The 111,702-nt window shown below is 44.2% G+C and overlaps 1 protein-coding gene across 17 annotated transcripts; it reads left to right on the top strand.

Annotated features, from left to right (window-relative positions):
* The first annotated feature begins 17,179 nt into the window (after positions 1-17,179).
* On the top strand, positions 17,180-110,720 carry ank1a (ankyrin 1, erythrocytic a). 17 transcript variants are annotated; one of them, XM_084358774.1, is made up of 45 exons: positions 17,180-17,791; positions 54,601-54,693; positions 75,049-75,150; positions 77,658-77,756; positions 78,685-78,783; positions 79,051-79,149; positions 79,321-79,506; positions 79,621-79,719; positions 79,807-79,905; positions 80,011-80,109; positions 80,616-80,813; positions 80,914-81,012; positions 81,098-81,196; positions 81,302-81,400; positions 81,700-81,897; positions 82,003-82,101; positions 82,191-82,289; positions 82,381-82,578; positions 82,683-82,781; positions 83,474-83,572; positions 84,394-84,492; positions 84,589-84,681; positions 84,793-84,865; positions 85,022-85,042; positions 87,581-87,677; positions 87,889-87,967; positions 88,930-89,045; positions 89,131-89,355; positions 89,485-89,639; positions 89,729-89,940; positions 91,763-91,967; positions 92,199-92,295; positions 92,419-92,647; positions 92,750-92,878; positions 92,962-93,081; positions 93,327-93,411; positions 93,545-93,619; positions 93,942-94,073; positions 94,251-94,406; positions 99,929-100,577; positions 100,786-101,134; positions 103,462-103,545; positions 103,850-104,002; positions 105,198-105,296; positions 106,898-110,720. In XM_084358774.1, the coding sequence occupies exons 1-44, from the start codon at positions 17,666-17,668 to the stop codon at positions 105,267-105,269; spliced, it is 6,093 nt and encodes a 2,030-aa protein (XP_084214900.1). In that variant the 5' UTR covers positions 17,180-17,665; the 3' UTR covers positions 105,270-105,296; positions 106,898-110,720. The 17 variants fall into 17 exon arrangements, with proteins under 17 accessions (XP_084214900.1, XP_084214913.1, XP_084214901.1 ...); XM_084358787.1 differs by having other exon boundaries at positions 87,581-87,701; XM_084358775.1 differs by lacking the exon at positions 54,601-54,693 and having other exon boundaries at positions 17,181-17,791; positions 87,581-87,701.
* The last annotated feature ends 982 nt before the right edge of the window (positions 110,721-111,702 follow it).

The raw sequence follows: 111,702 nt of genomic DNA, 5'->3' as shown, positions 1-111,702 counted from the left end.
CTGCCTCTCAGGGGATGTGTTTGTGTTTATATACCCAATTAGCCCTCTGGCCACAGCATGGCCATGCATTAGGCTGACATTAGCCCCGGGTGCATGCAACGCCTGTGTGTGTGTGTGTGTGTGCAAAATACAGTGCACCCCTTTCTCATTTGAGGCATAATTTCAGGGGTGTGCGTGCCTTATTAGGCAGACCGAGGCAGAGCTTGACAGGGGTGGCCCACTGTTTTGTCAAATAGATTGGTAGATTGGCTTCCACACACCCAGCCGGTGTCCTTTGCCTCTGGCCCGTCAGTAAGACCTGCATTGTTGCCCATTAGACCACTGGACCCCCCGATTCCTTTTTCCAAAATGAATCCCCCCCACCCTCGCTGCCATTCCCCTGGGTGTCAGTAGAGTGGGGTGGCAGATGGGACAGACACAGAGCTGCCCCATGAGACCACCACCACCCCCACACCCCTCCCCGACAGAACACACACACACACACAAATACACACACGTGTAAACACACACACGCTCACATATAGGTGCACACACAAGCTCAGACATGCATGCATGCACATATGCATAAGCACAACACACTACATGCGCACACAAACACATATTGTGTGCGGCAGCAGCGGCGGCGGCAGCAGCAACACATAGCTCCCCCTCTGCCCCCAGACACAAACCTCATCTGTCAGCCTGCTGCTTTTGTCCAGACCACAGGAGTGTGTTCTGTGAACACAGAGTGACGTCTCTGTCCCTGCCTCTCAATCTGTGCGCTGCTTACTTGTGAGTTTGTGTGTGTGTGTGTGTGTGTGTGTGTGTGTGTGAGAGAGACAGAGAGCTGCACAGTAACAGCTTCATGGGGTGAGACGTGTGACTAGAACGATGCTTCCAAAGAGAAATTACATTTTAAAAGTCGTTAAGTTTGTTCCTGCTGTGATGCTCATGTCCTGTTTCTGATCCTGCATTGGAAATTAATCTTATCTTGCAAGTTTTATAATGTTAGATGTGTGAATTCTTTATTTTTTAGATATATTTAAAGTCATTAGTCATTTTTATTATATATATATTTTTTTTAAGATACAGATACAAATCTTTGTGTGTGTTTCTGATCATTACTTCACATAAAGGCTGGTTTTCCTCCTGTATACATTTATATTAAACAAACAACAAACTCCCTCTGATTTTTCCAGTGCGTTTCCCACAATTATATGATATTTATGAAGGAAATACTCACATATAGAACATTTACACTGTGCTAAATCAGACAGCCAAGTTGTCTGGCTGGGTGCAAGTATACCATTGGGAGGGGGCTGGGTCACAAGTTTTAAATAAAGAAAAAATAAATAGGAAATAACAAGAGACAGATCCAGTGACAGGGTTCATAAAAGGAGAACATATTTAACATGTTTTCCACTGTTTATTGGGGGACAGAAAGGTGTTTTCTCACTGCTGGGTGAGACACAAACCCTCAGAAAGCATCGTCACACCCTAGATTATTATATACTTACATATAGTTTTTGCCCGTCTTGTTCAACAACATCTGCCATGAATTTCTGTGCAATAAAAACTGTGTTTTGTATGTTTTGGTGGTGCGGGTTACACTTTTGGTTACAGATTTTTAGCTAATTATCAAGGTGAGCCTGTGCATTAAAGGTGCAGTGTGTAGTTTAACACATCAGCAAAGAAAAATCTTCACTGATTGTTTTTCTTGACTTCATAAACTGAATAAACAAACAACACTATTTCATTCAGCTTCACTTTGTTTATATTTGGCGGACCCTGCCACCTTTTCTAGCTTTAAACTTCCTCTGGGGTCCCGATTTCCCTCCGAGGACAGCTTGTTTATTCAGTTATGGAAAGATATTCATCAAATAAACATCTTTTGTGTATTGTATTTGCATTATCACCTTATTAATATTGTTAATATTACCTCACTGACACTGAATTTCATTCCCAAAACCACATACTGCACCTTTAATGTTCATACTTCTGTAATGTGACTTACCTGTTTAACTTCCTTGTTAGTAAACATGAAATAAAATGTGGATTATATTGTAGGATGGGGAAGGTTTTTCCTCTCTCTCTCCTCCTGCTGTAGGTATAATATTGACAATTAGCCAGATTAGAGGAGCGGGGATGTAATTTAGCCAAACGCACGTATATCGGCTGTTTGTGCGCGCGGCGGTGAGAGGTGAGAAGGCCCCGCACTGGTGATTAATTACAGCCCGGCCTCGTGACAGAGGCGCGAGCTCTCCCGGTGCTGTCTGCGGCCGACGTGGAGGGAAACCCAGCCTGGCTAATTGACCCGGCTTCTGTAAGGCCATCCATCAACCGTGGCCCGAGTGGCCCCGTAAGAAACACATTATTCAGAGGTAAGTTAGTTAACCAACTAGCGCTCCACCATTCATTAATGCCATTAGCTCCTCTCCTGTCTGTCTGTGTGTGTGTGTGTGTGTGTGTGTGTGTGTGTGTGTGCAGCCACAGCCTCGTGGTCACCGCGTGAACATGTGTGTGATCAGTTTTTATTTTCGATGGATATTTTCATCACATAACCTCCTTTTTAAGGCCTTTTTCGTACTGATACTGCAGCTGAGGCAGCTGTAGGCCCAGATTCAAGAAGCACAGGAAGAAGAGGAAGAAGTACAAAGATCCTCCAGCTCAGTCATTTTATTATCCCAGATGGGAAACTTGATTTGCAGTCAGGGGCACAAGAGAAAAAAAACAGAAGCACGTGAACAAACAGTACAGAAACGTTTCCTGTACATTGAATACAAACACAACAGGACAACAAAACAATCTCTGTAATACTATATAACATGTGCAGATGAAACACAGGGAACAAAGGAGTTTTTACTGCTATTGAACTCTGAATCTACAGCCCGAGGGAAGTGAAGGAGCCGGTCTGTGCAGTCTAATATGGACCTGGACCTGCTGAGAACCTGGTGGTCGTCCGTCAGGGGGGTCTGCAGGACGCCTGTCAGCTCACCAGCCTTCACAGCATGGCTCAGGTAGTTCAAGAAGCAACAACACCACACAGAGCAGAAATACTCTGTTACAATCAGATAAAAGTCCTGCATTCTTAATTTTACTGGGCTACAGAAGTAATTGCATCAAAATGTTATTAAAGTACACATTATGTAGTAATTGTTCACTGAGCACTGATTTGAACTACTTCCTGTCCTGCTGGGAGGCTTCACCTGTGAAACTACATCATAATTTATCAGTTGGTTGTATGTTGGTGTTTATAATCAGAATATGTAAAGTAACAAGTAACTAATGCAGTCGGATAAATGTACAATGTTTCTTTCTAAACTGTGGTGGAGTAGAAGTAGAGGTACTTGTACTTTAATGACATTACCTCACCTGCAATGCTGATTTCTTTATGGAAACAATTATTTAATTACCATCAAGGAGTTTGTTTTCACCTGTTTGCTGGTCAGTTGGTTTGTCAGCAGGATTAAACAAAAACTGAGCAGGTCAGTTTTATTTATATCACCCAAAATCGCAATCACGTGGCCTCAAGAAAAACAAAATATAATGCAAGTTTACGTAAAGATGTGGATCCAGACTGAACAGGCAGAAATTGGTGCCCGTGCCGCACGAGAGGACAGGCAAGGACACTGGGGTGAAGGATGGGTCCTGGCCCAGAATAGACGCCATTTACTTTTGGTGTGGATCCAGGATTATTTTCTCACCCTCTTCGACACTATGAGATAGGGAGTTGTTAGACATTTTTGTTTATTTCTACAACTAGTTCGTAAATCTCTGCAATTGTTTAACTATATTCTGTAGAGAAGTCTTTGCTGCAGGGACGTCCCTATGTCCTCCCCAAAGTGGAGAAAGCTGTTGTCATGAGATGTGGGTAATGTGCTATTGATCTTTTAAGTGAAAGCCCCATCACAAATATCCCTTTATTGAAAAACCCATCTCACCAAAGTTGCAAATAACCACTTTTTCCTGATGGACTGCTTTTAATGCGGTTGAAAATCCTCAGCCTCGGTCTCAGCCTGTCTGTGAAACCATCGCTGCACATCACCCTGTGTGGTAACTGTCAGTCCGGTCTGCTTCGGATTTTCTTTTTCCTCTCTTTTGCGGAAAAACCTACATACTCAGTGGGAGAGACGGGTCCGGTGGTGTCCAGATCAGCTGTCAGAGCCCTGTCTGGGTGGTGTAGTTATGGCTAAGTGACAGATGAAGGGGGCCTGAGGTTGCTGCTCTTCACACCTGGTCAGGGCTCCACATGTGCTTTCACTTGAATTCCACACGAAGCACCCCTCCAGATATCCGTGAGAGAAGAGGAGAAGACATATATTAGGAGTCAGCGAGCAGGAGAGATGATTTCTCATCCCCCAGAAGGTGACTTGTCACACTGGAGTCTCTCCCCCTCAATATCCAGCCTCCTCCCTCCCTGCGAGTGTTGCACAGGCGGAGAGTAATTGCAGCTGGGTCACATGTAGTTGTCACAGTTGACCCTTTTGTCAGTAAAGTTATAGCTCTCTCTCTCTCTGTGTGTGTGTGTGTGTGTGTGTGTGTGTGTGTGTGTGGAGGTGAGTCAGCCTTTTATCGCTGCTTTAAACAGATGCGAGTCCAATCAAAATATATCTTTAGACTCATAACGGCAACTTTTTTCCAAATATTTCCAAGGAGTGTCATTCATGATCGTCTTCATTCATGCAAACTGGCGGCTCCTGCGTGTGTGAGGTAGCCCCATAGCGCCACCTAGCTGCGAAAGAGCGTGCTGGATTTTTTTTCCCCTCCCTTTTTAACCTTAATCTCCAGTGTTCTTACAAGAAGAAGCAAACATGCAGCGTCTCCTCTCAGCTCCAGGATTTTTCCCCGCAAGCCGCCTCGTTTTTTATGTGTATCCAGGTGTAAAAAGTCTGTCACATCCAGTGTTTCGTTTAAAAAGCACGCCAGCGGCGTCAACACTGTGACAACAAACAAACCGTTTTATACGTCTCACTGTCCTCTGTATGCCGGCGTGCATAAATATGCAGGAGGATATCTAATCAAATAAATCCATTCATTAGGAGAGCTGCTGGTATTTCTGCTTTTGCATTAATTACATAGTCATTACCATATCAATTAGAGAAATCAGAGATCATGTAATTAAGGTTTAACCAAAAGCACCTGCTGCCTCTGGGCTGCGCTGGTGTTTGTGTGCTTCAGTCCTAATCTAATCTCCGGCCTCTGACAGGACTCCCCCTCATCAATCCTGAGCTGTCGGAATTCAGCTTCTTCTTCTTCTGCTTTCCTTTTTTTTTTGGCTGTTTTGTTTTTGTTTATGGGGGCGGGTCGGGTGGTGGCAGAGTGGTCGCTGTGTAACTGTTGTCATGGCGATCAAATTGATTGGCAGGGACGCCTGATTAGAGGGGAAGAATAGGAGACAGGTGGGAGGAGGCGTTGCTGTACATCTAAAGGAACAGATTGGGACAAAGTGAGGACTCGCCGGGTGTCACGAGGAGAGCCACTTTCTGTTCTGGCTCCGGTTAAACCTTGTTAAAGACAACCAGTAATTACGCTAACGGTCGACAGAGGGACAGCAGACAATATTGCCAGATGTTCTTGTATTTTTGCCTTTAAATGTTTCTAAACTGAATCGCAATATTTTCCAGGATTTGCCGCGGTTTTTCTTAGAGGCGTGGCGACCGCAGAGGAAGAGTTTTATGTCGGCCACCTGTGAGTAAAATATGACCGCAGCTGAGAGGAGGAGGGAATAATTCTTGTAATGAAGGTGGGGGGGAGGCAGAGGAAACCATGTGTAAGGAATCATGGGAAGAAAAATACACAGAGGAAAAGAGACAGCAGAGGAGAGGAGATGAGGGACGAGCGGAGGGAGGAGCGAGGGGAAGGGAATGGGACTCAGGGGGACCGACACCAGCCTCCGGCCTCCTCCTCCTCCTGCACTTCCTGCTCCATTTCCTTTCTTCTCTTAATGCTCCCTCTTTGCCTCCTTTCAGTCTTGTCAGTCCTACCATGTTTCTTCACTGAGGTCAAACCTGTACACACACACCGGTGAGGGCCTGGTCAGCCTCTGTTAACTCTCAGGTCTAAGTCTAAGTTGGTTATGATCCAAAACTGGCCTGTACGGCGATTATGTTGTTTGAATCTTACAAATAAGACTTTACATTTACTGCTGGCCATTTTCTGAACCATTAAACTCCTTTTTATGTCCCATTAGTCCACAGATATGTGTTAATCAGGGCCGATGCCGATATATCGATTACTGCTAATCAAGGAGACTGACAGCCGATATTTGTAATCAATAAACATTTGCAGTAAAAATGAAAATCTAACAATAACCAGCGACGGAGTGTAACTAAGTACCATTTTGCTGAAGTTGCAATTAATCAATTAGTTGTTTGGTTCGCAACATGTCAGAAAATATTCATCACTGTTTCCGTGACATCCTCGAATTTCTTGTTTTGTCCACAACCCAAAGATATTCAGTTTACTGTCAAAGTGTAAAGAAACCAGAAATGTTCTTGTATGAGAAGCTGAAATCTGAGGATTTGGACAGTTTTCTGACTCAAAATGTTAATTTGTTATCAAAATAGTATGCAATTCATTTAATAGAACTAATTGATTAATAGTCTAATCACTTCAGCTCTATTAAAAAGTAATTTAGAGCAGTAGTAGTTTGATAAACTGATTAAAACATCCTACAATATGGTCAATTCAAGAAAGCAAAAAAACGTCTTATTGTTTGGATGATAAAAGTCAACAGAAAGTGATTTAATGCTCACATTGACCCTCCAGCACATATAAAACCGTCTGTCTGATATCTGCACTGATCCCTGATCAGTGCCACCTAAGTACCGAGGTCATAAATCTCCCGTCATGTCGTCTTTTCACCCTCATAACTCTCCTCGCTCCTCTCATCTCATATCAGTCAGGACGTTTTAGGTTCATTGATGAGAAAAACACTGGTTCTCCACGTAATTGGCTTTAAACTGAGATGTCAGACTATTATATTATGATTATTGATTGTGATTGGCTGGAAGAAATAAAGGTCGACTCTAATATATGAAGTCATCACACGTAGTATGTTTCTTATCGTAAAAACTAGGGCTGCTCAATAACAGGAAAAACTGACAATGCTATATTTTGGTTTTCTGCGCTATGACATAATACAGGAGTTTCCTCATGATTACTTGAAAAGATCTATTTGGAAAGAAGTGATCATCCTAGACTGAATGGGAGTACATTTCATCAAACCGCCCCACTTTGTTTGGTAAATTTATCAAGAATGATTGGTGGTTTGTTTTGCATGCAGAGCCACTCAAACCACAAACTCCCTTTTATCCAAGAAGCCTTAAATCAGACTAAATGATGTGATATCAGACAGACGTCTCCTGTGGATTAGTCATGGAAAAATAAGAGTCAAGCTGCAAAAAGTTGCAACAACTGACAAGACAAGATAAAACAATATATAAAGAGATACTTACTTATAGGATTTCTACCCATCAGCTGTCTGAGAGCGAGCACCATTCAGTTAAACCACATCTCTGTCATGTGCGCTATGACACCACTAGATGGCAGAGTTAAACTGGATATACACCCTGTCTCTCAGCTGTACTACACACAGTACATTCACCGGTCAGGCACTAGGTGGATAAAATACTCCAGTTAGTACAAACTGAGTCACTTTCAGAGCTGTTTCCTCTCTGTAGAGCTGCTGTCTGAAGATTTGTTGATAAAACACAACCAGAGCAACAATCGTGTTCCTGTTCTGCCATCTTTACATTTAGGAAAGCCGAGCCTCGTCTGTGTTTTCGGCGAGACGCTGCAGGTTAAAGCATCTGTTATTTGTAGCAGGGGGACTCACATCAGTGGTTTTACAAAGAAAATGGATTTTCAATCCGATCAGGAAATGCTGCCGACTCATCACATCAAGTAGTGGCAGTTACGTAACCGCTACAATCACCAGGCGAGCTCCTGTTAAACAGCCGGTTGGGAACAAAGTATTGCTTTGCCTACACGCTGCTGTGCTGTGCTGGGCTTTGACACGTCGTCTGTAACACAACAGCAGCGGCTGTCAATCTGCCCGAGGACATCACCATTCCCAGTTGGTGTGTGACGGTGATATTCACTGCTGACTCTGCGGCTATGAGACAACTCCGAGCTGCTGTTCCCACCGCCGAGCTGGTGATGGTGCAGCGTCAGTAACACTCGTGGCATATTTACGCTGTAGCTCCGGTCTACATACTTCCCTAGAATACAGAGCCAAATCATATGAGCCCTTTAGATGAGGTGGCAGGGTGCCTGAGGATGGCACAGTGTGGACATGAAGCCTGCCCTTGGTTTGTTACCTGCCATATGGCTTTCCCAATCAGTGCTCGCTCTGCTGGTGCAGTGCCAGCAGATAGGGCGAGAGAGAGAGAGAGAGAGAGAGAGAGAGCTTTTTAAAGGATCATTTCAGGTCTCCGAGCTAAAACTGCTCTACCCTCCCTTCATGCTCCACCAGCCACGTATCAGGAGGGGAAAGATGACAGTGTAAATACAGCACGATTGAGTAGTAGATGCAGCAAATCAGGTTAAAATAGCGTCTTTCTCGGACATATGCTGATTTAAAGGATAAGTTCACCGCAAAATGAATGTCATTATCTACTCACCCACATGTCGATGGAAAGTCAGGTGAAGTTTTAAAGTACACAAATCATTTCATGGAGCTTCACAGCCAAAAACAGCACTGCAGCATCCTCTCAAACAACTGAAGTGGATGGGGACTTTCTGGAGACTTGGATTACGCTGGACGAGTTGTATGGAGCCATTTTATTTTGCTGTGAAGCTCCAGAAATGTTTCGTAGACTACGATATTTCACCTGACTCTCCGTCAGCATGGGGTTGAGGAGATAATGACTACATTTTAATTTTTTGGGTGTGATCTTTGAGGATGTAGTTTGTAGTGTAGTGTTGTTGTATTAGAGCCACACCCATTCTTAATTTTGGGACCGATGGCGATATTACGGAGTAAAAAATTCCAAAATGGATGTATCCAACCCGTTTACACACATTTCTTGCAATGATCCATATAATGTGGTCATCAGACACTGACAGAGATATGTACTGTAGTAGAGACAATACAGAATATTTTACAATTTAACTACAATCTCTATTGTCTAAAAATGACATCAGTGCACTGACACGATAAACTCTGCTGGGAAAAATTAAAAATGACTCCAAGCATCTGTTCCTGCATTATGTACAGTAGTCTGACAGAAGTCTTCCTATTGGGGCGTATTGCACAGCTTATCGGCCGACCACTATATATCGGTAATGCTGTAGTTTGTATTAGGTTCAAAATAAATGTTTGTCGTTATGACGCTCACCTCATGTGATGTTAGGGATGCAAGATTATACCGTCATGTCGTCGGTATCGATCGATAAATCTTTAAAATGAAATATCAGCCCCGGATGAACATTGCTGCTCATATATTAAGATCATGCTTCAATCATGTGCAAGCGACACCGTCGACGAGTGCGTTGTCTTACTAGTGTTGTCAAAAATATTGTTATATCGATACGTATTTATTCTGAATATATGAAACGGTGTCAATAATCTATTTCCATAGTATCAGTGCAGCCATCAGCTGTTTATTCTCTCTCTTCTCTCCGACAGCGAGTTGACACACACACACTGCTGCAGTGCTCCACATAGTCCCGCCTCCTCTCATGGCCTCATGCTCCTTTACCACGGTCGAAAAGTAAATGACCTTTATTTAATTAATTACAGACGCTGTTGTGCTTAACACACGGCACACATATATAACATTTAAAGCTGTCGGTGTGTCAGTTTTTCTTTGTGGTAAAGTACATGGCACATTTCCTCTCCTGTTCTCTGTAATTAGGTGAAAAAAATCACATGTATCAACATCGGCAATCGGCCAAAGCTAATACAGACAAACTGGGCCTGACAGCTTAAACAGAAACACCTATTATTTTTAAACAGTACAGGATATAGTAAAAAAAGCACATCTCACTTTACTAGAAGCCTTGATTACATTTTCTAATATCTTGATATATGCAACAAATCCATACGTTGTATAGGCTGTATTGATGTTTGTCATTTTGGCGCTATAAATGATTAATCGCTGAAGAAAGCTGCTGTCAGAACGACGCTCTGTCCGCTGTCTGCTCTGTGCACGATCTCAGGACTAATTACTTCCTCCTGGTCCTGTGGACATGTGATGCGATCTGAACGGTGTGTCCTCGCATCAGAGCAGCACTGAGCTGTGCAGTCCTGTGGTGTTGCTCTGACTTGGCCGCGTGCTGCAGTGCAGTGTTGAGCTCTGCTGCGAGTGTACACTCACTCAGTACTGCAAGAGGTGCCCACGGGCGGGACTGTGATCCATGAGTGTAATCAGTACTATGGATTGGTCCTGATCCACCACACTTGTTGTCTGTTTGTCCTGCAACTGCTATCCTGTTAGCTTCCACTGACGCCGGTTGTTGTAATTGGTAAATTGTCCCGTTATGCTATTTGATTAAAGGCTCCTAAATGAACACATGTAAACAGCAGGTTATTACTGAAACCCTTCATGTTTGACTAGAGGCCCATGCGGCGAATGGGCCCGTCCCTCTTTGTCGCAGTACCCTGTATTAATCAATAGAGGGCGCTGTCTGACCTCTATTCCTCCCTGCTTAATGTTTCTCGCCTGTTCTATTGATCTTCTGTGGCGACCGACCATAATCTGTTTCACGTGGTTAAAAGGGCAGTATTATGATCCTTTGATCCACTTGAAATCACAAAATAGTCCACAGTGTTTATCCTCACTGTAGTAGCACAAATACAGGAAGGGTTTTTCTTTTTTGTTCGTCCCATCATCTCATTTTGGCCGACAGTGACTAACACTGCTGCTAAAATAACTCTGCTATAAGCCACAGTTGATGGTGCAGAGGATGGCACAGGCCTGCAGAGTACTGTATCTCACTGTAGGCTGTGTGGACCTCTGCCAGCAAACACACCAGAGACACTGTGAAATATTGAGGGGGATTCAACACGAGCAGCGTAGTAAAAACCAGCACCACAGTTGGCTGTATCTGAACACGAGCTACTGCCGCTGATGTGTGACAGTACAGATGCGTTATTAGCTTTGTGTCATGATGACTTAATGAAGTGTTTGTTTGAGAAATACTCTCCAGACTTGTGCACCCATGTGATCGGTCCCCGGCTGACTAAAGATGACTAAATTAGAGCAGGAAATGAGAGTATCGTCCCGAGAGTTTCACCTGTGGTGTGGCTGTGAATTAGTGTTAAACTGACATTTACTGTCAAGAGTGACTGGCGAGAGAGTCCAGCCCGATGACTGTGTGCTTCTCACTTGACCTCCAGGATGTAGTCGTATCAGTTTCAGTTTCAAGATGAGACACATACCGCCGAATCTCACATCTGAACATAACCAGACCGCACATAATCACATAATCAAGCGTCGAGGCCATCTTTTGGTTGAAGGAATTACACATTTCTACATAACAGAGCCACATACGATACACAGATATTCACTGTCAGAGTGGGAAATAGCTAAATGATGCCTTGACTATTACTACTGACAGATAGCCAGCTTGAGTGGGAGGCTGCTGGAGTACAGTCTTACAGTAAAGCAGCATCAGTAAACACGACTGTCATCTCCAACTAAATCTCAGCCTAGCCTGTCAGCGCTAATGCTTACCTGGTGATTCGATCAGCTGTGGACAGACGTGTTGAATATATCAGCCTTGATTTATCGAGGTATCGCATATTCTCAGGTCCAGGCAAGGTGGCAAATATTTATTAGTCGTGTCTTTAATGGAGAATAGTTGATTGGACGTTTTTTTTTTTTAACATTTGGTCTTTTTGCCAGACCACTTTGAATTGAAGCAGAAACAATGCAGGTTCGGCTGCGACTCTGTCGGCTAATGCATCTAATTTGCCTTAGTGCCTACGTGATATCAGTAAATGGTGAACGGATATGATACATTAACATTAGTCGACCCAAAAACCTGTTAGTGATAGTCTCGTAACTTTAAAGGAGCCGGTTTGCACACCTGCTGCTCTTCTTGGACCCAACATCACCCCAACACCAATCAGTCGGTAGTTGGCTGAGTCTTCGTTTTGGTGCCAGACTCTGGTGCCAGCTGTATTGAAGTATATAGGAGACGAGGGAGAAACGCACTAAAACCCAATAGATCTACGTTGTATGACTTCTGATGAAGAAACAGCTTCAGAAAATGAAAGAAAACACTTCAGAGAGTAGATTAACCACTGACTTAACAGGAAAGGCTCCTGTTCGCAGTGTAATTGCAATGTCATCAGCGTTATTTGTGAGGACCTGCCCTGTTCGATCCGATCGAAAAATCAGTTGTTAACCTACTCGCCGAAGGCATTTCTTCATCAGAAGTCATACGACGTAGATATGTTGGTTGTGTGTTTCTGTTGCATCTCCCATTGAGTTCAGTACAGCTGTGACCAAAGCAGGATTCAGTGACGTAATGAGCCTTCACTGTTTTTTAAATTCTTTGGTTCACGCAAGTAATGAAGCAAGTGTGTTTCGCAAAATGAAGAAGAGATTTCATCACCAAACCGACAGAGAAACACTGAATACCTCATAGACTTTACAAGATGTTTGGACGTGAAAGGATTACTGAGTTCCAGATTAAATATTTACCTTTTAAATTCTGTTATTTGGCTGATTTTTAAAAGAAGCCTTAAATACACTCTGTGCACTGGCGCTGTATTTGTTCTGTGTATTTGTATCTACAGGTGAATTAAGACTTGGTGCTGAAATATCCTCATCGCCACAGATTAACTCTTAAAACTGTCCGGCAGCTTTATGTCTTGGCTATTGGGGATCAAAACTAACGCCGTCCCAACATCCTGGGGGATTACGTGGATTTACTCGTGGTGTAAAAAACAGGAAGTTTCACCCCTCTCCTATGAAATGCCTCAGTGTGATATTTTGTGCTTTGCAGTCGACCTGCGACATCGAGGAGGTCGACAGCTGTACCGTTTCGGTGTCGGCAGAACAAAGAACAAACTGACGTTACATTGTAGTAGATAGCTCATCCCATTGTCAGTAAAATGGCTCCCTAGGTGCATTTAATGAACTATTTAAATCCAACATCGGGTTCAACCTGTCCTAGATGTACACCTTTGTGCAGACAACTGTTTATTGGAACAATCTCAGCCATCTATCTCAGCTCAAGGTCGAAGCTTACTTAAGCACAAGCTTATCTGCCTTCTCTTGTTTAAGACCTAAAGGATGTGACATACAGGATGTTAAGGTGTTTAATCTGTCAGCTTATTACGAGGAGACATCGGCATTAAAACGCAGAACGGAGACCAACACAACCATGAAGTCTGAGCGATGAGGATGATAGTGAGATGCTGGCGAGGTCGCTAAATGTCGCAGCAAACTGGATGAAGATGAATAAGACGAAGTTAAAGAAAGGTCATCTGCAGTTTCATTGAGAGTAAAATGCCAGTGACCGATATCTACTTTGTTGTCGATGAACGTCCATGATCTTCCATTTCAGTCTATGTTGTCATGCCTACAGAGTGAAGTATAAGATGGTTTATTCAAGCTGATACTGCAGATTTAGAAGCTTTTTGATTAATGAAGTACTGTAGATAATAGTATAGTAAAGTATGAAGTGTATAACCTGATGTAAATGTGCCCATCATAGTTTTGAGGAGAGGTGAAATGAATTTATGCAAGATTTGACGAATTGAATTACATTTATTTTGGTTTTCAAAATGATTTATTACAGTTTGCTTTAATGGGTTTTGCAGGAAGATAAATCAGAAATGTAAAGTCATTTTTAGTGTAATTTAACATCTTGGTGCTTAATAATGGAAACATTTTCAGTGCGTAGTTACACGAGGTAAGAAAGTCCGGGGTTAACACCAGTAGTGTGTGTTTGTAGTGTAAAAACACACTGTATGATGCTGTTAAATGACACTGTGAGTGTTGAAATCCTTTGACAGTTGACACTTACTTGTGTGGATCAACAAATATAATCTGGGTCAGGGTTGATTTATATATTTAAGTATTTTTCAGTGTGCACAAAGTTACATCACTGTCTGCGTTTCTGTCCGGAGGGTCTGGATTTGATGGCGAGGTTGCGTACAGTATGTTTCCATGTGTTGAATAGGTCGTCTCTCCTGTGTGTGTGTGTGTGTGGCGCTGTCGGGTCCCGTTCACTGTTTTTAGAGGAGCACTGGAGCGGTTAATGCGCTGGCGGGTGCTGGCCGTCACACTGAAGAAAGCTCGGGCAGTAGCTGTGTGTTTCTTTCTCCCCCCAGGTCCACACAACCTGTCCCTTTGTGTCCCAGGCAGGACCACCCCAGGGACAGTCCACATACACTGGGTGCACTCTCAAACACAAAGATAGGCTTGTATCTGGGTTTTAAGTCCATTCCAGTGGTTTTGCGTTTATGTCTCACTGTATTCTGAGCGTGACGTTGTCATCGTTTGAGATGAATGTGTAAAAAAGTGCTTATAAATGGCTTCATTAAGGTTTCTGGAGCTTCTGGATCTTCATTAGCAGATGAAGTTTTTTCTGAGCATTTGAAGAAGTTCATTATTAAACTGTAGTGACTAGTTTCATGTCCACAGATCTGAGAAGTCTATAAAGTGCTCAGAAAAATTAGTTGTGTCACATTTCTGAGGCGTACAGGGCTCTATCAAAACCTGAAACGTTGCATAATGAAGTTCAGATCAGTGTTTCTTTTCTCATGTTGGCTATGATGATGTTTATAGCAGGTTAAATACACTGGGCTGTCGGCTGATTGGTTGGTTGATCTTCTGGTCAGATGCTATTGGTTGTTGTAGACATCCATTAACCCTCCGTGACCTCGTGAATTTACCACAATTTTCCTGAACTAGTTTTTTATTTTAAAAGATGTCCCTGGATGTTTTAGACTTTCATATGAATGTTCTTCTCTTTCTGACCTTCCCTACGCAAGTTACAGCCATTTATTATAAAACTAACCTTGACGTTTTTCAGTAAAAAAAACAAAACAGGTGTAATCACATCTTTTTAATTTACTGACCATGTACAGATGGGTACAGTATATGGGTACTGTATATCATCCTCGGCTACAACCATTGCCTGTTGACCCAGAGGAAGTAACTACATGGTACATGCAGAACGTGGCGTTGTAATCACGTTCACTACAGAGCAATACCACTGAAAGATGAGTAACTCTATTAGTTTTTTAAGTATTTGGATAACTATTTTGGAAAACTCATGTCAGGTTGAGGGTCGTCTGCCTGGAGTGAACCAGGTTGTTCTGTTAAAGCATCTCTCTGATGGGTTTGGGACCTGAGTTTCCCTTTGGTTCGTCCTCAGGTGATCCAGCTACTGTAACTGTTCCCGCTGTAGAGCTGCCCCTCCATTAGCTCAGCAAAGGGTGCAGCTTAACAAGACCAGTTGGCTAAGCAAAAACCTCCTTATTACCAGAGCAGTCAGTCCCGCCATTGATTCATTTGGGCACATTCCCCAGGAGTTCGATATTGTGATGGATCTCTTGCCACAGAGCTGTCAGCCCGTCAGTATTTGTGTTTGTTTATGTCATAGCTCGGCCACATGAGCGAGTGATTTGTGTAGTAGCATTGCAGACAGAAGGCAATATCACCAGTCCTATTCATTAGTATGCTGCAGTATGGAGGGAGAGAGTTGCTATCAGATCAGGGGAAGCCTTGGCAGGAGAGCAGAGGAAAAACAAGACAGAGACATAAGTAGAAGGGATATGGACAGGAAGCAGCCGCAGATAGTGAGTGAAATGTTTGAGGAAAAGCTCGGCGAGGTGGCAGCAATCTTAATTCTGTTAATTCTGCCGTTAGATAAAAAAAGAAACCAACGGGAAGACAATAAATACGCCAATTTCGTTTTCCTAAGAGCACATTTCATTCAAATCGGGCTCAATATGAGTCATTCAGCTGTCAAAGAAGACCTGATAATTGCTAAGAATAGAGACAGAAATGATAGATAAGCACAATAGGATGGGGAGTGATAATATCCTGCCTGTTGTTGTACAATTTCCAACGCGATTCCCTCAAGTGACTAATGAAAGGGAGGGAAAAAAAATAAGCCCGAAATTAAGATGTGGCTGCAGAAGATTTCAATAACAGCCCTTCACCAGCTGTCCCTCGGTGTGTGTGTGTGTGTGTGTGCTTGTGTGTTTTTTTAATGGAGCACGTGTGTTGGCATGCGTGTGGACTGTGTGTGTGTGTGTGCGTTTGTGTGTCCACAGTATCAATGTGAACTGTACGTGTGATGTATAGTGAGCAGGGCAAAGAGAGATGTTAAAGGATATTTTTTGCCTGCGTCAGCAGCATTGCAGGGAGGGAGGAGAGAGGGGAGGAGGGGGGGAGGGAGAAGGAGAGAGAGAGAGGGAGAGAGGGAGGGAGAAGCAGAGCAATGCCAGTAAACAGGTGCCGGCTCCATCAGCACCTCTCTCCCTATGCACCTCTTTCTCACTGCGCACATATCCACACGTACGGTGAACGTGAGTGCCAGAGACAGAAGACGTTTGTACTATGATCCCCGTGTTTACACGAGCCTCCTGTTTTCCTTATTGCCTGTAAAACTAAAGCAGGGGATCAGGGGCAAAGGAAGGCAGGAGAACAGAAGAAGAAGAAGCCCTGTGATGATTTGACTGTATCACACTTTACAACAGACGGTTAACGGCTGATATGAGATTGGCTTTTTTATTGCTCACAGCCTCACTCGGTGATGCACAAGCACACTGCAGCAACATCCTCGCACGGGTACCAACCCTGTCTGCTGCAGCGCCTAAACAGGAGAGAGGGAGAAGGGAGCAGAGAGGGAGGGGAGGAGGGGGGGAGGAAACGAGTAAGAGGCAGTGTTTTTTTTTCTTCCTCATGCATGTTTTAGATTTTTTTTTTTATTTCCTCTGCTGTCCTGCCTAGTGTGTGTGTGTGTGTGTGTGTGTGTGTGTGTGTGTGAGCGATTGCGTGATTGGCCGCGGTGATGACGGGCTCCCTGTGCAGCTTAGCGATGGACACACAGCAAGAGATGCTGAGAAATTAAATACAGGAAAAGGAAACAAAATCAATGCAATGTGAGGAGGGTGAGCTGACTTTGATTTAAAGCTGCCCGGGCTATTCCTCAACTGACTGTCAGTTCATCCCTCTTTAGTCTTTGTTGATGGGGGGGGGGGGGGTCGCAGCAGTTTGAAAGGATGTCAAAGCGGTGAAGGGAAGAAGGAAAACAAGTAAAAAGAAGAAGGAAAAACCTTGTTTGTTCACCGTTATTTACCTTTTTTTTCTCTTCCGCACAGAGAGGAAGGCGGCAGGAAAAAACTGAACGAGGGAAGTGTGTGCGAGCGATTGCGAGAGGGAGAGTGTGCGAGCACTGAAGAGAGGGAGAGAGAGAGAGAGAGAGGCAGAGAGAGCGGCGCTGCAGTAGCATCCCACAGCAGACGGCTGAGGACTGCCGGTGTGTGTGTGACTGCACTGCTGAAGAGGAGGAGGAGGAGGAGGCAGAGGGGTGAGCACGCTCGCAGACTCTGCAGGGCCATAGAGGAGCGCACAGCAGCAGCGGCAGCGCTATAGTGTCGGCCGGCACCAGGTAGAAGTCCCAGCGCCGTCGCCCCGCAGACCACCGCCGCCGCCGCCGCCGCCGGATCTGGACACGCCAACGCCGCCATCAGACCCCCGCCGCCGACGCCATGGCACAAGCGGCCAAACATCTCCGCAAGAACAAGGATTTAGAAGCCGCGGCAGAGCAGGAGCGCAAGGAGAAGGAGGAGGAGAGGGTCAAAAAGAGGAGTCGCTCGCGGGATAAAAAACGCAAGGTACTGGGACTATTCACAGGTGGGGTAGTCAGGGGTGGAGTGATGGGGGTGGTAGGGTGGGGAGGGAGGGGTGGCTGGAGAGGGGGGCAGGAAGGTTGAGTCGCCCCCCCCTTCTTCTTCTTGGTCAGGGGTGTCGGGGCACACATGGAAACTCAGTCACATGTGTGCTCCCACTGTGTGTAGACACAGCCTCCCTGGCACACATGTATGTCGTGTGCATACAGACACAGGGAAACGGTACAACACACTGCATGCTCTCCTACTCCTCTCGACTGCTTTTTATACCTGCTTTACTGACTGTCCTGTCCGAGCCGTCTGATAAGGCAGCGTAGTACTCTACCTCTCACTGTGTCTCCGTCCCCTCTTCACATCTCTGTCTCGTCCCCCGCTCTCTCTCTCCCTGTCTCCTCTCTTTGTTTTTCACACTGCGGTACGGTGTCAGTGAGCGAAATTTCACTACAGCACTAATCGCCCAGGAGGACAGCGAGCCTGCCCAGTTTCCGCAACAGTCCGTTCTGTTCTGCTCTCAGCTTTTTTTTCTTCCCCCCTCTACGTTGGCATTGTAATGACCGCAGAGCACACAAACCTGCAGGCTTCTGTCTGACTGAGAGGTCCCAGGCAGAGCTCGCAGGGCTCGTTGTAAACAATAAATCTCCGCTCTCCGCCAGCCTTTTCCGACTGCAGGGACGTATCATCGAGCTGCGGAGTCTACTTTATTCCTCGGGCCTCTCATCGGATTTCACTCAAACTCATTAATGAAAATGAGTCATCCGTTAGATTGTGCTGTTGTGTGTTGGTGGCAAATCGGTCCTCATCAAAACGAGTATGAATCCGGCCGCCCTGTGAGCCTGCACCGTGCACCAGCTGGCTGTAAACCAATCTGATGCTGATGCAGTAGAGACAGCGTTGTGGACAGAAACACAGTACAGCTTCCACTTTCCCATAAGAGGGGAGGAAGGGCTGAAAGGCTGGTATAGGGATCAGATTTTTCCTTTCTGTTGTGCTTGTACAATGTCGGATGACGAGAGGTTGGAAGGTGTATTCGAGCAAAATCAAGGATAAAGAGAGAAGAGAGGGAAAGGTGGTATGACTCAGATACACCTGGGCTAGATGTCTCAGTGAGGGTTTGCTCGTCAGCTCTTTTTGTTGGAAAGTCAGACTTGACCCTTTCGTCACTGACATGCCTCCGCTCTGTCTGCAGTGACTCTTGAGTTACGGTTTCTCCATGTTCATCACCTCTCACCTCTCTAACAGACAGATCTTATCATCCCTTTTTCCTTTTGCTCAAGCGGTGTGAGAGGCGGTGCAGAGAGGAAGGCAGTGTGTGTGTGTGATTTATGCATGTATGTGAGTGCAGAATGTGCATATCTGGCGAGATGAAAATCAAGAAAGGAGAGCTCCTACAGTGTGGATGAGATTTCTGGTGAGGGTACTAATGCAAGCCCAACTTTGACTGAAAGTGTGTGGTTTCAGAGGATCCCATATCACTTACGTAACCATGCAGCTTAAGTCTTTCAAATAAGCTTTCTGACTCCCCTCCAGCTCCCCCTCCCAAACCTCTCTTCCTTTTTTTAACACCGGCTTACAGCCATTCCTGGTTTCTGGAGCAGATGTTAATACTGGGGGAATTCTCTCTCTTTATCTTCTCTTTCTTTTCTCTCCAGTGCCCTCTTTGTTTCCCTCTCGGACGCCCGCAGCTCTGTCGTCAAACTCTACAGTAATTCATAAGTTGACTCGATTGTGTTTCTCTACGTCGCATGGCGGGTTAACAAAACCCCCGTTGCACTTGGGCTGTTTTCTTTGTTCGCCACTCGACACCAGTTTTTTCGGGCAGTTGTTTCCTTCAGCTGTCTTGTGTGTCAACCTGCAGCTCGGGAGTGTCCCTATCTTTGCGGTGCGGGCAAGGTCAATACCTCTTGTGACAGAACCACATTTTATTATTCAAGCACCTTATATGTAATAACTCACACACAGTGTTTCTCCTGCACCTTTTTTTTTTTTTTTTTTCACCAGCAAATCAGACTTTTTGTTACGTAAGCTTCTGTTTCCTTCTCCACCGGAGGCCTCATCCTGCACGTGTTTTGAGTTATGATATGAAGGATCTCTCATAGCTGCTGTCATTGATCTTTACATGCCTGTACAATGAATTGTTTCAGGTCAAAGTGGTTGATTTATTTATCGCCATGGGTGTTTTTTATTCACCGCAGCAGGGCTCTGGAAGAATGTCACTCAGTCGGACGGTTACTGAAACCTTCATCTGGTTCAGTCCTCCTCGGTCTTTTGGCCTCCGGGGCTGCTAGTCGAGGTCATACAGGAAAAAAAAGCCTCATTTATTTTCCAGTAATAAAATGAATGAGGCCTGTATTTGTTTTGCTCAGGCTTTTATTTATCCTCTTTATCGTTTTAATCCCTTTTAATCTACTGTTTGTGGCTAATGTATATCAGTGTTTTTGGTGATTATTTCCAGCCCCCTCGCGGGAACACAAATCTGTGTCTGCTCGCGAACGTCCCCCGGTCATAAAGCAAACAATCCGTCATCAAAGGGTGAAAGTGCCATTTTAATTGGCTTCATGGTGTAGTGGTATTATACGGCGCAGGTCAGTTGCTGAGCAGTGGATAATGTTGTCCTCAAATTACTTTTATTGATGAGTTCGCCCCCTTCTGAAAAATGAGCATTGTCAGGATGTGAACAAAGCGCCATTGTCCGAGTCAGCACCTATTTTCACCTCATTCTGTATGTGCGCTCGCGTCGACATCCGAAGCTGCTTCGGCGTGAAGTGGTTTACCTGGCCGAGAATGACCCCGTATTGTTTGTCTCGTATCAGCATGACAGGAAAAAATGGCCAAAAAAAGAAAAAAATGTATCAGGTGCAATTTTCATTTTAAGGCTTTTTTAAAGATTCATGATTAACACAAGGTCACAGGAAATGTGCTCCTGACGTTTTTTTTCTCACCGGGCTGTTTGAAGGTTTGAAGATGTATTAACACTCGACTTCTGGCCTTTTGCTTTCTTCACATATCGGCTGCTTAACTCATTCATTGCATTTAATTCATCGCTTTAAACACAAATAGAAAGTAGAAAGACAAGAATTCCTGTGAACACATAAAATAGAAAATAGTGCAAGTGAGAATTTAACATCTAACTCTGAATTCTTCAGAAAACAATCTTTAATTCTGTCTTGAGAGCCGGTAGTCATCGGACACTTTATGACCATTTGGAGATGTGCTTCATCTCGTTACCAGTTGTTTCAGTGCTACCGTATGTGATCAGTACTTGGTGAGCCCCGCAGGGCGTTTCACAAATCCAATACTGTAATCCCATTCAGGATGTACGTCCAGAGCGGTATTTTTGTGTGCAACAATATGGATTTCTCCCTGGTGTCATTTGCCTTTTGTCCATTTGGTTGGAGCATGAAAGAGTTTCATGTCTCAGCGAGCGTTGCTCTGGTGATAAGGTTGTTATGTGGGAATGCAAATCGAACATTTCTGCTATTGGCCGATGATGAAATTATAGCAGATAAACAGATAATACAAAGCAACGTTGCTTTCATTGACTTATAAGTGCAGCATTTATTCTTTCTATTCATTTTGTGATTCATTAATAAACACAGAGAAGAAGGAGAAGAAGAAAAAACGAAACACTGCCGATGTTTTTTTTTTACAGTTTCAGAGGAAGACAACGTGATTACAAGTTGCAGTACATGTATGAGGGGTCAGAGAGGAGGGAGTTTTAAATCTTAATAGAGCTCTTGGATATTTGCTCACTACATATCACCCTCAGATGTGCCTAAACTATAGCTCAGGAACATTATCTGACATCTTATCCACCATGAGAAGCAGGTAATTATCGGTATCAGCTGAAAAAGCAGCATATCCTGCATCCCTAATCGCTTTACATGCATCTATTTAGATTACCTCCACCCAGGAGGTTATGTTGTCACCTGTTCTGTTGGACAGATTTTCATGAAGCTTGGATGGAGGACGGGTCTCAGCACAGAAAAGACCCCATTAACTCTTGGTACAGATCCAGATAAAGGGACGGATCCAGGATTTTCTATTTGTGGCATTTTTGTTAATTTTTTCGGAATAATACATCGAAAAAAAATCTGGTGTATTAAGGGCGGCTGGTGTCTATGAGAGACTGACAACTGGATGTGGATCTGATGACCATTCAGTGACGGTTAAACAGTTATGGATTGTCTCTTGAGTTAGATATTGGATTATTGGATTAGGCTCTATTAAAGGGGAGTGTTGGGCTTTGGCGGAGGTATGCTCTCTACTGAGTGCCATTCTAGTTTATATTGTTGTGAGTACGGTTGTAGCTAATGATTATTTTCAATATCAATCCATTAAAAAAAGAAATATTTTGTCTCAATAGCAGTTTATACATTTCATTGAAGTGTTTACATTTGAGAAGCTGGAAGTTTTTGTGGTTTTGGACAAAATATCCAAAATTATCCAAATATCTCAGATACAAATTATGATCCTAATCAATTTCTGAAGTTAAATCTGAAACTTTCTTCTGCCAGGAAATAAGAATATATGTTATGGAGCATGTTGGGACAAAAGCTGCTCCTACAGTATAACAGAAATTAACAATGACGTTTTTGCTCTGGTAACAACTTTATAGCCGAGTTATAGTCATTACATGTGATGTTGTAGAGCTGTAACTGGTGATTGTTTACATTATCAGTTGACAATTATTATTGTGATTATTGTCTTGTTTTTTAATTGATGAATCAATGTATTGTTTGGTCTTTAAAACATCACTGTCACAATTTCTACGAAGGCAAGAAGAAGCAGCAAAGAACCACCAAATATTTGTCAGTTTTGCTTTTTCAAATGATTGACATTGCAGCTCTGTATTACTGTATTAATATGTGATCTGATGTAAAGTCTGTGTTTGTAGCTAAAAGGTCATCTTTTGTGGGCACGTGTAGCTGTAAGTCGGGAGGCTGTGAAGTGCAGAGAAACACGCCGTGGCCGAGCTGAGGACTGACCCATTAGTGGTGCTGATACTCAGACTCATCAATACAGTAAGTCTGGTCAGGATGCACTATGGCTCCTTTGTTGTTATATTGTCTGGCACTCAGAGGTGTTGGCAGCAGATGTGTATCGCAGCCCGTCAGGCATCTTAAAGGTAAAAAAAAAAATCAGCCGCTGCAGGACTTCGTACTGGTGACAGAAGTGTCTAAGTGCTATCTCCATCTTCATATAAAGCAGAGGTGGCTGCTGGTGTATCAGCATTCGAGCCTCGTCTCTGTCTGCCCTCCAAAAATCTCTCCCCCTCCCCGCCCGGACAGGAAGCAGAGCCTTCACTGAGGTTAATGTGTTGATGTCTGAGACAGATTGGTACTGTAGCGCCGTCCGTCTAGGTGTTGACGCCGTGTTTATGTGTATGAATGACTGTGTGTGTTTCAAGTGTGTGTTCACGTTTGGTGCAGTGGATTAGCGGAGCTGCAGCAGTGACTAAGCCCATCAGAGCCAAATCTTGCACCTGTCTGCTGATGAGCTCTGCTTACCTTTGCCCCTCACTGTGCCGCTGTGATCTGTGAAATTAAGCATTTCTTCAGGTCAGACCGTTAGAAGATGGTAATCAATGTCATTATTGGCTTCTACAACATGTAAATAGTTTCTTTGTCTCACATTGGGAACATATAAACCTGTTACTTCACCTCTTCTGAGTGTCAGTGGAGAGATATTGACTGTCCTCCCAGCGAGGGTTATTTTTTATCGTATTTGTCTGATCAATCAGTTTCTCTTTAGGGCTGTCAAATGTCAGAAACCTGAACATATTCAAAGGAAAGCTGCAACCAGAGCAGCAACTGTTTGGTGTTTCTGCTTGATAAATTAGTCCTGACGAGTTAATTAGTTAATCAAAATCAATAAACTGCACATTGTTGTTTTGAGCTTTGTCTTTAATGTTGATTAAAGAAATGAGAAGTAATCTGTTGAAAAGTGAACTCGAGCTGAAGCTGAAGCTGGAGCTGAAGATGGAGCATGAGCTGGAGCTAGGGCTGGAGCTGGAGCTGAAGCTGGAGTTGAAGCTGGAGTTGAAGCTGGAGCTGAAGCTGAAGCTGGAGCTGGAGCTGAAGCTGGAGCTGGAGCTGAAGCTGGAGCTGGAGCTGGAGCTGAAGCTGGAGCTGAAGGTGGAGCTGGATCTGGAGCTGGAGCTGAAACTAGGCTAACAGCAAATCGTATCTCCAGAAATGTTCAACTATTCCTTTAAACAAGTGATTCTCAGCGACCAGGCATCAGATGACTTTTGAACTTTTACTTTAACTTCATTTATCGATATATTTTGACGACTTACCTGGACTGAATGCAGATGTTTCAGTCCCCCCTGTAGTCCTTTCATGAATCTACTTGGACGTTTGAGCTTTATTGTGCAGAATGATGCAGGCTGTGGGGAGAAGGGGAAGTTTTCTCCGTGTTCACCTTAAATCTCATCATGGACTTCTCAGTGAAGTAGGAGACGTGGTGTCCAACACAGTGCACAGTGGGTACAGTATTTTTGATTGAGGGGGAACTTTGTGGAGAAGAGAGATTATTTTTGTGTGTTTTCAAATATATCTGGAGAGGATTGTTTAAAGTCCTCACATGCAGAAAAGTCGAGAGCCTCCACTTTTAAAATCGACCTGAATTCAATTTGATATTTTCTCTCGCACTCCTCTGCATTCGGGGTTTTCTGGATTTAAATGCACGGTATGTAATTTAACTTATAAGTCTAAATGAACGAGTTTAAAGAGGGACAACATTTTGACTGAATTATGACTTTTCATCGACTAAAACTGAAGTAAAACTGTGGTAAAAATGGACTAAATGTGACTAAAGACTAAGACTAAATCCTAACACTGAGGGGGTCCGTCAATCAAAAAAATAACATGTAGTTTGATTACGTCATGCGCGATCATGGGAGTTCATTAAAACAACCACCATCGACTCTATCTGATGTGACTTGAGCACAAATGTTCAGGGACAAGGTGACGCATTAAAGTTTTATTCATGTTATGTTTAGTCACTCTCTTCCTCAATCTATGAAGTCATCATCTGATGTTTCCCCTGAATGAGACTGAACGTTACCTCGTATTTAATAACAGACTTTGCTTGGTTTGAACATCGTTGGAAACATTTGGGATAATTAGTAGACAACTTAACAAAATACAGAACAAATGTGTCGTCGTTTTTAAACATTTTGATGTGGAAATGTTCGATATTTTATCTTTAACTGCATTTCTGTTTAGATCTTGGGTTTAGTGTCAGAGTTAACATGATGTTTCTTCTTCTTCTTCAGTCTTGTTTGTGTGTCAGCGTGTTGCATCATAAGAAACCAACCAGCAGCTCATTCGTCTCACTCGCCCTAGCTCAATCTCCACCGGTATGTGTGTGTTAATGAGTCCCGTATCATACGTTAGTGTGATTGGCCGTGTGTGTGTGTTTGGGGAGGGCTGCGGCCCCGGTGGCCCTGAGGAACCCCCTCAGACAGATGACTCAGCAGGCCTGGCCGAGGCACTCACTCATGTTGATGGAGCCTGGGAATGAGTCTCTGAGTCCAGCCCCCTGGCTCTACAGTAAGTGCTGCTATGGGCAGGTTGGCCGGGAGCTGCAGGCTACTCTCCTTTAATTAAAGGGGGAATGTAAGGTGCACGTGAGGCCAAATCACCAACCCCCACCTCTCTCCTCCTCGATCCTTCCTTTACCAGGGCGATAGCGGGTCCTTATTTATGAGCTAGCAGTGACTGAGTGTTATCAACGCAGATACCCCACCACACCCAGTCAGGTTTATTTGATTAGAGAGACGAGACGACTCTCCTGCTCTAAAGGTACACTCCAGTCTTTGTTAGACTAAAAAAATGATACATTAAACAAGAGAAAAAACAACATCAAGCATCCAGCAGGCGCTCCCTCTCTGCAGGGGTTCGGCTTTCCCAAAAACTCCAAAGAGCCGGAGGATATTTTTAAATTGTTGATCAGCGATGAAGCTTTTTCTCACCATGTTTTTTCTTTCACTGCAGTGATTCATCCTCTGGTTTTGAACACTGAATCCACGAGCATCAGCACCTGCTCATTGTGTGTTATTGTCTCTGTAATAACAGAGGGAGCGTTTTGTCGGTGTTTTCTTCCCGGCTGATGATTGTAAATGAAGCCGATCTGACACGTAGGACTGCAGTGCTTTCAACAAAGCGTTAGTCTCCAACACTGTTTTTTTTTTTTTGTTAAACCTCCCCAAAAAAATCTGAACAGTGGCAGCAGCCGTCTGTTTGTCCTCCCACTGCACAGTTAAATCTATTCATTTGTGAGACAGCACGTGAAACGATGTGTCATATCGTGAGGGGCTTCCTTAGACATCCCTCCTAGTGCCTCCCTGCCTCCCTCCCTCCCTTCATCTTCCTCTCCATCTCTCTCCTTGGCCGATTGCGCTAATCTCTCCTCCCAATTGTTATTCTAATAGTGCAGCTGTTACGTAACTCCCTGAAACAGGAATTGAGAGATCAGGGTTATTGAAATGGATCCTCATCATGCCCAAATAAAGAGGGAAGAGAGGGAGAGAAAGCGAAGGAGAAAAGGAGGAGGGCGATATCTTCTTAGAGGAATTTGATAGGTCATTGCTGGACGGCTTGTTGTGAGGAAAAAAAAAAAAGGAAGGCTTTTGGTGTCCGTTACCCAACCTGAGCTCTTCCCCTTTAAGCTCCTTCTGGCTGATGAGAGAGGAGGGAGGAACGGACCGGAGGTGGGATAGGGAGCTTAGTGCGGTTTGATGTCCAGGTACTCTGAGTCCTGTCTTGATATCCTCAGACTCTGCAGCATCTCTCGGACTGATGTGTACGATAGCTGGGAGCCTCTGCAGTGTGCAGCCTTCCTCTCACTGTATTGATCCGCTCTGTTTTGCTCTGTAGAGAAAGGTTTTATTTGTCCTGTGTGTTCGGCTTTAATCAGCTGAGCTTTATCATTTGTGCAGTAGGTGGTTGGTGCGATTTTAATGCATTTTGATATCCCCGTTCACCTTACTGACCTCAAGGTGTTGTCACTTCATTCACGCTCCGGCAGACGAACAGAGATTAAATGAGTAGATAAGTATGAATGATGATGCTTTGTTTGCAGAGTCCTTTGAGCTGTTTTTAAACACAGTCGCACCTCGATGCTCGGGATGGTGATGTGGGTCTGTTGGCTGTTACACCACACATCCAAACCATGAAACCATTCATGATCCCCAGATGATGCATCAGGCGGTCTTTGGCAATACCCTGACTTTTCCTCTTGTGTCACCACGTTGAAATTTTGTTTTTTAACGATATGTGGAAACTTTACATGTCTGTATAATTAATTTATTTCAGTTGCATGTTGAAACAACGCTGAGGTTTAGATGTGGTCAGGCACAAAAAACACTTGGTAAGTGTTAGGAAGAGACCTCACTTTGGCCAAAAACGCCTGGGTTTGGGGTTCACCGGTACCTCAGTGTATAGAGCATCCAAACTGCGGCCCTTTACTGCATGTCATCCCCTCTCGCTTGTCCCATTTCCTGTCATCTCTTTCTAAGATGTCCTGTCCAATAAAGCCATGAAAGGCCCAAGTAAAACAAAACAAATAAAACCTGGGTTGGTCGCCACAAACATGGCTGTAAAAGTCCTGCGGTCTCCTTGAAAATATCCAGCAGTTGATTGGATTCTAGCAGTGGTCTGCTGCTTGGCAGCCATTTCATCTTGCTGCCACCGCCATCTCCTCATACCTCCAGATGAGAACTCAGCGTATAAACGTTCATGTAATCTGAAGTACGTCACTTCAGGAATGGTGAAACTGTATGAGACGTATGAAAAGTACAAATAAACATGGCCAAGGTTTGTACGAAGGTGTAATGTCAACATTTTATTCTGGCAAATCGACTGTAACGTGCAATAATAAGATGCTGACCATGTTAAACAGTATACCAGGTTAGCATGTTAGCATTAGCAGTCGAGCCTTTAGCTCAAGCAAAGCTGGGTCAGCCTCACAGAGCTGCTAGCACGGCTGTTAGACTCTTGTTGTCTCAGGTGGCAAAATATGCCAATATAATTATGTGCTTTGCAAGTTTGCGTGTGTTTTTGTGTTTAAGGCGATCAGTTCAGTGTAGGCCTGCATTTGTATGCGTGTAGGAGGCACCTTATATGTTAGTGATCGAGTGTGAAGATGAACGCTCAGACTGAAGGAGTATAGCCGAGGGGCAGAGCCACAGAAGAGGAGAATGAAAGCAAAAAGGAGTGAAATATCAGAGGAGTGTGGGTGACCCCAGGGTGACTCTGCACCCTCTTCCTCTGTATTGAATGACTGGTGTCTTATTTACCTGATTGATATGATGATTCCCTTTTTTTTCTGTCCACCGGAGGGTAGAGGAATAATTCAATTCAAACCCAGCAGGACAGTAGGTCATTACAGCAGCGCAGCTTCCCGGCTGTAATTCTCAGTTCCAGTTGTCTGAGTGCGGACAATAGAGAACGTCTGATTCATTTAATGCGTTGGGAAGAAGAAGAAGATTGACTTGATGATTGTAGTTTGAATTTCCCGACTGAATGAAACCGTCCCAGTCCATCGTGGCGTCCTGAAACACAGTATGTATGTTACAGCAGCTTGGTGGAGCTTCAAAGAAACGGATCCAGATTTATTTTTATGACTGTTGCAGACGATGACATTATGAGACCAGGACTTGGTCGGTTCCTCGGAGTATCGCTTTACGCTCCCCGTTGACAACTCTTACTTAGCGGAGCGCAGATTTCTTGAGTCATCTAATCCTCGTGTCAAGTGTCATCAAAGTGTCATAGCATCATGGACCTGTTATTAAAAGCTTAGCCATTTGTAAACCCCTTCATCTGAATCCCCTGGAGAGAGAGGTGATGTCACATCGATTCGATCCTCTTCATCCGGACCAGCGTGCACTACGAGGCCGGGCTCTCCAGGAGGAAGGCCAATAAAATGTTAACGGGACCTTCATTCATTCATCCAGGCCTGTGTTGAAGGTTCGACGTCTGCCGCAGCACGAGCGAACACTTATCAGTTAATTACCTCGGCTGAAAGATCGTCTGTAACCAGCACTTCTTGTATATTCAACAGTAACTCTTGCCACTGTTTTCATGCTGCAAAATACAGCGTGGAGACACAAACTATTTCCTGCGAGGCTGCCATTTGTTTTCCATAATTACGCTCAAGTGTCAAACTGTGGAAATGGTTTAATGATTTGTTGATGCTGTTGATACAGTCGTACATTTTTTTTTAAAAGGATCCTCAATTAAAACCCTCTTTGCCTCACACACACACACACGCACGCAGTTAATGTTGATTTCTGATCGCAGGCTACACTTTTATTAGTCATTAATCTGAGTCTGGTGCCACCATGACGTTTGTTACAGAGAGTTATGTCTCTCTCAGGTACACCACCACATGGTCAAACATTTTTGGTTGTCCAGCAGTTTGGTTTATGACAAAATACTTGCAAAAACTAAAAGCGTTCCCATTCGCCTCAGCTGTATTTAAAGCTACTGTAAGGAGCTTTGATATTTTGTTGATTTTGGAGGCCTCTGTGGACAAAAGTGGTAGTGTTTCCACTGTCAAAACCACAAAATATAATAGATTATCCAAAGAAATATCTCCTCATGCCGCTTTTTAACTGGCTAACATACCACTCACTTTAACTTTGCCTGGGAAAATGAAGCTTATGCAGGTCATATAAAGGCATCAGTATTAGATTGAGATTGTTTCATAACCAATTAAAATATTCCTCGTGGTAGCTTTAACATCTAGTGCTAATTAACAAATGTTAGCTCGCTTACACGTTACTAACTCACTACAGTAGTGCATTTTTAAAAATAACCCTGAATGCATCACACACATTCACAAAGTTAATATTGATTTCTGATAGCAGGCTAATTTTTTTGGATTAATTATTAAGCTCCGAGTCGAACAGATCTCATCATTCAAGTTTTATTTCCTCCATGTGTGTCGTTATCAAAGACTTGTACGTTACAAGTCACTCAGCCACACGGCAAACATGAAGCTTATCGGTCAAAGATTTAATGGTTTAGTTCACCCGAATCAGGAGATTTCATCCTTGACTTTGCAAATAGCTTGAGGTCGACTCAATAGCTGTCGTTAAGCTTTTGATCACATCACATGATCTTCCTCAGCAGGTCACGGAAACGTAGACGTTCAGATTTCCATTTTCTCACTTCCTGTTGTTTCCAAGGTCGAGAATAATCTTTTAATCTCACGACGATAAGAGAAAAAAAAATAGAGACTTGGACATTTTTGGTGACAATTAAGCATCTCCACCTGATGTGATATGACGGACATAAAACCGGATCTCTCTTGAGTGGCTATAAATCTTACAAGGTTGTCAAAAAGGACGTGGATTTTCCACACATAGTGTAAGAATGATGGGTTACATGCTGCCACACGTGTGAGCTACGACCCCTCTGTGGTTGTGATGTATGTCAGTTATTTCGATGATGATTGAACGACATAAGTCAACGCTTTTAATAACATGAACAGCTCATCTCTAAGAGGCCATTAAAGCAAGCGACCGTGGCCACTGTGTTCGTCGTTTAACCATCTCCCCTCTCACTGTGTACCTCTATATTTTCCCTGTGTGTGTGTGTGTTGCCAGGCTTGTTCGTGTGCCTGTGCATGAGCTCACACGTTCATTCAACAGAGGCACGTGGGTTGTCTTGTGGCGCAGGATTTACTAGCTAGCTGGGAGGATAGTGGTGTCACCCAGCCTCTAATTGGCTGACCCCAGAGATTTTTCCCGAGCAGATGCAGAGCCAGGTGCCCTCCCCCTTCCCTTCCTCCTTCCCTCCCTCCCTCCCTCCTAGAGTACATTCCTCCATCCCTCCCATAATCAATCCTCCTACTACAACTCCTTCCCCTCACTCTGCTGCAGGTACTTGCGGCACGTCGCCGAAAGATCATGCCTTCGATTGTTAACACCTCCCTCTCCGAGCCGGCCTCTGAGTTTGCGCTAAAACACTGTGGATGCACATTTAGAGGGAGAGAGACACGAGAGAGATTAAGTGAGCAACAGAGAGAGGCAGGAGGGGAGGAGGGGGGAGGTTGTGCATCACTCATTTTTACTGTTGCGGCAGCCTAATGTTTTCAGTAGGCAGGAAAAGAAAAGAAAACGCAAGTGCTGTGTAGGTTGATACGGAAAAATCAACTTCCACCACACGCGTTCGTATAAATAAAAACCTTTGATGTAGTAAACAGACATTTGTTCAGATGATGTTTAAGCATGCATCTCCCCCCCCCGCGCGCCGTATTAAATCAGTTTGGATCGAAGAGGAGGGGGTCGCTCCTCGGGGACCGGAGCGGTATCGGCTCAGGATGAAGGAGGTTCTTCCTGCATGCAGCAGCTTCACAAGGTCATCCAGCACCTCCATCACATGTAAGCACACATGTATGTAGACTTGGCACACGCACATGCACTGTCAGCCAGCCCTTAGTCAGCACAGTGTCGGCCGCTCTGTGAGAAAGTTGGATGTCGCCACCTAGTGTTTACACAGAGGACTTCTCTAACCACTACGTGAGCACTGACATCATCTCAGTGTGATTATGATTATCATTATCTCGTTCTTCTCCTCCAGTGAGGTTCAGCTTCCCTTTATAATCCCTCTCTCTGTCACCACTGCTGCACAGAAACACAGCGTTCGTACGGGATATCTTTGAAAACCATTGATTTATAATGTGTTTTCAAGGTTTGAAAAGTGCTTGGATTTTGGATTAAGTGCTCAAAACTGCACTGAAACTGAAACTTGAATCTGAAACTGCATAACTTTCATGATAAATTGTTTTATATTGTCTCGGCCAGGTTAAAGATGTCAGGTCTACTCACAGAGAGGTGACAGTTTTGAAACATGAAACTTTTTTCCTGACATTTATATAAATATGTGCTCTACGGTGCTGGAAGAGCTTGAAAAGACCTCTTGAAAAGTGCTTGAATTTGACCGTGGATGGTGAAGGAACCTTGCTGACAGTATTTCCTCTCACTCACACATCCATATTTCATTTCCTGCACAAAAATCTATCTAACCACATGGATCAGGTCGCCCCAGCTGATCGCTGCGTCCTCGTTGTTTTTCCTTTTCTAACCCAGTTTGGTCAGAAGGACACGGACAGACAGATTCAGGATGTCTCTTCAGTAAATTATTCATTTTTATTGACAGCTGGAGGTAGATCCTGACTACGTTAATCACGTCCTCTTCTCTTTTTCAGCCCCTGCTCACACATTAGCAGGTCGTCCACCTCCTCTGCCTCTGTCCCGTGACTTTTTCCTTTCACCCATTATTTCCCTGCTTTCTCCCTGCAAAGTGAAGGAGAATGTATAGCGGAGCTGGAGGCAGTGCAGGACAGTTAGTCTGCTGTTAATGGAGAAAATATTTGTCAGAGCATAGAGCACTGTGACTTTGGCCTCTGCAGCCCCTCAGGCACGGACCTTATAATTGCCTACACACTGGTGAAATGCTTCTGCATCGGACGCTGACTGTGTGCGTGCATGTGGACAGTGCGGCCTGCTCTTGGTATGACCATATTTGTCAGGGTTTGTTCTCTGTGACAGAAATAACTCCTGGATCAATACTTTGCCTGCATCCCTTTTCCTCTTCATTTAAACAAAACCCTTGACAGATGTAAAGAAGATAAGTACGCTGTAGTTACTCTGCTGAATGTTTAAAAAGATTTAGGACCTGAGCTTGTTTTCAGTCATACGGTGAATCTGTCAGTGAATGAAAAAGCTTACAGCGTCTTTGTAAACATTGGTTTGACTTGGAGTGAAGAAGTATGCAAACAGCCTCAGCTGTGAGCTTGTCGCTGTGTAAAGACAGTGTGTAGAAAAGGACTTCAGCCATTTTAGCGCCGAAACGATTCTTCCATTTCAAAATCTTGTGTTTTTGTATTTGCCTATGATAATAAACTCAATATATTTAAGATTGAAGTTGTTGTTTGGACAGAACACGACCTTGTAAGTCTGACAGTCGGCCTCTGGGAGCATGTGACGGTCATTTTTCTCACATTTTATAAAACAATTGTAGTTGCACACCTGTTAATGCCTTTCTGTGTCTAAATCCTCTTCCTGTATCCCAAAGTAAAACTGAAGTCAGTTGCATTTTGCATTTCATAGAACTTAATGCTCAACAATGTTATTTTTCACCAGCAGACTAACTCTGCGGACGGTATCATCCATGTCCGCCTCTCGTTTCGCTCCATCTCTTGTGTTTGTCATTGGTCCGGAGGCTGAAGGTTACCGTGAAGTAACTACTGTTCTCCATCATCCATCATCAGTTTTCTTACCCCACATCGCTGCCGTCACTCCATTCTTGTCATTTTTGCGTTCCTGCTTCCTGTTGAGTTTATGAAAGTATTGTCTGCTTAATGCTTTTAAACTGAATCTACATTTACATCTATCTCTGAAAGTATGAAATTAGTTTTAATTTGATTTATTTGTAGATTTTGTTGCTGTTAGGTTGTTTACAGTGTATCAGTAGTTTTAAATTCCTTTTTTTTAGGTTTATTTTTATATTTCACATGCCTGTTTTTACACACTTGTAGTATCCTTGAACTTCAGCCTCTGTTGTTATGTAACGTGCTCAGAATATCTCGATATTGAGCAGAGGTGTATGCTGGAGTGTGAAAATCTGGCTTGTGCGCTCAACAAGCCACTCTGTTGTGCTTTCAGTGCAGCTTCACAGTTTTAATTTTGAAAAAGCACTACTGATATGTGTTTGCTGATTAATCATGTATCCTGTCATCTTTCTCGTGCCCATTGTTTCTCTAAATTAATTATATACTGTATAATAGTACATTGGAGACAGCATCCTTGTATACTTCAGTTTGTCAAGACCCAACACTAAAACTAAGTCTTCTTATTTGAGTAGTTTTATGTTAAAGAGTAGTTATATTTGAAGCTGCTACTGTGTCTCCAGCACATGACATTTCTTCTGAGCCAAATGTCGGCAGCATCACTGCCCTCATCACCTAAATATGCAAACTGGAAGTGATGTGGATGGAAAATTTAACTAGACATAAAAAAAGATGAATGAGAAATGCAAAAAAAGGTGCAAGAGTGTGAAAACAATATAAGTTGGAAAGACAGGTGCATTGGGATAAATGTAGTGTCAGCATAAAGAAGGCACCGTGTGTCAAAGATGTGATGTGGAGTATCAGGTTTGGTGTGCTCGGTTCCTTATAGATGGACTGATAACAGAGGACGGTTTAAGGATGTGCTGGCCTTAGCTCCCTCTGCTGGTCGGAGCAGGGTCAGATCTCATCTACCTTCAGCTTCACTGTGACTTGGTCAGCATGCGAGCAGGTTGACAGCACAGCACGATGCACTGAAAGAGAGTCAGAGCAGAGAGGACGGGGGGAGTGTGAAGGACCCGGCATTGCGGTGCCTTCACGGAGAATCGGCTGGGTGGCGTCTCTCTGACATACAGACTCCGTCTTCATCCGACACACACACACACACGCAGTGTCACACTTTGCCCCAGATACCAGTGGAGTGTGCAGTACACACACACACGAGCTGTGTTCACACCCGCCTCTCCCTCTGATCCAGTGCAGCAATTCAACGCTGTTCTGCAATACTGTTACGCAGAGTCATCAATTATTCATTACGGATTTCTGCGCTTGTTCAGTCGTGGGCTTGATAGACCCAGAGATGCAATTCAAGGGTGAAGAGGTTAAAAATTGATATAATTTTCCCAGAATGCAGCAGTATATTTAGTCAATTAATCTATCCAATTTATTAATTCTATTGATTATACTCATATTATCTTTTATTTATGTTCTCCTGAAGGAAACATCCGTCTCGCTGTCAGTGATGGATCACCATCTCTCTGCACCTGCCTCACAAACCAAACACGTTGCTTAACTTCTGCTTAGCTTCAATAAATAGCCACATCAGCACAGGTAGTTATGTGTGACTCAGCAGTGGGGGGTTTTATAAACTACATTTATATTCACATTAATTCATTTGTTGGACACTTGCGACATAAAAATGAGGTACAATCCAACCAAAATAGGTTTCCACCTCACACAAAAGGCTCGCAGGTGCATGAAGTATCCTAAGTCTTTTAGAAAGAGCTTGAGAAAGAGATAGTGAGGCAGAGAAGGAGCAGACAGTAAGTACAAAGAGGTCTTCAAGCTGTTTATGAGGACAGATGGGGACCCTGTAACTCAGCTTGGTGCTGTGCTATAGTGGGCACTCTGTAGGACACCATTAGTGACTTGAACCTGATTTGTGTAGCACCAGGGAGCCGGTGGAGAGTAATGAAGAGTAAAAAAAGACATGAGCTGTCTGTGGCTGGGAGGATTTTGGACTATTTCTTGAGGTTTAACTGTGTATGCTGGCTGCCCTGTTGGACAGATGTTACAGCAGTGGAGACGAGACATGAGCAGTGATTACGACCTGATCTTTCTGATGTTATATAGTGTGACAGGATCATGGACGGATACATGGTCATCGATCAAAATGCAAAGGTTTTGAGCAGATTCTGTCAGCGAGAATGAGGCGCTCAAGCATGGTAACGGCAAGAAAAACCTTGTGAGGATGGATAATAATCTGACCAAGGAAAGTGGTGCATGTTGAGAAGAGAAGGGGGCCGAGGACAGATCCTTATGGTTCTCCAAATGTTGGCACTTTTCTAGTATCAGCAACCATTCAAAGCCATCCATTCACACACTCGTGGTGGGCCATGCAAGGTACCACCTCTTCAGGAGCGATAACCACTCACACACCGATGGAAGAATTTGGGGTTGAGTATTTTGCCCAAGGACACTTGTGGACTGCAGGGCCCGGGAATCAAACCACAGACCATCTGATTGGTGGACAAACGCTCTACCTCCTGAGCCACAGTCGCCCGAGTGGAACAAAGGCCTGACCTGGACTCTGCTTCTCACCACGCCTCTTTGAATGAATGTCTGGGGGGAAAACTGGGAAGCGTAGTAGTTAGACCGGTCCATATTTTTCAACTTGAGATGGTTTTAGCGTTGGCTTTTTCAACAGCAGGGTAACTTTGGCCTGCTTAAACTTTGTAGGGGAATGTACCCAAAGCCAGACAAGCAGTTAGCATGTGCATGGTCACAGGGATGATTGTAGGTGAGATGGATTGGAAGAACTGCAAGCGGTTCACCCTTAAAGTAAAAGTTACAGTGAAAGGAAAAAGTCTCCTGCGTCAGATTCAGATTTGGAGGAACATTTTGGTGAGATGATGACCTGACAGAAGAGGGTGGACGACGTCTTAGGGAACCCCCTCGACCACGGATTGGTATCCACCGTGCTCTGCCAGACCCTCTGCAGAGCTCATGAATATGGACACAACGCTGATCAATGTTGCGGGAGTGCTTGCAAAGAAAGAGACGAGCAGAGCGAGGAGAAGATTTAGACATATTTTATAGATTGATGCCGAGTAGCAGAGGATACAGGCATGTGGAGCAGGGAGACGCAGATAAACACTGAGTGACTGAGTGTTTGTGAATGTGCGCGCCTGCTTGGGTGAACATTTGTAATTGCCGTCTGTGGAGTCCGATTTTAGTGCAGGGCTTAAAATGGTGAGTCGAGCGGTGTGTGCGTGCGTGCTGTCGGAGTGGAGACACAGATTGGTGGAGGCAGGTCTGGTACTGTGTGGTCCAAAGCACTGCAGGGTCATGAATGATTTAATGGCAGGAGAGGTGAGCTCCGTCCTCCAGCCTCTCAAGATGCACACAGGCATTTATGACCCGCAGAAGTGATTCATTTTCGTGACCTAGCCGACTGTTGTATTGATATTCTGAATAAATTGGATTTCTTTGGGTTTTATTTATGGTGATGTGCGTTAATATGTAGCTCCGCAAACGGCACGACCCGCATTTTGCTGCAGTTTATCAAAAGAGAGCGAGAGTTCACTCCTACGGTCCTGTGTCGACGTTATCGTTGCACATTTTCAGCTTCGGCTTATGTAAGTTTCAAATAGAGAAGAGGAGGAGGAGGCTCTGCAGGCCCACTTTCTTGAGTCGCATGTTGCAGAAACACTATTTTTAATATCAATATTTCCTCATACTACAAAACCACACATGCTGTAACATCCTTATATGACGGTTATGTGAGAATAGTGTCAAATTTCACTACGTGTGCTGTAATATTACTCCAGCATAGCACTTTCTGGGCAGGCTATTTTTGGACGGCAGCCAGCGAACACGGCCGTATACATTCATGAAGACGGCTTTATTCATGTATGTTCAAGGTCACGTCACGTGTGAGATCAGCTCAGCCTCTTAGTCCGCGTACGAAAACGATTGTGTTAGTTCCGGTTTTTCCTTCTCGCCGAAGATCCAGCAGCTAAGAGCAACCCTTTCACCTCATTTTCATGTTTCATTCTCTTCATTTCCATTATTCAAATTTCTGGGAATAGAGCAATCAATAGATAAATGTGCGGCCATGTCAGATTCAAATGGTGTCAAATTGCAAAAGAGAATCGTCCTCCCACAAAATAATTACCATTCAACTCCAGCGGAGGGATTGAAAAGCTGCGGATGGAGCTTGAATTACCACACAAGGTCACGTCTCTGGATACAGTCGAGCGTTCGGTGCTTCATGCGCTTCTCCGCTCACACCTCCACACGGAGGAAAACCCACATGTTTGCAGCACGACATTGTTACGTTTCTTTGGAATTTGGCATTGTTATAGGAAAATACAAGATGAGGTTGGATGTTGTTGTTTCACAGGTAGGTAACAGCAATCTTTGGGCTGGTGAAAGACAAATATCACCTTTGTCAGAGCCAGTACCAGTGTGGGAACACATGTCCCGGCACCACTGGCAGAAGGACAAGCCTGACAGAGATTAATAACACATGACAGAGCGGCCATTCGAATATGGGAAAGAAATAACCACAAAGACAGAGGGAGGGGGTGACGGTGTGTGTGTGTGTGTGTGTTTGTAGCAGATTGAGGAGGCCGTAAGGTGGTGGGTATCTAGCTTGGCAATTCTTTGGCTGTTCATCCCTCTTTCATGCTCCATTTATTTAAACTGGAAGCCGATGTGCTGTCTAAGGTTGGACCTATTTTGGGGCATTGCTTCTGGTTATAGACTTTGTTTTTTACCTGCTGATGAGGCCGTTCTGCCGGGCGGTTATATACATTCAGCACTCTTGAAGCTAGCGTGTGTCCCCTTCATTGTCCTTTCAGGTAAGAAGAGTGTTGTAAACATTTTTTTTTTACACAATAGGACGTCCTTTATTGTACGACAGGACTGCAAACCTAAACTTTCATATGATTTCATACACTCCTCCTGTCATTATTGCACATAAGCGATGTTTGTTTTCCTCTCAGTGTGCGCCACGTCCTCCCTCTCTTCAAATCGCTGAACAAATTGTTGATGTATCTTCTTACTTTGATCCAACATATTTGTCCTCCATATCCCAGGTCTCACTGGTGATAATTTATTCTCAATTTTTCCAAAGTCTTTTCCCACACATCGTGCGTCCCAGTACAAATATGTTCCTTCAGTAGGGCCAACAGTGTGTCACCTTTTCACTCTCTGCTTTTTTTCTCCCTCTTGACCCCTCTTATTCTGCACGGCTTCAGTTACAATGTCCGCTCTCATCGCATCCAAACCTTTCCGCTCTCTCCTCTCGTCTCTCTTTTGTGCGTCTTTTCTCTATTCCTATCCCGCTCTCCAGTTTTCAGGACGCTCGCATTTCTTTACTCTCTCCTGCTTTTCTCTTCTTTCTGAGTCCCTGAACTGACCCCAGCCTCTCCATGTGTGCTTCTTTTATATGTTCTCGGCTTTGACAACCCCCTTGAGCCACTCTCCCCCATCAAATCCCGACTCGAGTGCTCTCTTCCTGTTTCAGAGGGCTTTGCTGAGGGTTAGGGATGTCTCTGCGGTTGGTATGTGTCTCATTTGTAAGGCGAGCACATGCTTTGTGAGGATAGAAGTGTGTTTTTCTCAGGCCACAGGTGTGCAGCGGCGGGGAGTTTGTATTGTATGTGCCTTCTCTTGCTCGAATAATACGAGAGGAAAGTTAATTTAGACGTTGAGTGACAATGGGGGTTTGGAGTTTGCAAGGTTTTCCCCGACTCCCAGTCAGGGTTATATCACAAGGTACATGAACTGCGATCTTTGTACAGATAAAAACAGGGATCTCAGGGGCTTGTCGGAGGCATTAAACGTTTATTTTTGAGTCCAGCTGAACGTATCTTTCCTCAAGGCCGCCATCCTAAGGACATGTTCCTTCAGGCGTACGGACAAGGTGTTTAAAAACTGAAGAAACAGACACTGATGCTACAGAGAGCAAAACAAAAAACAAGATAGTGTTCATGAACTGAACCTTTCATCCACTCAGACCTTCCACACTGTTGCTCTGACAGCACAAAATGGATGCTCTTCATCTATGTGGAAGTAAACTTCTTCAAAAGAGCACTGTCAGCCAATTAGTTTTTTGTCAGATAATTTTTCAACACTAGGTTTATTAACCTACTTATAGAGCCCATTCACATCTCGAGCCAGCACCATGCATCATGTCTGGATATTACAAAGTGACTTTGTATTTCTTTTTCTTCCTTCCATGTATATATTTGTGTATATAAATAGTCCACCGAATTGCCCTGAGTTACTTGTTGCCTCTGATAATACCCTGCCGTCACTACACTGCCCCAGCAGGGGTGGATGAATGCTCTGCTAACTTGCAGCTTGAGAAAACCTCCCTGGAAGAGCTGTTGCTTCCGAGCTGGGAGCCGAAAACTGGGTGCTATGGCGGAGATTCGGTCTGAATATGACCTCAGTGCTTCACACTCGAGTTTAGAGCTGAAGCAGTTAGTCAGTCAATCCATTAGTCACTTGAAAGAAAATTAATCAGCAGCTATTTTATTAATCAGGTCATTTTTTAAGCAAAAGTAGTCAAACACTCCCTGATTTCACCTCCTCAATCATGAGCACTTGCTACTTTGGCTGTGGCTCAGGAGGTAGAGCGTCAGTCCACCGATCAGAGGGTTGGTCGTTCGTTTCTCGTACCGTGTAGTCTACACGTCGGACGGGTGGCGCCTCGCGTGGTTGTCTCTTCCATGCTACAGTGTATAAATACGGTCCATTTACCACTTGTCTTCATGTCTTACATGAAGGTAAACAGAATGTCTTTGGTTTCACCTTGAGCTCTTGGAAGCTATGATTTGCAGTTTTGACTTGGAGATGAATCGATCATATAATCAGCAGATTAATCAACAATAGCATAAATAGATTTTGTAGCTATAACCCTACTCATGTTGCTGTTAATCGTATTTACTTACAGAGACAGTAGGAGCCCCTTTAGCCCCGTGATTAATATCTACTGCAGTGACTTTGACTCCAGCGTGTTGAAGATGAGCTCTGTGGAGATTCTCCTCCGACTCACCTTTAACATTTTCACCTGACTGTTTGTCTCTGTGTTGTTTCACCATCTCATCCCTCCACTTGTTTCATCTGTTGTTACGGTTCATGTCATTACCTCTTCTGTATCGGTCGGCCTACTCTGCCAAGATAAAGCTTTCTCCTCTGGGATGTGCCCTCCTCTCCTCCTTCATCTCTTCCTCTCCACGCCGTGGTGGGTGTCACTCATCGGTGCTTCCCAATAAGCAGGCAGAGAGAGAGAGAGAAGAGGAGGAGGAGGAGGAGGAGGAGGAGGAAGAAGGGATCTAGGGACGTGAGTTGGAAAATATCAGAGAGGAGAAATGGAGGACAGGAATTGAAAAGAGGGTATGAGGAGGGTATGGTGATGTCGGTGTGGATGGGGAGGCGAGGAAAGCTCCATGAAAGCGGCTTGACTGTCCACCAACTGAATGAGCCCCACACTGCTGATAAGGACGATGAAAGGAATAATGATGACAGTGGGGGTGCCAATAGGGGGCTATTTATAGATGCATTCAGCCTGCCTGCTGTGTATGACTGTGTATAAGTGAGTTTCTTTACGTGGACCTCTTTGTGTGTGTGTGTGTGTGTGAATGTGTGTGTGTGCAGGTCATCTGTGCAGGCATGTGCAGGGCTGTATTAATGCAAGGGTATATGTAAAGGTATGTCCAAGGGTGTGTGTGTGTGTGTGTGTGTGTGAGAGAGAGAGAGAGTGTGTGTGTAGATCTTAGCTCCCGTCCTAGTGTGCACATGGGTGTAGGTTTAAGCCACGTGCCGTTAGTGCTGACTACAGAGTCGGGGAAGAGCTGCAGTGAGGAACTCAACGTGCCCTCTTCATGAACACAGAAAATGGCTTTTCAACAGCTGTGTGTGTGCGTGTGTGTGTGTGTGTGTGTGTTTTAATGATTAAGGTGCCTCAGCGCTGTGCGTTTCAATACTGCGGATAGATGGAAGTGAAGACGGACTGCAGGGCTGTGTGAAAGATAAAAAGAGAGAGATGTTTTGAGACAAACGGGAGATTATTACGTCGACAGCAGGGATGTGAGATTTATATCAGCTTGAGAAATTATATTGGGAACGTTTTATTACTGACTATGTATGATTGTTGGTGAAATTATAGCTAAATGGAGCCGATAATATGAGTTTTAAGAGATGTTTTAACAAAACAGATCTTATCAGAGCAAGTGAAAATTAAATCATCCATCTTTGCTCACCACATCTTAACCCCTTCTTACCCTCATGTGTGCATAAACTACAGATTAGGAACTTGATTTTAAAATACAAAATAATGGGTTATCTTATCAGTATTGGGTAGGACGAGGAGGTAATAATCGTTTATTGCTATCGGCTGAAGAAAAATCCATATCGTTCATCCCTAATCTACAGTATCACCATTTTCCCATTCTATACATTGTATTGACTTTTATCAGTCACTAGGGTTGGGCGATACGTGGTTATATTGATGGTATAAACCATGTGACAGTACAGATTTGTTGACCGGTAGAGAGTTGGCAATACTATTTCCTCTACAGGAGCTCTCCTCTCATCCGGGGCAGGCTAGATTTACAGGAGATAAAATTATATATAATTTACCATGTAGGAGTGTTGCAAGATGCTAATATTGACAATTACTGTAATATTAAAACTGGCTGTTAATCGATTAATCGCATGATTGTCCATAGTTAACTTAATCGCACGTTTTTCATCTGTTCTACATGAACCTTAGAGGGATATTTTTCAGGTTTTTAATACTCTTATCAACATGGGAGTGGACGAATATGCTTGCTTTATGCAAATGTATGTTTATTATTATAGTAACAATCCAAAACACTGACAAATACTGTCCAGAATCTTCTCCAGAATCAGTTCACATCGACGGTAAATGCGATGGATTTGAAGCTGAACAATTCAAAAGACCTTTTTCTTTATCCATTTCTGGTCTATCCACCACGTTACCGCCGCATCACGTCCTGATTTCCCAAACTACAGAGCAGCCCGAGGGTCATAACGTGCCTCCGTTAATCGCGTATCAAGAGGAATTATTAAGAGGAATTTGCGTTAACGCGTTATTATCGCGTGACTAATCCAGCACAGATTTTAGGCCTTGTGGATCTTTTGTTTAGTCAATCAGGGTCATTTTTCTTTTTGTACGCTCTTTTACAGTTATGGTTACAGACTCCTTCACCTTCCTACACTCGAGTGTTGTTCATTTGCAAGATAAACTTGACTGATAGCATCTTCTTTTCTTATTTTCTGTAGATATCCTGATAACATTAATATTGTGGATGTGTTTGGCCACAATAATCATGTATTAACACAACAGAGGATCAGTTACTTTTCAGGACGGTGAATGGTAGATGCTGCAGTGGAGATATTTCTTTCATATTTGCTTCTTTTGCTGGTGAATGAAGCTTTTCTTGTCCTTTGATGCTCCAACTTGCTGCACTGCTGTGTGACTGTCCTGTCTAATTGAGCAGGAAAGATGAATAGATGAATGAAGAATGGCTGCGATGTTGTGCAGTCAGCAGTTGACATCCTCCTCCTCCTCCTCCTCCTCCACTCACTCTCTCACACTTTACATGAATAATGTTAGGTAATTGTAATTATAACATAGTCCTGAACATACATGCACCGTATGCACCATCAGCAACCCCACTGGAACCAAGCCAGGGCTCCTGGAGGAGTCTCCCCTTAGGGGCCGAGTCAGCAACAACAGATGTAAAGGTGGATGAGGGAGGAATTTTATCTCCAGCTTTTAACGTCAGTCAAATCAGCGTTCCTGCCTTTCCTGGTCCATCTAAATCACATGTCAGCCAGTCAGAACACTACTTTTCTTGTCCTACGTCTTTTAATCACACGACATCTGTGCTACAAGACAGCTTGCTGCCAGCTTTTGTCCTCCTCTTCCACAATACATGCTGCTAACATTAATATGCAGATACGCTGGTCGCTTTAGCATTGTCGTCGGCTTTTCTTTGAGTCCTACAGTGTGTTAGCTTTTGTGTTTGAGCTAATTCTGCCAGCAGGTGTGTTTGTGAGGGTTCGGCGTGGATAAATATGTAGCGGTACCTTGTGAATGAGCTACAATATTAATGGTGCAAACTTTCACGCCGAGCTTGTAGGTGTTACATTAAAGCTCTTCATGTGTAACTCCTCTCATCATCCTGGTTTCCTGGTGTAAGAGCCCACTCTGCAGGCTTTTTGAGGCCTTTATCTTTTAAAGGTTGGGAAGACAAATCCATTTTTCTGTGGGATTTGACAGGCCTAATGTTTTGTCTTTCACCCTCGCAGCTCGCTGGCTGCTGTTTTTTGTCCCTTTCCCTCCCAGAGATTATTACCCTTCAGATTAAATTTCCCCACCGTGAATCTAATCAAGGATACTTGCAATAAAGTTTTTGTCTTTAGAGCTATGCAGCAGCCATCTGTGGGATTTTATTGCCTGTCCACGTTATGGCGCTGCAGCGTGCTCTGGCACCGCAGTGTCAACGGTCTCAGGACTGGACGAGGCTTCGGCTGTTTTAAAAAAACTGTCTTTATAGGGAATCTGATCTGGTGTACGTGCCTATGTATGTGCTCACATGTGCTTGTTTAGTGTGTGCATATGTAAACGATTGCATACAGGTGTGAGGAACAGTGACTTACCCCAGTAGAGGAGCTTAATGAGCGCTACATGTAGCAGCGATGGTGGAGGCATCTGTCTTCGACATCCCAGGAGGGAGCTGGAGAAGGTGGAGTACAGCTCTGATAAATGACCGCCTCAACCTCCGGCTCCACTCTACCAACTGCTGAGCACACACATACACACATACACAGTATATGCACACATGAACAAGCATAGACCCAAATACACATATAAAATGCAGTCTATGACATTTGCATCCTTCAAGCATGTGCTATGTGTGTTATTTGGCATATTAAACCTGCATATGATGATTTTTTTAAGCCACTTGGGGCCACAGAGATACTTTGTTTATACATATTGTCACTATATAATGTTTATATGGCAAACTTGTTGGCAAACAGTTGCCTATTTACACAGCCAACAGACATAACATGAGGATATAACTGGACTGACATTGGTTGATAGCAGCCAGCATCACAGTTAATTAATGAAAAATAGGCACACTTTGAGTTACTACACATTAAACTGATGAGTCTAAATCACTTAAAATCACCACGAGATGCCGATGGAGAGGTTGTTGTTTATGCCATGACTGAGTATGTGTGGTGGATGTGAGAATCTGGGCCTAATTAATGTGTTAGAGCTGACTGGTTCAAGCTCACCAGAATCAGATTTCTTCATTAAAACTTACCTAATCATATTTTTATTTTCTGCCTCTGCGCTGGCGATTGCTGTGGCCGGAGGCATCACGTTACCGGGATGTCCGTCCATCCGTCCTATTCTTGTGAATGTGATATCTTGAATGCCTGGAGGGAATTTCTTCAACTTTGGCACAAATGTTCACTTGGATGGCACTCAAGGATGAACTCATTATTATATAGTTCTTACAAATGTTGTTTTTATGCACCCCTCATGAATTTAAGTTGCTTTTCTTTTATCTCTGTTTTTGGTCTCCTCCACCCATCAGGGGAAATATGTGTTTTTCCTCCCAGCTAAAAGCTTCACTTTGTTCTCCAGCAAGTTTCTTACTTGGTCTGTCTGCTGCTTGGTGCTGAGCGGGTAGTGTACGGTGGGTTTTTACATCTTTGTCTGTGAAAACTGCTGCCCGCTCTGGACGGTAACAAGGTTGATGAGAGAAACTGAACCAGAACATTTAACTCTGAGGAAAACTGGAGATAATTATCTCTCACCTTTCATATTTCACATACTCATTAGACCCTCTTGTAAATACATCAAGTATTGAATTAGAGCAGTATCTTTAATTTTGGATATTGTGTGTGATGAACTAAGGATGTTAATGATTAATCATTGATCTATTAAACGCTGTTAAGCATTTCACCGATGGGCACAAATACATCAGCGACTATCTTACAATAATAGATCACAGATACTTGATTTTCAAATATATCCAGATAAAAAATACAAAACAAGACCTTTTGCACAAACTGATAGAACATTTAACCATTTAGTCGCTTCAGTATTGGTTGGACTTTGTAGCCAGTTGTTGAATGCTGACAGACGGGAGGTCCGTGATTAAAATAAAGTCATTATTTTGGTTATTTCATTTAAAATTCAATAACCTACTGTTTACTTGATCTGCTCCTTAAGCTCCTAATGTAGCCGACCCTTATTTTTTACAGCAAACATGGACCATGTCAGTGGTTAAAACAGTTTTCTACATGTAATTAATGATTAATCGATAATCAGGCAGCCGACTTTCGATTAAAGAAATTACTTAAAATTAGCATCTGTATTGTCTCAAATAGATTCCTCTTTTATTTGAAGGTCACAACTTGTATTTAGTCTCTAAGTCACAGTACAACATACGTGATACAATATACACAAGTTGATATTTAATATATATATATATTTACGTATTCAACATATGAAGTAGAGATCATTAGCAGTAATAATAATAAGAGCATGTTTTTAACCTTGTAACATAGACATTGTGACCCCAGCAGATGTACTTATCCAGTATTTTCTTATACAGTGCTTCATAATGCATTCATTTGGACACGTATTGTTTGAGAGTGTATTATCACAGGCCAAATGTTAAGCGCAGAGACGCTGCGTGTTGTGCCTCTGTTTGAAAAGCAGACGATGACCTCAGGCTTTTCAGTGACAAAAAAATTACTTCTATCACTCGCGAACGTTTAATCTTAGTGACGTTCAGTTTGAGACGTGATGCTCTGTGTGGCGAGACAACGCACTGCATGCTGATTATCAGTGGACAGCGATACATTCTGTCCAGTACCATGATAGCCGTGCCCTGGTTTAAAGACCCGAACGTATTGTTCGCGCCGATGTCTGCGATACAGCAGCTGTTCCTGTTGGTTTAGTCTTGGCATGGCTCTTTGGCTACACTTATTAAAGCATGTAACGTTCATGCTACACTTGGCAGGGGCCGTTTTGCAGGAGTGGTTGGTGGTTCTGTCGAAGTGTTGACATCAGTCTGGGTAATCCAACCGGCTGCTCCGCTGTGCCTGTGCACGGCTCTGGGCTGGCCCCATACAAAAGAGCAGACCTGAAAAGCACCATAATGAGGCACAGGCTGAAAGAAAAGGCATGTCTCTTTCCATTTCTCTGAGCGAAAAGAAAAGAGCAACATAAAAGAATAGATGACAAGAAAGAAAGATGAAAATAAGCCTCCCAAATCCAGGTTTTTGGCCGCGCTGTCTCTTTGAGTTTATCTTTTTTTCATGCATGTGTTTTATTATGGTAATGAAACGTTGGATAAAAATAGTCTGGGATGGAAGAGCAACGGTTTTCAATGGAAAGAGGAGAAAAATAGGAGGGGAGGGGCCGAGGGTGCACCTAAATGTCATTGATAAAACACATAAAGAAATTTAAACTGGCTTCTTTCTGCCTCGCACCGTCCACTTCTGTGTCTTCTCCTTCTCCTCATCTCTTCTTTCTTTTACAAAGCTTCAGTCCGAACGTCACAAGTCCCAGAGGTTCACACAAAGCATGAAAACATTGTTCACTGTGTGTGATGTTACAGTTCAACTTCAGAGTGCTCCGACTACAGTAAACACAGTACATCATTCAAATTTAATTGTAGCTGCCTGAAATCAAATAATCCTTTGTTGGTTCTGTCTCTTTTATCTGGTCTTCTTTTACGAACCTTCTCCTCCTCAACGAGAGATGACTTCATATTTCTAACACTAACAGGTTTAACACTAACAGGTTTTGCTGCAGCCCGACAAATGTTTACATTAAGTATAGTGGTGTCAGTGGGCACTCGTAGTCCGGCTCTCAAAAGGTCCTTTTGTAAAAACAGACTCCTCCACTCGCCGCCTCGACAATCCCCGAGATAAGTGCCCTCTGAGGAAGACAAGAAAAGGTTCAAACAGAGCTGAAGATCAGAGGAGGTTGTACTGTTTCTCCACATCAAAGAGCTCCGTGAGCTGTGATGTTAATCTTTCTGCTTTCACGACCTCTGACCTCCACATGTTGGGAGCAGAGGGTGGGACCAGGAGGAATCAGATAGGGTGGGAGTGTTTTCCAGTAGGCGTTGTTGAGGGACTACTACTCTAATGCATTTTTCTGTTTTTGCAAATGTCTTCATTGATTTTTCTTTTTTACATTGGTGTCATTACGTTGGCTAATTCGTGTAGCAACTGTTGTAATTGGGGATCAGAAGCTTCAGAGTCTTTTTCATGTTGTTGTTAATCTGTCGAGCCCTTTAACTCACTTCAGTCAGGAAACGTTTTATGAAACCACCCAAACAGTCATAATCTTTTAAGAGAGAATAAATCGACTTTCTTTTTCACAAACTTAATATTTATACAAGCAGCAGATATAGAGCAACATAACATGATTCATTTGGAGTTGTGTTTGTGTCTGTGCTGCAGAGGAGGCTCCAAATCCACTCCTCTTTTAGCTCCGTTTTGGTCTCCACCAACTCCTGAAGTCTCTTTTGTGACTAAATGAGCAGCGTTCACCAGGTACAGTAGTCGTTAACTTTGTCTGTCTGATGTTAAGTGCTGAGCAGGTAGTGAACAGTCAGTTTTACGGCTTCATTTGCTGGAAACAGCCTGTTGAACCAAAAAGACCAAAGAGTCCAGTGGTGATTCTCTGTGGGTTTGTCACTATGACCCCTTTTGATGTGACCTATTTTGGATACTAATTTGATGTATTGTTGATATACAGACTGAGTATAGCCGCTTTAACAACACTACAAACTGTAGCTAGGGTTGGGCCATGTCGGCCGAATTAGCATATGACAATGTCTACAGTGAAACATCGTGATGGTGGTGTTTATGAATCTGAGGCAGCGTGTCCCCACAGTGTCGCCACTGTAGCCGCCGTTGTGTCCCACCGTTGCTCTGACATGAATCTCCAACTGTCTCACCCTGCAGAGGGAACTACTGTACCTCCCGTTACCACCGACATACATCCCTGTGCCAGGTTTAAAAGCGTCCTTGTCTCTGCATCACATGTCCATAACTAAGCTTTGTTTAGCCTCATAGGCATAAAACAACGTTGGCCAACTAGCCGAGGAAGCTAAGCTAAGAAAACTGTATAAAAACGGCATCACTGAGAGAAACAGCGGCCTGAAAAACAGTGACCAGCCTAATTGAGCTGGTTTAATAAGAAAATAATAAACGGGACATGGAGACGAAATGTTAGTGCACCGAGCAGCGACATACTTCTTTTCATTTCCTCTCTCCACATATCACAAACAACAACTCTTGCCCTACAGCAACTCTGAGAGGATGCACCACTTAATTGTGCTCTCTGGTGGGAGCCTTTTGAATCACGATGTTACGACGGTCAGGGATTAGTAGTCGCTGGCTGTCAGCCATCGGCGACGGACGACGGCATCGTTCATCAGCCCAACCCTAACTGTAGCCTGCATCGAGACGAATCAACATCCCTCTGACTCTGTCTGAACCATACAGGCACCCGTAGTGTCCTGCAGGGCCTCACACTGCGCACAGACGGCGGCAGAGTGTGACAGTAAAGGATGAAGAGGATGACTCTGCACATGCTCACACACAAGCATGTCCCGAACAGGTAGAGCGTGAACGTGAGCCCAGTCGGAGAGTTAGACGGAGAGGAAAAACAGAGCGTAGAGGTGATAGGTGGAGGTGACTGCGCCATCCTTCCCTTTCATCCCACCTGGCGGGTCCACCTGTGCCCCTCCAGAAACCACCTCTCCTCTGCTGATGGGGCTCAGGCAGGTTGCTGCTGTGCACAGAGCTGGCAGCTCTCTGCCATGCATTATTTATCAGGCTGAGATCTGCAGAGCTCTCCTGCTTCATTCTCACTCTCTTAACGCTCTCTCACTTTGGACGTCTCCTGTTCCAAACCTGCACTCATTTAAGCCTGCTTACATGTAAAACCTCTCACCCAGCTCACATTTTCAGGCAGCGGTGTTTTATTTATTTTAGCTTCTTATTGCTGGTGGGGTTACAGGATGTCTTTTTTTATAATGCAGCATAGTGTTTCTTACTTATTCACAGCAGCTGAGTGTCTTTCCATGCACGGATTATGTTGTTCCATGACAATATCATAACCAGTCCAATCATCAAACCGTAGGTGAGCTGCATGAAGCGCTCAGAGTGCCAAGTTTGTATTTAGATCACTACCGTTGGTTTTCACTCCATTTCTGCTGCTAACCTTTTGCAATACTGGAATAGGAGAAACAATGATGTTTCTCCTATTCCAGTACTGACTTTAAGTCACACTACTTATTCAAATACATATTCAAAGACAACACAAAACCTTGAGTGTATTGGAAAGCACTGCTGTTCAACCTAATTGCCTACTATAGACCAAATGTGTCTATAGTAGGACAGAGATTCAACACTGTACGTTGTAATAGCTCCGTATTATAATACTATGTTTACATTTTCTTGGATCAAACAGTTCCTGACTTAAATCAGGAACTATTTGATCAGATAAATGACATTTCTGAACTGTTTAAAAAGTTATTGGATGCTGCAGCTTGTGTTTAGACAAAATGTAATATTACAGACGATCAGCTGGAGCTGATTTTGCAGAAAACATGTGTATGTTCAAATTAACTTCAGTACAGTTTGGCATGGGCACCAAAACTCAGGTATCCTATCTGCACTGGTATTTAAATTAATATTGAAATAATGCGCAGTCTTCATGCCAGTGGAGTCTTAACCTCTCCTGGTTTGTATTTGAACGCACTTGTCTAAGCTTGTTTATAGACTTTTGTAGACACGCATCTGTTTTTAGTGGAAAAAAAACAAACAAAGAATCTTAAATAAGTGATCATAAATCATAAGGTCCTCCTGCACAAATAAAGGATAAATAAATGGTGGTAACCTTCATCTCCCAGTCAAGCCGTCCCTTCAGACGTGGCTCGGGAGGCTGATTCAAGATAAATGAGGAAACCAGTATAAGACTGTTCATCAGCGAGCTGGAAAGCTTCATCTTTATTAAGTCATCCATGTGAGAAATTTCCTGATTATCCCGATAATGAAAATTCACCACAATCAACTTAATGTGGGTGTTTTTTTTTAACGCAATCTGCCATCAAGTCTTTTATTGTCTCATCCTGACTCACCGTCCATCAGTGTGATGGCTCTTGCAGTTGATCACATGAGGTTCACATCCGGTGATGAGTTCCTTTAAGTCGTGTTTAAGTAAAGAACTGCAGACGAGATAAATCAGGAGCCTGATGGGAATCTGAGAACAGCTCTTTACTGTTCAGCACCTCGGTGATGATGCTGTCTTGTTATAACTCCACTTGATGTTTTTTTTTTTTTCTCTCCAGGAGGTGAATAATTTAGTAGAGGTCCACTTAGTTTAGATACTGTGTCAGCATTTCACGAGGAACTAGGCAGACGTTGGCCTGGTTCGACTCGCGGCATTAGAGCCTGATTACTTGATGTATATCCTGAACTCGGGATAATGGACGGGAAGGTGGAGGCTGACGCACTGCATGACAAGAACCAACTGGACTCATGAAGAGGTGTTTTGAGGAAAGGTGCTTGGTTCTTAATGCTACGGTCGTTTGTATATCGCAGCTCCTCTGTAGCTTATCGTTGTCGCTGCTCTCACAGAGGGAGTGTGAGTTATTGAGGCTGTGCAGGTCCATTGAGCAGCAGAGAGCTGCTCTCTCCCCGAGGACGGCTCGTTCTAATGAAAGCTCTGTGCACACACTCCGGTTCTGAAGCCCGGCAGTTCAACCAGTTAAACAGTAGTCTGTGCACACTAATCACCTCACCAGACTGTATGAAATGTGCAACATTTTTGATAAAGTTTTGTTGATTTCAGACGTCTGTCAGTCGGCCAGATGGTGGCACTAGAAGAAGCAGCGCCACATATTATACAGTAAACTCACTCACGTCTCTGCGTGAGTAACTGAAGGCAGGATAATCAATGTTGACATGCGTGATGTATTTTTTATGGGACATTGTTGTGGGCTGCTTTTGTATTGTGCTCCTTTTATGTGTGCATATTTATTGTTGTGTATTTAAATCTGATGGGCTGATCTGAGGCGGACTGCGATCGTCCTCTCTGGTGTTGAAAATGTGTCGTCTGCGACTTCACGTCGATGCAGCGGTGTCTCTTTGTGTCACTGATGAAGAAAGGAAGAGATAATGTGGCAGTAATATACAGTGTGTCAGGTTTTATGCACCATTTCATCCAGTTGAAATAGATTTCCTGAGACTCTGGTCCATTTCTCTGCTGCACCAGAGGGTCGTCCGTGTCAACATACAACAGATGATACTCGTGACCGATGAAGCGCTGATGGAGCCTTGTTAGGTCATCGGTGCAACTTTCTCAGTGGATTACTCTCTACTCATTCTCCCACTCTCACACACACTCCTCTATCTTTAATTGAACCTTCCTCTGACTTGCACTCCTCTTCGCTCTTTTCAGACTCATGTCCTCACTTTTATCCTCAGCTCTGCCTCTGCGGCTGACACTGAGCTGTAAATGTTGAGCGGTAACATCCTCCAGAGTGGTTTCTACTCTAAAGGCCATCGGGGGGGGAAAAGTGCATAAAGCAAACAAGAGACAAAATGATGTTTCTCTTCTCTTCTCTCTTGTGTTGGAGTTCGATGTAAAGTATAACCCAAATGCCGGGAGGCTGCTGGTTAGTTGTCCGGAGACTACGAGTGTTATCCCTTTATCCCTCTAATCTACAGCGTAACGGTTTGAGTTCCCTCTGCGTTGTCTGCTCGCTGCCCCCAGGTTCCCAGAGGCTCCGCGGCAAATGTCCTGTTACTCTTATCAGCACCTCTCCCCCCTCCGCCTCCCTCCATCTCCCACCTCCACCACCTCCTCTTCCTCCTCCTCCTCCTCCTCCTCCCCTTCGCCCCCCTCTCTCCCTGTCATCACTAGCCGTCTGCTACTTAATCCAATTATTCTTCTAAGCTGACACGCTCTGTTACTCACCGCAAACTCTGCGGACGCCGCCGCCGTGCATCACGTACACACATAAACACTGGCACACACTCACACTCACAGTCCCCTCCACACACACACTCACATGCACGGACAGTGTTACTGAGCAGTATCACTGCAAATAACCAAAGATGAAGGTCATGCAAAGGGCACATTCATGCTTAGAAAGTTAACAAAGGGGTCAAATGTCGCACATGTGCTACAGCCCTCTCTGGTTGTAGTCGCCCCCTTCTGCTTGTTTCGTCTATTTTCGGGTGTCCTGACAGTCTTTGGCCTCTGCTGTCACCCTCTGATTCACTGTACCCTTGAGGTGACTCCGTCTGTTTCCTGTGTGTTGTCCTCCACCTCGCTGCTACGTGTTTACCAGCTAATGCATCTGTCTTTGCAGACACACCACATGACACCGAAGGTCCTGCTCCCTCTTAGTGTGTGTGTGTGTTTGTGTGCGTTTGTGTGTGTGACTTGTATTTCTGTCCTTACGGGGATCAAATGTCCTCAGAAGCATAGCAGAAAAGGGAAGTTCCTCAGGGAAGGGGACATTTTGTCTGTTCCTCGGCTGATTTTTTTGAGGCTAGGATTTTGGTTTACAGTTGAAACGATCCTCAGGTTACAGGAGAAGATAAAATGAATGTTTCTTCAGGATTCAGGATTAGGACTTTGGCTTTGGGGTTAAAATTTTTATTTGGGTCAGGTTTACATTAATGTGTACTGCTTCAGAAACTTCTTTCCCGATGACACCTTTTCTGACGTCGGACCAAGCGTGGGCCGCGTCCGACCGTTTCTGTAACTCATCGGAAACCAACGATCTGACCCTCACACCCACTTCGTGCCACGATTGGTCAGCTGTGTGGAGGTGAAAAGGAGCTCTCTCTGGCTCTCGTTTTCAGTCTTCACTTGACTATTTCTGGCACTTTTTCATGAGAGCCACCACTGCAACACTGTGGACGCCTTCCAGGACGTGGTCGGACAACACGTCGCTCAAACGCTCAACAGTTTGTCCACTAAATGGCCCCTTTAGTCTAACATAAACGTTATTTTTTTGCACTGTCATGGTATGACAGCCCGCATCACTGCATCTTAAAAACACAAGTCCCGTAAAAAATTGCTGGCGCAAAGTAAACAGTAAATGTGCAGCAGCAGCCATGACAGGGTAATTAATCCCTGCGATTCTGCGATTTCAACCCCGGTGCAAATCTTGACAAGAATTTCTGCCGCAGAGGGGCAGGAGCGTCACAAAAGGAGCTGCGTGGTTGTTTTTGGTGCTGACGCGACAACAGTCAAGAGTAACAGATGGGGTTTGGAGTGTGTGTGTGTGTGTGTGTGTGTCTGTGTGTGTGTGTTTCAGGGTGACCAGGCCTCGAGCTGACTGTATGTGTTTGATGCTGAAACTCAACAGAGGCAGTGTGAGCAGATCTGATCGGTTACCTTCCCTCTGCGGGTCTGGAGGAAGGTGTTTGGGAGTTTGTCTGTCAGTTTTATTGTGTGTGTGATTCACTGAGACGAGCCGACAGTCGCGGTTCCTTTCTGGGAAAATAACTCAAGTGGTTTTCTGGTTTCTGTCTGGAGCACGCAGACTTTTGCTGACAACTTTTGCTTTCATTGTTTTCAACCATTCTCGCTGCTTTTCACACCTTCTCTGACTGGTCGTCTCCACTGCTGTGTGAAGAAGGTCTCTCTGCTGTAAGACGATGCTGACACAGTCGTATGTACCCTGTTTCTCTCAGTCGAAGGCCTGTCGCGGCCTCCCTGTATGTTCTTTCTCTCTGTGTTACTGTGTTGGATTTATTCTCTTTGGTGTTGTTTTGTACTTCACATCCGTGGTTGCACATTTTCTATATGTTGAATTCTGGGTAAGTACACTACATCTTGTGTCCACGAGCGTGACGTAGAGGAAATCACTCCAGTGTTTGTAGGTTGCAGCTTTTCCACAGCGACACAGCCGACCCATCCGTGAGTCACACGCCATCTACACCAGATCCTCCTCCTCCAGTCGCCATCAGTGTGGCGCCGCCCGGCGCTCGTCACTGTATGTGTGATGCCCCCTCGTGTCGTGCCACATCGTGCTTTCACTCTCATCCCACCACTCATCCTAACCTGACCTGTTTCCCACAGGGAGAGTCTTTTTTTTCTGGTGGGAGGGAAGGGTTGGGTTGGGCGGGGTCGGGGTGGGGTAGTTCCTCTTCCTGCTCTCTTCCTCCTCCCCCTCCCTCCCCCACCTTGTTTTCTACCTGTGTCTCAATATAATGTTCTTCTTTAAATCTCTCTCATTTCCTTGCCATTGTTTTTTGTCCGCCCTTCCTCCTCCCTCCTCCCTCCTCCCTCCTCCTCCTACCCCTCTCCTGTCTTCTCCATCCCTCTGCTTCTCACTGTTGCGATTAACTGGGCTCTGTCTTTATGTCGTATGTTCTTTTAGGCCCACGCCGTGCATCGCTGGCTAATCGATCAGGACAGTAGTGTGAGCTCTGAGATGCCGGATGGCCAAGGAGTATGGCACTATGATGATGAAGTAAATATCTGCAACACGTATATCTGGCTTTTTCCTATTTCTATATATCTCTATGTATATATATATATATTCTGTATTTATGACCATCCTGTATCTGTCACTTAAAGTGTGTGTCACTATTGTTGCTCTGCTGTTGTTGTTGTTTTTATCTTTATCTCTCTTGTTTTTGTTGTGTGTTGCTTTATGGTATTGTAGTTCTGGTTCCTTTGACTTTCTAGTGTTGCTGTTGTGCTGTGAGCTGATTCAGTCAGGTGTCGTGGGATCAGGCTGGAGCTTTTTTCTTTGTTCCCGTCCTTGCTTGACGTATTGTACTAACTTTGCTGATATTTTTTTTTTAATTTTCCGTTTGGTGGTTTTTTTTTCTTTTGCGTTCCACATTTTTTAAATATAACATGAGTGTGTATCTGTTATCGATATTAACATCTTTATCAGTGTCTGTGATTTCTCTGAAATTATTGTTCTCAAGCAGAGCATATTACATGGCAAAGAGTCCACGGGCAAAATATAGATTTGATATATATTTCCTATCGGCTCGATACGAGTTTTTGTAGCACGTCTGCGTTTTTTGCTTCCACACAAAGTAGCTCGCACCACACAGGCTCACAGTAGTGATAATAGACAACAATCCAAGTATTTTTCCTGTGGGTTCTTCTGATTTATAAAATATGCTTGTGTCATCTGTACCACTGTGTTCGTGTTTAGGATTAAATCAAGGTGTGTGTGTGTGTGAGAGAGAGAGAGAGGGCGAAGGAAAGAGAAGGTGTGTGTGTGAGGGATATGTGTGTGTGTTCTGGGGTTTTAATCTTATCAGTGTGTTTGTGTGCATGCTTTATTTCCGTCTGTGCATGGCTTCACTCTCTGTGTTAGTACTGGATATGATTTGATGTCCGTCTGTGACTCCGTCTGTGCTTCAGTCTGTGTTTGTGTGTCTTCCACTGTGGTGTTTCGTGCTGTAGATGTTGTGGTGCGGCCTGCCTTGTGCCTCTGAGGTGTCAGTGTTGTGTTTGTGTATCGTGGCTGTAGCTTCACCCCTGTGTCAACTGTTTGTCATGTGCTGTGCTTGTGTTCTGTCTGGTTTTATCTGTTTAAACAGTCAGGGATAGGTTTGCCAAACGTTTTATTGCACCTTCCTCGTGCAGTAGATGATCTTGAATCCATTTGCACTCAGTGTGGAGGAGAGATTATCTAAGTGCAATAAGGCTGCTGGGAAACTTGTCCCAGACGACTCTTGCCCCTGATGATTTCCCCTCAATCCTAGCCTCCCCCCTCCTTTTGCTCTCATGTCAAATTCCTGAACCTACTCTCCAAATCTCCATATTGCTCCCAAACTCTCTGGAGCATCGTTAGCTTAACCTTTATTGAACCTGATTTAAGCTGACAAAGCAAACCATTTGGGAAGTGCAGAGACATAAAAACAAAAGATAGGGTGAACACATTGATCACAAAATGAAGGTTACACATGCAGGGCGACCACGTTTTCTCTGGTCATTTGCCCAAACGCACAACAATATGGAGTATTGTCTTTCCCTCGGTGATGCTCTTGAATGCGTGTGCATTGAGCAATTGTATTTTTTCCTTTTTGCTTTTGAATTCTCTTTTACCTTTTGTGTGAATGAGCGAAAGAAGATGATTTTATTTGTTTGTCTTTAGCCGTCAGGTAGGACTAAAGATTGGGTGCGGCTGGGACTAAAGACCCAGTTTAATAGGAACCAGCTGATGGTTTACAAATCACATAAATGATTAGAAGTCAGAAAAGGGAGAATAGAAATAGATACAGATGGAGTACGGTGATTGGTGGATGGGAGCAAACACCTTGTATGTCCCACAGTACAGAGACAGGGAGGACGAGTGGTGCAGTGGAGAGCCCGGTCCCTCTCACTGGCCCTCAGCCAACACAGCAGTGGAAAACAACAGCAGCATAAACCAAATCCCTGCAACAGGGTGTCCGTTTCCTCAACTAGTGTTTACTCCAGAGTAAATCAGTGTCCTCCTCTGCCCGCAGCCCTCAGCCTCGTCTTTAACTGCCCCGGTCCTGCAACTTATTTGATTCAGTCTATAAAAATGCATTGTTCTTTCTTGTAGATCTGAAAATTATGGCAAAATTGATAAAAATAGGAACAACAGAGCCATAAACACAAGCGGTCAGACGATTATATGCAAGTCAACAGTTTAGCCTGATTATCTCTTTTAAGTAAAGCTGTAAGTGACTGCACCTGTAAAGCACGAGCACAAGAAACCCGTGTATCGACAGCTCACTCCAGCACTTACAGTCGATGAAAGTTGATAGAAACAGCTTGGATGTATAAAAAGAATTGGATCGGACGTTGCCAGTCAGCCGTGCTGCCAATTAGTGCCGGCAGCCAACCACTGCAACCGAAATATCATACATAGGCCGACAGTATAAGAGACATGTCTGTTATATCAGCTCACTTACTCCGTTAACTGAAGACTCTTTGTCTTCAAAATAAGGTTATGTATTTATATACCACTGTAAAGTCTTAAGGCCAAGCAAACGAGGAAGGTTTATGCACTTTGGATGCCAGCTTGGATTTCTCAATCCAATTAATTTAAATCATCCACGTTAAAACTGTAATGGATGTTTACAACGGACAGTTTGGGTGATTTTCTTTGCGGTTAGCTTTTATTTTAATTTTCAAGCGAACATGCCCTACTTTGGGTTCCTGATTGTCTGACCGCTCGCGTTTGTCACTAGGGATGCACAATAGATATTTTTCAGCCGATACAGATTATAACTGATTATTTATTACCAGCTTCTCACAGCCGATACCAATAAGATAACCAAGAAGTTCCTAACCTGTAGTTTATGCACACCTGAGGGTGAGAAAAAACTAAGATGTCGTGAGTAAAGATGGATTATTTATTATTTTTAAAGCTGTAATAAGATTTGTTGTCTTATAACATTAAGACTTTGCCCTCCTCTCAGAGCCCTTACATGTAATTAAAATTGCAGTCAAGTTGTCTTCTTCTGTAAGTGTAGAGAAAATGGCCACACAGCCGCCGACATGTTAGATCGTCTTCTTCTTCTCTGTGTTTATTGGCAGATCACAAACCAACTTTAAAGGTGCATACTGCCACCTACTGTATTGGAGTGTGTAGATACTACGCTTATTAAGTCAATGAAAGCATCTGGCTCTATTTATTAGCTATACTTTCATTATTAGCCAGAAGCTAATAATATAAATCAGCCTGATATACATTGTGCATCCCTATTTGTTATCCTAGTTTTAACAAAGTTGCAGCGTTCTTACACGTCGGCAATTAATGCGCTGAAAACAATCTTCCAGAGGCGAGGAAAATAAAACCCTGGAAGAAATATTGCTTGATTTTATTATTCTGAGCTGTCAGAGCCGAGTGAGTCCACAAGCATTTTAAATCATGCAGATAGGTTAGTCAGCAGCTCGGTGACATTAAGCTCTCGGCCGTCCTCAAACCGCCCCACAAACCATGACTCTTTCCCTGAGGGCTGATAAATTTACACCAAAATCTAACGCTTCATTAAAGCCTCCCCGCCCCACCCAACCAACACCCTCCTGTAAGGATTGTGACATGTCAGAGGTCTGTGTAGCGGCCCCGTCCCCTTTGCCACCAATAATGTTTAGTGGGCCTGGAGAATATCCCTTATCATCCCACAGCTCTAATTACCCCTCAGTGAGTCCTTGGAGACAGATGCTCAGGGAGCCAAGCCCCATTCGTCACAGTCCGGCTGCGTGGCAGACTCAATATGAAAAAAAAAAAAGCAAACTGTCACACTCTGCACTGTCACATAAATTCTCCCCCCGTCTCAGTTTCTTTTTTCCAGCTGCTCCCCAGCCCCACTGTAGATGCAGACTACATTAGGGAAGCCCATTCATGTCCAGCCACCAGCAGTTGGCTGTAATTTGTTTCGGCTAGGGGGGCAGAGTTTAATTTACATGTGAAAGGCCACGGCGCATTCAAATATTGTAACTCTCATTTTTGTCCCAGGGTTATTGATACCAGCGTCACAGAATTCAGATTAAAGGTAAAAGGGGGGGTTTACTGCTATTGTGCAAAACCTGCAGAAGTCTTGTAATAATGTCTCAGTTGGCCAGATACCAACTTCAGGACGAGGACAGGAGAGCAGGATTCTCCCTCATCTCGCTGACCCATTAAGAACTGATCTTTTCTGGCTTTTGCAACAGTGAGACGCCTCACGGGAACAATCTGGCCCACAAAGAAAAACTTTCAATGGAGCCATCCCAAGAAACTCTTAACCTAAACAGCTTTATAATGCAGACCACACCTACAGGAGCAGGTTCACTACACAGGGCGGAAAAAGACATTTTACACAAATGTAAATGTACAAATGGGACTTAACACAAGGCTGAAATGAAAAATGTGATACCTTTGTGATACGCGGGGCACTGGATCATGAAAGATGGATATTTCAAGTTCAAATGGAACAAAAATTTACTTATTTTATCTCGAAACAATGTAAAGACACACTGAACCTCCCGTTTCTCATTATTCACAAGAATTTAAGAAAGCCACGTTGAGACTTTCTCACCTTTTAAACCTTTTTACTTTTTGTCCCCTGTGACCCTGAACTCCACCTTATTCACCAACTTATTCTACACTTGTAATATATTTAATTTATCTTAATTAATATTTGCATCATTTCCCCACAAGTGTGACTTGTGTTCTGTTACTCACTGTTTTGAAATCAGCATTTTTTATTCTTATCTTAGTCACCTTTGTTTTCATCAGTTTGATTTTTTTTGTGTGTTTTATCTTGACAGAAGAAAAGAGAGAAAGAGAGAGAGAGAGAGAGAGAAACGACAATCAATGTGCATGCATGCGTGCATGTGCATGTGTTTAAGGTGAATGCGCAGAGTGCATGGTAAAGGTGCAAGTATACTCCAAAAGAAGTGCTGGTCGAAAAAGTGTGAGAGCTTTAGAAAACTCTTTGCAATGGACAAATCTTTCATGCCCCACTTTCTGCTGAGACGTGCACAGTTCCAGGTCCTCCAGACGTTACAGGTATTTCTTCAGCGTTTAGCTGTGATGATGACGGGTCGACTGTCTGAGAGTGGAGAGCAGGAGTCAAACAACAAAATCTTAACAGTAGCCAGGACAGATCTGCTCGGACAGACTCTAAACTTGAGCTAAAGCTGCACAGCTGATGCTCCACAAGAACAAGAAAAACAAATATGTTACAGGTGCAGGAAGCTCAGATTTAATCATTTTCTGTGTGATTATCAACAGTTAAAGTCGGCTACAGATTCACTTTCTCTTTAACAAAAACCTCAAGAGCATTTAAGCATCTTTTTTGGCATAATAGCATTTCATTTTCATGCTTCCCACCATCATTAAGACTTCAAACGAAGGGTGTTAGTAGCTTAATAGTAGCAGTTGATTAGACTGCAGCTCACCACAACCAGGAGTTAAGAGTTGATATGAAGTAAACCTTGATGACAACTGCTTAAATATGATTCTCCTGCAGAAGGAGGAAAAATAAAAGATCAGTACAGATTGTAATCGATGCAAAAAGATTTATAGTGATACACGTATATTGCTTTAAAATAGCATAAACAGCTTTGCCTCCCCACATGGTCGGACGACGCGTTGCACGACCTTGTTCAGTTTGAGTATACCGCTGCCTGGACTGTACGCCTGCATTAGGGAAGGTTGCTGCGTGCATATGTGTGTTGAACGTGAGCGAGCGTGTGTGTTATGCACCTGCATGTACTGCACTGTAGGTGAATGTGTGTGTGTGTGTTGACGCGTGAGTGTGTCTGTGTATTTGCGAGCGTGCGTCTGAATCTGTATCTGCGTGAGGCAGCATTAGGCGATGGAATAATTGAAGTCACTTATATAATCTCTCTTTCGACTGCCCTTGCCCTGACTGATGAGAGCATCTCCGTTAATTGCTTAAATTTAATATTTATAAACACGTCAATCTCGGCTGCAGCAGGCGGCTCAGCGTCGGGGCCCCTGAGGCAGCAGATATTAACTGTTCAAGTGGAAAACAGCACGATAGATACATCAAATATGTATTTGTTTGCTGTCCATACATCGAGGTGTGTACGGGTCCCTCTTTGCTGCAGGCAGCCCGCTCTGAGGCCGCTTCAGTGTAGATAACATGATGATGGAGGGTGTGTGCGACAGAGCGGGGAGGGCGTGAGAGAGAAATCAGGGTCTGACTCAGCAAAGCTGTGCGGATGAAGATGCCATCGTTCTGTCAACAAGACTGTGAGAGAAGATACTGTATATATACATCCACTGCAGAGCGCGTTCAAAGGGAAGCTCCCCAGGCGCATTTATTCATCACCACAGCTGACACCTTTCCCGAGACGTCCTCCCTTCTTTCGGCTGTGCCCTGTACCTCGTCGCTCTTTCCATCCATCTCCTCTTTCATAATTTCAGTCCGGGCCTGTTTCCTTCCTTCCACTCCTCGTGGTGAGAAATGAGACCGGTGCTGCGCCGAGACAGGCCGAAATAAATGTTTGGAAATGCTTCTGTCCCCCTAACAAATGGTACTAACAAGCTGTAAGCTGACATATATGCAGATTTAAGACCTTGTGCTAAACTATATAACGCAGGAAGGCAAAGGATCCATAGGGCGCCATATAAAGATTACAGCTGCCGTCTAATGGGAGGCTACGCTGAGATATGAGAGGTGGAGCAGTCATTTCCTGATTTTAGCTCATCACTGATGTTCCTCCATGGGCATGCACTTGGGCTGATAAGTCAGCAGAAGCGCAGAACAGAAATGTCTTCTGATTAAAAGACAGCACTTTGGGAATATCACTGAATATATGAAAAAAAAGTAGTATAAAGTGTTTTGTGGCTCCAGAGGAAGCTGCATGTCATCTGATAAATTACCTCCAGTGATGTCACTTAGTGGCCTAGTTGCATTGTGGGTAATGTAGGCTCCAAGTCTCAAAAAGTAGTCCACTGGTCTAGCGTTACATTCCTATAACAGTTTATCATTATGGACAATACAGCAGAACTGTGTATATCACCTTTTTTATATATGCATTCTTCCTCCTTTCCAAAACATGTTGCCTACATTACCCACAATGCAACTGAGCCACCGAGTGACATCACTGGAGGCCGTTTATAAGATTACATGCAGCTTTTAAATATCTAATCTGCAGTGTAGCTGTAATAAAGTTCAACAGCACAAGATGTTTTACCTTCTTGAGATCAGTTTCAGTGTAAAGAAGCCGAATTCCTCTAATTTCTCCTCTGATGTGGGATTTTCTCAACAATTCAGTGTAACACAAATGTTTCTGCCACCATCAGTTTTACCGTGGTCACACACTGAACTCGATGATTGTTATCTAAAACTTTGTAATGATCATTTGAGATGATTTGTAACAGCGAAACCGCTGGGACATTTTTCTTTTCGTGCACTTCTTCCTCAGGACAGTTTTATTCTCTCTGGACTCTTAATTGAATCGCATTACGTCCCACTTTAACAGAGTCCATGTCGACGGTGGCAAGACGAGTTTGTATCTCGTAGTTTCAAGGAAAAGTATATTACGTCTGAATGGAGTCTCCAAACTTGGGCGCACTTCAGCTCTGCGTCTATTAACCAGACTGATTGAATTATGGTCTGGGCTGCTCGGATCCTGTCTGGTGCTGACTCAAGCCCGGTTGTGACTGATGGTTTTGGAGCCTTTTGTTTTAAATAATGGAGTCTGTGTTCTCAGCGAGGGCTCAGAAACTGCGTTCATACGAGAGAGGAGAGCTGCGGCGACAGCTTCTGTGCTCCTCCTCTCTCCTCCTGCACATCTTCACTCTGTATTTCCCCATCGCTACCTCTGCACTTATGAAGATAAATGGGCGCCCGGCCCTGCGCTGACATATCGCCGCTGTCATTCTTCTCTATTGCCTTCATCTTTTTCTGCTCTCCTCCCTCGCCCGAGCATTTCTAACTCCCTGTTTTTGTCTTCCACAGGTCAGTCTGGCTTTGTCACGTTGAGGCGCATGTGCATTTGCTGCGGCGTCTTTATGTGCTGTATGTGTGAAAACACACGTATATACGGGAGCGAGCCGGGGAAACGTGCGCTCTGACGTGTGATATGTGATCTGCCTGCGAGGTGAGGGCAGTACTAACACTCTGCTCCTGTTAATGCTCAGTTAAAGCGCTCTGCTGTCGGTTCAAGCTTAATGTAGCTTGTGAAGAAGAGCTGAAGCACAGGATAAGGAGTTGAAAGTGTGTGTGTATTTATGTGTGTGTGTCAGTTTTGTGCCAGAGCTGCAGTAATCAGCCCGACCCAACCCAGACTCTCTTTGAAGCAGCTGCAGGCTGATACTGCAGAGCCCCTCGCTGCCACTAGAGGGCCGTTATACTAATTTGTAATATTACAAGCTCACAAAGAAGCCGACAGTATATTTTATTTTAAATTCATGATCAGGTTCTTCAAAAGTTTTGTCCTGGGAGTGTCTGTTTTTCTCTACATTCATCTTGTCCCTTGTGACGCTGTGTTTTCCTCCCATAGACTATATATATAAATATATCACACGGCGGCCATTTTCCTCTGATGTCACGCTCAGGGTGGGAAGCTCAAATGTCGTACTGCTAGCATGTCGCATAAAAGTAAGTCTGACAAATCTGTTATCATTTCACCACTTCCCGATTGATCAGCAATGGAAAAGATCATTTATAGTGAAAATCCAGAGGGACATCAGGCAAACTACGTCTTTGTCGAGCCATTACCCAACATGAGCATTCAACCTTATGTATGATCAAAAAGGGAACCAAATGCAAAACACATAGAGGGAGACAGGTTGACAAACACAAAGAGAGCTTTAATATCAAGCTGCCCAAAATCCAAAATGCAAGCAACAAAAACTAAAGATGAACACAAAAACCATAAAGCTATGGGCAACAAATCATGTGGAGGGGGAACAGACACGGGAACTCAGGAGACACAGACAAACCAATGAATAGTCAGCAAAAACACAGGGTTAAATACACAGGAGCTGATTAACTATGAAACAGGTGTTTACAGAAAAAGGGTGGGAAATAGACAAAGACAGGAAGTGGAAAGTAAAACACAACACACAAGGATACAATCTACAAAATAAAACGGGAACCAGCTAAACAAAAAAACCCAAACCACGACACCAGTGCATGTTTAGGCTTGAATAAATGTGTCGAGGATGTGCGTTGATTTTTTTCAGAATGAATTTACACCTTTCCTATCGTGTTATGTGACACTTTTAAAAGTTAATATTAGCTAAGAAATGGTTAAATGTTCACGGAAGGTGAAATTTGGCCTGTTGTCCCTTCAGATTTTCACTGTCTATTGTCCTTTTCAGCTCTGATCGGTTAGGAAGCGATGAATTCATAATGATTTGTCAGATTTCCTTCTGTTTACAGGACTTGCAACCAGGAACACAGCAGCACTACCCTGAGTGTGACATCAGAGGAAAATGGCCGCCTTGTGACTATGGTCTATCTTTTTGTTGTTTGTTTTTGTTGATGTCCCTTTTTATTATTCGTAAACCATGAAGTGTTGTGAGATGCAGTGCGAACAGGGGCCAGACGAGGGCCGAGAGTGTGACGGGCTGAAGAAAGACAGCTGACAGACTATCAGTGTTTGTGTTGATTCCTCCCCCACCTTTTCAAGTCGAAGTCTCTGTTCTCTGAGGCATCAGGACACGGGCAATAAACCACCACAAGCAGCACACGTGGACAGCTGTAGGCCCTTTATCCTGCCAACAAGAGGGGCTCGACTCGGGGTGCAGAGGGCACGTCTGTCCCAAACCTAAATCAACTCTGTTACAAAAACCGGAGTGTGGCCCGTGCTTCATAATGACCTGCAGCCCCCTGAGCTTCATACTGTGAGAGTTAGTGAGCCTCTGTGGGAGTTATTATAGTATACCAGCGTGCACCTTTCCACAACTCGCAGGCCCAGTGACTTTATTTGTCCCATGTTCCTCGTCTCACCCGAATAGCTGAGGTAAAACTAAAATTCAAAATATTTGGCTCAGATACCAATTTAGTTTTTAAGGTTTCCTCACAGAACAATTTTAATGTCCTTGTAAAAGATTTTCATTATACAGAGACGACTCCAGACTAACTCTTCACACTGGTTACACTGGTGCACCTAGCTTTTTATTTTAAGGTGCACCCAACAACACATTTTAATTAAATTTCTTAACATCAACCTGATTTTTAACAGGAATAAAGGTGCAAATACATGTTGTTCTTCATTTAAATCGCAGCAAGCTCAACAAGAAATCGCTCAAAATAATCTGCTAAATTTCAGGCGCACCAGTGGAAATGTTTAATCTCACCTGACACATATTTTTGGGTGCATGTGTGACCATAAAAGGTGCACCCTGGAGCCCTGTGAGACGTCTCCTAAAAGTCCATTCCCAGTTGTTTACTGAACCACGACTGGCTTCCACACTGGTCTCAAAATCCTGCTCATACATGCACATGTTGAACTCAGATTTAAGGTTTAGCACAAAGAAACTTCAGAAGATGGATGTTAAACAGTCTCCAACCATCACAATCTTCATATACGTCACTATGCACAGTGAAGTTCAAACATCGAAATCAAGTAATGATGAGCCAGACACACAAAGAGTCGCTAATAACAACAACAACACTCAATTATTTAGTCTATAATAGAAATCAATAACGAATTAACCTTCTTTTTCCTGGGTGACGGACAAAATCGTGTAGGGATACTGAGGTTTATAGGGAACCGATGTAAACACTGATGTACTTCATAATGATACATTGAAGCAGAAAACTTGTCTATTGCCAGTTCAAGTCCGTTGCCCTCTGTAAACACCTCCAGAAACCCTCCGTCATCACTCTCTTGATCCTGCCACACCTTCAGGAGGTCTTATCAATACGGAGCTGATAAGTTATCGCTCTCCTCCTCAGAGGAGTTGAGTTACTCTCTGCAGGCTGAGCCAACGGAGGTTTATTTCAGACAGGAAGGGTTGCAGTCCGTCTTCGTTGAAGACCACGGGATAATTTGTCATGTCTTCATGGACATTAGCGTCCGTGGTCCCCTGCCCCACATTCTTTGGCAGCGGCGCTCTCATCACTGTCCAAACTTAATACTGTGGACAGGGGAGGAATCCCACGTGATGTTTTCGCCCAGGTCACGGTCCAGTGGCACTGAGTGGTGCGTAGCCTTCTTTCTCCATTGCCCCCTCCTTCCCCTCTCCTACAAGCATTTATCTCTCTGCATGGTTTTGGCAGCGATGTGCTTTTCCCAGCATTTAGCCGGGAGAGGGAGAGAGGAGGGGAGAGGTAGAGAAAAGGAGGCCTTTTCAAGCAAGGAATGACGGACGCTTTATTAAAAGAGGCAGGGCCTTTTGAGAGGCTGGCCCCTCCGCGCTCCCCCCCACCCCCGTGTGTCTGGCCCATTGTCACGGGGCGGTGGCAGCAAACCCCCCCGCCAGGCGCTTTGTCACTGTAAGTCACCTCACAGACTGAAACAGACCCACTCCGAGAGAAAAAAAAACACACCCATTCTCCACAGTAACTCTACGCTATTCTGGTACTGCCTGGTCCGTGAAAAAAGAAAATGATTGTCTGGCTGTCAGAAAACATACAGGAGACACGGAGATGGGCGTGACGTGGCGGGTGAAGACGGGACGGGAGAAAGGAGGGATAAAGTTAGGGTGACACAGAGTGTTGGGGCGCAACAAAACCTGAAAAGGTGGAGAGGATAGATGAGGTGGAGAGCAGAACATAGAGTGTGATGGAGGAAAGAGGAAGGGTGAGAAAGAGTTTGGAAATGAAGGAGGACAAAATGAAAAAAAAGCGAGTGAGGCTAAATTAAAAAAATTAGTTAAAATGGTCGGGGGTGCAGGCAGGAGAGCGTCGGCGAGAGTGTGCGGTGCCCATTTGTTTTTGGCTGTGCGTGTGAAATGTGTGTCTTTAGATACAGACAGCATTCCTCCAGAGATAAACCCCTGGGCCCCCCGTCCCCTCAACCCCCACCCTCCAGCAGTCTCTCCACCCACCATGCTTACTCAAGTGTGTGTGTGTGTGTGTGTGTGTGTGTGTCCGTGTTTACGTTGGACGGGGGTCTGCGTGCCCTGTACCGCCGCACTTGCAGGGGGGCAACAGAAAAAGACAGCTGTGCGTTTGAGAGAAAACAGAAAACGTAAAGGAAGAGAGAGTGGAGGGCCAACAGGCATGCCAGTCAAGACCGTCACTTTTGGAGTGAGTACCACCATCTTCTGCTGCTGTCCGTCTCCTCCTTACCTTCCCCTTCTCCTACGCTCTCGCTTCCTCTCTTCGGCTGTCACTCTCTCTTGTCTCCTCGTGTTATCTCGCTCTACCTGTTTGCTTCTTCTTTTTTTTCTTTCGTTGCAGTGTTTTGCTCTGTTTTTGTAAAAATCCTCGGTCGCACCTGCCAAACGCTCCCCGTCTTTATCCTTTCACATCAGACGGTGAAAGTTGCTCCCAGTTTTTAAATCCATGTCTTTCATCTTGACTTCTTTTCTCTAACACATGAACATTGAAGTGTTCTTATTTACTCTTTGTTCATTTCATTGAAGCTCTTTCTTTTTTTTATATTCAGCACACGCCTCTTTTGCAGTCGCTCCTCTGCTTGCTAAGTAGCGTTTCTCGCTTCTCTGTCCGTCCACATAAACTGTTTTTTGAAGACTTCGCTTTCATGGCTTGTTTTTTGTTTTCAGCCCTCTTCAAAGAAAAAAGAGAAAGAAAGAAAGAGTCGCAGGTCATGGAGATGTAAACATCGGTCCTGCTTATAAAATGTGAAATACAAAATAACTTGTGAAGGTTTTTAATGGAGGCTGATGAAGTCACAGACCCAAACATAACCTGCCCTGATCAAACCCCTCCGACCGAGCCTCCCCCCAGCAACACGGGAGGGAGTATCTCTGAGAGTCGTGATGCATGTGTGTCCAAGATTAGTGTAAAGTGCGTATATGTGTGGGTGTGTATCGTGTTCTGTTTTTCCTCCTTAATCTTGTTTTTGACTCCATTCGTTCCTCTATTTGATGTTCAGATTGTAGGATGTCAACCAGGATTAGCAGTGGTAAGTAAACTAGAGGTCAGTAAACTGATTAGCGGGTCAATTAATGAGATCCTTTCAGTGTGAGACTATTTAAACGACCGAGCCAGCGGAGGTAACGCAGGGCACACGCTCACAAGGCCCACCGCCACCAAACCACCGCTTACCCGAGAAGTTTTACTGTAGATTTGTGGAAATTCTTGTAGTTTATCCGTCTGAGGATGAACTGGAGTCAGTTTTTTACAACTCCGTCAGTAGATCTGTTTTCAGTGTTTCATCGTTGCATCATTTAGTTCCTTCCAAAGATAAGATAAATGTGAAAGTAAACAGACCGACGAGCCAAACGAAGAAAAGTGGCCAATGGACAGTTTCCACAGCCAAAACATCCTCGTCTGACTGAGAACTGATCAGCACGGAGCTATTTTTGACTGCTTTTACAAACTGTTGAGTAGTTTTATCTGAAGCAAAACATGTTTTATAAACTCAGCACATGTTTTTCAGATGAATTCTGTCAAATTAAAAAGTAGCTTTTTACACTATTGCAGTCGAGTAAATAAAGTGTAAAGTAATATATACAATATTTCAGTATAATCGTTGTATCGTAAAAAAAAAACAGTTGGCATTAGAAGTATTTGCATTGTTTACTTAAGTAAAAGTAGCAGTACAGCAGTGTAAAAGTACTCGGTTACAAGTAAAAGTTGTACATTAAAAATACAGAAGTATTTTACTTGAATTATTTAAAGTGTCTGTAGTTCTCATCATGCAGAAAGTCCTCTTTCAGAGTTATTATATAGACAGTGTTGTTAAAAGTACTCTAAACTTGTACTTCAGTAAATGTAAGATATTGTACTAAAATATTACTCTGGTAAAAGTGAAAGTTACTTATAGAAAAAGTATTTGAATAAAAGTTTTAAAGTATCTGATACTAAATGTACTTACATGTAACTACATGTAAATTATACATATATAATGTAGTTACATATATATATGCAGTATACTATGTTTTGACTGATTATCAGCCTACAGTACTTGAATAAATGTACTTAGTTACATTCCTTCACTGTATATAGCTGTCAACATCGAGCTATTTTTGACTACTTTTATAGTTTTTTCTGAAGTAAAATAAATGTATAAACTCATCACATGTTTTGTAGATGAAATCTGTAAAATGAAAAAGTAACTAGTTACTATTAGTGGTCAAAAAATGTAGTGTAAAGTAAGTACAGAGTGAGAAGTACAATATTTTACTCTTAAAGGCTGTAGAGTAGTCGAGTAAAGTATAAAAAACAAAACACTCAAGCAAAGTACCTCAAAGATTTACTTGAATTTACTTAGTTACTTCCAACACTGCAAAAAAATACATTGCAGACATGCTTTTATCTTTATTATTAAGAAATTGTGTATATACGTTCTTTACATTTCAGGTCAGAGGTTCAGAAGTTACTTATATTCATATTTATTTATATATTTTATTCTTTTGGTCCCTCCAACACTTCTATTCTGTATAATTACCGTGGCACACAGGATGTTTACCATATCGTGGTCCTGTCCTGCATAGCATCCATACTCCATCTCCTCCCTCTGGGTTTCACCCTCTTTGTCACCCCCACAAAAGATCACAATAACCATGACAATCTCATCTTCAGGCGCAGAGGCTACAGCAGGGCCAGATATAAAGAGACAATCAGCGAGCACGGCAGGGACAAACAGTGAAGGGCCGGGAGGGGGAGGCAGGGAGTGTGAGAAAGTAAATAGTAAAAATGGGACAAGACGCTTCTCCTCGTACAGGGAATAAGGAGTGGACAGACAGTCAGATCTACATACGGACAGACGGACGGTGTTGAGTGGGGGAATGTAACAGCTCCATCCCGGTGCCTTCGCTCGCTCGCTTCCTGTAAATGTGTCCATAGCTGAACGCTCCCACGGGCCTCAGCCTGACCGACTCCACACTTACTACATCTGTGGAGCCGGAAACAGCCGCTGCTGCCTGCTCAGCCTCCTCAAGCAGCCTGAGACATGAAGGCAGAGATGGAGGCCCAGGAAAGAAAAAGGACGGAGAGAGAGGGGAAAAAAAAAAAAAATCAATCTCTAGAACAAATGCAAGTCAGCAGAAAAGGGGTGATGAAATGGCTGTTTAAGCACTCTGCAGTGATTTCCATATCCGCTGTTCGGCGTACGAGAAACCGTCCGATCACACTGTTGGTTTAAATACATCGAGATATTCAGAGTTCAGCAGGGAGGAAATATAGTTTGGTGTGGTGGCACAGTTTATGTTGCTTAAAGTTCAGGGAGTTATTGCAAGTGAAGCAGGACTGGAGACATGCTGAACATACGTAGGCACCTTATTTTCACCTTTCTGCTGGGTGTACAAATAACTGTAGTGGCTCCTAAAATATTTATGATTGCACCTGGTGCTGTGTCTGCAGATTCATGTTGTTTGTGTGTGTGTGTGTGTGTGTGTGTGTGTGTGTGAGGGGGAGAGAGAGAGAGAGAGTCTGTTTCTTGTGAATTTTATGTTAATTTAATAGAAATTCAGAGATTCTCCGAAGCAGATAATGGCTCCGTATTACAGTAAAATCATCCTGGATCTTTGGCAGAGAGATTCTCCCATTGACATTCAGTGGAAGAGCTCCAGGATTTGTCTCTCGATTGAATTAGCAAAACGGTCTCGGCTCTCTCTTTTGTAGCACTGAGACCTGTTCTGATGTAAGACTAACCTGTCTAGACTGTTTGGAAGGACGTGACATACTGAAAGGCAGCTGTCCAGTGGTAGAGCTGATTAAATTGATTAAAAAGAACAGGTATATATATTTATATCACGAAATTATTCATACTTTCACATCGCCAGGCCTCTAAAAACCCTTCAAATTAAACCAACTGTGAGGGGAAATTGTTCTGTGGTTGATATCACATTCATATTAAGGCTCTAACTTCTGGTTTCAAGTTGATATCGCTTCATTTTAGGGGTCAGAAGTTAAAAAGAAAGGTTGGAGCCCAACTTCTGCTCAACATAATGATGGAAACAGTTAAATGTTCTAAGCTAAATGCTAAAAATCAGGTTGTTTTCCACATTAGAGCAACAGAAGCTGATGTTAGGGGTTACTGTGATTGCAGCGCAGCATTACAGTATCTGTGAGTAATCCTGCAACAGTGTGCATAAAGAGACAAGAGGGGGGAACAGTTTGTGCCAAGATCCAAATCAGATGTAGAGACACTGTCATGCAGAAGTTATTACAGCCATTTTCAGTCCCTCTGTAGACACATAACAGCGTCGTCTCAACACCCGATCTTAAACACGAGCTCACAAACACAGTTTAAAGACGGCGAGAGTCGACTTTCTGCTCTCGTAACTTCCCATTCATGCTTCACGTTGCCTATTTCTTCCCCTCTCACACACAAACACACAATCTGATTCCCATTCAGAATCATCACACACACACACAATCGATCTCTTATGAAAGTGATGATCCTTTAGTCGTCCGTTTGCAGGAGGATCTCCGTGACCTGGATGTTGATCTCAGGCATTCACGCGTACAGTACGCGCGCACGCTCACACACACACATACAGTACGTATACGTTGAGTTTTCGAATACTGCAGTCCACCAGCGAGGGTGGTGATGTCATTCTGTCTGCTGCAGCGCCCGGCAGAGGAGGCGAGCATGGTGGAGAGAGAGAGGGAGAGAGAAACGTAAGAAGAAGAAGAAGAGAGGGATGGAGAAGAGAGGGAAGGCGACAGGGAAGAAAAAGCCGAGATAAAGACGAGGAGAGGGGAGTTCAGGGCAGAGGATTTTCTGTGATGAGATAGGGGAATAATTTGACTTGGTAATTTTGAGCTTCATTATAAGGAGCCTTGCACTGTCTCTGCCTGAGGACATTTGCACGCACGTCGCACGGCAGCGTGTGCTGATATCGTGAACGTTAACCGTGGAGCAGCTGAGCAGGTTTATTGTCTGTTTCTGTTGCTCCAGACAGTATGATTAATGTGCGAGCTCATTTTTTCTTTTCATGCTCAGCCCACCGAAGACCCCAAAGCTTGTCCGCTCTCTACGGGGATAATCAAGGGAGACACACATTCATCTAAAAACATACAGCAAGATGTAGCAGAGGAATCACCACTGAACATTTTCAGCCTGTGACATGTGCACTGCACCTGTTTGTGTCGGGAGTGAGTGGATGGGCGTGGTTCCCCCTGCATCCTTATCTCACCACGCCACACACTCACTTCTTGACGTCAACAGATGCAAACAGAAACATGCTGAGTTAAAAAAAAAAAAACGCAGGCCTGGGCCAAAAAGAAAGTAAATTTGCGACATCTTGAAGCAGTCTCCAGTGTGAGTCTCTGTGCTGTTGTTAACTTCAACAGGCTTGTTTCTGGGGGGGGGCAGTGAAGTGAGTCCAGCAGAGGGGCCTCAGTCAGGGTTCACCGTGGTGTTACCATGCCACCATTTGCTGAGGGATCGTGTATATTGTGTCAGGTTGTGTGTGTCTTCGCATCAGCTGTATTTGCTCCTGCTTCGATGGAGGGATTTTTCTCGTATCGCCATGGCAGCATCTGCAAACATTTCACGCTACAGAAAGTATAAAACCCATATTAAAAAAAAGAGGGGAGAGGAGTTGTGTTGTAAAAACTACCCAGTCACACTTGAGTAAAAGTAAAGATATCATACTAAGATATCACTTTGGTAAAGATGAAAGTCACCCATAAAATAGTACTTGAGTAAAGGTGTGTAAAGTATCTGATATTAAATGTATTTAAGTATCAAAAGTTCAAGTAAAAGAACATTATACATACATGTACATGTGTGTGTGTAGTGTGTACTATCATTGGATCTTATATTCAAGATTTCAAGATAAAATACATTAATATAAAATTGTGCTACTTTCTCTCTGATGCAGCATGAAATCTGCAAAGTAACTAAAGTTATCAAATAATTGTAGTGGAGTAAAAGTACAGCATTTGCCTCTGACATGTAGTTGAGTAAATGTACTCAGTTACATTCAATCACTGTATATAACATTGGAAATAGTTGGGAGGTTACTTGAATGATGTTACAGACGCCAAAAGGTGCAGAGCAGCAGAGTAAATGTTATTTTCTACATAGAAAATAATGTATTCAGATGTAACCTTTGTGACAACCAACATTTTGATTAGTAACTGTAATTAAAGTACATCTTTCTCTCAGTAACTTTGATGCATTACAGTTACATTCATTGTTTTTATGTAATTATGTAACTCGTTCACAACACTGCACGTTTGCCACTGGTTTGTACACTCACACACAGCCTGACTGCAGCGTATACAAGTCCTGCGTAACGCCTTTAATGCGAATCTCCAACATACACAACACGTCCGTCTGTGTACACTCACAAAGATTCATTTGTGGAAAACTGTGCTGTTTTCAGATGCTACTTCTCAGTATGGTGATCGTAACTCTGCTGACAGGTGTGTGTCTGTGTGTGTCTGTGTGTGTGTTTGTGTGTGGGAGGTGTCCTGGGGTCAGTCTGTTGCTCTGCAGCAGTGTAGAGGAGGGATGTTTGTGAGTTTTGAATCTTGCCCCAAGTGAAAGTGAATGAGAGAGTCTATGGGAGAGGGAGAGCATGGCTCACCAAGACAGCTTGGCAACTGTGAGTAAATAAAACTGTTAACTGAGACACTGAAAGAGTTAGTCGAGGGACTTTTTTTACTGTTTTCTGTATCTTAATTATCAAAATATCATATATTAGACGTATAGGTCCAGTTTGATGCATTACAGTACAACATGTACACTGTTTTTTCTTCTTTTTTTATGTGTGGGAATGTCTAACAGTGTTTTTTCCTGTCAGCATGTGTGTGTGTGCCTCAGAGGCTTTGTGCTGCAGTGTAGTGTGTCTCTCAATTGTCTGTGAGTGGAAGCTAAAAAACAAAAACACATCTTATGAGAATGACAGCGCTCAGAGGCGAGGAGCGGCGCTCGGCATGAGTCAGTGTACTCACAGAAAAAGAAAAAAAAAGAAGAAGCCCCGGGATTTATTACTTTTCCGCACAGGAAGCTGCACGCTGTGTGAAGTTCATCTGATAAGTCCAAACTTTGCCCTTGTATAAATTTCATCTCCACGCCAGATATGAGGACGAGGAATCACAGAGAGCGAATGTTCTGCTGCTTCAATCAGCTGGAAGCAGCTTTTCCTTTTAAACTTTTCCCTACCTTTTTTTTTTTTTAAAGTGACCTCTCTCTTTGCACAGCGCTGTGCCATTGGTGTCATGCTGAGGGTGTGTTGTGTCATTTGTTGCTATGCCTCTACTTCAGGCATGTGGATCCTTTCTCTTTTTTTTTACCCAGGCTCTCTCCCCTCTTTGTCAAAAAGAGGACCAACAACCCTGTCACAACAATGGACAACACAGCTTAAGGCATTGGTTATGATGTTGAGAAAAAGCGAGCTTGTTTGGTGTTTTTTTTTTTTTTCCTCTTTGGATCAGAAAACAGCGACCGTGTGAGGGTTTTATAAATGAATTTATTCGCTGCACAAAATGAATGGGACGGCTGATTGTTTTTCCTGACCAGCATGTTGAGATAGCTGGTTAGGCGGAGGGGAGGGGACGGAGAGGAGATTATGTAAATGAAATGAAAAAAGTGCTGGGTTTGCCGCAGTCGAGTTTTCTCCCTGTGGTTTCTCCCTCGGCCGCTCCTGCTTCTCCTCCTCCTCCTCTCCTCTCCTCTCCCTCGCTCTTCCCCCGTGCCGCATGAGTGATCCTGTTTCAGCAGCACCCCTGCCTGCCTAAGAGAGGCACGAAGCCCTCAGACACAAACAAAACACAGACAAAAACACTAGACGTGCCATGTGCCGGCCCGTGAGCCAGAACTCGCCAAACTCTCTCTCTCTGTCTATTCTTTCTCCATCCACCTTGTGTCTCTTTCTCTCTCTCTCTCTCTTTCATTCACACACACACATATAAACTCAGAGTCTGGACAAAGAGCCGACAGTCTGCTGGAACGACAGACGCTGTCGGTATTGTCACCCTGGTGTTTTTATCACCTGAGTCCAGAGCAGCGGATTGGACTTTTGTTTGGGAGTTATTTGGGAGTTTGGCCGCTTCACCACACCCTCTGAGAACACACAAGATGCAGACTTTTCAAACTGCACTGTCCAAGAAAAATCTCACGGGGCGGAGTGACATGAGAGGAAAAACTGATGGATTACTCCTGAAACGGTTTCAGTCCTTTAAATGCCTCTGAAGAAATATTAACCAAGCTCTGTCTCCCTCTCCATTTTCCCTCTCCACTCCTCTACTTTATGTGCCTTTCACTTTCTCTTATCCCCCTTATCCCCTCCCTCCTCTTCCCCCCTTTCTCTCTTTTCCGCTTGCAGGCAGATGCTGGCAACAGTTTTCTCCGAGCGGCCCGATCTGGCAACCTGGACAAGGCCCTGGAGCACATCAAAAATGGCATCGATATAAATACAGCCAATCAGGTGAGAGAGCTGCGCATTCCCCCAGATTGAATTGGTCGAAGTTATAGCTTCCGGCTGGCGGGGCCGTCTCACCGCGAGCCAGTGATTTTTATTTATACCAGTCTTGGCCAGGAAATTTGTGCTTATCTGCAAAAAACCTGAGCCTCGATTGTGCTGCGTTGTGGAGCTTGGCAGGAAGAGAAACAGAAGTATTCGAGTATTTATGAGTCTTCATGTGCCGCCGATGGCCCACAGACGTCTCTCTTCCTGTCTGCTTTTTAACTTATTCAATTAAACTTCAGGAGGCTGATGGGCAGCTCGCCTCTCATTCAAAAACATGAGCAGCAGAGTGTGAATGGAGAAGGCAGCACTCACATGTTTACTCCACAGATCATGTGTATCACCTGTTGTTGTGTTATGATTTCTATAAAAACATGTTTTTGAGCGTCAGTGTGCATGATTGTGTCGGACTCACTGCGCTGCTCTGCGCCCGTCCATCTGCCTGTGCACTCGGTCATGCACTGTACTGTATGTGCATGCTCAGGTAGGCTGTTAATCAGTGGCTGAAGGTGGCAGGTGGAGTCTCTTGGGTCCTCCGGGGGAAGGCGATAAATGGGGCAGGGGGTTCCTCCTTCGCCCCGTCTCTTCCATCCTGCCTCCTTTACTCTGACGCCTGTTCCCAGAGTGTCCAGGAAGAGGAAGCGTTTGTGGGCCACGACCGCTGCCCTCAGGCTACTGAAACCTGGCCAAAAATTGTGTGTGTGAGTGTGTGTGTGAGTGTGTGTGAGACAGAGATTCCTCTGGCTCATTAATCTAACTTAGTCATGGTTTCCACTTCCATTCACTTCCTCAACATTTTGTAATTATTGCTGGTAATGCTGCTGTCAGGGTTTCTATGAGGCTTATTTTTTAGGCCCCCACGTAACAACACATTCATTCATGTGCGGTGACACCGTACAGTGGCCTTTACTGGCAGACACCCTCACGATTGATGAAGGAAGGGGAGACACCTCATGGAGCAAAATTAAAATGACACGCAGAAATACAGTCTGATAACACAAGTGTTTCACAACTTTCTCCTGAATGACATCGTTTCATTTCATTGATGACATGGATATTTGTCACAAGAAATTGTGTTTATTTTTACTGTTTTGGTGTTAAATGTGAGTTTTAAGTGATAATCTGCAACATTCTTCCTGTTTGCACGCACATCGCTTTGTAGTTTTGCACTTCAAGCCGCTAAATGTTTCAATTCTACACATAGTGGCTTTAATGTTGCATGCACTGATACTGTAATTTCAGGCTACAGCCTCTTTTATTTATGAATAACACAGGTAAATCTCTACTGTATATTAGAATAGTGATTTGCCTTCCAAATCTGAACAATGACGGAGTGAAAAGTTGTGGATTGTCACTTAAACTCCAGTGGTGAGAGTACTTTTGGTTGTGTGGCTGCAATCCATTGCAAGTCGGAAGTCGATATTTCCCAGTCGGTATTCCCGACGCCCACGGCAAACTGTTTTTTTTTTTTCTGTGAAGTTCACAAGTAACTACAGCAGCTGATTTAACAGATTAGGACACTTAGAAAAGAGAAAAGAGGAGTAAGCTCGCACCACATGTGCTCAAAGACTTTTATCCAGAATAAATCAACTGAACATAAACACTGGATCATGCCCGAGTTTCCGACTTGGGTGGCTCGTGGTCGTTTTTTCCAAGAGTACAATGGATTGCAGTCCTGATGCTGTATGTATGTATGTATGTACAGTCTGATGGGAGGCTTGACTGTGGCAGGTGTGTTTCCTTGTCTGAGTGGACACCAGGACACTGCTCACTCCTGCCCTCCCCCTTGTTGTGTTTACCCTCCTCTCCTGCCCCTCTCGACCTAACCACTGCTCCGCTCCCCGTCTCTTCTCCTGTTCGTGAAACTGTTTTCTAACTCATCTCCCGATTTTTAATTTCTTGCTCCCCCCCCTCTCTCTCTTGCCTCCCTTCCCCTCCCCTCCCTCTCTCCTCTGTCTGCAGTAGAGTGATGGTGTGCTGTGGTCTCCCCACTCAGAGGAATAATATCAGTGGTGTGGGAAAGGTCCAACCTCACATGTCCTGTGCGGCTGAAGGAAGGCTGTGTGAGGTCAGACCTATCCCACACGGCTCGTATTCTTCCCAGCCACGAGACCAGCGGCCTGCCATCCCCCTCCCGTCCTCCTCCTCCTCCTCCTCCTCCTCTTTCTCCTCCTTCTCCTCCTCTCACCATCATTAATCAAATAAAAATGTTCCCTCCTTGATTTCATCCCTGTAGACATTGTTTTTGCTAATGACCACTCTGAGAGTACTGCATGCGTGGTGTCCAGTGTAAGTATTTGCCTGCTTTGGTTTGTGAGTCACAGTAATTAAAAACAAGTTTCAGTCGGCATGGCCTACATGTGATTGCGTGTATATGTGTGGCAATTTCTTTTCATATTAAGAAATATTTGTGTTCGTAGTGTGTTGAGGACCCTTCAGTATGAGGTCTACTCTGCTCTCTCACTCAGAATGGGCTGAACGGGCTGCATCTGGCCTCGAAAGAAGGCCACGTCAAAATGGTGCTGGAGCTACTCCACAATGGAATCGTTCTGGAGACCACCACGAAGGTAAAACGCCAAGACGACAACGTTTACTCCTCAGAAAAATCAAGGATCTCCCTTCCTGTCAGTAGCACCGCCAAGAAACGCTCACATAAACCCTGTAAAGCTATAATGTGCCGGTTTACACGCGGATTAAAAGTCCAGTGTGTAGGATTTAGAAGTGAAATGAAGTATAACGTTCATAGTTATGTTTTAATTAGTGTGTCATCACCTGAAACTGAGGCTGAAACTCGCATATCTGCAGAGGGAGCGAGCCTCTTCCACACAGTCAGTTTCTACAGTAGCCCAGAAGGGACAAACCAAACACTGGTTCTAGAAAGAGAGGGCCTTTAAGTGGCCATCAGGGGTGAAGGTGAGAAGAGGGGTGTTCACTGCTGGATGCCACTAAATCCTACATACTGAACCTTTAAATAAATCAGATGAGGTATTAGTGAGCTTAACAGGTGCTGGTAGGTGGATTTTGGTTCCAGTCCTCATTCTAAGCTAATGTGCACCAACATCAGCGGTATTAATCCTCTTATCTAATCATCCACAAGAAAGCAAATTAGTGCATCTTTAGTGCGTCTTCAAATGAAAAAGTCAGGTTTTTACCGTGGCTACGTAACAAGCTCATCATTGTTGGTACCAACCAAGTGTCTCTTAATAAAAACTGAAGTATTGAAGTAATAGTTGCTCATTATTCTTTTTCTTTCACTTTGTATATTGTTATTTATACATCTGAAGTTCACAATAAGAGAGAGAAACAGGACACGGTCACAGTAAAAATAAACAGCATATAGTAAATACAGAAGGCAAGCCCCAAAAGTGCCCCCAAAAGTAAAAATAGGAGTGTACACGCACATGCAAACCAAAAAGGGCAGGTGCTGAGTGGAAAGTGTGCCAGACGTGACATAAAATCATCTGCAATCTTCGTGTGCGCTCTGTGTTTAAACAGAAAGGGAACACGGCCCTGCACATCGCAGCCCTGGCGGGGCAGGAGCAGGTGGTCACGGAGCTGGTTAACTACGGGGCCAATGTCAACGCTCAGTCCCAGGTGAGACTCGGCGCTGCTCTCGCTGCGGTGATCCAGGACCAAACCACGTGCACTTTATTGTGAAGCCGTTGTAGTTTTCTATTGCAGTTCCATCTGTTAACACGTGTCTCTGTTCCTATATTTCTGTGTGTTGATGTTTCCTCTCTGTGTACATCCTTGTGCGTGCATCTGTGACTGTCTTCCCTTTCTCTCTGTTGCTTGTGTCTCCTCTGCTGCTGCTGTGCGTGTGTGTCGTGCGTGTGTGTGTTGTGCGTCTTCCTGAGACAGAAGGGTTTCACTCCACTCTACATGGCTGCACAAGAAAACCATCTAGAGGTTGTGAAGTTTCTTCTGGAGAACGGAGCCAATCAGAGCATTCCAACTGAGGTACTGAAGAACTGAGAGACGTTTTCAAAGACGAAAGCCCCTAAATTTCCCCCGATCCCATCCTTGCTGATCGCTGTGTTTCCATTGTGTTTCGTTCTCATGAGCCTCTCTCCTCGCACCTCTCTCACTTTCCCTCCACCGGTCTTCTAACTCTCTTCCTGTGCGCTGCAGGACGGATTCACTCCTCTCGCCGTCGCTCTTCAGCAGGGACACGAGAATGTCGTCGCCCTCCTCATCAACTACGGCACCAAGGGGAAGGTCCGCCTACCTGCGCTGCATATTGCAGCACGCAACGACGACACACGCACAGCCGCAGTGCTTCTGCAGAATGACCCCAATCCTGATGTACTCAGCAAGGTAACATGACTGTACCTGTATACAGTATATAAAGACATCTGCGTTTAGTGTCCTTGTTTCTAAAACGAAAAGCTAATGAGCGTGACATGTACTCACCCTGGTGTGTCCCGGCAGACTGGATTCACGCCCCTCCACATTGCTGCACACTATGAAAACTTGAACGTAGCTCAACTGCTGCTCAACAGAGGAGCCAATGTCAACTTCACCCCAAAGGTACAGAATAACTAATGTCGTTTGGAAGTTCATCTCCAAAAGTCCTTTGCCGTCTGCCCGTCTAAGTGCATCTGTTTCTCTCTGCAGAATGGCATCACTCCGCTGCACATCGCATCCAGACGGGGGAATGTGATCATGGTCCGGCTCCTGCTGGACAGAGGGGCTCAGATCGATGCCAAGACCAAGGTGCAGCAGACATCTTTCATGCCCTTTCACTAAATCTTTGCTTCCCTTTACTGTTTCTAATTTGATGCATCATTAACTAAATCAGTAACAATCCTCGCTCTCCAGGACGAGCTGACTCCTCTGCACTGCGCAGCCAGAAATGGTCATGTCAGGATTATAGAGATCCTGCTGGACCATGGAGCCCCCATCCAGGCAAAGACCAAGGTAATCCAGCTACATAGAAGATTATTCTTTAAAATGAACACCATCCGGTTTGGGAAAGCATTCAGATCAGTTGGTTAAAGGGGCTCTGACGAACTTCTTTTATAGCTGCTGTTGCTCCCTGTTAGCAGGCGGGAAGAGACACTGGAGGACGTGCATAAAGTCACATCCTCTGGACTGTCACAAAACATCCGATCAAGTCCTTCACGAAGGCGGAAAGGTGGAAAGCCACAGTCCAGCAGCGTTAGACAACTTAAATAAATCATCCACAGGCCGTGAGAGACGGGGAAGGTCTCATTTTTCACGTCAGGTTACAATCTGTTCAAATATGGCCAATAAAAAGTGATTAATACATGTCAATGACTACACATTTTTACATAGATAAAAGTGAAATTTTGTGATTCATCGGCCAAACACCACCAAAATATCCTCCTCTTGCTCCGACTGTTGCTTCCTGTTTTGCAAAGGATGAGAGAGTCCAACACGTGTTCTTGTTTTTTTTTTTGCAGAATGGCCTGTCTCCAATCCACATGGCAGCACAGGGGGACCACATGGACTGCGTCAAACAGCTTCTGCAGTACAACGCAGAGATTGATGACATCACATTGGACCACCTCACCCCTCTGCATGTGGCGGCACACTGCGGCCACCACCGCATGGCCAAAGTACTGCTGGACAAAGGGGCCAAACCCAACTCTCGGGCACTGGTCAGTGACAGACACACTAACATAAACACACGCACACAGTCAAGCTGCTTTAAGTCTTTGTAGTGATGATAATCGTCTTTGTTTTTTCCTTTTTTTGCAGAATGGATTCACTCCTTTGCACATTGCTTGTAAAAAGAACCACATGCGTGTGATGGATCTCCTGCTGAAACACTCGGCGTCACTAGAAGCTGTGACTGAGGTGAGGAAACAGGAAAAAAAGGCCCATCATTGTAGTGAATTTGATTATCGTGCGTTTGTAATATTCTCCTCATTCTTCTGAACAGTCTGGCCTGACCCCCTTGCATGTGGCGTCATTTATGGGTCATCTCAACATTGTGAAAATCCTGCTGCAGAAAGGAGCGTCCCCCAGCGCCTCCAATGTGGTGAGTGAAATCTTCAGACGACCGGCTCACCTCTGAACTACTGACGTTGTTGTCGTCACAGTGATGAATCTGATCGTGCGGTTTTGTCTTTCTCCGCGTGAGCAGAAAGTGGAGACTCCTCTCCACATGGCATCTCGGGCAGGACACTATGAGGTGGCGGAGTTTTTGCTGCAGAACTCGGCGCCGGTGGATGCCAAGGCCAAGGTAGAAATTTCACACACTACACGATCCGCATATCCGTGAAAGAGTCATCATATTAGCCACAGATTAAACACCCTGAAAGTGTCTTTTTGTAATACGTTCGAGTGTTCATTTAGAAAGCTCGGTAACTAATTCCTGGCGGTGAGAGAAAGAGTATCCGTGTGCTAATTTCCCTCCTACACACCACAGCCTCGTTTTACTCTTCATGAATCAAGTGCAGATCGTAGTGAGAAATTAAAACAAGATGATGAAATCACCAGCAGCACCTTACACATCCTGATTATTCTCTCCTCCCTGGCCAGGATGACCAAACCCCTCTGCATTGTGCCGCCCGGATGGGCCACAAGGAGCTAGTCAAGCTGCTGCTGGAGCACAAAGCCAACCCCAACTCCACCACCACAGCAGGCCACACACCCCTACACATCGCTGCCCGGGAAGGTCACGTACAAACTGTGCGTATCCTGCTAGACATGGAGGCTCAGCAGACCAAGATGACCAAGGTAAAGCCTGCCAGCTTACCCGTCGCTGCATAGAGCCGTGACTTTGTCTCGACACTGTCAGCCTAAATAGATGTTGTGTCCACTTTCTCGTTGGTGCCTCTGCAGAAAGGCTTCACTCCGCTCCATGTGGCCTCAAAGTACGGGAAGGTGGATGTAGCAGAGCTGTTGTTGGAGAGAGGAGCGAACCCCAATGCTGCTGGGAAGGTAAGAAAAACACAAAGAGCCCGAGAGTACAAGGTCAAAAGATGATTTAAGCGTTGTTTGATTCACAACTTTCTGTTCTGTTTTTGCAGAATGGTCTGACTCCGCTGCACGTCGCTGTCCATCACAACAACTTAGATGTTGTTAACTTGCTCGTCAGCAAGGGAGGGTCGCCACACAGTGCCGCCAGGGTAAATAAAAATAAGATACACACATAATTCATGCTGGGAGGCCCGGTGTCATTCATATTTCCTCTAACTATAACTCATGTCTGTGCTCCAGAATGGCTACACTGCCCTCCACATAGCATCCAAGCAGAACCAGGTGGAGGTGGCTAACAGCCTGCTGCAGTACGGCGCTTCGGCCAATGCTGAGTCACTGCAGGGAGTCACACCTCTCCACCTGGCCTCGCAGGAAGGAAGGCCCGACATGGTGTCCCTGCTCATCTCCAAACAGGCCAACGTCAACCTCGGAAACAAGGTAAGAAACACGGATCGTTAAAGGGCGACCGTCCGTCTGTAACTCGGTCTTGATTTTGTTCTGTGTTCGATGTTTCTGACCTTTTTGAATCCGGTTCCCTGCAGAGTGGATTAACTCCACTGCATCTGGTGGCACAGGAAGGACACGTTGGTATCGCAGATATCTTGGTGAAGCAGGGGGCCTCGGTCTACGCCGCCACACGGGTAAGACCTCTCAGATCAGCCTCGCGTCAGACAAAACCAACAGTTTAAACTGCTCGGGGTGGGGGAGAGCTTCACCTTGAACTCTTTGGGGGGTTATCAAGCACTTTTTAAGAGCAGAAGCTACTTGAGCCATCCACTGTGTCTGTGTGATGTGGCATAAATAGCCTGGTGATCTCACCAGCAGAGGGTCATGTTACCATCAATGCACGGCCCGACCCTCGAGGGCTTAGAGAAGATCTACAGCAGTGTTTTGACATGAAGTGTTATCAGATTAATGCAGATAATAGTAAGTTTTAATTTATGTGCAGAATTATATAACATGGTCAAAACAACAGCACAGCGAACCAGAGCCTCGTTGATGAACACTTCAGATTAGAGCATTTTAGGTGCTGGCATTTGTTTTTGGGCTCTTTTACTGGAATCATTATAATCTCAAAGTGTTTTTATTGTTATTTCTCTCTTGTTTACTCCTAAATCGCGGCCTGAATGCAAATTTTATCACTGCTCTGTTCTCAAAGTGATTCGACTGTGTGGATCTGAACCATCAGTTTATGTAATATTCATGAAGCATTCAATCCCCGAATAGGATCAAATCTACATAAAGTATTCAAATTAAAAGGTCATTAAGACGCTCGAGTCGTAAAGTGATTTTGTGTTTCAGACGTCTCACTATTTATTTCTCTCACTGTCAGATGGGATACACCCCTCTCCATGTAGCGTGTCACTATGGCAACATCAAGATGGTGAAGTTCCTCCTGCAGCAACAGGCCAACGTCAACAGCAAGACGAGGGTGAGTGCCTCCCTCTGGTTCGAGAGGGAACTGCGGCAAAATCAGCCGAGGCATGAGTCACACTGTGACACTGGAGTACAAGTACAGTAGATTACACAGCCACAAGCACGAGTCATGGCAGCGGCAGGGTTCAACACTGGCCTTCTTATATATTTACCTCTCTGGAGTGTTGCAGGAACATTTCCTGTCACTGAAATTTAAAACTGGTGCTTGTCTACTTGCATTATTAACCAGGAATACAGTTGTTTGTTGACTGAGCAACGTTCAGTGATGGAATGTAACTAAGTACATTTACTCAAGTACTGTACTTAAAAAAAAATGTTGAGGTACTTGTACTTTACTTATTAGAGAGTATTTTCATTTTCTGCTACTTTATACTTCCACTCTACTTCATTTTGGAGGCAAATATTGTACTTTTTACTAGATTACATGTATAAGATAAGTTTAGTTACTGGTTACTTTGCGATTACATTCTGCATCAGTGCCAAAGTTGTGCATTTTTATGAAAATAGTAATAGAAAATAGTACAAATTTCTATCCTAAGTTCCCGGAGCTCAAGCTGACTTATTCACTTATGACTAAGAGTCAGAAACCCCAAAATATTCAATTTATCACCACAGAACAGTGAAAACCAGGTTTAACTTGAAGGAACTCTGCTTACTTGCATTTTAATTAAATAAGCTGATGTTTGTGACAAGAAAAGACCAGCTGCGCTACATAATTTAGAGAAAAGATATTATCTAGATGTGTCTCAGCAGTTACGTTTATACATTTGATGAGTAGGAGTACATTTAACATCGAGGTCTGTGTCTCTCCTCCAGCTCGGCTACACTCCTCTGCACCAGGCTGCCCAGCAGGGACACACAGACATTGTGACACTCCTGCTGAAGCACGGCGCTCAGCCCAACGAGACAACAACAGTGAGCATGAACAGTCCTCGTGTCTTCCTCCTAATGATCCGTAAAGTTTGGTCATGACAGATCTGATCCACCCGCTCCTCTCTTCTTGTCTGACAGAATGGCACTTCGGCCCTGGCCATCGCTAAGAGGTTGGGCTACATCTCTGTGATCGACGTCCTGAAGCTCGTCACTGAGGAGACGGTGTCCATGGTGAGAAGTTTAGAAACACTGCTGCGCCCTGAATAATCACATGGAAATGCTGCTTAAACAGTTTAAACTTGCTGCTGTGTTTGTAATCGGCTCCTCCTCTCCATCCTGCAGACGACCACGGAGAAACATCGCATGAGTTTCCCAGAAACAGTGGACGAGATCCTCGACGTGTCCGAGGACGAAGGTAGAGCACCGCAGTCGTTAAACTCATCACTCAGGAAACAGTCGACTATGATGATTTTTTTTATCTAAGTGTTACTTCCTCTTTTCAAGGCTGATTTTATGATGTTGAATCAGTTTTTTTTTCCAATTCCTTTTTTTGCCTTTTGCCCTTTTTTAGGAATTGCACAGCTAACATTAGGTATGAATGTCTTTCCTTTCTTTGTGCGGCATTCATAGGTCGTTGTTTTAAAGTGTGTGGCTCCATTTCAAGCTCACTTGCTCCATCTTTATCTCCCTGCCTCTCTCCCCCTCTCCCCCTCTCTCCCTCTCTCTCTCTCTCTCCCACTGAAGTGGTGCTCACTGTGATGGTGGCTCTGGTTTCTCATTGGCATGCACCCATAGCACCCATGTCTGTAACCTTTCTGTGTCCCTTCAATAACACCCTCATTCTCTAACTCTCCAGGTGTCCCTTTGTCCTCCATGTTCTGGCGGCAGTGTTTTTTTTTTTTTTACAGCCATATAAAGCTGCTATTATCACTAATGTCCAATCAAATAGAAAACATTTTTGGTTCAGATCTGCTCTGTGAGCTTGTGCAGTTCATAGTGGAGTAGTGCTGTCTATCTGGAGTCATTGCTTTGACGTGTGCTTGTCTACAGTCGTGTGTTCGTATTGTGATGTCCATCATGTACCGCGTCATTTGTCTTGTGTTCCCGTGTTTGTTTAGCTAGAAAGTTGGAAGGTTGATACGTATTTGTATCATCACCGGATCGCTGTGTTTGGATCTGAAAGGAGTCGCTCGTATTGATGAACCCACAGAGAATTAATACCAAACCCTACAGTTACCCTACGGAGGCTTAGAGCGACTTTTAGCCAATTGTTTTGGTTGTTTTTCCATGAAAAACCTCTTAAAGTGTGCCACTTCCCCAGCACCAAACGGCAGGCAGACAAAGCTAGCAACGAGCTTATGAACAAAGTGTAGCATTTAGCAGCTAAAAGTCCAGATATTTCCCCCAGGAGTTCGGGGAGAGAGACAAAAACGGCTTGTTTCTGCTGCCAAAAAAAACAGAGGTGGCATAAGTACACACATTTTTTACTCGAGATGGAGTTCAGATAGTTCCTGGTATCTGGTAAAGTAGTAGAAGTACTAATTCAACTTCTATACTCAAGTAAGAAAGTACAGGCTCTGAAATGTACTCAGAGTACCCCTCTGAATGGTATGTCTACTGGCCATTTCTGTGCAAAGCTAACTGAACCTCACGTCATAATAATCTAATTCAAAGACTATTAAACTCAAAGGCAGGTATAGTAGGATTCATCTAAGCTGTTCATGAACGCACCAGAAAGATAGTTGATTGTTGAGTCTCATTCCCAGGACGTCAAATACCGACATTTGTGCAGGGCCTCTGCAGACACGAGACACTAACACCCTCTTTTTTCTCCCCATTCGAGTCTCCCCCTCTGTCTGTTTCTGTCTTGTTGCGTCCTCTACATCATTTCGTCTTGCCACATGTGCGTCGATAGGTTGAAATCAGTCTTCCCTTCCCCTCAGATGCGTTAAAAACTAAAGTGACAAAGCCGTTTTGAAAATGTAAAGAGTAGAAAGATATTTGTGTTCAAACGTAGGAAGAAAAAGTACAAAGATGATGAAAGTTTTTGTACTTCATTACTCCCCACTTTTAAAGCCTAAAGTTGACCACAGCACTGACAATGATGTCAGAGGACATTATGTCTTGATATTTATAGTCTCTTGATAATTCAACTGACAGATTGTCACCGTTGCTCTAAATATAGAAAGTAGCTGAGTCGCTGTCTTAAAGACACATCTCATATCCGGTGAAATGATATTGACATGTTATCTGACGCACAGGCTTGAATGATAATAAGATACCTGTACGACGCGACACACGTGTATATGTGCCTCCATGTGAACCTGTGTGAAGTGCACTCAGAGTCAAACACCGTGCAGCGACACCTACGACATCACTCTGGCTCTGGACCGCATACAGACACCTCCTCACACAGGCTGTGCTGATACGCTCGCACGTTAATACACTCGGGGAAGACTCACTTTGGTTTGCTGGTGAATTCTCGAAAAATTACTGCATGTTTTGGGAGGTAAGTAACCGAAACCGATCTCGAGATTATCCCGTCTGTTCAGAGGAGAGTAGGGAGCGGCTCGCGTGCTGTAGTTGGGCTGATGCTGTTTGATTTGTCTCTGTTTGTATTCAAGTGTTTTTTAAATCTCCTCATTCATCGCTGTCTGAGGCAGCTGATGTGTAAAACCTTTAGCTGAATAACTGTTCATTCACATGTTTGTGAATGAGATTATGCTTAAAATGCTGTTGGAAACACCAGACTACAGTTATAAGCTGTCCTCTCTCGGTTCAATCCTATTTTGGATCAGAAGCGTTGGACTACAGCTAATAACAGTGATCTGCTGTCGTCGTGCCTTATTTTTTTAAAGTGTTTCTAGTTTTGTAGAATTTGCTGCATTTAATTTGTTGCTGTTGACGAACAGTAAGAAGGTCAGTGAGCAGAGCATCGTCACTAATGTCTCATCCCACCAGTCTAACCCCCTGAATCACAGAGCCATCTCCTGAATCCTTGGTTATCATGTGTTTCTAACCCTTCTGGTTAACCATCTTGTTTCTTTTTTTCTTTCTCTCTTTCTCTTTGTGCTGTTTCACCAACCTGACCTCCGTCTGTTCGCTCTCTTTGGCATGTTGTTCTCTGAAGGAGAGGAGCTCTTGGGGACAGAAGGGGCCAGGTACATGAAGATGGATGACATGAAAGACCATGATGACGATTTCCTCTCCCCCAAGAAATCACTGGAGTACGAGAGAGGGCTGGGCACAGCGTAAGGGGGGCTGGGGTGGGGAAGCAGGCGAGCAAAGCCGAGCTGGCAGCCACGAGCTAATAGGTGGATGGGGTAGACGGGGATGCACCATAGACACTCACCAAAAACACCAGGGATGAGCACTTGGGAGGAGATGTAACAGGACTTCTTTAATCTGACTTGTGTTTTGCTCTTTTTCAAACAACAGGAATTACTCGCCAGCCATCCCCAGGATACCCCGCGTTTCTCCGGAGACCGTTATCCTCAAAGAGCACGAGATAGATCAGGTACTGTGCAGAAAAAGCGTGTGTGAGATACTGAAGGGCTGCTTCAGCAGTTTAGTGTCGGATTTGTTGGAGGACGAAGGTCAAAACTGATGCACCAGAGACAATCTGACTTAATCAGTCACAGTCAGGTCACAATGAAGGTAATGCTTTATATCAAGGTAATTGTAATAAGCATTTTTAATAAGAAGAATAATAATGATTTATCAATAATAATAAAGTAATGAGGCCTTTATACATCTTATAAGATGGTTGTTAACATTAATAAGACTGTGTAAGTGTTAATAATAGCATCATAATTTGTATGATTAAGCCAATTAAGCCAATAATATTGGCTATTAATGAATATCTAAAATAGTTATTCTTAATGTCTGTAACTGGGTCCGATTCTGACTTATCCAAGTCGGATAAGTAATAAAATAATAACTATTTTTTATGCCGGAGAGCTGAGAACGAATCGGGGTCTAACAGCCGGAGGGAAGAAGCTGCTCTTTAGTCCGGTGGTTCGACACTAAAGCAAAGTTTGCATCTTTTGTCCAAAGAGGCCACCGTCATCAACAAAAAATTAAAGTTCCTTGTAGTAGCTTGAACTAACGCTTAATACAAAGACCTTAATATGAAGTGTTATCGACATGTTTTCATTCAAACTTAAAGTTACACTTTTTAGGGTATTTTCTTTGAAAGCATGTGACATGATGCAGATGTTCTGGTTTCATCCTCTCTCTAACCTGACACTGTAAACGAGAATCGCTCCTCAGCTTTCTTTTGAAGGTTGTCGACGTATCTTCTCCGCATTCACTGTAAAAAATAGCACCTAAAAATGAGTGCAAGGGTTCATAATAGCCGTCTCCATATCACATTAAGCAGATGATCGTGTAAGTAATACACCTCAGGGTTCGTATAAAACATTGTGCTAAACACTGATCTCTTGAGAGTGAACATTGTGTCTCTTCTGTCTGTTGTAGCAACACACTCCTCTTCCACTGCCCAAAGAATACGATGAGGACTCACTGATTCCCAGCAGCCCAGCGACCGAGACGTCAGACAACGTCAGCCCGGTCGCCAGTCCCATACACACAGGGTCAGCAGGAGATTCAGCATTTGACTTTATCTCATTTAATATCCGACCCGGTGGCTAATTGTCACATTTTTGTGTCACATGACAGGTTCCTGGTCAGTTTTATGGTAGATGCTCGAGGCGGCTCAATGCGAGGCAGCAGGCATAACGGTCTGCGTGTCATCATACCTCCACGGACCTGTGCGGCACCCACCCGCATCACCTGCCGCCTGGTGAAGCCGCAGAAGCTGACCAGCCCCCCTCCGCTGGTGGAGGGAGAGGGGCTGGCCAGCAGGATCATCTCCCTGGGTCCGGCCAGCATGCAGTTCTTGGGGTGAGGAAGAAACTGAAACTGGGAATAAGTCAACATGTTATTCTCCCTTGACAGTCAGTTTGTTATTGCATTTAGTAATTAGTAATTAATTAACATTTGTCTGTGTATGATCCTGTTTGTGTGCGGCAGACCGGTGATAGTGGAGATCCCCCACTTTGCTGCTCTGGGTCGTGGCGACCGGGAGCTCGTGGTGCTGAGGAGCGAGAACGGCTCAGTCTGGAAAGAACATCGCAATCGCTACGGTGACGAGGTGCTAGAAACGATCCTCAACGGGATGGATGAGGGTAAGAGTCCAAACACGCCGCGCTCACTCTCAGGTTGAGCATCACGAGGTGTCACGGCTTGAGAATTAAACCGTCCGTTCTCTCCTCAGACTTAGAAAGTCAAGAGGAGCTCGGGAAGAAGCGAATCCGTCGCATCATCTCCACCGACTTTCCCCTTTACTTTGCGGTCGTGTCACGAGTCCAGCAAGAGAGCGACCTGATCGGACCGGAGGGAGGGTCGCTGACAAGTAAACTGGTGCCGATGGTCCAGGCCTCGTTTCCCGAGACGGCAGTCACCAAACGAGTCCGTCTGGGGCTGCAGGTGAGATGGGACGATGAGGAGAAGGAAGGAGAAGAAAGACAGAATCGTTAATGCCTGTGTTGCCTGAATAAAAGCATGTTGGATGTACTCTGATTGATCCCAGAATGACCCGATCATATCAGTGCCTGCGCCAAGTTTTCCCAATTTTTAGTTTCCTGTTTGTTTGTTTTGCTTTCACATTTTTAGAGGACCTTCTTTGCCCTTTTTTTCACACAGTGCATGCACTTGGCACCTTTATACAACTGTGTACTGCTCCTTTAGCGCTGATATGTTATTGTTTGTTTTAAAGTGATGTCACTAATGTATTTATGACACTGGCAAAGCTCTGTATTTAGCATACTTAACACTAATTTGAGATACCTAAGTGCAGTTAGTCGAACATACTTGATAGGAAATCTTCTGCATCCTTGCTGCAGCCATGAAACACTGTGCTTGAGTTTGTACTCGTTGTGGTTTTGGTATCATGAATGTCAGGAAACTGTGCTAAAAACAAAATTAGTGTGACACCTGACCCCCTTCAGCCACTTTCTGTCTGTACAGCTACACTTTTCTGGTCTTCGAGTTTCTCAAACATTCACACCAAAGACAAGATTTTAAGGACACTTTACCACATTCAATTATACAGTAAAGACTTGTTTTTAAGCCGACCTATTCATAATTATCCTATAAAAAGTCCACATCCAATCAGAAACATCGAATCAAGGAATTAATGATATCATTGAATCTGCTGTAAAATCAGAATATGAACATTTGGGGATTTTTTTTTAAATATCCTTAAATTGCGGATTATATTCTCTATAGCAACCGTCCAATTATCAATTATAAGTAAAAGATAGTAAATAATTATATTTATTTTGGCACAGTGCTACTTTTTCTCACAGATTTACTAATTTTAAACCTTTATTAACATTATATATGAAGTTTATTACATGTAATATTTTCTTTCTCTATAATTCTCTGCTGTTATGTTGTTATTTTTGGTGTTTCAAGTTTCCATTTGCATGCGATTTTCATTTCTTTTTTCATTCCCGTTTAACACTGTGACGGCATTAAATGTTATTATTAACAACCTGTTAATCCTTTAATGAATACAGGTCAGAGGAATTAGATCAGCAACTTGTTAATTTTAATAATCAGATGGAAACTTGTGATTTATATGTCAGAATATGTTACAGTGAACCAAAATGAGAGCTAGATACCGTGTGAATGGACCTTCTACTGCGTGTTTATTAGACTCATGAATGAAGCTAACTGTGTCTTGTAAACTAACATGCTACCACACATGTCGTAACCTCCGAGCTGAAACTAGTGAATGTAACCGAATGTAAGTGAAATAGATATTTTTCAGAATGATTTTAACTATTTTTAGAAAGTTATATCTATTTAACTCAAATGTTTCTGTGGCTCTGATAACAAAAAACAAAAAAAACCCACAGTGCCTTTTTTTCTTTGATATCCATTTTGTATTCATGATTGTAAAAGCTTCATGTTAACACACTTTGTCACATCTTGCAATAAAAAAGAGTTATTAAGTCCTACGACCAAGTTGTGTTGATATTGTCTTTTCCAAGTGAGCTGTTTTATTCACCATGGACTTTCTCTCTCTTTCTCTTCATCCTTAATTTTTTTCCTTTTCGGTTTCCCTCTCCTTATTTCTCATCCATCGCCATCATCTACCTCCCATCATCTCCATCTATCTGCTCTCATGTTATCCCTACATCTGTTTTTACTACGTAATTTCCCTTTATTTCTATCACATCATCAAACCCGTGCCTGTGTTGCGTACCCCCCTCTCTCTCCCATCATTTACGTTTGACCTCAGGCTCAGCCAGTTCCAGATGAGCTGGTTGCAAAGCTGCTGGGTAACCAGGCAAACTTTAGCCCCGTGGTCACTGTGGAGCCTCGGCGGCGCAAGTTTCACCGGCCCATCGGCCTGCGTATACCTCTGCCCCCGTCCTGGAAGGAGAGCCCGCGAGACGCCGGCGAGGGCGACACCACCAGTCTGCGTCTGCTTTGCTCTGTTATAGGTACTGCATGCCACGACTGGGAGTTGTGTGGGTGGGTGAGTAAGCGTGTGTGCGTTTGTATCAACGGGAGCAGGTTTCCTTCCATGGCAAGGACAGATTTATGGGTCCAAACAGCTGATTTTCAGTGGTGAAAGTGGTTCTGATTTCATATAAACACTGTCAGCATGAGACTTCTCTATATGACCTTTTCTGAAGCTGTATCATCCAGATCTGCTCCTGTCTGGTTCCCAGGTGGCACGGCCCCGGCCCAATGGGAAGACATTACTGGCACCACCAAGCTTTTGTATGCCAATGAATGTGCCAGCTTCACAACCAATGTCTCAGCGCGGTAAGTTCAGCTGGCAACACACCAACCATCGAACCATTAAACTCGCCGTCTCCAATCATTTCAGCGAGCAGCTCAGCTGTGATTAAGAGCAGAGTGTGACTCCGTGTCGTTGTTTCCTCTCAGGTTCTGGCTCGCAGACTGTCCTCGGACAGCTGAGGCCGTCTCCTTTGCCAACCTGCTCTACAGGGAACTGTCAGCCGTACCCTACATGGCCAAGTTTGTAGTGTTTGCGAAGATGAACGAGCTGCGTGAGGGCCGCCTGCGGTGCTACTGCATGACCGACGATAAGATGGATAAAACCCTGGAACAACACGAGAACTTCACAGAGGTGGCTCGCAGCAGAGACATAGAGGTCAGCTCAGAGATGGTGGCAGTGTATCATACTGATGTGGGAGCACAGGTCCCGTGGAGGCGGTTGTCCCACTTTGTCTAATCCCTGTGTTACATCTGTCAGGTGATGGAGGGAATGCCGCTTCACCTGGAGTGTTCAGGGAATCTGGTGCCGGTGAGGAAGGCCACCCAGCAGCCGCGCTGCTTCAGCTTCCAGGCCTTCAGAGATAACCGTCTTCCCGTCTCCGTGAAGGTATCACCACTTCTCTTCTGTCGTTTACTGTTTCTTCCCCAGCTCTGTCCCGGCTCTATGTGTCTTGTGTCTGTGTGTCTCAGGTGAGAGACAGCAGTAAAGAGCCCGCTGGATTTCTGTCTTTCCTGCGCAAGTCCACCAAGTATGAGGACAGTCAACACGTGCTCTGTAACCTCAACATCACCATGCCTCCATGTATCAAGGTAGAGCTCTCATATAATGCTCATGCTCAGGTTTATAGTTTTACTTGGTGTCTACTAGAGAATCTTTACATGATTTAATGTTAAAGGCTATTTAAACTATTTATAAACCACCAAGACCTGCATTATAATGAAAAAAGACATGGAAATCTCACTTTTACATTATGGCACCTCTAACAAGACACGTGGTGTATCTTCCCTGATATGACTGACTTCAGTGTTGAATGTTGTTTGCTTGTGACCTTTAGATAATTGGGAGTGAAGACCGGAGGCGAACTCTGACCCCGCTGGCTTTAAGAGAAAGATACAGCGCACTAAATGAACCTGCAATGGGTATGAAGCGCTCACTCTCCCACTTGTAAATGATTACACCTGCTTATTCCCTTATAATGATATAATTATGAAACATGCAGGGATAATATTAGAGTCAGACGTTCAATAGTCAGTTGTGGTCTGGTTTGCGCAGCTTCGATGAGTGCCATGGAGAGAACAGAGCTGAAGATGGCGGTGATTGCAGAACAGTTGGGGCTGAGCTGGGCTGGTAAGTGAACTCAAATATACCGAATCTGCTTTTATTTGCTGTAAACCTTCCATGTTTGCCTTATGTCGGACAAGCTTGCCTCGCTCGCCGCTGATTGAACAAAGTTCTAACATGGCAGCCGGCCAATGAAACTAATTATTTTCTGTTTTCCTGCCAAGAGCCGGAGCCGTTTGACAGACAGAGTATTGTGCCTCTTGTGGATTAGAGCCACTGCGAGGCAGCGCGCCATCTCAAGAACCCCCAAACAGCCTGACTCATGAGTGAAAGGATATAAATATTATCTTCGTTTCCTTAATACTCTCTGAATCATTCTCTTGCACAGAGTTGGCTCGGGAGCTTCAGCTCAGCGTGGATGACATCAATAAGATCCGTGTGGAGAATCCCAACTCGCTGCTGGAGCAGAGCTCGGCGCTGCTCAACCTGTGGGCAACTCGGGAAGGCAAGAGGGCCAAGAGTGAGTACATGAGACCTGAAGTCGCTGCGGATTTCTCTTCCCCTCTTTATTCATGATGCCTCTTTAACCCAGTCGGATTGTGTTGTAACGGCATTGCTGTTTGTCCTGGGAACCCCTCCCCTCCTCTCTCTGTTCCCATGTCTTGTCGTGTCCCTCCGTCACGCGTCGTCTCTGCAGTGGAGAGCTTGTACGCAGCTCTGAAGAGCATCGACCGTATGGACATAGTCAACATGTTGGAGGGCCAGCCGCCTCAGCCCGTGAGACAAGGCTCCCGTGATCTCAGCAGACGCCGACACAACGAGAGAGAGCACCTCTCCCCTGGTATGACCAATGGTAAGTTCCCCTGATCCCACAGTGCAGCCCCTTCCCCCTACGTCCCTTCTGCCTTGACCCTGAGCCACCTCTCCAATAAACGTATCTCCACATCCCCCCAAACCTTCCGAAGGCAAAGTTGTTTCCCTCCCGGTTCTCCCTGTTGTCCCCGTGTCTTTCTTATTTGCTCCCTGTGATGCTGTTGTGTATGAAAGCTGCCACAAACTTTTGCAGGACTTTACCCAGCAACATGCAGAGGGACTCAGGACACTCCTACTGTACTACAACCCATGTAGTGCATCTGTGTATTCATTTAATTTGATGAAAAGTAGAGAGAAGTATACAACAACAAAAAAACTATGATTAAACGTTGAATCTCCAGAGTTTGCAAGGATCCCCCTACTGAAGTAGTCCACATAGAGATAAGTCAAGTATCTTATAATTAGTAGTTATAATTCTTATTGTTGTCATTGTTGTTATTTTAAGAGTTTTTATCAGTTAAGAGACATTTTAGTGTGATATATTGTCTATAAAACAACACATTGTCATACATGATCAGTCCACATATATCATACTGTAAGTATAGCCTAGCTTAACTGACCTCCTTACCAACCTGTCAGTCCTCAGTCTTTTACTCTTTTTCCTCATGGTTTCCTTCACACATGCATACCCTACATCTTATTGACTCCATTTTCACCTCTGGACTGGTGTGAGCTCCCCCTCTTACTGGGACTGGCTTCTCCCGTCTGCGTCCGGTGCAGACGATGAGTCAGTCCGACAGGTGACGGGTCCCGTTCTGTGAAAACTGGAGCAATACTCAAGAGATGTAACGATGCATATAGAGATACGACCATGAGGGGTCAAAGGGTGAAAAGGGAGACGTTCAGATCACAGCTGCAGTGAATCTGATAACCGTGTATCTGTCTTGTCTGTCTATCTGTCTGGCTACCTGCCTCCCAAAGGCCGTCCCTGCTTTGATGTTCGACGTAAAGAAAAGAAACGCGTTGGTGCTTTGAATTCCTGGATACAGTGTCTTCTGCTTATCTCACAATGATTTTTACGACTCACTGTCCGGATTAAGTCCGTCCAGCGGGCACAGTGACCAGGTGGAGGACCAAACCTGACTTTTTAAGGCAACACATAAAAGGAGTCGAGGGATAAAACGCTCAGAAATAATCCAATAAATAAATAAAACAAGGCAAAAGATATGAAAAATAAATAAATGCTCAAAGAAAATGAAAAGAAACAACAGGCCACAACCTTTCATATAAATTGTGGACAGTGAAGCACAAAAGAGTTTTTTTTTTAATTTTCTTGTGCATTAGATTTATTAATTCATTTTTTAGTTTGTATCACGGGTTAATTTATTCATTTCATGTTAAAGGAATAGTTCAACACTTTGGGAAGTAATTCACTTTCTTGCTGAAAGTTAGATGAGAGGTTTGAAACCACTCTTATGTCTGTACGGTAAATATGAAGCTACTGCAAGCGGCTGTTTCGCTTAACTAAAGCTAAAGACTTGAAAAGGGGGGAAACAGTTAGCCGGCCTGTCTAGGCTAACTGTTTTTGTCCCTAACTCTGTCTTCCTGTCTCCGGTCTCCTCTGGTTTCTTGGTGAGAACTTACTGTAGCCAAGAAATTGTTATTTTTTGCACTTTATTTTCTGTGTGAATTAAATAAACAACATGTGCTTTACATTAGTGAGGCTCAGAGGCAGGTGGACTTACTAACCTTTGGACAGAGCCAGGCTAGCTGTTTCTTTATACTAAGCTAAGCTAACTGGCTGGCAGCAGTAGCTTTATTCTCACTACACACCGATGAGAATATCCATCTTCTCCTTAATAAACTCTCCTCCCAAAATGTTGAACTGCTCCTTTAACTCAGGTTCAGTCCTCCACATACGAGGCCTATTTTAACAGCGTTCAGTGTTTTTTTACTCGTTAAAAGATGAACGAATATTTGTCATCAGCTCTGCTGCAGCCGTTACTCTCTCTTTCTCTACATCTGTCTTTCCCTCTTGTCAGACTAAATTCTGTCTGATTTTTTCTTATCAGTTTTCCTTAGTGCACCTCTATTGTAGGTAAGCGAGGTTTATTCTAGGCTAGAAGATAAAGAAAATACGCCAGCGCCACCTCTCCTTTTAGACTTTTGTAAGGGGGCATTTAAACTCTCTGCCTGTGGTTGCATGAGGGGTAGTTTGAGTCTCTTTAGGGCTAATGTTGGTGCACTGAATGTCCTTTTGGGAGCCCTGTTTTTCATTCCCTGTGAATCTGTCCCTCTCTCTGTGTTTCTCTGGACATGTCATCTGCAGCCTAGCCGTCCTACTCTTCCTCCTTCTCACTCCTCTCCGAACTCTGACCTCATGCCGACCTCATATTGACCTCTGACCCACATCTTTTATCTTTTAATTTTTTCGCGACTAGTCGTGCATTTTTCTTTACTTTCGTGCTCTTGATAAAAACCCCACCTTTTTTAAGTGTCCGCTCTGTGACCAAATACCCCTCACACACAGACTGTGTACTCAGCACCCACTGGGAGGGGGGAGGTGACCCTCACTCTCTCTCTCGCTGTTTCTGTCTGTGACCATCACCCTATTTTATATTCCTCTCCGTCTCTTGCTCCCTTTTTTTTTCTTCTCTTTTATCTTTTTCTCTGTCGTTTCCCCTCTCTTCCCATCCCTTCTTCCCCTGACCTCCTGCCTGTCTGCATGTCGCACGAGGCTGACTTTTCATCGCTCATCTCCACCCTGTGTTTTGCATGAAGACACTGGGATGAGGGCGCAGGAGTGACGCTGGCTTGTTGGAGATGACGACTCAAACGCTGCATTGGCGCCTAATGCTGCTTGACCGACAGACACATATATATCTCTGCATGAGCATGCGTACTGACAATGAGCCTCCAGTCTGTCTCTGTCCCTCCGCAGCGATCCGTCCCATGGGGGGTAAAAAAGGCCACAAACCTTTTTTTGTGAACTCTGCCTCGTGTTTGCTCTGTTCATGTATGAATGTTGTGGTTGTTTTGTATGTCACTGGTTTCTATGTGTAAACTGTGTCCATCTGACGGGTTATTTTGTGTGAAATATATGTTTTAATGTCTTTGTGAGTGTTGTACGAGGGTCAATTTGATATTGTTCCTCCTCTTATTGTAAATGTGCTTATTGTTTAATGTGAACTCGTCAATGAGTCCGTGTGAGTGTCTCAGTGTGAGCGTCTTTATCTGTGTTTTAAGTGTTTTGTGTCTTCCATATACATGTGTGTCTAGTGTATCAGTGTTAAGTGTATGGGCAAATAAGTATATTTCCTTTACACGTACTTTCATGTGAGCTTCACTGCTTATGTTTTTTTATGTCTTTGAATCAGGGGGGTCAAGCAATCGCACATTTTTCATATTTCACACTCGCCCATCTCTCTAATTTCTGTCTTTCTTCCATCTCCAAATCTTTGTTTCACCATCATTCCCTCATCTACTAACATGAAGAGAGAGGACTGACATACTCATTAATCTACAAATTAATAAAAATCAGACGTATAGCACAATAATCAAGGCTTCAGGTCCTGAACTTAATATATATAAACACCGATACACACCTGATCCTGCACCTCATTGCAAGAGAAATGTGTGGATGTACTTTCTTTCCAAAACAGACTTTGTCTTGTTTATCCGATATTAAAAGTGACTCACATTTTCTTGAAGTAAGAAAGTGAATAGGCTTTTATAAGATGTCATATAATAATGTGCAGACAAAGGACAGATAAAGAGATAAACAGAAACCTGACACGGCAGATACTGCAGCGTCTTCTGCTGTGACACAAATAAAAATAAGTTATGAATCTGTTACTCATCATTTTCTGTCTAAAATATGTGAATTTCATCAGCAATGGGTGTCAAAAAACTCGGGAGTCAAAGTCAATGCTGTTTTTAAAACACAGAGCCCCATAAAAATATATATTTTTATGACTCCTGGTTCCTGTAGACAACAGACAAAAGTCAGGAGGCTCGATGAGAAAGCAGAAAGTAGGACAAGAGGTCTTTCTGGACGCTCGGTGTCACAAATATCTCCTGCAATCTCAGCAGTACTCAGCAGCAGCCATGACTCAAGTTACACCCCACGCTCTGCACAGTTTCCTCATCACTATACAGCACACACATACAGTCAGCCTCTCTCTCTCTCTCTCTCTCTCTCTCTCTGCATGCACACATGCTCATGCAGCAGAGGAATCGCCTCCTCTCCCTGCTCTTATCTACATACTGTTCGCCCCGCAGTACATCTCCTATTTCATCCTCTGTTACAGTCATAGTAGCGCTCACACTTTTCTTTACCTGCATCGCCATTCGTTGATTTTTTACATCAACTCTTCACCTGATGTCCAGGGTAGTTTTCAGAATAGTTCAGTCAGTACGCTCAGGTTACATGATGCATACGAGGCAGATTCAAGATTAAAAGTTCACTCTTCGTAGGCCTTGACTGGATTTTTCTTTCTTTTTGTGCAATATGCAGTTATTATCTCAATAAAAGGAAAAAAAAAAAAATCCTGCTGCTGTGACGTTGCGCTATCACGTCAGGTCTGCCTTTACAAAAACGATAACAAAAGATATCGTTAGGCAGGGTGTTCAAAACAGCTGTAGGAGTGACCTGAGTCCACAGCACAACCACGTGCAGTTTTTTCTATTTGATATAATTGCATTTGAAATAATTCAAATTTATGTTTGAGGCAGCCAACATGTGCCTTTCAAAGTGAAAGAAAAATCAAGTGTACTGTTGGTGTGTGTGCATAAATATCAGCAATACTATAGGTTATGTGTTTATAAAGCTGTGTTATACTGAATGTACTATAATAAATATGTGTGTCAATGAGAGAGAACGTATCTGTGGCGAGTGTGTGTGTGTGTGCACCTGTGTGTGAGGAGAGAATGAGATTGCCTGCGTGCATGCTATCCAGCCTGACAACAATATTAACCTGCCTGTCTTCTGAGTGGGTTTGAATGCATGCATATCTGAGTACGACTGTCTGTGTACGATAGTGTGAGACGGAGAGCGAGAGAGTGTTTTTATGGCATGTGTGTGTGTGTCCCTGCCTGACAGGTGTGTGTCCCGGCCCCAGGTTGGGGGGCAGAGGCAGTAATTCCTGTCCGTCTCCCCGCAGGTGGCAGCCAGCAGAGCAGCATCAGTCACTGCCGGATCCGAACCTCAGTGTCAGTCTCTCTCAGTCCGTCTGGCTGTGTCTGTTGCTGCTGCCGCTGCTGCTCTCACCGTCAGCGCTGGCTGATCGAGCTTGACAAACCCTCTTCTAAAAAGCTGCCCTTGCTCTCTTGTCTTAAGCTCCTTGCACCTTTATTCCAGCTCCTATTGTCTTGGCCCTCCCCTCTCTCCTTCCCCCCCACTTCTCTCCCATTTGTCCCTTCAGCCTCCTCTACTCCTCCCCTAGATGCCCAGTTCCTGGGCAGGGGCACTTGCCCCCTCCCGGGCTCCCGGTGCTGTGGGGGTGAGGTGGGGAGCGAGGCGGGGGGCCGGGTGTCAGTGTGCCTCTCTCTGTCTCGCTCCAGGTTATGGGCTCGCGCAGGAAGAGCTTCTCTCACCGGCATCCATGCAGTACAGCCTGCCCTCCCCGCTGGGTTCTGAGCCTTACTGGCAGGAAGTCTCCAGTCTGGACTGTGCGCCAATTGCCACCACAGAAGAAGACACCCTCATGGAGATGTCTGATGTGCAGGTGTGGCCCTCAGGCAACAGCCCCTCCCTGGTGCCTGTGGAGGACTCCTCGCTGGAGTGCAGCAATGCTGATGATTCAGAAGGTCTGCTGGGGCTGCCGTATGGAAGTCTGGGTCGGCCGGCCAGTCAGGCCAGTGCGGCCAGCGGAGGGGGTGGGGTGCTGAGTGGCTCCATTGAGCTACCCGAAGACGATTCAGAGATGGGCGTTGATTCGCTCAGCACTGCCACGCCAGCCTCGCTCGGGGGCACCATCGCTGGGATGAATCTTAACGGGCTGAACAATGGTCAGGGGTCAGAGGCAAGTTCGGAGGCATCAGCGTTCACTAGTACGACTGGTGGAGATGGAGCTGGAGGAGGAGGAAGAGGTGGAGGAGGAGGGACGGGCTCAGTGGAAGGGCTTTCTCTTGTTGCAGGACAGCAAAGGGTGTATGCTCGGCTGAGTGAGTCACCTGGCCTGAGCTGTGTTGCAGATCGGAATGGAGACAGGTGAGTCAGACCTCCGTCTGCCTCTCAGGTGACAATTACAACAACAAAACTGTTAACTGCTAACATCTCATTAACCTGGTAAACTGGAGTCTTTTTTGAAAATGTCCTGCAGAGGAAGGAAAGCTAAGGGCTTATCATAAGTTATTTTACATGCTTACTTCGGAGTGAGCATGTACCACCTCCACATTGATCCTTTCTTTCCTTCCAGGTCAGGTAATGGTGGAAATGGAGGTGGTGGAGGCTCTTTCCTTTCCTACCTGCAGGAACAGTCAGGCCCAGGATGGATCCCTGTCACTGACCCTACACAGGCCTGGGTGGGCAGTCAGCCTAAACCCAGGCAGGCTATGGACACCATGATGTCATCAGTATGTAACGCCGTTGACGGAGACCAGTCCCACGTGTCCCAGGAGGCCTTGCTTCAGCCTGTGAGGGACATGGGGCACTCGGAGATCTTACGGGGGCACTTCCGTGGTACCCAGCCGTTTGAGAAGGGCTTGGGCTTCCCACACAGGGTACCAGAGCTGAGGGCCTGGGACGACGTGCGCCTGAAGGGCCAGGTGAGTGTGATGCTCCTCTCTACAGCAAACAGTATGGTGAGCAGCAGTCGGTGGTTACTCTGGTGGTATGCTGCCCCCTACTTGTTTGGAGCAGCCTTCAAATTCTGACACATTGCACCTGTAATAATAATAATGAGGCGAAGAGACTTCAGCCATGCTAGCAGCTCTGTCAGGCTGTATTGAGGCCACAGTTATTGCAGTTTATCCGGAGGGGGATATGAATATGTGCGCCACATTTTATGGCAAACCACAAATGTCAAACTCATAGTGGCACTAGAGGAAAGATCAGGTCAGCAGTCCGGGCTAAAGTGGTGGAAGAACAACATTGCCGTCCATGTAGCTATGTTGCTATCATGACTAGAAATCACTGTGACTTCTATGTGTGGAATTTAAATATGAAGTAGCGAAGATTCAACCTACGTGTAGCAGGGAAAAGCCGAACAGATCAGACATCAGGCAACCTTAAAGTCAGACTTAGAGTTCAGATCCGTATCAAATTATTCACGATAGATTCTGAACAACATGCAGCCAACAAACAATCACACACTGACACACACACACACACACACACACACACACCCAAACACACAGAGGCTCGGCCCCCAAGATGGGCACAAACAGCAGCATGTCCAGCCAAATATAGCAGGCATTCTCACCGTCCCGCTCATGTTACGTGATCCTCGCCCGAGTCATTCCCACGTGTTAACTTTTCTGGAACGACACCACCGCAATCACACTGTAAAGGACGATCTCGAGTGTGTGAAAGCAGAAATAGACTTGTTGCTTTTAGAGGTTTTGTCAGCTCGCCGTTGGATATGGTTCATAATCCCGAAGATTACTGTATGATGCATAATTGTGACGTACTTTTTGAGGAAAGCTGTGTGAGTGAGAAATAGTTTGTAGTTGAAAGTACCTGAAGGAAGTCAGGGGTGAGGTTTGTTAGTGCTCTTATCGCTCACACCCTGGAGAAGCCAGAGGTATTTAAAGCCCACCGGTCACATGGTCAGAAAGAGAGAGAGGTGGGAATAGAAACCTCCCAAGGTTGCTTTTGCTTGGATTTGATGTCACTGAGGGGGGATACTCCTGACCCGACAGAGGGAAGGAGAAGGAATAGAGACCCGTGGAAAGGGCCCGCTGCCCCGGCTAGTGGAGTACGGACATGAACTGAAGGACTGAACCAGTGGCAGAAGGCTGCAGCTGTTACCTTTGTCTCTCAGCTGAGAGAAGCGCTGCGTGGGGAAGCAGGAGCCACTGACGGCTGAAGGAGCGTGTTGTCGTTTTTTGGCTTGTTGATTTCAAAAACGTGGGGCGATGTGGGCCCTGGTGACAGAGCTCCTCTTCAGCTTCGTGCTGCTGGCTTTCCTGGTCATCAGCTGTCAGAATGTCCTCCACATAGCCAGCGGCTCCGTGCGGTCCGTGCTCACCTACATCCACGCTCAGCTGGACCGCGAGCTCGGCGAGGTCGAGGGGGTGGCTGACGAAGAGGAGAACGTCACCACCAGAGTGGTCCGCCGCAGAGTCATCCTCAAGGTACAGAGAGAGAGAGGACAGAGCCTGGTCGAGGAGACGTTTGGAAAATATGATTTCACAGGCTGGAAAACAACAATCACAGGAGAGAGAATGAGGAAATAATGCAGATTTTATATGTAACGAGGGTAAAAGATGTGACGTGAGTGGAGAGACTGAGGACAATGACTCCTATAATTAGATTTTTCCAGCAAATAAATGTGCAGATGTGGCTAAGTATATCTCCTCCTGTTATGGATGTAAATAGATTGTCTTGGGCTCGACAAGTTTGGACTCCGGTTCTATTAAAAAGCCTTGTGGACTCTTTGGCATTTTCTCCTACTGTATGTCCGACTCTGTCACAGTTAACACAACTGTTAACAAGTGTAATCAGGTCTACACGGACTCGACTCACCCTTGTTCTCACTTCTCCAGCTATAGGAATGTCCTCGAGCTTATAAATAGCTGTGTGGACCCACTGTGAATAATTAGGGGCTACAACAGCGTTGTCGTGAACTGGTGCCACAAAGAAACATTTGTAAAATCCCAACTGTTGCTTCCACAAACATCCCTCTGACCCCTCACCCATCTGTCGCTCATCTGCTTCCCTGTGTTTCCAATTAGCGGAGAGGTTTATGGCACGCGAGTAATTACGCTGCAGCGACAGCTATTCCAACATGCCGGATCCATAATTTACTGGGTGCTAATTTTAATGTCCACCAGCATGACTTTACTTAACTTTTTATGCTTTGGGAAAGTCATGTCTTTGTAGGAGTTGCAGAAGTTATTTAAGGGTATGAATGTTGTTTTTCCGTCCACAGGGCGATGAGGTTGAAGACCTTCCCGGGGAGCAAGTGAGCGAGGAGCAGTTCACGGATGAACATGGAAACATTGTCACAAAAAAGGTCAGCCATCTCATCTGCACTCTTAAACTGGGGTCCACTTATTGTTTCCTTTGTGTCAGTGTCAAAAAAAACTCACCCATGATCGCTCCACAGAATGATTATTAAATGAATAATCATGAGAAAGTTCATCAGCATTCATTGCACTGTAGATTTGATATTTGATCCCAGAAAATAGATTTCACTGTTTTTCTTTACATCATTTCTTTATATGTCACCAACTCTGTCTTTTCACTGCCTTATTCCCACTCTCTGCCTCCACCCATCACTCTCTCCCACCCTCCTGTCCTGTGTGCGTTTGTGATAGATTGTGCGTAAGGTTGTGCGCAGAGGGAAGGGTTCAGGTGAGGAGGGGGTTCAGGAGGTGAGCGTGGAGGGTTCTCTGCAGGACGCCAACGAGCTGGAGGTTGATGCTGAGCAGTTCATTAACTACGCCATCCTGGGCCGGGACAGCAGCAAGGTGGGCTTCTGATCTGCAGGCAGCTCTCTGTTGGCCCGTGAGGCCTTGCAACACCCCGAGGCTCCCCTTCTGTTATTAGCTAGGATGTGCGGGGGGGAAATGGACTGAATCGGGGCAGATTTACACAGCTGAGCGACGTCCATGTAGTAGCAAGCTTGTGGTAGACAGGAGAGAGGGTCTCGTCTCATCCTTAACCTGCATGAGCTTCACTACGATAGGCTGAGAACAGTGTGTGTGTGTTTGTTCTCAGGATCTGAAAAGTTGTATTATTTATCGGCCTAGCGACGATGGGTGCAAAGTTTGGTCAGTTAATTGTTTGATTGCTGACCTTCTGTTCTCCACCAAAATATTATCACCTCATGTTCATCTTCTGCATGCAAGAGAGAACCGATGAGTCCACTCTGCTCTGGTTGCTTTGGGTGAAGTGCTCACAGTTCATCATTTTAGTCACCACTAAGCCTCACCTACACCTCATATGTTTGTTTTCATGCACTTTAATAGACCGAATGAACTGACTGTGGCTCTTTGCAGTGGCTATATTTTTCTGCCCCCCCCCCATCAGTCATCTCAACGACTGACTGTGTTTTTTGCCTTCATTAAAGTTTATAGACCTTCAACTGTGACTGTGTGCTGTATCACTCAAAGCCTGCAAGGCTCTCTGAATCAGAGCTGCGTCAAGTAGTATTTACAATCACGTAACTTTTTGTCGAGCAGTGGAGGATTGGGGTTTAACACATCGAGACAATTCTTTGGGTGTTGTCTCATGTGGTCAGATCCCAGCCATCTGAATATAAAGATATCATGTGTTTGCAGATAGTATTTGACACAGTTCTGCTCTGAATCCCAAAGACTGTAGATGTTTCTGATGCCCTCTTATCTTCAACTGTCTTTCCAACTGCCACCCATCACTCCTGTCCTTTCTTTACTGTTTATACATAATTTCTTTCTTTTTTCCCCCCTCTTTCCTCTCCCTTTACCTATTTGTCTCACTTTTCTATTACATCTCTTTACATCTGTTGTTTGTCCTCATGGCACTATTTCCTTCCTCTGTTCTCCCATTTCTGTTCCTTCTTCATTTTACCCTCCCCTACTAACATCCCCCCCCCCCGCCCTCTTGTTCTGCTCCTGTCATCCAACCTCTTCTCAATCCTCGCCACCTCGTCTGCCGCCAACCCCTCCCCACCCCCTGATGTAGCCCGATACTGTGGATGTGAAGAAAGGTGCTCAGATAGTGAAATGTGCCAGTCTGCGGAGAGTTAAGCAGTGAGGCAGACTGAGTGCTGCGTCCCCGCAGGTACGGGACTGACCCACAGTGCCTCGTCTGACCTGTGGGCTAGACCATTTAATCCAGTCTCTCTGGATTAAATGCATCTGAATGTACTTTTAATTCAGTACTAATGACATGTAATGTGATGCTGGCACAGCAAAATGACACTTGGATCTTCAGTTTAACAAATGGTTAAAGTAGAAATGACACATTTTGCCCACAGAGTACAAAAATACAAAAGTAAAAACACTCTTTACTCAAGGAGAAGTGTAAAAAAAAGAAGTAGAAGCACTGATTCAACTTCTTTAAATAGAAGTAAGGAAGTGCAGCTCTGAGAAGTACTCAAAGTATAAAGGTATCCATATGAAGGACATTTCTGTGCAAATCTATCAGAACCTCACGTCATGTTAATATAATTCAACGACTATTAAACTTAAAGGAAGAATCAGTAGGATTTGTCATAGCTGTTTGTAAATGCAACGGAAAGATAGTTGACTTGTTGACTGTCATTCCCAGGACATCAAAAATGGCCATTTTGTGTTGATAGAGCGTTGTAAACAATAATAATCAGTTAATCCCCTCAAATGCATCAAAACTAAAGTAACGAGCCGGTTATGAAAATGTGAGGAGGAGAAAGTTTAGATAATTGTGTTAAAAGTACTTGTAGAGAGAAAAATAAATACTCATGTAAAGTACAGATACCTGAAATCTACTTAAGCACAGAAACAAAGTATTTGTACTTTATTATTTCCCACCTCTGAGTTTTAGTCTTTATTAATGCAGGTGATAAGGAGTAAGAATCCATATAATCCTTCTTGAGTTGCAGAAAATCTATTTCTTCCAGTTTTTACAACCTAAACTATATAAATTTAAGATGTACTGACACATATTTGTGAATAACAGCGAATACATAACTAAAAGTATCGCGCACAGAGTAGATTTGTGTTTGTTTAGATGTATCCATTTCCCCACAATATGTAATTTATCTACGTTCCTGTGCTCAAAATATCTCACTGTGCAAAATAAATGATTTCAGGCATTCAGTTTATTTCCTCATGCATGTTGTGACAAGCTGGAAAAAAGGTTGGCACAATGTGCACTCAGCAAAACGACCGACCCCAAAAAGGATCTTGTTATGTGACAGCTGTCAAGGTCAAAGCTGCTGCGAGGCCAGTTGTCCCGTGAATTGCTTATCCGGCGCCGCTGTACTGTGTGTGTGTGTATGCGTGTGTGTAGCGTTTGTGTTTGTATGTGTGCGTGTGCTCGACTTGCCCTTTCTAACGTAAAGGCCATGACATTCCTGAGATTACTGATATTTCAAGCGACCCGCTGCTGAATGTTAAATCACTTTTGCCAACCGTTTTTTGCCTGAACACTTCTGCAGTACTAATGTGTTGTTGTTAGAGAGCGTTATAATCAAATAAGAGAGGGACTGAGTGACGTATAAGAATCATTTGAAGGTGGACGGTTTAGCCGAGGCCATTTCTAAAGACCACATATAACAGTTTACTCAAAAACACTCACGTGTGCATCGACTTACTGCAGCTTGCATGTTTGTGCTTTTCTTATTTGTAGCAAGACGAACGCGTTGCTAACTCTAAACCAGCGTGTTTTCCGTCTCTCCGCAGAGTTCTCCGCAGGATTCAACCCCTTCACCAAAACCATCCTACATGGACACATGACCAGCAGCAGCTGACAAGGAGGAAGAACACACAAAAAATGGCTGACGGACAGAAATGAAGTGCAACAGACACCAACGCTATGACAACCACAGCGGATACCGGATGAAGGATATGGATTTACTTGTAGTTTTTATTATCTTTTTTTTTAAAGAAACCGTGGAAAAAAAAACATCTACTACTAGGCTAGAAGCATGATTTCGTATAAAACAAAAACCAAACACAAACAAAAAAAAAACAACAAAAAAAAAAACTAGCAACCAAAACGTGCTTCCTGTTATCTGTATCAGCATGAGTGACTGCTGCCGCATGGCCTGTCTTTAACTACAAATACTGAGGGAATACAAGGGGAGGGTGAGAGGGTGGGGAGGGCTGGGGAGGAGACACACTGTGCTGTGTGGGACAGGCATGCAAATGTGGGGTATGGTCCGTTACTGGGCCGTTTTCTGAACCGACGTTTATCAGTCAAAAAAGGGAGATTAAAATACTGAGAATTACATAATCTCTAGGCAACAGGTTCCTTCCCCTCTCCCTGCCACACTCTTCCAGCTAAGAGCATCACAAACTAGTTTCCAAACCTGTCCCAGTGCTCTCAAAGTCCAGTAAAGCTACAAATATCACCCAAGGATATCGGTGTTGTACATAATATGCACTAAAATGCTCTACGTGACTGTGTGTTACGTGTGTTGTTTATGTTCTGAGATCCCTCTGCGATGCCACTGATGCTGCTGTTTCAGGTACATAAGAGTTTCCTCCCCTGTTTTTCTCGTTTTGGTTCGTTCGGTCTGAACCTATATATTCTTCTATATATCTTGAGATCTTTGTGGGTGCAAGAACATGCAAATGTCGTGTCGCTCTGCCTGTTTTGAACGTCGGATTTTTGTGTGTCAGGTTGTTTGTTTCTTTGTGCTTTTCATGTGCTTTTCGCCCTTTGCTTTTTGACATGTCAAACTGTAGAGGGAAGACATACTGTAAGTCATTTACTGTACCGTGGGGTGTTTTCTGAGCTTTGGGAGGCAGGTTTCTGCAGTGAACCTGCCTCCCCGACCTTCCCTCGGAGTGGTTTGCCTTGTGGTGGAGGGTGACAGTGAGATACAGGGTGAGTGACGAGAGATTAACCCACTCTACCATCCCTTCTTTTCGTCCCCCAGTGTGCTGTATCATTGTGAGGTTATGTGTTAATCAGATGTCTGTCTGAGCCATAATCCCAATGCCAGTCTTCACTCTCAATCTTCCCCCTTATCGCCCTACCTCTGCCTCTTCCTCACCCCTCCAGTCGGCCTCTCAGAGTAGATGTAGCAGTCCTGCCCGCCTCCAGCAGGGGGCAGGATCCCACCTTCAGCAGCGTCTGATTGACCTCATCATGCAGTATACAGTAATACCACCACACATGAGGTGCACTTATACACCATCTCACCACCACCACCACCAGACGATGTCACTTGACGAGGGGTAAACGTAGCTGAGATGCTGATAATAAATGTAGCACTGGTCAGACTGGGTAAAAAGACGAAGCTGGAGATCAGGAAAGTGTCGTGTCGAGGGGTCAAGGACGTGTTGAGCTCTGATGTTTGTCTCCTTGGCAGTTCTTAGGAGTGTAGCAAAGACAGTCAGTCACCAATCACTGTGATGAGAAACTGTAATACTGACCCGCAACTGTGAGCCTGACCCTTCCTGAAGCGTGTCTCTTGTTTCACTCCTTTTCTTTTTTGTCTTTTTTTTTGTTTTGTTTTCATGGTTTACTGTCTTAACTGTAACTCAGAAGAAGCAATAACTGCTTACAAAAGGAAAGGATTGTGCGTGTGAGTGTGTTTGAGTGTGTTTGAGTGTGACAGAGAGGATTTTTTTGGGATCATAGTCCATGTTCTTCCTCTGAGATCGGGCTTGTCGATCTGTTACTCACAGCTTTAGGCTACTCCTCACTCCACTCAGAAATGATGTCAGCACATTAGTATCGTACGTTTTTTAATCACTTTGCCTCGATAGAGAAGAAAAAGCTTTTTGAGTTTATATGCTGGTGTGACTTCATGCCAGCCATCCCCATCTGTTTCTGTTACTCATCAGGGAACGTGGGTGTGTTTTAGTCATATTTTAAACTTTGATGACATTCATATGCACCTTGGAAAGAAATCCTACTGTATGTGTGTGTTTGCGTGTGTGTGTGTGTGACTTTAATATCACGGATTCAGTCCTGGATTTCGGGACAAAGTTGTGATGATATCACAGGAAGTAACGGAGCAGAGGCTCTCTTACACGTGTCATCCTAATTCACATATTTTCTTAAAAAGTTGATTTACCTCAATAAGCGTGCCATCTCACATGATATCGATTTACCTACGTGCGTTTTGTTTCAGACGATGTGTGGAGACAGTGAATGCTTTATTATGGAAAAATATGTGAGTCACAAAGAAAAACGTTGCAATAATCACCCATCAATTAAGTGTTCGTTCAGTACGGCTTCACAGCCAGAGATGATGAATGTAAGGTCTTTGGTATATCGTAAGTCTTGTTCTAAAGTAGTCATCTGTGTCGGCTCTGTACTTTAGTAGATGATTTAGGGTATTCACTCTGTCGTGTCGACTCAATATCTGCTGTTGATCGTCAACAATCATGACAAACATTACATAGAGATCATGTAAGAGGAGAGATGTAAAGAGAGAAGCCTCAAAGGAGTTTTTTTGGACACTAGCAAATATCCTTTCATCAGATATTATTTCTATTTTATTATCTTTTTTAATAACCACACAAAGATGGATGTCAATAAAGATTACACAGCAGTGTAACAGTGTATAACCCCTTATGTTACAGCATACGGTTTGCTCTCTAAGGGCTCATGATTAATGTATGCTTGGGTTGTTTTCTGAAGCAGGGGGCCGCTTACAAATCCACTGCTGATGTCAGGGGTTGGAGCGAGGGCTGGGCCGGGGACGGGGATCTGAAGACAAGACAATAAGTGTGTGGGGGGGGGGGCACTTTGAAGTTAGATGGAGTTGTGGGGAAGCTTGGTGGCTCCGACGGCTACTCTTTCAAGACGACAAGCATTTTTTTCTCAACACAACCTTCCCCTAATTTCTTACCCCCTTACCAAATATATACGAGACTGAGCCGATTCTAAGGCTTCCACGTGGTGACAGTGTGAACGCAGTTTGAACGGGAGGGGTCCAACTGAGTGCGAGCGGAGGGGGAGGAGTGGTTAGGTCAGAAAAGATTCAGCCCTGCACTGAGAGGGGACTACTGAGATGATGCCATGCACCAAGTTCATGCAAAAATATTAACTGTTGCAAAAACTAGAGAACACATGTATATTCCTTTAGAATGGATTGACGACATTATTAACGCAATAGCATATTACTCAATACTAAGGAATGCAACTGCGCACATGCACAGAAAATGTTTTTAACATAAAAAGGCTATATATATATGAAATATATGAAAATATATATAAATATATATATTTACTTAGAATGCTATGCACCCTTACTTGTCAAATGGGATTCTAGTTATGTTATGGATGTACTTTTAGCATCATACAGCTGTAGCTACCAAGAGACTGTTGAGTTCTGGGTAATGCCTGCAACCTGGGGATAAATAGGGGTCTTGTGGGTATTTTAACCTGTTTTGTTTGCTTTTTTTATTGTTATGGAGAGTCAAACATGAATTTAAAATATAAATGTAAAAGCCTTTTAATCCAATCAAATCCGAGGACATCTATTGACAATTTACTCTGTACACCAGCTCAACATTTACAAAATTAATAAAGAAATGAAATGTCTTTGTGTTTAGTGTGTATGCTTTTGTGCGACAATTCACATGCATCCAACTATCAAAGGGGCGTCACTCTGTGTCGAAGAGCGTGGCAGCAAGATTCATTTCATCCCATTTATCGTTTCTTGAGGCAACTTTTTTCGAGCACATGACTTTAAAAAGTGCTTAGGACATGTCTCCAGCGTCCCCAGTGTTTGTGACACCTATGCTAACTACTGATGATCACACCCAGATCTGAACACCTGGCCTCATCTTGTGCATACCGCTGAGCAGTCTCATTAAGATCACTTTCACCTCCAGCTACCAAATATTAAACATAATGGTCTCAAGCAGAGGTTCTCTTTAAACTCTGCAGGAGGACACATACAGTAGAAAAAGACAAATGAATGCACCGGTGGTTACAACCAGCTTGTCTGCAAAACATGGCAAGGTGTGTCCATTCTCTGAATGCAGTTCTACAAACCAGCTGCTAATGTTTGCGTTTTTTCAAGGTTAAAGGTTAAGTCCGCCCAAAAGTCAAATTCCAGTCATAATCTACTTCCTCTCATGCTGATGGAGAGTCAGGTGGAGTTTTGAAGTCTACAAAACATTTCTGGAGCTTCACAGCAAAACAGCATTGCAACGTTCTCCTAAACAACTGAAGCAGATGGGGACTTGTTATAAAATTTTAAAAAATGTCTCCATAAAGCTTGCATAATCCAAGTATCTGGAAGCCCCAAGATCCCAAATTGAAAATACTTTATTTACACTGTCAACGTGCGGTTGAGCTCGTGCATCCACTTCAAATGCTTTAAGCTCAGCAGCTAGAGTGAAGATTGTAGCTTTAAAATGGTGTGAAAACGTCTTTTCAAATCAATTTGGGATCTTGGCCCTTGAGATGAGCTGTATGGAGCCATTTTATGTTTCTTTTTCAGTTATTTTTTAAATGTTTTGAAACAAGTCCCCATCTACTTAAGCTGTTTTGATGATTTTTGAGTCTCATTCCCAAC

Source organism: Pagrus pagrus (genome assembly GCF_965226575.1).
Source record: "Pagrus pagrus genome assembly, chromosome: 8".
NCBI classification, from domain to species: Eukaryota; Metazoa; Chordata; class Actinopteri; order Spariformes; family Sparidae; genus Pagrus; species Pagrus pagrus.
This window is presented reverse-complemented; position numbering and strand designations above follow the sequence as displayed.

What these genes read in the sequence shown, in the direction of transcription:
- ank1a (XM_084358771.1), top strand. Translation starts at nt 66,512, where the DNA reads ATGGTCGGGGGTGCAGGCAGGAGAGCGTCGGCGAGAGTGTGCGGTGCC. An exon ending in ATGTCAACTTCACCCCAAAG is followed by an intron (nt 79,720 to 79,806) that starts GTACAGAATAAC and finishes TTCTCTCTGCAG; the next exon opens with AATGGCATCACTCCGCTGCA. An exon ending in AATTGCACAGCTAACATTAG is followed by an intron (nt 85,043 to 87,580) that starts GTATGAATGTCT and finishes TGTTCTCTGAAG; the next exon opens with GAGAGGAGCTCTTGGGGACA.